The 144179-nt window shown below is 31.9% G+C and overlaps 1 protein-coding gene and 1 pseudogene across 1 annotated transcript; one reads left to right on the forward strand and one right to left on the reverse strand.

The window, feature by feature from the left end:
* Nucleotides 1–16619: 16619 nt before the first annotated feature.
* Nucleotides 16620–118913, forward strand: LOC127724119 (epithelial cell-transforming sequence 2 oncogene-like). Its single transcript, XM_052230976.1, has 25 exons — nucleotides 16620–16695; nucleotides 23678–23910; nucleotides 24499–24534; nucleotides 25175–25414; nucleotides 26297–26434; nucleotides 28400–28505; nucleotides 29814–30061; nucleotides 30384–30523; nucleotides 31382–31538; nucleotides 32339–32454; nucleotides 33299–33483; nucleotides 34196–34285; nucleotides 35206–35388; nucleotides 36280–36383; nucleotides 36897–36980; nucleotides 37269–37500; nucleotides 38686–38846; nucleotides 40262–40407; nucleotides 40989–41057; nucleotides 42455–42679; nucleotides 44057–44213; nucleotides 46769–46834; nucleotides 48916–49004; nucleotides 99384–99556; nucleotides 113784–118913. Exons 2-25 carry the CDS (start codon nucleotides 23695–23697, stop codon nucleotides 113903–113905), a joined length of 3483 nt encoding a protein of 1160 aa, XP_052086936.1. The 5' UTR covers nucleotides 16620–16695; nucleotides 23678–23694; the 3' UTR covers nucleotides 113906–118913.
* Nucleotides 118914–123345: 4432 nt separating this feature from the next.
* On the reverse strand, nucleotides 123346–133986 carry LOC127724122 (complement C1q-like protein 3; annotated as a pseudogene).
* Between the last annotated feature and the right edge of the window lie 10193 nt (nucleotides 133987–144179).

Consider the following 144179-nt stretch of genomic DNA (forward strand, 5'->3'; position numbering starts at 1 on the left):
TTTAACGTGGCTCGGTACTTATACATCCCGTCATTGTGTTATTGTGCTATGGTAAATTTTTGTATTTTTGTCTATCGTTTTTACTAATGTGCTTTGTCTATATAGATATAAGAAGATGTGGATGAGTGCCAATGAAACAACTCTCCATCCAAGTCAAAATTTATAAAGGTAAACCATTATAGGTCACAGTACGGTCTTCAACACGGAGCCTTGGCTCACGCCGAACAGTAAGCTATAAAGGCTTTTTGTTTTTCTTTGTTGATATATTTGTTTGTTTTCATAGTGATTAAGATTATAACACAATGTTGACTGCTGTACCCCTATTTTTGACATTTTTACCTATTATGTCTGTTTGTTTTGTTCAAACATCGTTGTCAATATAATGGAATTTTATGCGACTGTCATACAAGTGAGAGGTTTAGCTAGCTATAAAACCAGGTTCAACCCACCATTTTCTACATAAGAAAATGCCTGTACCAAGTAAGGAATATGACAGTTGTTTTCCATTCGTTTGATGTGTTTGAGCTTTTGATTTTGCCATTTGATCAGGGACTTTCCGTTTTGAATTTCCTCGGAGTTCGGTATTTTTGTTATTTTACTTTTTAGAACGAAAATAATCGTGTATTCATATTGATTCATACTGATTAATTCGTCGATTTTTTTCCCCCTTACTATGACGATATGATACATTAAGTATTAAAACAGTTTATATAGAGAAGATTATATGTCAATATAAGTATATAATTAAATGCATATGATATGGCTTTTTTTTAAATACCACACCCGTACCAACACGAGACACCTGCTCGGGGGATTAAGTTGGTTGAGGGTTGATTCGGGGCAAGACATCGAAAAAGCAATATCATATACACTTTATAGTTATCTACAACAGACGGACGTTCTTCCTGTTAAGGCCAGTGTGATAAAACGCGTGAAAACCATGTCAGATATAGATATCATCACGGATGCTGGAATACAGAACCATGATTTAATTCTTGATTATATTACCCATATATTTCAAGTGACTACTTAATCTCAGAAGTCCATTACTTCAGTTAGTACATAATAATTATCATTACTAACATTCAACCAAATGAGCCTCTAGTAAGAACAGTTACATTTATGAGTTTTATCGATTTTCATATCTCGTTAATACATATGCGTAACGATAATAGTTAATCAAAGTACTGAAATACTGAACATCGGATGACCGCAGGTTCTTGTGTATGGTCAAAAGCACATGTCACAGAAACAGATCACATCTCTATACCTGAAACTGAGGTTAATTTACAGAGATTTTTTTTTTCTGATACAAGTTCCTGCTTGGATGATGAATAAATGACAGGAAATTCAACCTCACCGTAATAACTATTATATTGTAGTGATACAAATCAGTATACCTTAGACTATTATACTAATATAATAATAGTTCCAGAGAATACACTGGTTTGTTGTTATATATTATATTAATATTACGGTTGCATGTATATATAATTTTCATCTATTTGTATATCATTCTATTCTACTATTATTATAGTGCAGTGCAAGTGCATGGTGGACACTCTTCTGTAAAAAAAAATCAAAGCCTTAAAGGCTGTAAAAGCAATTGCTGCCATGTTAATGCTTTGTGGACTATTATTTTTCATCCATATATATAAGAATTAAACCTGACAGGACAGGAGTGTTGACTAGTGAGAAGCAAGACGGTTTTAACTTTATATCAATAAAAGACTTTAGCAGGGAATCATTTTAAATATGTTTTATATTTCACAAGGAGACAACAAGTTTACCAGGCTAAAGTTGGGGTTAATTATACATGTGCTGAAACATATAACTAAAAAAAAATTCAATATGGATTGTCCCCTGGTAGTGTTTGTAACTGGGCAATACTTTCCTTTATTGATTTAATTTTAACAATTTTCATAATTAATTTAAATTAACCATTCAGTTAAAACATTTCAACTTTCCAGACGCAAATGTTGAAAAACGGGCAAGAAATAAAATATCTTACAAGACATAAACATGTAAAAAATAAATATATATTTCAGCTTACTAAAAATATTTTCATAATGTTACTTTGACATCATTTCTTAAAACTAAGTCCCAAACATAATTGCTCAGTTGATATGTGTCATCCTCATGCGATACGAGATAACTATAATTCTGATGCAATCCCTAAAAGGGGGGTCATCACAAACAAACATGACATTTAATTGTCATTATACGAACTAGAACAAACAGCTCTATGTTGCTTTGATATTTATCAATTTTCAGGAAACATGTGAAATAAATTTCAGGTCCATTTCATTATAGTGCCTAACAAGATTGTGTGAGGTAGACGAAATTGACCTTAAAACGATCGTATTGTCTTTTGATGTCCAAAAATAGGCAGATCGGACATATAAGGACTTTATCTAATGACTACATAAATTTGGGATTTATTATTATTATAATATTCTAATGAAACTGAAAATTGTATTTTTTTGTTAGGATAAACAACAATTTTACCTGGCGTAGCCGTGCATAAAATGTTTTTCTGCGAAAAATGGCGTATTTAATGGAATAGAACGTTAATACAGTAAACTTTCTCTTTTTTCTCCGCAATAGGCTATCAAAAATAATTTATCTAATGTGTATGTGGAAAATTATGTGAAAAGATAAAAAGTGGCAATTGTTACCTTTCATACCTTAAGTTTCATTCATATGCCGCTATTATTGTTGTTGTTACCAATTATGTAAATCAATTGTATCTGATTTTATGCCCTTTATGGGCCCTGTAATTTGGAAAATACAAAAAAAAAATCTATTCATTGATAAAACGTAATATGGACTGGTCCAGTGTCCAGTTTGCAGGTCATTTAATTTACTGTACACATTCATGCACGCTCTGATTTAATCGATATACTCGTACGAAAAAGCATGAACAGTTTGAAGGTAATCTAATAATAACTTAATCCAATCAAATTGCATAAGATTCAATAACAATGTCCAGTCCACATCATAATGAGTAATAGGGGTAAACTTGGTAGGGAGAAAATGACAGATATTTCAAGTTAATATTTATGCAATAACGAATTAGAATTTGTCAACCAAAAGTTTTGCTACAATTTCAAAAACATGTCGTTCTGTATGGGTATAGTTTTCGGATCTTTCATTAGCGTATTTAAGGCTATAAAAAGTTTGGGCTTCAAAAGTTCACACAATTATTGACTTTATACAGAAAATTCGTCCTTGTAAAACATTTAATAGTTCACAAATGATACGCGATTTTAAAGTAAAATTATTTCTTAAAACACTGCAAAAAATTTCATTCATATTGATAAAGTGGTATCGTCATAAAGTGCGTTGAAATGAACAGTGGTATAGCAAACATCGAATTTCCTCACAAAATGTTATCACACACTATAGTAAGGGGAGTCAGTTAAGTTTGTTTATTTTTAGATTACAGGTAATCATTTGACATTACGTATACAACCTGTGTGACCTGTGTAGTGATTTTGATTTTACGATAAATTCATGAATGAATGAACGATAATTTTATGAATGAACATGAGCACCTGACCTCTTTCTTAAACACCAATTAAACATATAAAACCGTATTTAAAAGGAGATAATTCAGTCAAATTTTCAGTACTAAATCAACAACTGAAATGATTCCATTTATTGATGAAACATCGTACGAACGGAAAACGGAATCGCAGGTATAAAAATGCACTTTTTTCCCTTGTAATGACCGCGGATCTATAATTTTTATAGATCGGTTGAAATCCCAAAACTAATTTGCATAATGGAAATTTAGGCGATAGCAATACATCGGAATGACCTGAAGGTCATCCTCTGTAAAAATCATAAGTTAAATTTTGCATGGCATGACATCCAATTTCCTTCAAAGTTTAGTTAATCGCTTTTCTTGTTGAAGTATTCATTGATATCTTATTAGCTGTGAATAATAAGAAATGTAAGGAATAAGTCAATAAAGCAGTAACCAACGACATAAAGTATTTAAAAAACAAACACTTAGTGAACAACAAATAGTCATTACTAATAGAAAGTTGTGTCTATACAACGTATAAATCGTCCCAAGTCTATAGAAAAGAGACGGAAGATCAAAAGTGAGCATTCAAAACTCATAAGTATAAGATAAACACTATGCTAAAAATTCCAGTTAAGGCAAATGTCTTTCCAAAAGCTATTAAATTTTGTAGAAATCTTTTGAAAACCCTCAGGGGTCATCTGCTCCAAATTTGTTGTGCTGGTCTTTTAACAGTGTTTTCCACGGGAATATATTTAAGGGGTTTAAAAGTCATCTTCAATGAAAAACAAAAAAGACTCTTTATCTGGCATTTTAACTCCCTCTTTTATACAGCCCTAACATAACTTTTCGTTTAACCTTATCTGGTTACCCTAACCACAGAAAACTAAAGAAACTATTGTGAATTTGTTATATATAGTCAACAGGTGAATCCGCCAGAACTGTCAATGACTGAGTTAGAATATGTAGATCAAGTGATTTTATAACAGTGCAATAGATAAAATATATAAAACAGAACAAATTCAAATCGAAACGAACTAATTGAATATTGTTTTTATTGATTATAACATTGTATTTTTTTTTAAATAAATCAAAACATAACTACGTCTATATTGATATACAATTATGGAAACGCATGGTTCTACATCCCGTCGGTACAATGTACTTACATTTTGGCATTGCACAGGGCATGCATTTCTCAGACTGGTTAAGACTTTTTACACTAAATCAGATGGATGTTTACCGATTGATATTTTCGTCTGAGAGAACATGATTTATTTATTTTCATTTGCCGCTTTTGAGCTAGCTTTCCGTAACTGAGTATACTTTAGATCAGATTGTTGTGTCTTTTGTCTTTTTAGTTGTGTTCTATTCAAAAGTTAGACAAGTCGTTGGTTACTGTCATTCATATTTTATTTTTCGTCTATTGTATTGTCATAAATCATGTCATTTGTTTTCTCGTTTTAATTGGTTCACATTTGTCATAGCAGGGCCTTTTATAGCTGACTACACGGTATGATTTTGCTCGTTGTTGAAGGTCGTAGGGTGACATAAAATTGATTACATCTTAGAGAATTCCCGTTACCTAATTAATATACTAATAACCTACTTATTTTCGCGAAGGATTTATTGTCGTGACTTTTGCGAATAGAACGATATCACGAATATCAACTGTAGCAATTTTTTCAAACTTCTTTTATCTTATCTTACTCCATGAAAGTTTGAAATTCGCGAAATTAATCGCAAGGAAATTTATAAGGAAGGGTTTAACGCGAAAAAAAGTTTCGCAAAGTTGATTTAAAGTATTGTGTTATCATTGTACATGTATCAAATGGGCAGTTAAACAATAATGTCCAGTGGAGTATTTGTGTGTCTTTATATGCAAGTGCAATGCTCTGATTTCTTTTTCTTTTTACAATCTTTTCAAAGACGATATTTTAAAAATTACATATCTTAATACTATCTTGGCCAATGAAGATTTTTTGACCTTCACGGTGTTAATTATTTGCGTTGGTATCAATTAAAAAACTTCCTACAGTATACCAGAAATGTGAAGGACCTTATGTGATTTGGTAGAGATGTAATATGGTTCGCAATTCCGAAATCCATAATAACTTTGTTGATAACAGCAATGGATAATGTCTTTAAAAACAGTCAAATCTCTATCAGTAAAAAAAGTCGCTGTAGGTTTGAACAAAATAGAGAACGTTACAAAATACCACAGCGTTCGAAATCCAAATTAAATTTCCTTTAATACGTTTATAATAAAACGAAAGGAAGTATAAACATAAAAAGATGTGGTATGTTTGCCAATGAGACAACTATCCACCAGAGGCCAAAGGACGTAGAAGTAAGCAACAATAGGTCACCGAATGGCCTTCAACAATGAGCAAAACCAATACCGAAGCTCCGAAAAGACAAATGTGAAACAATTGAAATGAGAAAACTAACGGCATGATTTATGTACAAAGCACTAAACGAAAAGCAAATATGATATACAACAACAAACGACAACCACTGAAATACAGGATTCCTGACACATACAGAATGTGGAAGGGTTAAGCATGTTAGCGGGCACCCAACACTCCCCAAACTTTGGACAATGGTACAACAGCAAAACACTACAACACAATTAATGAAAAACAAATATGACCAACAGCGTTATGTTTGGTCAAAACTTCAGTATATGTAATTTATGGTGTTATCCCTACAATAGTTTCTTCGTCCTTTTCTACAGGCAAAAACATCTGCAAGGCATTTCATATTCATACCACAATACATCAGTTACTGTGTTGCAACCATTGACAAAGCCGGTGAGAAAATGAATAAACTCAACTACTAGATTTTGTCGTTTGATAGCTGTCTTATTGACGTATAACACACATCTTCTACAGTTTTAGTTCCGTTTGATGTACTTTTAAATCGGTAAATGCCCAGAGGAAGATTAACCGAAAATAGATGTACATAAATTTATTTTGCAAAGTAAACAAAACAAAAAACGTTTAACTTTTCAATCTTTAACTTCCCCCTCCCCCATATTGTTCATCTTTATTCATTCTAAAGACATGTCCCATCTAAACGAAGTCTGATTGATTTCCAACTTACTAGTAAATTTCTTTTCTATTTTGGGACATACTTGAATATAAAGCTCATTATGTTAGATCCCAAAATAGTCACTTAAAAGGAATTAATATTTAGAAAGTCGTAATAAATTCCATTGAGAATAAAACTAATCCAAATCAGGTTTCAGCTATTTGGATATTTAGAAAAAAATACAATTTTGTTTTATCTTGTTTGACTTTGAAACACTGATTTAAGATTTAAATTGTACACATAATATCATAAAGTGTTCTAAAGAATGAGAAGCACTATCTATTTCATAATTTGAAAGGACAAAGTGTATATAAAGATGTTAATTGATCAACTATGCCAGATCAGTGGCGGATTCAAAAGGGGACGAGGAACTTCCAGGCGTACACCTCCCTTTGATTTGAAAATATATAATGTTTAATCCTAAAATCGTCATACTTTTTTATGGAATTAAACCCATATGCCTTTGAAAATCCTGGATCCGTCCCTTAAGACATTAGAGTACATCTGAACTGTGTAGTGTATCTGAGGTAGTTAATCATGCAAACCTTAGCTGTGCATTATCCAGATTATAGCACAGTAAGAACAAAAAGATTTTGCCTATGTCATGTGTTTAATATGAAAAAGAAGATTTTGGTATGATGACTTATTAGATAACTTACCACCAGAGATCAAAGGACATTGATATTAATAACTATGGTGTTTTGCCCATCAAAATCCAAAAAATATTTTAGCTTTCTAAAACAATCAATGAATTTAGGTTTTATATATCTAGAGGATGCCAGACCTTAAATTTACCAGGTAAGTATGTGCTCAGAGTATGATATTTAGTTTTTGGTGGGGTTCGTGTTGCTCAGTCTTTAGTTTTCTATGTTGTGTTTTGTGTACTATTAATTGTCTGTTTGCCTTTTTCTTTTTTAGTCATGGCGTTGTCAGTTTATTTTCGACTTATGAGTTTGAATGTCCCTTTGGTATCTTTCGCCCCTCTTTTATAAGAGCCGTCTTCTAATATTTTATTTTTTAAATTATTTGTTCTTTTCAAACAAATTTAAAGTTTTTTCACGTGTATCATCTTTACAACATTTGACTATTTTGCACAGCCTCTTTCTTGAGAAAAATGCTCCATAACCAATATCTTTCATGATGATATAAACAATGTTGAGGCAATGTAAAACAAAATGTATAGTTTTAATTATGACTCTTTTGATTGTAAAGTTGGGTGAATTGTAAATGTATTTCTCGCTCGCAGCTAGTCTTAACAGAAAATAGAAAAATTCAACAGAGCAATTTAAGGATTGTTAATGTTAATATCCATATAACTTATTGTTTTGTGTCGTAAAGTGCAATCGTAATTGTATTCCAAAATGTGTTAATATATTAAATTAAAGAACAAATAAACTGAAGGTCGCCAATGCACCTTTGACCACTGTATATTCACTGTGGAACATGTAGGATGTGTTAATTGGAAGTCATTACTACTGTGTATAATAACTAAGACTCTAGATTATTTTATTTAAAAAAAGCTACTGACAAAATGCCTTTCCTGAAATATTTTCGCAACAAAATGAGAGCTTCAAAACAGAATAATGCATCTAGGAATCGGGCAGAAAGTTTGCAGCATCAAGACATATTCAATGCTGTTGCGGAGGGATGTTTCATGCTGGCAAAAATATTGATAAATCATGGATTTGATATCAACTCGATAAGTTGTTACGGAGAATCTTTACTTACTACATTGTGTCGAACATCATCTTGCGAAAATGAAGGAAACCTGTGTTTTGTGCGTTTTTTGTTGAATGAAGGAGCGTGTGTTCTTTATAAAGACAAATTTGGAAGAACTGCATTATATTATGTTGAACGAAATGGATTACAGAAGATAGCAAAAGAAATAAAGCATGCTTTACAAAGCAGTGGTATAATAAACAATAGCACACTTAATATTGGAACAAAGGAGCGTCCGTTTTCCACAAAGATTGATTCGAAAGAACTGTCTTAAATTAAGATGTACAAAAAAAATAAAACACTTGGATTAGAAACCAGTGATGTTGAACATAAATGTACTTAATGGTTGCACAATGTAGTAAAAATAATAATAACATATTAAAATTCAAAACTTTAGATGTCTTCTTACAACAATAAGGTAAATTTGAAATGTAAGCTACGGACTTCAATTTATCTCAAATGTTTTGCCTCTGACCAAACTTTTTCAAAAGGCATCACTCATAGCAATGATAGTTTTTGTAATATAAAAATAAAGATATGTGGTGTGATTGCCAATGAGACAACTATCCACGTGTAAGCATGCTCTAGTATAACAATAAACAACAATCAGAAGCTAACCTTTTAAGTATCTTTAGATTAAATAGCTCCTTTTTTTGCTACGTATTTATACATCAAATATATCAGGAAATCAGCAGTAGTCAATTCTAGTCGTTTTTTGTAGCTGTATTTGAATCCATGCTTCTATGAGATGCTTTTATTTTGACCAACAAGGCTATTTTTAAAGAAGGCTGTTAAATCTAGTAGTTGAGTTTATTCATTTTCTCACCGGCTTTGTCGATGGCTGCAACACAGTAACTGATGTATTGTGGTATGAATATGAAATGCCTTGCAGATGTTTTTGCCTGTAGAAAAGGACGAAGAAACTATTGTAGGGATAACACCATAAATTACATATACTGAAGTTTTGACCAAACATAACGCTGTTGGTCAAATTTGTTTTTCATTAATTGTGTTGTAGTGTTTTGCTGTTGTACCATTGTCCAAGGTTTGGGGAGTGTTGGGTGCCCGCTAACATGCTTAACCCTTCCACATTCTGTATGTGTCAGGAATCCTGTATTTCAGTGGTTGTCGTTTGTTGTTGTATATCATATTTGCTTTTCGTTTAGTGCTTTGTACATAAATCATGCCGTTAGTTTTCTCATTTCAATTGTTTCACATTTGTCTTTTCGGAGCTTCGGTATTGGTTTTGCTCATTGTTGAAGGCCGTTCGGTGACCTATTGTTGCTTACTTCTACGTCCTTTGGCCTCTGGTGGATAGTTGTCTCATTGGCAAACATACCACATCTTTTTATGTTTATACTTCCTTTCGTTTTATTATAAACGTATTAAAGGAAATTTAATTTGGATTTCGAACGCTGTGGTATTTTGTAACGTTCTCTATTTTGTTCAAACCTACAGCGACTTTTTTTACTGATAGAGATTTGGCTGTTTTTTAAAGACATTATCCATTGCTGTTATCAACAAAGTTATTATGGATTTCGGAATTGCGAACCATATTACATCTCTACCAAATCACATAAGGTCCTTCACATTTCTGGTATACTGTAGGAAGTTTTTTAATTGATACCAACGCAAATAATTAACACCGTGAAGGTCAAAAAATCTTCATTGGCCAAGATAGTATTAAGATATGTAATTTTTAAAATATCGTCTTTGAAAAGATTGTAAAAAGAAAAAGAAATCAGAGCATTGCACTTGCATATAAAGACACACAAATACTCCACTGGACATTATTGTTTAACTGCCTATTTGATACATGTACAATGATAACACAATACTTTAAATCAACTTTGCGAAACTTTTTTTCGCGTTAAACCCTTCCTTTTAAATTTCCCTGCGATTAATTTCGCGAATTTCAAACTTTCATGGAGTAAGATAAGATAAAAGAAGTTTGAAAAAATTGCTACAGTTGATATTCGTGATATCGTTCTATTCGCAAAAGTCACGACAATAAATCCTTCGCGACAATAAGTAGGTTATTAGTATATTAATTAGGTAACAGGAATTCTCTAAGATGTAATCAATTTTATGTCACCCTACGACCTTCAACAACGAGCAAAATCATACCGTGTAGTCAGCTATAAAAGGCCCTGCTATGACAAATGTGAACCAATTAAAACGAGAAAACAAATGACATGATTTATGACAATACAATAGACGAAAAATAAAATATGAATGACAGTAACCAACGACTTGTCTAACTTTTGAACAGAACACAACTAAAAAGACAAAAGACACAACAATCTGATCTAAAGTATACTCAGTTACGGAAAGCTAGCTCAAAGCAAATGAAAATAAATAAATCATGTTCTCTCAGACGAAAATATCAATCGGTAAACATCCATCTGATTTAGTGTAAAAAGTCTTAACCAGTCTGAGAAATGCATGCCCTGTGCAATGCCAAAATGTAAGTACATTGTACCGACGGGATGTAGAACCATGCGTTTCCATAATTGTATATCAATATAGACGTAGTTATGTTTTGATTTATTTAAAAAAAATACAATGTTATAATCAATAAAAACAATATTCAATTAGTTCGTTTCGATTTGAATTTGTTCTGTTTTATATATTTTATCTATTGCACTGTTATAAAATCACTTGATCTACATATTCTAACTCAGTCGTTGACAGTTCTGGCAGACTCACCTGTTGACTATATATAACAAATTCACAATAGTTTCTTTAGTTTTCTGTGGTTAGGGTAACCAGATAAGGTTAAACGAAAAGTTATGATAGGGTTGTATAAAAGAGGGAGTTAAAATGCCAGATAAAGAGTCTTTTTTGTTTTACATTGAAGATGACTTTTAAAGCCCTTAAATATATTCCCGTGGAAAACACTGCTAAAAGACCAGCACAACAAATTTGGAGCAGATGACCCCTGAGGGTTTTCAAAAGATTTCTACAAAATTTAATAACTTTTGGAAAGACATTTGCCTTAACTGGAATTTTTAGCATAGTGTTTATCTTATACTTATGAGTTTTGAATGCTCACTTTTGATCTTCCGTCTCTTTTCTATAGACTTGGGACGATTTATACGTTGTATAGACACAACTTTCTATTAGAAATGACTATTTGTTGATCACTAAGTGTTTGTTTTTTAAATACTTTATGTCGTTGGTTACTGCTTTATTGACTTATTCCTTACATTTCTTATTATTCACAGCTAATAAGATATCAATGAATACTTCAACAAGAAAAGCGATTAACTAAACTTTGAAGGAAATTGGATGTCATGCCATGCAAAATTTAACTTATGATTTTTAACTATTATCGTTACGCATATGTATTAACGAGATATGAAAATCGATAAAACTCATAAATGTAACTGTTCTTACTAGAGGCTCATTTGGTTGAATGTTAGTAATGATAATTATTATGTACTAACTGAAGTAATGGACTTCTGAGATTAAGTAGTCACTTGAAATATATGGGTAATATAATCAAGAATTAAATCATGATTCTGTATTCCAGCATCCGTGATGATATCTATATCTGACATGGTTTTCACGCGTTTTATCACACTGGCCTTAACATGAAGAACGTCCGTCTGTTGTAGATAACTATAAAGTGTATATGATATTGCTTTTTCGATGTCTTGCCCCGAATCAACCCTCAACCAACTTAATCCCCCGAGCAGGTGTCTCGTGTTGGTACGGGTGTGGTATTTAAAAAAAAGCCATATCATATGCATTTAATTATATACTTATATTGACATATAATCTTCTCTATATAAACTGTTTTAATACTTAATGTATCATATCGTCATAGTAAGGGGGAAAAAAATCGACGAATTAATCAGTATGAATCAATATGAATGCACGATTATTTTCGTTCTAAAAAGTAAAATAACAAAAATACCGAACTCCGAGGAAATTCAAAACGGAAAGTCCCTGATCAAATGGCAAAATCAAAAGCTCAAACACATCAAACGAATGGAAAACAACTGTCATATTCCTTACTTGGTACAGGCATTTTCTTATGTAGAAAATGGTGGGTTGAACCTGGTTTTATAGCTAGCTAAACCTCTCACTTGTATGACAGTCGCATAAAATTCCATTATATTGACAACGATGTTTGAACAAAACAAACAGACATAATAGGTAAAAATGTCAAAAATAGGGGTACAGCAGTCAACATTGTGTTATAATCTTAATCACTATGAAAACAAACAAATATATCAACAAAGAAAAACAAAAAGCCTTTATAGCTTACTGTTCGGTGTGAGCCAAGGCTCCGTGTTGAAGACCGTACTGTGACCTATAATGGTTTACTTTTATAAATTTTGACTTGGATGGAGAGTTGTTTCATTGGCACTCATACCACATCTTCTTATATCTATATAGACAAAGCACATTAGTAAAAACGATAGACAAAAATACAAAAATTTACCATAGCACAATAACACAATGACGGGATGTATAAATACCGAGCCACGTTAAATGGATATTACCAAAAATATACTAAACAGTAAAAGTAATAATTTACAAAGACAAATAAAAGAATACTATAACACGTTATTAAGATGATAAATAAATTCAGTACCAGAATCTATACTTCAAGACCATCGTGTATTATTTGTGAAGTTGATACTGAATATTTATCAACAAGGTCTTGGTATCTTCCGATGATTTTTTTTTAGAAAAAGGACGAGACGTTCTTTGACATACCCTTGGTTCATCAACTTTCTGCTCAGACACTGGTGACGTTTTACAAAGTCTGAGTAGCAGGTGCAAGCTCTTGAATACCGAATGAGTTCGGGAAATGTATATCCCATATGCAGGTGAAGTTGGTATATTGCTACTAAGGTGGGGAAAATTGATAATTTTACAATTAAAATCATCTCGTTTGTCATAGATTCTGGTACTGAGATGACCGCTTATGTCAAATTCGAGGTATAAGTCTAAAAATGAGGCAGAGGATCTCAGGTGCTCCGGAAGGGTAAGCAGATCCTGCTCCACATGTGGCACCCGTCGTGTTGCTCATGTTAGTTACAACCCGATAATAAGTCTAATTTGGTAGGTCACATTCGGAAAAAGGGGGCTGGATTGTAGTTACGATATTAGGAACATCATCATCCACACCTCTAGAGTTACAACAATTAAGTTCAATCAATAAGGAGAATATCCTCATACATTTATGGCTCATTTCTTGTGCGATGAAATTCTGTGCTTTGTTAAGCTCCTCTAAAATGTGATTTAAGTTCTTAGTTTAACCCCTGAATATTTTACCAGTTCAGTGTGACATATATCTAGAAAAAATCTTTTCATATTAGTTTTAAAGCTTTTGATTTCGTCAATGGTAAAGCTGCATGTTTGGTGACTGAGATTATTTAAGAACTCAATAAAGTCTACCGATTTTAATTTTTTTAAGAAAAAATATTTTTTTGATGCAACAAATGAATGTTTTAAAAGAGAAAATTTTCAACCATCTACCAACGACATCTTCATTTAGACTTGATAAATCATAAAATCTTGAAAATATTAGGTCAAGAACATGACTTACATATTGATAATTTGTTTGAAGGCGTCCGTAAAAAATCACAATGACACAAAAGTAGTATTTTTTGTGTTTGTTTTCATCTCGGAGACAATCAAAATCTACCAGCAAGTTGACACAAAACAAAGAAAAACGCATATTTGGCCTCGTGGTAGTGATCTCGCGTCGAGTGCAGGAGGTCGTGGGTTCGAACCCTGGTCTGGTCAAATCCAAAGAAAGTTGGCATTGAAAGGAAGCCGTGTCTGTTGTTTCTTTAATTTCTAGTTCTGGGGGATATATTAATGGAACCCAATCAGAAAAGTTTGGATAGTTAATGGAAAGAACATCATCAATATATCTGAAGGTGAAATTAAATGATCTGGCTTCTTTGATCTTGTTTTTGACAAGTGTCTGAAGGAACTCCAACTCATATGAAAAGAAGAGGAGGTCGGCTAGGAGATGCACACAGTTCGTTCCGATAGGAATGCCGACAATTTGTTGAAAAATTCTACCATCAAATTCAACAAATATGTTGTCAATAAGAAAATCCAGCATACTGATCACTTGTTCCTCTGTGTATAGATATAGGAAGATGTGGTATGAGTGCCACTGAGACAACTCTCCATCCAAGTAACAGTTTATAAAAGTAAACCATTATAGGTCAAGGTACGGCCTTCAACACGGAGCCTTGGCTCACACCGAACAACAAGCTATAAAGGGCCCCAAAAATTACTAGTGTAAAACCATTCAAACGGGAAAACCAGCGGTCTAATCTATATAAAAGCATGTTTTACTTTTTTGTTCACTATTAACAAAATATGCCGTATGGTATCCCAAAGTAATAAATTTATAGCGCATGCTACCATTTTTATGTTGAAAAGCATTGTGGATTATTTTTTTTAGACGATTTTTCAATTTGACATGGGGAATGGTGGTATACAGGGTTGAAAATCAAAAGTTTTGATAGAAATTATTTCAGAAAAAGATCGAAATTTAAAATTATCCAGAAGTTCTTTAGAGTTTTTTAGAATTCACATATGGTTAATACCACTACGCGAGTAAACAGTTTCACAGTATTTCTGAAGACCCTCTTTCACTGCGGACAGAATTTTTGTCAATCTAATGGACAATTATTTCGTCGAACATGCAGATGAGCCGGCAATGTACCTTTGTACATCTAAATCTAAATGAAAGTTAATGCGACGTCGTAATTTTATCAAAGTGACAGATCACGTAGCAAAAAAAACCAAACCATTACCGTTTTAAAAAAAATTGAATCACAATAAAAAAAAAAAGAAATAACCTGTTTACACTCAAATTTAGAATCTACCAAAAAAAAAGACATTCAATCAACATTGACAATAAACAATATATTTTTGTTTTGCTTCTTTTAAAAGGAAACGTTAACGTATAATAGTTATAGTTACTTTAAAAACAGCATAAAATAAACAAAAAGATATAAAGTTCGCGAACATACATTTTTAAAATTATTTTAATAATAAGTGCCGCACTGAATGTTGTCAGCATTTTCATTCATGTAACGACAACTCTCATTGGCTAAGCTGAAGACCCTTAATTGGATATAGGATACACTAAAATCATTTTAGTATATACTAAAATCAATATTTATGACCTTGATTCCGCGCCAATATTTCTGTATAAGCTGAATATTTCAGTATATGCTAAATTGATTTTAGGGTATCCTAAAATGATTTTAGTATATACTGAATTGACTTTAGGATACCCAAAAATGATTTTAGTATATACTAAAATCATTTAAGTATATGCTAAAATCAATTTAGGGTATGCTAAAATGTAATTTAGTATATACTATAATCATTTTAGGATATACTAAAATCATTTTAGGATATACTAAAATCATTTTAGGATGTACTAAAATCGATATTTATGACCCTGATTCCGCGCCATACGTACATGGCCTTATTGAAACCTCCATTGAGTCGCTAAACTTTTATATTTCAGTTACTCATTTATTGTCACTTTTCATTCATAAATGTGTGATAGTAACCTCAAATTTTTGATTTATTAGCCTAAAAAGTACAAATTTTGAGGGAGTGAGAGGTACAAATGGACCCAAAGGGCTCTTGTAATAAAAAAAAAAAGGATACATTGGCAATAATGCTGGTTAATTTAGTGATCGACGTGAGTGAAATATAACAACTGAATTATTCAGGTTATGAAGCACTTATGCATTTTATATAGGACAAAATGACACAAAATGGCAGCTTCGTACATCACCAAAGTCTTGTGATGTCTTACTTTTAAATTGTACCGGTATATGAATGGTGTTAAAAATATATTTCGATTTGACTCTTGTAATGTTCTTCTTGACATTTTGTCTCTTGAAATATGTGAACTACTTATTTCCAAGTGCAAAAAATATTGATCCCCCCACTTTGAATTTATAAAAAAATTTGAACCCCCCTTGTCCACATACAGAAAAAAACTTGATCCCCCCTGCATTTTGACCAGCCCCCCTCGCAGATAAAAAATGATAAGTCCCTTAGATACCCTAAGAACATTCAGGTAAACTAAAATTGATAAGCTAAGACGACAGACGGACGGGCGCGAAGTGATGAAAAAAAAAGCTCACATTTTGGAAGGTGAGCTTAAAATGTTAAATATGCATGATCATGATCGATCATCATTTCAACGAGGAAAATGACATCAAATTCTTTTATAAACTTACTGCTCCCTTCTTTCATTAGCAACACCAAGCCACGCATGCGTATGATCAATGGCGGGGTGGCAGGAACTTGTCAGATGAATTTGTAAACACAACAAAAAACCAGTAAAGTTTACATTTTAGATTTATGCAATACACTTTTGCACATGGAAAATGATCTCTGTTTAAATTAATGAAGTAAAATCTTGTTATCCTGCACTCCTCAGTTTTGACAGCACCCGAATTTCACCCATCTCACCAAGCAAGGGCGAAAATTATCCTAGTGGTATCTTTAGTGAGGCGGAATGGGTTGTCACGTCTAATTTATAACAGTTATTGATAAGATATGAGCTGCGTCGGGTAGAAATCGACCTTATGCAAGTTCACATATACATGTACTTGTGTTAGACTTTGATCGATTTTGGAACATTCAAATACGAAATGAAAGATGAATATTTGTCTGTTTTGTAGGGTTATTATAAGAACTCAATTTTCAAACAGTTACAGACTTTGCATAGAGAAATTTTCAACTCGAAATAGGGTAACAGATGTATTGATATTCATTTGCATAAGGTCGATTTCTATCCGACGCAGCACATATATTGCGGGTTAACAATTAATCCATGATCCCTCAGATTCCCTTTAATGGTCATAACTCTAGTTCGTACATCATTTTTTTGTGAAGCATCAGAGTCATCTCTTGATTTTTAAAATTGCCAAATTTAGGCATGTTAGGTATCGTATTTGCTCTATAGCATACACCATGTACACTCATTTGTTCAAAAGGTTTGGACATTCACCTTTTCATTTGCTACATGTATAAATATATATATAGAAATGAGGAGATGTTGTGTTGTCCATGTGACAACTAGATATCCACTCTAGTTCAAATGACGAAAGATAAAAGCAATTACAGGTCACTGAACGGCCATTAAGTTATTTATAGTTATAAATGTATGTACATAAACAGTAAGAGCCCAGACATAAACAAGTCTTTTTTTTTTGTTTCTGATTTATAGAAGTCATATTATGTATGAAGATATAAATATTTTTACACATACCAGCTGTCCATCCATGCCTCTGTCTGTCTGGTCTTGTAAGCACTATCTCATGTACAATTCTTGGGTGATTTTTAGGAAATTTATATCAAAGGTTTATATCAGCAATATCTGAGATGAGTTTGAAAATCAATGCAGATCAACTATCAACTATCAACATCTCAATTTGAATGATGCCAATACTATATGAATTTGAAATTTTGACCTGTTCTGAAAATTGTATATTTCATAACAATTTTTTATTTCATTTTTTCATATATGTATGTTTGTTTCATATTTTGTAATTGTTTGTTATATTTCTTTGTATTTCATGAGGGCCTCAGGGAAGATTAGTTTTATAGCTAACTGTGTAACCCTCTTTAAACAAAGAATTATTATTATTATCATATTATTATTATTACTATTCCAAAAAGAGAGATGCCCTTTGCAAATATTAATTATATAGAAAATTGCATTTTTAGCACAGTGATCAGGAAGGTTGTGCGCCATGCGCGAATTGCGCCATGGGTAAATTGCGCAATTTCACCAGAAATGGCGCATAGAGTGGCAAATGTCAGCGCCAGTGTGGCGCACGATATTTTTCGGTTTGTATCTAAAGGTTTAGATATATAGTAAAATGAATTTCCAATCGTGTTTCGTGTCGCCATATTTGTGTACAAAACTGTGTTGTGTTCCCTCAAATGACAGGAGCACCACCTTTTTATTTTTGGGCCGTCTCGGGCATTATTCTTTGTGTTAAGGATAGAAATGAGTGGTATATCTGATTACTGCAAAAACGTAATTTACCATCATCCATGATCTAAATTTTCAAAGTAAACAACTTAAATTTTGTGAAAGTTGGCTAGTACAGGCGAGAAATTTTTTAAAATTATAATCTTTAAAGTAAACTTGCTATAATTTATGATTGAAAAACCCAAAGGTTTTTTTTAATATAAAAGGCCATAAAAGGCTCTTAACTGTCCTTGTCAATTTTTTGGTCTTTGGTTCGTTTGTAAATATTGTAAATTTTGTAAACATGCCTTCAGCGAATTGTTGTTATGTCTTATCAAAAAACGTTACTCTCTTTTGTTAGTCTTGTCTTGATAAGATAAAAATGATACAAGAAATGCAAAGGAAATGTAATGTCGTCTAATACGGAACGTCAGGAATAAAGTATGGCAATTGACGAAGACCAAAATTTAATGTCAAAGGAACATGAACAAGGCGACGGTACCACTGTACCAGTATTAACATTGTAAATAAAGGTTCTTTTAAGTAAAGCCTGGTTTGGGAGAAGTTATGGCCCTGGTTTCAATATGATGGCAGCAAAATTTACTGCAAATCTTGCCAAAAATCATTTCAACTATCTTGGAATTTAATTGTTCTAGTTTTCTTCTTAGGATTCATTTCTTCTTTCTTCAATTTTGTGCCACAAAATCTAGATCAGCTACTTTTAGTCTGCCATTGTCATAGTTCTAGTAACTCAGTTTATTGTTTTTCCCAATAATGGCAATATTAATACAGAGTTAAATTTATTATTTTTATCTTTTATTATGTCAATTCTATGATTGTGCTGTATGGTTTGATAATTATTAATATACATGTATGTTCAAGTTTCATGTTTTCTCAAAAGATTGAAATTTAATCAAATATCATAGATTTTTCAATAATTAATACTAGTACAGATTTTAAAAATCAGTCCAGATCAGATGTCTATTCTTGATTGCAGCATTTCCTTATTAATGATTCTGTTCATTGAAGTGGTGTTTGTCTAGTCATATGTTGCTCAGTTTTATAGTTTTTTATTATAAGTTATAAAAAGTTTAATTTCTAAGTGATGTTACATTTCATGAACTCATACGATGTCATTCTTAGTCACATCAGAGACATATATTCTTTTGTATGTCTTTGGTAACATAAATCACCATGAACTAAATTAACTTTACAAAAGCACAGGAACAATATCCATGATGTCAATTAAAATCATACAGATTAGTACTTCTTTGCTGAAACATACACTTTTTAGCTCACCGAGGCCTGAAGGGCCCCATGTGAGCTTATGCCATCACTTGGCGTCTTTGGTCGTAAACTATTTCAAAAATCATCTACTCTGAAACTACTGGGCCAAATACCTTCAAACTTTAATTAAATGTTCCTTAGGGTATCTAGTTTATAAATTGTATCCGAAGTTTTGATCCATCGACAAACATGGCAGCCATGGCTAAAAATAGAACATAGGGGTCAAATGCAGTTTTTGGCTTATATCTCAAAAACTAAAGCTTTTAGAGCAAATCTGACATGGGGTAAAATTGTTCAATTGGTCAAGATCTATCAGCTCTGAAATTTTCAGTCGAATCGAACACTCCATTGTTGGGTTGCTGCCACGGAATTGGTAGTTTTAACAAAATTTTGCAGTTTTTTGTTATTATTTTGAATATTATTATAGATATATATAAACTGTAAGCAGCAATAATATTCATCAAAGTAAGATCTACAAAAAAGTTAATATGACCATAATTGTTAATTGACCCCTTAAGGAGTTATTGCCCTTTAAAGACAATTTTACACAATTTGTTCAAGTTTGCTAACATTTAAAAATCTATGAAACTACTGGGCCAATTACCTTCAAACTTTAACTAAATGTTCCTTAGGGTATCTTGTTTATAAATTTTATCCAAAATTTGTATCCATCGACAAACATTGGCGCCATGGCTAAAAATAGAACATAAGGGTCAAATGCAGTTTTTGGCTTATATCTCAAAAACTAAATCTTTTAGAGCAAATGTGACATGGGGTAAAACTGTTTAATTGGTCAAGATAAATCGGCCCTGAAATTATCAGACCAATCGAACAACCCATTGTTCGGTTGCTGCCACCAAATTGGTAGTTTAACAAAATTTTGCAGTTTTTTGTTATCATTTTGAATATTATTATAGATATATATATATAAACTGTAAGCAGCAATAATGTTCAGCAAAGTAAGATCTACAAAAAAGTTAATATGACCAAAATTGTCAATTGACCCCTTAAGGAGTTATTGCTCTTTAAAGCAGGGCTTCCAAAATTATTTTTAGCCAGCCGGACATTTTATATATTATCCCGATTTTAATCCCTTAAGACAAAATAAACAAAAGGCAATTATGGTAATCAGTTGCCGAGTTGGCCATCCGAATGATTGACATTAAAAAAAACGATATTAAACTTTCTTTGATTCAAATTCGAAGTTCTGACGTAAACTGTTAAATTGGCAGTGCATCATTCGAAGTGTGCAACATCAGCATACTTATATCTGCCTTAGACTCTTTATTTGTGCAAAATAACGTTGTCAAAAACTTTACTTTCGTTTTTTGAAGTAATACCGGATGTTATCTTGACAATGGACCAGAGACGGATACTTAAATTCTGTATACATTTGCAAAGTATGAAATCTTTCTACGTTATTTCTTCAAGAATATATCCGAAATAAACGTGAGATAAAGGTATCAATGACAATTTAAGCATTTTTTGAAGAAATTAGGATGCATAATTAAATGTCACATCTGCGCACATGCGCACACGTGTACTAGTTCAAACAGAGACATGTCTCTGGTTCAAACAACGTGGTTATGACGATTTTTCATTTTCACCTTTTTAATTTTTTCATCAAATCATATTTGTAAACGTATTTCTGATAATTTAAATCTTTTTGACTAAATTAATTAGATGCAAACCGCTGAAATGTAAGAAAATAACTTTGAATAGACCGATCAATGTCTGGTTCAAAATAGTTTACCTGTCACCTGAACAGGTAAATTTCAGCTGTTCGACAACTAATTAGCCTTGATTAAAATGAGAAGGTATTAAAGTAGGGGTTGTTTTGATAGTACTAAATGATCATGTCACTTTTATGACCGGAAATGTGTGGCTGTTAAAGGCAAAATGTTGTTTTCAAAAGATCGCGAATTATGTTAAAATGACCGTCTCTTAAGAAAGCCTTGAAAACTAAAAAGTAGATGACCGTTTCATGCTTTTCCCAGCCGGACTTTTACCGGACATTATACAAATGTCCGGCATATATGACCGTTTAAGAAGCCTTGCTTTAAAGACAATTTTACACAATTTGTTAATCGTTTGCTAACATTTAAAAATCTTCTCCTCTGAAATACAGGTGAGTGATTCAGGCTCTTGAGAGCCTCTTGTTTATTTTTTGTTATAAATTAATGGTCCACTCATTTGACAACATGGCCCATTAATTCTAAAAATGGCCCATTGATTTTATTTTTGGGGGCCCTGGGCCCATAGAGAAAAAATCTTTCTAGATCACTGTTAGCACTCTCACACCTACTCTCAGATCTACAGGTATCTCCAAGTAATGATCTGATGGAAGATTTTTTTCCTTGCATACAAGTTATTTTCAGTTTTAATGGGTTTAAATTATATGTTTAAGGTAGTAAACCATGAAATTGGGGTCACAAACTCACATGAACAGGAAATTAGTTATTGTCAAGCCTCCGACTTCTGTCGCAGAAAGCTTGACATAGGGATAGTGATCCCGAGGCGGCATTAACTAACTACTTAAAAGCTTTATATTTTAGAAGGTAGAAGACCTGGATGCCTCATACTTGGTATATAGATGCCTTATGTCATGAAGTTTTCGTCTGTCATATGAGCATTGTCCTTGACCTCATTTTCATGGTTCAGTGACTAGTTAAGATTTTTTGTAGTGTTAATTTCTCTCTTATTATGAGTAATAGGATAACTATATAGTATGTGCGTACCTTGCACCTGTCAGACAGTTTTCATCTGACCTCGACCTCATTTCACGGATCAGTGAACAAGGTTAAGTTTTTTCGTGGTCAAGTCCATATATCAGATACTAAAAGCAATAGGTCTACTATATTTGGTGTATGGAATGAATCCCGAATGATTGTAAGGTGTACATGTCCAACTGGCAGGTGTCCACATGGATAAAACTAGAGGATTATATCTAACAAAAAGTCAAAAACAATAGTTGTAAACTTCCTTAATTTGCCTGTATTTGTATATTTTACTTTTAGTTATCAGCAACCTTAAATTTACCATTAAATTGATCCACATAATTATCAATATATACATTTAATGGTAATAAAATAGAAAGGTGATACTCAAGGCCATATGGTTTTGAATTACTTAGATGAACAGTTCTGTCCACAATAGGTTAATTCATTATGATGTAAATAATTGATAATACACCATAATTATCTCTAGCCATTGTATAACAGTAAATGAACTTTGTTGAGGGGAACGAAAACAAAACACTGCTCATCAATATGAGAGGGAAGATAACAGTTTCAAGCACACAACCATGAAACCATATTTTAATTGAAATTGAAAAAAATAACATTTCATCACAGAATTATAAAAATTGTTAATAATTATGTTAATTAACATTATCATCATGATCATTGGTATGGCATGTGGTACTGTCCAAAATTTTGGGTAATTTTTAGTGTCCCCTTTATGTATTATCAAATTAAATTTTCAGGTACAGCACTAAATATCCAAATGCAGCATCCATTAGTATAGTCATCTGAAAAAAATGTTGACCAGTGCCAATCAAAATAAACAGAAAACAAATTTTCCATTTTCTGATGCCTTATCATTTCTCTAACTTGGCTATTATGTTTTTCACCTTTTTGTATACATTTGTAGGCAAACTGACAACTATTTACATGACCTAAACATGCACATTTCTGTATTAATATGCAACATCTGATTTGGCCTGAATAATTCAGACTCTCCTCCTGATGAACTTTTCCACTGAAGTGGACCTAAACTCTGTACAATTTAAATGTCACAAATTCAGAATTTTGATTAGCTGGTAGCTTAATGCTATGGAGATAGGTATATCCTGGGCTGATTATGAATGATTGATTAAAGATTTTCATTGACTAGGCATTCAGGCGTTAATGTTGCCATTGTAGAGCAGCAGAATATAAAGAATGAATAATTCCAGTTTCATAAAATAGGTCAATCACATTTTTATTTATAAGTAGATTCTTGCCTTTTATTTATTTACTTATTTTTGGTAAATCATCTTTTTTTATTTTTAGGGACAGCACAGATCAAAATGGATGAACTAGACAGACAACAAGATGAAGAAAGAAGAACATCGAAAATGAAAACTTCTACCAGAGCCCTAACACAGAATGATAATAAAGTGATAGGTCTAAATACCAACAGGAAAAGAGAGCTGGTGAAGGAAAATGAGAAATATGATACATTAAAAATGAGAACATACAATAGTACATGGACTCCTGTAGTTCACAAACCATCAAATCAACAGGTAAAATTACAAAATAACATTGTATGTGTTTATTGATAAAGTGTGTAGGGCTATACATTTATTGGGTCACCTTGCCCTACATTTTACACATAACTGATGCCGGCGCTGGATAAGTACATATTTATGCATCTACATGTGATTATCAAGCTATAAAAAATGCTATGGCGTAATGAACTTGGAGCATTAGAAGTATTACAAGAGGTACATGAATGAATTTATCAATTGTCACTCGAGACTGCTGTATAAATGTTGCCTTAAGTTATCAGTTCAAAACTGGCAAGAGCTGTTAATCATATATCTGTTTTTTTTTGTTAAATTAGAATATGATTGATATGGAACTTACATTGATGTCACTTAGCAGTAAAAATTCAAATACTGTAAATTCAGAAATTTTTGCAATTTTTATCATTGCGAAAAATTGTGTCTGGATAGGTTTCACAAAAATAGAAGCTCACATTTTTAATTTTCTGTAATCGCAATAATCATGATAATCAATTTGACATTGTTGTCCATTGTTCAACAGTTGCTATAAAAAATGCAGGCAAACATTTTTGAATCGCAGTATTCAAAATCTCAATTTAATTTCAGATATTCAATGAAAGGAGAGATCTTGTTTCTCATTGGGTAAGTACAACAAAATAACTATTTAAAATTGAGAATGGAAACCGGGAATGCGTCAAAGAGACAACAATCCGACCAAAGAGCAGAAAACAGCTCTAGGAGATATATTTAAATAGAAAATATTTAATTTTATGTATAATCAGTCAATGAATGCTTACAAAAAAATGTAATTAACATCAAATATTCTATTTATAGAATAATTGAAAGGTGTACATGTCTGTCTGGTTGCATCTTATCAGTTACCTTACGCTGATGGTTTATCGATCAACATTAAGTTTTCTTAGTAATAACAGTAGAAATTTTGTAGTATGTCATAAGACAAGATTCACCTGAACTTCTTTCTTTTCAGGATAAAATGTTAAAAATAAAGTTATTGTGTGTTTAGACAGTTTCTCACTTAATGTGTGTAACTACCTTGGTTATTTTGAATCATTTATCTTTCATATGTATGAAATAATTGCCACTGGACATTAAGCAAACAACAGCCAGCAAATCTATTTTCAGATTATGATTATGAAAAAAAAAAAAAACTTTATTTACACAGCAACAAAATAAGAGTTTTTGCAAATGGAGTACTCTCTTGACTTGAATTATGTTATTTGTTTTCATTTTTACATTCATGTTATATTTATTTCTTTTTCAGTTTGACCTGTGGACAGACACCCAGAGAAAAAGATTTTTTGACATGGTGTTTCAGCAATGTAGAAGGTCACAGTACAGGTTTATTCAAGACTGGTTCCAAGAGAAAGTCCCCCTACAACATCTAGACTTCACTACCGTACTTCCAGCATTCCTGTCTTTGTATATATTTTCTTACCTAGAGCCTAAGAGTTTGTGTAGAGCAGCACAGGCTTGTTGGCATTGGAAATTCCTTACTGAACAGGTACAGAAAATGGATATACAAACAGTAGACATAACTTGGTTATAGCTCTAAGTCTTTTCTTTTTAGCTAAATAGTTGATCATGTATTTTTACAGCTTTGGTTTAACAAACTTATTACTCAATGCATTCCTAGCCCTGCAGACATAAAAAATTTGAGTAAGATTATAGTACTTAGAAATAAATCAATCAAAATACCGGTACTGAAATTGATGTTTGGAGCACAAATTTTGTACTCTTGAGTGCTGAGTAAAGTTTTATAGCCGAAAGGCCTGGTGTTGGCAGTTTCAGAAATGCTCACTTAACAGATAAAATTTGAATTTAAAGTAAAAAGTTAGTTCTCATCCCTGCATGCTCATGAGATATTAGTTTTCAAAATTTAATTATCATGTAAAATTTTCTTTAGGATGTCACCGAATTGATTAGTTTGATAAAAAATTTCAAGAAACACTACACTGATGAATACTCTTATTTTCATTTTACTTTTTTTATTTTTTGGGAAGTACACAAATGTAAGAAAAAAATAATTTAGTTGCCTCAATCACAGGCAATATGACTAAGTCGCACACTTTTCAAATGTATAAATAAATGAAAGTAAAAAGTTTTTGTCAACTCTCACAAGCCAAACTTGAAATTTAAAATTTCTCATGTCAATTTAATTCTGCATCATATTTCACATAACTGTCCTTTAATAAAGAATCATATTAAGGGAAATACAAGTTGCATAATTTTGAAGGATCCATACAATTTACATGTTAATGTTTGAAAATTTAACTATTTCTAGTGGAAAAATATCACAATTAATAGGTTGGGTGGGTGAAGAGTCCATATTTATTGTTTAAAATGAAGACTCTCCTGGCTTCAATTTATTATTTATATTCAACAGGATGTGATATGGCAGCCAAAATGTATGAAGCTTGGTTGGTTTCTCAGGTATAAGCCACCAGATTGGGAATTTGGGGCATGGAAAAGACATTTTGGTGGATGTGTAAAGACATTTGATTATTCTACAGGCTCTGACAAGGTAAACTATTGATTTTTTGTTGTTGTAAAATTGACTCTGATTTTTGTTGAGCCTTCGACTTTTGTCGAAAAAGCGAGACATAGCGATCCTACATTCCGTCGGCGTCGTCGGCGGCGTCCACAAATATTCACTCTGTGGTTAAAGTTTTTGAAATTTTAATAACTTTCTTAAACTATCCTGGATTTCTACCAAACTTGGACAGAAGCTTGTTTATGATCATAAGATAGTATCCAGAATTAAATTTTGTAAAAAAAAAAATCCTGTTTTTCCGTATTTTACTTATAAATGGACTTAGTTTTTCTGCCAGTTAACATTACATTCACTCTGTGGTTAAAGTTTTTAAAATTTTAATAACTTTCTTAAACTATCCTGGATTTCTACCAAACTTGGACAGAAGCTTGTTTATGATCATAAGATAGTATCCAGAATTAAATTTTGTAAAAAAAAAAATCCTGTTTTTCTGTATTTTCTAAATGGACTTAGTTTTTCTGCCAGTTAACATGACATTCACTCTGTGGTTAAAGTTTTTAAAATTTTAATAACTTTCTTAAACTATCCTGGATTTCTACCAAACTTGGACAGAAGCTTGTTTATGATCATAAGATAGTATCCAGAAGTAAATATGTAAAAAACAAAATTCCATTTTTTTTGTATTTAACTTATAAATGGACTTAGTTTTTCTGCCAGTTAACATTACATTCACTCTGTGGTTAAAGTTTTTAAAATTTTAATAACTTTCATAAACTATCCTGGATTTGTACCAAACTTGGTTAGAAGCTTGTTTATGATCAAAAGCTAGTATCTTGAAGGAAATTTTTAAAAATTTTGTACCTGTTTATCAGTATTTTACTTATAAATGGACTTAGTTTTTCTTCCAGTTAACATTACATACAGTCTGCAGTTAAAGATTTAAAACATTTATTAGATTCATAAACTATCCTGGATTTTTACCAAATTGGGACAGAAGCTTCTTACAATCAAAAGATTGTATCGAAAGTAATATTGTTATTATTTTTTTCCTCATTTTTGTTGAGCCTGTGATTAACAGCAAAAGTAGGCGAGACACTGGGTTCCGCGGAACCCTTACAAATTTTATATAAATATATTGCAACTTATTAACACTAATTTTGATTGGCAATTTTGTTACTTTAATTTTATTGAGGACATTGAAAATCTTGTGCCATAAGTAAGGTCTATTAGGTCAATAGATCTTCCTGTGGTCCTCCTAACCTATATTTGTTTTGTTTTTTTATAAATATGAATATGAGGATTAGGTTATCAAAACAATATTCTCCTGCATGTAAATATAAGTAGATATGGGGTATATTCAATGAGACAGCAACCCTACAACAAAAATAAACGAGACATCTGGAGGGTTACATGCAATCTTCAACAATAGGATGTCTGTCTCTTAACTGTCCCCAGTCTATAAAATTTATGTATAAATTTAACAGAAACAATTGAAGAAATGCCATTTACCTTTTATTCTCCAATATCCAAATGCATCACCTGATTTCTATGCAATATCTCAGATTTTGTGGAATTTGCGAACCATTTCAAACCACCATAATGAAAGGGAGGGATACGTGATATAAATGATAAAAATTCATTCAATGCTGTAGTGATATTTTTTAACATCAATTGAGTGGAGAAGAAAAAATTAGCTCAACATTATGCTATTACTGTATTAACTTGAAATGCATTTTTGGGGAAAACAATTTTAAGTGCTATTGATATTTATTTTGGCATGTTTGAAAAAAAACAAATTATCACTCATTTGGAAAAATTATTCAAGTCAGACTGCTGTTAAATTTTTGTTTGTTTGTTTGCAAGCATGAACAGAAATTTTCACTCATCTTAAAATTAAAAGTTTCTCTCATAGAAGATAATGGTTGGTCCTGAAGGTTTAATGTTTAGTGCTTTTGCATTTTAATAAAATGTATACATATTAATTTTGATTAAAAGGACATTGATGCAAGATATGGATTAAGAACTGTAGAGATGAACTTTGACAAACAGTTCACAAAGGTCAAAAGAAGCAAATCAGGAAGGCTATCTCCAAACTCTAGTCGTATGTATTATTTAAAGTCAAAGACAAATTTTCCTTGTCTATTTATTTCTGTAACTAATTAAGGCTGTTTCAAAATAACATGCAACACACTTTTTTAAACCTTAACCATCCAAAAAATTCTAAGAAATATGCAACACCCATATACAATTGATTGTATTCCTAGTTTAAGAGTTTTCACAGGTTTCTGCTTTATGCATGGTTTGGTTTTTGTGGGTTTCACTGTAATAAAGAAAAAAATCCATTTATAATGGAACAAGAGTAAAAGTAATCTTTCATTGTGGAGATAATTGAATTTAATTGAAATTAAGATTTTATTTAAGTCTCATCTCCCAATAATATATAATACAACATTACATTTAGTTTAAAATTATACAGATATAAAAAAGAGAGCCATTCTGTACAGAATTTTAAGAGATTATAACATTAAAACATTATAGAAAATTTGTCTATTATGTAACATACTTATAAGTACATTATTTACAGTAAAAAACATGTCTACATCTATTTGAAATAAGATAACAGGTTTTGGCACAGCTACCAACCATATTTTAAAATATCTGTGAATAAAAACACTATTTCTGTTTATCACCAAAAGACATAAAATCACTATTAAACTTGAACTTGAGCCTTATTTCATAATTTGAAGTAAAATAATTGAATTTGGAACTCTTTTAAAATTCCTGTTATGATTTGTCCTTATGAAAGTGCAATATAAATTTCTTTAGATAGTAATTTACAATTAAAATTCATTTGCTTTTATTTCAACTCACAATTACAATTGTATATTTTTAGAAACAATATCTAGGTCACTTGAACTAATTGTGATACAATAAGCACATGAAAATCATGCAGGAAATGTACATTTCATTTGCACTTTTATCAAGTCAGATGTACTTTTATTTTGTTGAAAGTCCATGAAAAGCATGCATGACCAGACAACTGCAGGAATTTGTTGCTATAAATAAAATGATTGGCAGTTGTCACTTGCAAGTTGTATAAAAGTACATGCGATTTTATGAAAGGTCAGAATGAAATTAGCATTTCTTTGCAGCAGAAAATAAAATGGTAAATGTGGTTTCATAGTTGCATGATTTTACTTTTTCTGTTGTTTTGAGGTTATTTTGTTTTATAATTGAAAATTTAACTACATTAAGGCTTTTTAGGTGTTACTTGTATTGCTTGTAATTTTTTTGTGCATGTTTTCCGGATGTTTTTTTTATTTTGTTTTTATGTATATGCAATAACATTTTAGAACTTTAATAAGTAAAATATAAATAGGATATTTTTAATGTTGGAAATATATTTCAGGACGAAACATGGATGTAAGACCTCCATGGCAAGGAACTTCAATGAAACCACATGACCTTGAAAAGTCATTCTATGCTTTTCTTAATGGAGTAAATGCAAATGATCCAAAACTGCCTAAATCTGCATTGGTGCTACACAACAAATGGGGGATCCCAAGGAAACGACATGAAGATGCTGTGACTCAGTCTCTAAATTTTGAACCAGGCCTGCAGTCAGTGACCAGAAGAGATGGACACAGGGCTTTGACAGTAAGTTTACTATTTTTCAATGCAAATAAATACAAATGTGTCCTATTAAGGAAGCTGATTTTACTGTAAACAAACAAATTGTGATTTAGATTTTTATGTCCTTAAAGGATGGATCTAAAAAAAAGTTAATAAACTCAATGTTTGATCATATTTTTTTGGTTCTTTCACAATATTTTTTTTTGTAAACTACAATAAACTTTATCAATGAATGTTGTAAAAATCTTTTTGATGTCAAAATGAGCTATAATTAGTTTATTTTGAAATCATGATTTTATATTATTTTTATTTATTATTGTGATTTTCATGATAATTGTGATTACAGGCTGGTGATGAACTTGATCTAAAACATACATCACAGAGACGAGGATTATCTGAAGTTATGGACTTGGAAAATATGCAAGAGAAACGAAAGAAAGAACTAGTTTTTACAGGCTGGAAACCTCCAGAGAAAGTTTATACCAAGTAAGTACCATTTAAATATACCTGCACAAAATTTAACAATACTTGGCAAGTTGGACCCATTTAATTTTCCTTGAAACAATGTGATAATGATGATATACTTTATATCTTAATTGAAAAGGATTACCAGTTTTCCTGCTGAAGGTTCATGGCTCTTTCAGGGTATTTCCTTTTCCTCCAACAATAAAAACTGGCTGTCATGATATCGCCAATGACTCTGAACAAACAAACAAACAATTTGTATCTACAACACAAATATTTCAGTTTATTAGACAGTAAACATTCATCAGGGAGGGTGCAAAAAACCAAATAATACCAGAACTGACTATCACTGAACAAACAACCTTTTCTGCAAATCAATTTTGAAAAGTTTTCTCTTACAAAACCAAGTTTAATAGTTAACATGAAGTATTGCAACTTAAAATCTTTGAATCTGGTTTCATAAATTTTAGTTCACTTTAAAAAAAAAAAAGGGCTGGACTCTTTTCTACAAATCGATTTTGAAAATATCCTTTTCCAAACAAAATTAGTTACCATATATATTAAATTTGAATTAAAAGCAAAGCAACTTAAAGCCTGTAGATCAGGTTTCATATATAATTTAGTTGACCGAAAATAGGGCTGGACTCTTTTTTATCCATTATTTGGTAAATCATAAAAGAAAAGTTCTGAACTTGGACCTGGTAAGAAATGTTAAAACCCTCGACAGTATGCTCTATTTCAGAGGAGAAAGAACAGTGGAGTGTACAAATATAAAGGATGTTAAAACATTATCAAAATTGTACAAAAGTCTAATGAACACGGCATACTGTAGATGTTGCAAAAAATATTTCCATCACTAATAATGTGTAATTTTTTTAGACAAGACAGGACAGGTGGAGTCTTGGATACAATGAATGCCATGACATTATACAAAGGACTTATGGTCACACAACATACAATGGGTGTGGCTGGGGATTTAGCAGTAACTGATGCCCCTAGAGTGGTTTTTATATCATCCAGAGTTCCTGCTGCCGATGTAAGTGTACTCTCATCATCTGTTGAAATATTAATTGAACATTAATTAAAGCATGCTTATTGTCAAAATGCTTTCAGGTTTTTTGTAGAACCATCTCAAAAAACCATTTGCTTGTTTGTTTAAATTAAACACCATTTTCACTTGCTAATAGTATGGTGAATATCACAGTTACCAATTTTATTGTTGGTAGTAGGAGTACTCAAGAAAAAATCTTAGCTCTTTATGCAAGCCCCTGATTTGAGATATTTAGTCATTCGCTGAAAGTACAAAAATAAGCTATAAATTTACTATTATAGATTTCATTCATTCTTATTACTGTAATTTGAATATACTTTTGTTGTTTATTAATCCCTATATATTTCACAAAAATAATCTGGAAATTTACTATTTATAAGATATTACCGCTAAATTGACAGCAATCTTTATTTAAGATATTTTATGATATTTATTCTGATTTCTGTAATTTTGACGTTTATTATTTTATTTTCTTTAATTTCATAGAATACATTTTTAATGAACATAGGTAGAGGTAAATGCAGATGATATCATAATGTCTAATGATATAGATTTGTTTAAATACCACCAATTTAAGTACATTCTTAGTTGATTAAAATCAATGAGAAATAGGTCCACAAAAATTTCTCAACTGTTCAAATGAATATTTATAAAAACAATCTATATAAAAAAAAACCAAACAATATAATTGATTAAAATCATTATTATGAAATGTGCATTTCAACAATATATTTCTGTTGCTGTGAAGCAAAATTTAAAAAAGATTTATCAATAATTGTTTACAGTTAATAGTGGATGCTGTCCTGTTTGGAGTGATACCTATAGTATATGAGTATGAGGGAACTACAGCACAGACTTTGATGTTCAAACTACAGAAAGAATTAGATGGAAGAAGAGCAAAGTAGGTTTCGTAAAATACTTGAATGCTTTTTGGTAAAGCATTAACAAGCTCTTTACATTATTACAATTCATGGTTTAATGATTTGTATCACTTTGTTAAATAATTTTGAAAATGAGTTTTTTTTTCATTGCAGTTTTATGATGTTCATGATAACTTTAGTATGAAATAAGGAGATATGGTAACTATGATTGCAAATGAGACAACTATCCAATAGAGTGAAAATGAAGCAGATTTAGGAACTGTTTCAGATGTTTTGTTTTTTCAGCAGTTTAAAGATGTTGCCAATATTTTTTTACACATTTGTTCATAAAAACGTACAAATATCCTTTAAGGAAAAAACAATGGAAAGTATATATTTCAAGGTATTTCTATTAGTTTTCGAAACTGGAGCTTCATGTTTAACAATTATTAAATTCATGATTGTTTTAGATATGGAAACCCTATGTTTAACAGTTGAAAGATGTTTTGACAAAGCCACAATAATTATAAAACAACACAAAATACTGCTGTGTACTGAAATAGGTGTCATACTTATTTTGATGCCCTAACTATAAGGGCATTATGTTTTCTGGTCTGTGCGTCTGTCCGCCTCATTTCAGATTAAAGTTTTGGTTAACGATCAGATTAAGGGTAGCTTGTGGGCACATCAACTTTTAACTTTGTAGACATCTTCATTATGAAGTTAACTGTTAAATGTAAATATAGGATTTTGACTAAGATTGCATGCTTCACTGAACATATAGATATAGTGTGAACAAAGTGTGGTGTCCCATGGACACAGAATCTTGTTTAATCTGTTTATGCTTTGGATATTTATAATTGTATCAAATACTTTTCATTGTAGGAGTATAGGAATATTTACTCATTATGAACAACCAGGAGATATAAGATTAGTGGAGAATTGTACTGTCAGTGCTGAGACCTTTGACCTTGCCATTGTAAGAGAGTTCTTTGAAGATGTTGCCAGTCACATTGTTGATGAAAGTGATGGAGGACAGTTCCATATATTCAGTCCAATGGCTGCTTCTGGTAAGAAAAAAAATCATCAGAAATGGTTTATAATATGAGATGATTGTAATTTATACGGAGTAAAAAAATTATATATGCTGTGGACTCAATATTATTTGTGAGATTCAAATTTTTGTGTATTTCGTGGTTAAAGGTAAACCATGAATTCAAATGTTGAACCAAGTACAAATTTTCTATGGGCTTATTCTGCAGATTTTGATATAACCACAAAACTGAATATCCATGAAAATACAAATGTTCCTCAATCTGTGAAATAGGTTTCCACAAAAATAAATGATTCCACAGTAGAACGAAAAAGAGATTATAATCTTATATGAATATTTATGTTGTGTGTTGAACAGTCAACTAAAAACACCAGTGTACACCCAAGAATGCCATTTAATTTGCTTTTGAATGAATGAATTTAATAACAAAACGGTAATTCTTTCATTTAGAATTGAGTCAAACAACTAAGTTAGTTACTAGTTTTGGTACCTGCCAATAGTGTTTTCCTGTCCTTTGAATGTGTAAATGGTTATGTAATGGAAATGATAATTATAAGGGCAAAAATGCTGAAAATTTGTTTTGTTTTTAGCAATTTTTTTGAATAAATGTTGAGAGTTGTATGGGCCGAAAATTATGAAAGCTAAAGATGGGTAATGCTGAATTAGAACAGAATGTTACTAAAAGAATAGACAATCCTGTATGATACTGTATCTTTTCTATTTTCTAGAACCAGGTTTAGATCTGCTGATTCAGCTGACGAGATTGACTGGTGTATTTTTCTCCAGTCCTACTGGTATAATTGGACAGTATAATCATAGTAAGTACATAATAAAGTAGTATAAAGGAATCCAGATTCAATATAGTTTTTAGTTGCCACCATAATTTTGATTTAAAAACCTTGAATATTGTATACGCTTGCATTTTCTGTTAAAATTCACAATTTATACTACATAAAATTTAGATTTTGATTCCAACATATAGGTTAATGTTATTTCTACCAATCGTTCCCTAATTACTGGATACACAATGTAATTTGGATCCATGTCATAGTAATATATAATAAGAAGGTGTGGTATGATTACCAATGAGACAGTTACCCAACAGAGTCCAAATGGTTAGGGTTTAGGCAACTACAGGACTTTGTATGTCTTTCAACAATAAGCAAATCAAACTATAAAATATAAAAGGCTCTGACATGATAAAATATGAAACAATTCAAACTAAAAATACCATCGTCTTGATTTACGAAGAAACAATAAACTAAAACAAATATGACACAGCAACCAATTACAACCACTGAACTACAGGATCCTGACTTGGGACAGGCATAAAAGAATGTGGCAGGTTAAACATGTTTGTGAGCACCTAACCCTCCCCTAACCTTAGACAGAGTTGAAATAGCACAACCTGAAAACAAACAGTAAAAATCAGTTGGATATGACTGAACAGATTGACACAAAGCACAAAAAAAAACTAATATAAAGTTCAAAGACACAAAGTACTGATCTAAGAGTACTCAGATTTACTGAAAGCTAGTGAAATGCTTTTAACAACTTACAAATTTAATAAAAAGGTTATTTTCCAAATTTTACCAATTTCTAAAAAAAAAATCAGTAATTTTTTTCGTCAGATGATTAATTGCAGTTTGTTTGACTTAATGATCAACATTGCTTGGACAAAAAGATAACATTTTAACTTTTATACTTAAACTTATCCATCTATTTCTGTTTCTTATAGTTGACACAGAGTGGCTTTTGCCATATGCAGATGGTTCTCCAACAACAGCATATTTCTGTCAAAGTAAACTTGACGTGTGGGCGAACACTGCTGGACAAGCCAAGGAAGCTCTGAGGACCTGTAAAGAACTACTGACACCATTCTTTGATAGGACACACAAGGACATAGTGTCACAGCTTACTGGTAAGTGTAGATTTTTGTTTTAATGAGAAAAAAAAGCAAAAAAGCAACAAAAAGATGATTATCTAGGATAGTGTTCCACAAAGTTGTGATAATATTGATGCCACCTTCATAGGCAATGGTGGCATTAAGTATTACCCTTCACTATCTGACCGTCTTTCAGTCAGTCCATCCCATTTTCATTTCCACACTCTAATTTAGTTTGCCTCATGCAAATTTTATGAAATTCATACACGATGCTAAGAACCAAAACTTGCAGAGATCGAATTTGGGCAGTGAATCACTTTATAACTTGGAAAATTGTAATTTTTTCATTTCTGCAATCCAGCTTAAGTTTTCCTCATCCAAATTTTAAGAAACTCATTCATAATGGTAAGAACCAAAACTTACTGACAGAGTTCGAATTTGGGCAGCAAGTCACTTACTGTTCTAGAGTTGTATCCCTTTATAACGTGAAAAATTGCAAACTTTTTCATTTCCGCACTCTAACTTAAGTTTGCCTACCCCAAATTTTATGAAACTCATATAAAATGCTTAAAACCACAAAATGCAGACATAGTTCGAATTTTGGCAGTGAGTAATATACCATTCTAGAGTTATGCCCCTTTTTAACTTGGAAAATTGCAAAGTTTGAGCAGGGGCATTTGTGACCTCTATTAAACACATTCTTCTTTTATTTTGAAAATAAGTGCAAAGATGGGTTTGTCAACAATGGTCAACAAAATGCATCTACTTATCCAAAAAAGGAAATGGAACCTGACTATAAAAATCTCTTGAAATTTACTAATCGTATGCTTTTTTGATTTTTTAAAAGTCTTCCAAGTAAATTCAAAGTTTACTGATGCTGTACCTTCAGTATATTTAAATATACATATAAAAATGTTTGTTTTCCAGGTCAGATAGTATTTGATGTAATGGGGCAGACCAGAATCCATGGTAACAAAGAGATTACCAAGACATTATCAGAAGGTCTTCTAGAGTTAGGAGAAAATGATTCTGTAAGCTTTACAGGTTATTGTATTAGTTTCTCTGTGTTAAAATAGATGTAAATACTGGCAACCTCTAAATGTATATTGCAATATGTAATTTATATTGTATACCATCTTTCATCTTTCTACTTTCACTTTTATTTTCTTTGCATTGTCACCTCAGCATCAACATCAACTCTAAATTTGTGTTCTTGTATTTAACTTTTGTTACGTCTGTTTACCATTGTTTCAATAACCCTTAGACTAGAATAAAGCATATGATAAATGCTGTGTTTATTTTTATTGATTAATGCTATGAATTCAAGAATTTGTGTGTCTATTTGTTATTGCGATTGATAGTTAACAGACAACCATGCAATATAAATTAATGAATCCCTGAATTGTAAGAAATGCTGCATACATTAACTCAATCATGATCTACATAAAAAAAAAAAATTATTGCAATACTAGTCCTGTAACACTTTTCACAGCAATGAAAACATTGCAAAAATTTCTGAATTAACATTCAGTTTTTATTTGTAGGTGAACCCATTAGAATTTTTAGGAAAGTTTCTGCTAAATAAAGCTGGAGTGGAAGACTTGACATTCACTTCAACACAACAAAGGGTAAGTTATTCTGCTTGAATATTAAAGAAAGCACTTCATAATATGGGTCACCTGACCGTGACCATATTTTCATGGTTCAATGAACAGTGTTAAGTTTTTGTGCTTAGATCAGTTTCTCAGTCACTAAAAGTAAAAGTTGAACAATATTTGGTCCATTGATTTGTATTAAAGGTATACATGTTCATCTCATGAACATTTACCCAATAGCAGTTTTTCCTAATTCAAGCTGCACATTATTTTAATTGGTAGTTAGAAGCAAATATTTGAATGTTGAACTTTGATCAACAGGTGTCACATGATGATTATGATGAATCAGAAGAGGAGGATGAAGAAGATAGAGGCCCCACCCCTGATGAGGAGGTGGAGAAAATTAATGGTCATGCTGAGAAGGAACACAAAGATGATGAAGATTACAGAGATACTGTTGAGGAAGGGGAGACCATGAAACCACGTAGGAATGAATACAAAGATGACAAGGATTTCAGAGATTCTATTGTGGAGGGAGAGACCATGAGACCACGTAAGGCAGAAGGAAATTTATTATAAATTCCTTTTTTTACACAATCATAGGGCGGGAGGATTTAATATTTGATTTTTAAGAATATCTTCAATAAAGCTATATAAATAAGGAAATACGGTATGATTGCCTCTGTTATAATTATCCACCAGAGACCAAAGGAAGAGGATACACTTGTATGGCATACAACAATAAGGAAAACACATACAGAATACATTTTATTTCTAAATACATAAATATAAATGTAAAAGAGAATAAGAAATTGAAGAAAGGACAGTAATGAGGTGAGAATCAGAATCTAAAAAAGATATTTGATTTAGCCTAAGTATGAATGGTTTTTCAGGAGGACCAGATGAAAGAATCATAAAAATTTAGGACATATTGAATAATAAAGCATGAATGAAAACTGACAGATCATTGCAAAGCCTGATAACATCCTAATTGGATTTAATGTCTTGTCAAGGAAAAGTCTTTCTCTACACCCCTGTTCCTCACACAAATACATTTTGTACCTCACCAGTATGAATACTACACCTGTCCTTGTGCATTCTGAGTCCGCATACATACAAAGGAGATTGGTCATGAAAAGACATAAGTAATATGTGGTTTTTGTAAGGAAAGTGTAAAATGAAGCTTCTAAGTTTGTGTGTTGGTTATAAATGTCACTTCCAACTTCTCCAATATGAATACTCATATAGTTGAAACCTCCCTAGAAGTCTCCTACTTGGATTAGGTATTGGTTTTAAATGCCACTTTAAATTTCATTATTTCAAATACTAATACAGTTATAGCCTGTTAAAAGTACATGTAATTGGTGAATCTAAGATAGAAAGTAGTTATGTTGAAATAAAACTTCTTTCATTATACCAACTCCACAAACATGGAAGGAAGAAATTGAACTTCAAACAGATCTTTCATGGTAGTCCACTATTAAGGGAATTAGAACACAAACTGGTTAATGGGAATAGCATGACATTGGATGAACTGAACTTGATATGTCTTATAATATTTTATTTTCATTTTATTTCTGTAAGATAAATTACCAGACTTGTAGGTAAGATCTTGTAATATATTTGTTATGATATGACAATTTTGTTTAAGTCTGCAAATTGCATACTTATTGTCAAGTAGGTTACTTCATATGTATTCTTGAAATAGTGATAAAGAAATATTTGTTTTAATGTTCAGCCGATTCTCCAGTATCTGAAAAGGCACAAACAGAAAGAAGTGAGAAAGATGTTCAAAGAAGACAGAGGAGAGAAAAGAAAAAGAAGATGATAAGACAAACAGAAAATCTGAGAGTTACATTTGGTAGCATGACAATTGCACCTGGCAGATATCAACGACTGGTAAGAGTCTTTGTATGCCCCACCTTTAATAAATTATTATAGAGGGGATTTGTTTTCTGGTCTGTAAGTCTGTTAGCCTGTCTGTTGAATTTTGGGTTTAAGACAGATTAAAGTTTTTGTTTATGGTCATTTGTGGTCACATCAACATGAAATGTAGCACATGTTTATTATGAAGTGATCTGTTTAATATATATATATGCCAAATTGGGGATTTGACCCATATTTCATGGTTGGCTAAACATGGCAATGTGATAGTGGGAGTGGGGCATGGTGTCATATAGAAACATAGTCTTGCTTACTATCATGTTGTTAAACATTTAAAATAATTGGAAATGTTAAAATCTACTTGATAATGTTATTTATAGATGGTGAAGAGCCTATACTACACCAGGAAATTTATTCAGTTTTAGAAATAAGTATCTGAATAACTATTTGAACTATGAAATGACATTTTCTGCACCAATGTTCTACCCTAGCAACAAAAGTTTTTGCTTCTTCTTTGTGGCAATAAGACATGTTGAGGAGGTATGTTTTTGGCTGTTTGATATATGCAACTTCTACTCAGGGATTGAAGTTAAAATTTTGGCATAGTAGCCCACATCTTAAATTTTGTACCCAATACATACAGTTCTATACAAGAAAAGCAAACATTTTATTAGCTGACACCAAATTTTAGGGGCCATTGGTGAGTGGGCCCCTGCTAATTTCAAACCCTGCTACTACTGTAGCTTTTAGACTCTGGACAATTGAGAGATTGACCAATTATTGTATAGACAGTAGTTATTCAATTAGGATCTTGGATAGACAGTTGTATAGTGTGGAAGATCATGTATTGATCTGTATAATGGCTTCTTGTTATTTGATTGATTGGGTTGCTGTCTCAATTGCTTATACCCCCATCTTTTATTCAGGGCGTTTTAAGTTGGGACATAAAACCTAAGGCGAGTGTTTGGAAAACCTTTTGTATATTAAAAGAAACTGAACCAGAATTATCAGATGAGTTCTCTTAGGTGACCTGTTGTATGGCAAAATCTTTCCCTTTAAACTGCTGATCTTTGTTTTTCTGTTGCTGTTATATCTCTTGATCCACACGCATAAACCCAAATGATTATGGATGAGGTATGGTGTAAATGTAGTTTTAAAAGACATCAATTTGAACCCATCATCAAGCATTAAAAAAATGAACATCAAGAAGTCACATATATAGTTTTCAATGATGGACTAGTCGTACACTGTTAAGCTTTGAATCACCCAAAGTCTAGACAAGATATTGATAAATTCAACAAGAAAGGTGGAAAACATCATGTTTGCCTATATTTGAGTAAAAGATGCTAAAGTCTTTTTAAACTGTACAGAAGTTTATTTCTTTTAAAGTGATAAATGCATTTTTAATAGTGTGATTTTGATTATTTCAGACATCAGAGAAGTACAGTGAACAACCAGAAAAGAGAACACCTATAGCTTTGGAGATAACCTCCAGTGAAGTAGAGTACTACAGAATATTGAAGGGTATTAAACATATCTATGTCAGACCTCTCAAAACTTCACTCAACTCTAACAGGTTGGTTTTTACTATTGTATGTTTCCTTGGATATCTGAAAAGCTGCTTTTTTCACTTTTCCAGCTCACTTCCCTAAAAAAAAAAACAATGACAAAAACAACCGCTGGGCTTGTAAGGACCAGACCACCTGATACATTATAACTTTAAAATTTGAATTTTGTCAAGCAATCATCATGGCTTTTGTAGCAATAAATAGACATAGGGCTGAAACTTATATTATGGTATGTTTTTATGTCTATCCTTCTGTAGATTTTGCTGCTTTTAATACATTTTTGTACACAAAGTAGTTCCAGGTTGTATACTTTTTCCAATTACAGTCATTTCTCTTTAATTCGGTGAGCTAAAAGTTTGCTTCAGAAATGTAACATATTAATATGAAATTTATGCTGCTATTAAAAAAAAAATTGTATTTCATTCATATTTCAAGAAAAACCAATCTGTAAACACACTGTGTTGTATTTTGCTGTCTATCTTATTCAGACTAAGATATTTTAATAGATCCAAGCTTATGATTCATTTTTTTTTTAGTAAAGGACAGGTTATGATATTTTCCTCATTCTCTTTTTTTTTTTTATTTACAGAGCTATTGCCAGTTACCAGAATGTACAGATAATTTTCACAGACTTAATGATGATTTGTGATATTAGCAAGTAAGTCAGTATATGATGCCCACTCTAGGAGTTGGGGCTAGATTGCATTCATCTTGTCTCTCAATCAGTTCTTCCAACACATATTTGCATCATATTTTTCTCAGCAACTAATATTGAAAATTGCCATCATATTTAGTCAACAGTTTGGCAGTAATGAGTTGTAATGTGTGAGCACTTTTTGGATCTGCCTGACACCTTCTTCCTGTCTACAAATACTTTGAAGTTTTCAATATGTTGAACTACAGATACTTAGAACTTTTCAATATGTTGAATGAACTTAAAAAAAATTTCGTCATAAATTTCTCCAATACTACTGTCAGAACAGAATTACTTAATATTTAGTTAACAGCTAAACAGTGATGAGTGGTAACAATTGAGCACTTTTGAAAATATCAGACACCTACCATCTGATTAAGATACCTTGAAATAAAAGTGGGTATGCTTAGCACGACCAAGTGTGCATTAAGTTTGACATAATTTAAAAGTTAGTATGTGTCCACAATTGCTGAAAAGACCAGGATTTAACTTCAAAATTAATAACATGCCTAGGTAAATGTCAGCTGTATTCTTCAAACCACTGAAACATTATTGAATCAGTTGATTAAACTAAAATGTCAATATGTATACAAAGGAGTTGGTGTGGTAAGGGCTGTATTTGGCCTCAAATATTAAATCCTTTATTCCAAGATTAGAAATGATTACAGTCGATGCATAAAAAAACTAGAAAGTTTAATAAAAGTCAAGAACATAAATATGTTGACATTTTCACTTGAAATAGGCCAAAAATAAAGATTTTGGTGAAAATTGACAAAATCTTCAGTAGTAGAACCACATGTAAACATGTACTTATCTGGTTTTGGACCTGTGCATGATTCCAAATGGATAGAGCAAACATGCATTGTAGCATAATGTTGCTATCAAGTGTTACAGAACTATTTGTAATGCTGTGCCAACAGTAAAGATCCAAATATTGAGGTTCACAGCTTAGGCTTAAGTGCCTTCTATTTTAGCAACACACTATCCCATGAAGTGGAAAAAATATTTATAGACAATAGATTAACTTCGTATATCAGGACATATAGTATCTTTGATACTTTAACCTTTGTAAAACAAAAAAAAGTCTAAATAGAACAAATCCTGTCCTGAGAAAGTGGCAGAAAAAAATATAAATTCACATTTAAAATTTTGATAGCATTATTTGTTTGCAACATTTCCTAAAATCACAATAATTCAAGTCACATTTGTGTTGATTGTCCAACAATAGTAATAATAAATGCACACGATAATAACTGAATTTACAGTAATAGAAATCTTCAAGCAATTATAAGTCCTAAAATTCTAAACATTCATGTTTTAGACATTCGTTTCATTATTAATAAAAACGTTTTGTTTTGTAGAGAACTAGTGGAAAATTTGAAGAACCGTACAGGTGATTGGGATCCAATGAATTCCTGTCTAGGAGACATCTTTGTCAAATTTTGTACTCATTTAAAACTATATACAAACTTTGTCAACAACTACGATGTGATTTTACAGTGCATAGAGAGAACCAAAGAAACCATGCCATCATTTAGAGCTTTCCTTAAACATAATGAACGTATCCCTGAACTCAAAATGATGACGTAAGTAGAGTATGTACATAAGTAGAGTATGTACAGCCTGATATGTATCAAAACGTTGTTAAAAACAGTTGGAGTGTATAGCCACCTCCAGATGTTATGTTTTGGTGAAGTTATTTTTTTTGGTTGCTGCCTTGTTTTTGTTTAATCCACATTTCCATTTGTTCTTAATTCCAGAGTAAAATGCATGCAGTTAGAAGGTACTTCTTTTTAAATTTGATGGGTGGTTGTAAGTTAAGAAAGATAGCCTGAAGAATTCATCACTTGAAATTTTATGCATAAAAAAGTTGTTTTCTACACCCACTCTTTAAAGCTGAAAATAGTGCTTTAAAAGATTTTAAACTTCAAATCTTAGAAATCTCATTATGTGACTCACATTTTCTTGCTTTGATGATAACTATAAAGATCTAAAGAATTTATTGTTCACTTCTCCAAGATGAAGTATAAAAATGTAAAAAACACCTGTTGAAAGATGCCTGCATGTGTTAAAATAAAATTCATATATATTCTGCCAAATCTGATGTATTTCAGAAACGCTTTTATATACAAACATTCAACCCCAAATTAAAACATATCTCAGACTCTGGTATAGACTGCATACAGCACTTGATAATGAGATACTGTATGTTGTGAAATTTTTGAATTTGTCTAATTTTTGCTATGTTTGTGGTAGGAATATTGCTGCTAAATTCAACATATGCAGACTTTAAATGCATTGTACAAGGTTGAGAATGAATGTGATGAAGGTTGAGCTTTCCCTTCTACACCCACAACTGACTAGATAATTATGACACCCTCAACAGAGTTGGGGTGACATATTGTTATTTTAATTTCTTTTTCGTCTTCTTATTATTTTTCTGCCACTTTTTTTGTCCAGCTAATATCTCTGAATTGTATGAACCAATGTTCATGGAACTATACAATAATGTTAACCAGCATGTGTAGATTTGCAATCGGGGTATGGCATTTCTAAGATGGCTACTGTTGCTATGGAAATAGCAAGATTGTTCCAAAGTAAACAAAATTTCACACAAATATTAATTGGCATATGCAGATGTTCAATTTGACTTTGGAATTTCCAAAATAGCCACCGTTACCATGGAAACAGCAAAAATGTCCAAAATTATGAGATGCTTCAAACTTTATGAAACTTTACAACAATGCTAATTGGCAAGTGTAGATGCTCTGTTTGACTTTGGAATTTTCAAAATGGCTGCCATTACCCTGGCAATTGGGGGACGAGGGTGCCATTCATTATTGCTAGCAATTACAAATCTAGTTATATGTATTATTGTATTCCAGCAGTAGTCCAAAATATCCTTGTTTGATATGCTAAAAGAATTGTTGAGTCTTTATGTCTAATTCTGATATTTATTGTAGACTTCAAGAATTGCTGCTGTTACCAGGGAGACGTATACAGGAGTATGTGACTTTGTTAAGCTGGTTTGAATGTCATACACCTAAGGGTCACCAGGATAGGGCTGATCTTGCCAATTCTATACAGTATCTCAAAACTCTCAACAAACATATACAAGAGGTAATTTTGATATTATTATTAATGTAAATTGCATTTTTTTTTTTTTTGCATACAAACTATTATGAAGGAAACTGATAATGAGAATAACAAAATAGAAACTATCTGATTACACTAACCATTAAGAACCAATGTGTCAATCAAAGAAATACTATTATTTGTAGGATATCATACTTATTTTCTTGGATTTCGTGGGTATAGATGAACCATGAATTTAAATGTTCAAGGAAGTGCTTACTTCTCTAGGCTTGTATACAGACTTTGGTAAAACCTTGAAAATAGGATGTTTCCTCAATCCACGAAAATTCAATTTCGATTTTCATGATTTTAGCTTTTATCAGTGTTGAATTGTAGACCATTATTAAAGTATTGAAAAGTGATACTTAGAGTGTTGTCCGTGCAATTACTTGAAAACGCTTTGACAAAATCTTTTAAAATTTAGACATGTTGTTTCCTGTGACTAATAGAAGGTCGAGTTCGAATTTCACAACTTTTGCTTATATTGTTTATGAGTTATAGACATTTACGTAGGGAAAAGGTGATACTTAGGGCGTTGTCCATGCTATAACTTGAAAAGGCTTAGTTGAAAATCTTGTGATACTTTGAAGAAACAAGACAACAACCGTTTGAAAATAGGTTTCTGGAAAGTTATTGGAGTGAGCACAAGATTCTTTGGTTTCATATTAAATAAGATTGTAATCTCATAAACATATTTCTTTCATTATTGACTTCATGATTTCTGCTTACCCACCCCTGGTGAACAAATGTGTGTGTACTTTGTACTCTCTTAAATTCCAATATTATGTCACTAATGATAAATTGGAGGTCAAGATTGATTTTGGCCTTTCCATTTCTGAACCCTACAAAAATTATTATTTTTTTTTTAACTTGATCCTGTTTGTTAGATCTAGATTTGCAAATATTATTTTCATGCAAGAAGATATGGTTTGCTGTCAATCTTACAGCCTCTTGTTTTAGATTTTGTAGTTAAAATCTTAAAAACCTAATAACACACATCTTTCACAAATTAATGCATGGTATATTTTAAAAAGGTATTCATAAGCTACTATTATTTTATTATGACAATACTTGTTGCCAAAGGCAGTAAAGCCCTAAGCAACATAGTGTGTGTGTAAATCAAATTATATAAAGTACATGTTAAGAGAATAAGGTATTGACAATTAATTCACCCGGAAACTTACTAAAGAAGAAATACTGAACAATCATGATTTTTTGTCGAGCCTTCGACTTTTGTCGAAAAAGCGAGACATAGCGATCCTACATTCCGTCGGCGTCGTCGTCGGCGGCGTCCACAAATATTCACTCTGTGGTTAAAGTTTTTGAAATTTTAATAACTTTCTTAAACTATCCTGGATTTCTACCAAACTTGGACAGAAGCTTGTTTATGATCATAAGATTATATTCAAAAGTAAATTTTGTAAAAAAAAAATTCCATTTTTTCCGTATTTTACTTATAAGTGGACTTAGTTTTTCTGCCAGTTAACATTACATTCACTCTGTGATTAAAGTTTTTAAAATTTTAATAACTTTCTTAAACTATCCTGGATTTCTACCAAACTTGGAAAGAAGCTTGTTTATGATCGTAAGATAGTATCCAGATGTAAATTTTGTATAAAAAAAAATTCCATTTTTCCGTATTTTACTTATAAATGGACTTAGTTTTTCTGCCAGGAAACATTACATTCACTCTGTGGTTAAAGTTTTTGAAATTTTAATAACTTTCTTAAACTATCCTGGATTTATACCAAACTTGGAAAGAAGCTTGTTTATGATCATAAGATAGTATCCAGAAGTAAATTTTGTTAAAAAAAAATTCCATTTTTCCGTATTTTACTTATAAATGGACTTAGTTTTTCTGCCAGGAAACATTACATTCACTCTGTGGTTAAAGTTTTTGAAATTTTAATAACTTTCTTAAACTATCCTGGATTTCTACCAAACTTGGAAAGAAGCTTGTTTATGATCAAAAACTAGTATCTAGAAGGAAATTTTGATAAAATTTTGTTCCATTTTTTCCGTATTTTACTTATAAATGGACTTAGTTTTTCTTCCAGTCAACATTACATACATTCTGCAGTTTAAGTTTTTAAAACATTTATTAGATTCATAAATTATCCTGGATTTTTACCAAACTTGGACAGAAGCTACTTACAATCAAAACATAGTATAGAGGGGAATATTTTTATTAATTTTTTTCCTCATTTTTGTTGAGCCTGCGATTAACACCAAAAGTAGGCGAGACACTGGGTTCCGCGGAACCCTTACAAATTTTTTCAATTGAATAAACACGAAAAAAATCCAATGCATACTATTAAAGTGCATAAAGTATTCAAATAGGAATAAAAGGGGATGTGAGGTATACAACATACAGACAGCAACCCATTAACACACACAAAAAAGGACACCCAGAGGATTATTTATATGGGTTTACAATTTCAAGCTAATCTCTCGCCTTACTTCAATGAATTAAGTTGAAAACCTTTTAGAAAATTAATATTATATAATTTTGTGTTTATTTTGTATTTATTTGATTTCAGAGTAAAACTAGATTAGAAAGAGATAGGAGAATGATACAGTTACAGAGATCTATACTCAATACACCAGTGAGTTTTACAGTTCCTTACACAAATTATTTATACCATCCAATCATTTTCATTTTCTACACTTTGAATTTGCTGTTTTAGAATCTAAAGCATATTTGGTAATATTTTTAAAAGTAACAAACAAAACGATGTGATTGGCTAAAAACATCCCAACAATGTAAATTCAACTAATGAGGTCACGTTACTTATACTTTGGGAGTACAAACAATTAAATTACCCATAGTCCTTTTGATTCTGAAACGGCTAATTAACTGTAATGATAGGAGTTATTTGATTCAGTTTTTACTGTGATTGTTAATCAATATACTAAAATGTGAGATTTATTAATGCAATTAAAAAATGCTGAATACAAGTTTCCAAGATTAAGAGTTCTACTTAATGCAATGCCGTTTGTCCTATTTTTCGCAATGATAAAAACATTTCAAAGTTTCTGAATTTTCCATATAGAATATAATGCGTAAAGATGAAGTTATACTGCACTTTTATTGTCACTGGCTTGACAACTGTATTTAGCTATATCCCAGGCATCATATTTACCTTTCCTTACAGTGCAGTGAGGGGAACATTCTTTAGATCCTATCCATGCCTGTATCAATCTATTAACTTATAATAAATACTCAGATATTCAAGCAGCAAAATGTGGTGTTATCATAAATTACTTATTCAGGGCTGGTGTTCATCATTTTCACATTTTGCAAAAAAAATAAAATTGTGGGGATTAAAAATCTTTACTGGCAAAAAAAATATAACGGTTCGACGTCGTCCATCTTGTTTATTTTTTCAGTTTCTCAGACTTTTTCCCTGGTCAGACAATACTCTGATTTGACCTTGAACTAATCAAGCATTAAGATTTTGACAGAAAATCAATAATTAGATGATTGCATAAGCTAGCTATCGAAAAAAATGAATTAAATCATAAATGTGTTAATTGTATTATTTAAAATGAAATTGTGTGGTAAAATGGCGTCACATGTCATCTAAAGGATTGTTTTAACAACTTTGATAAAAAATAATTGTTTTGAAGTGGGTACTCAATATTCGTAAAAGCAGAGCACCTGTTTTAAGCATAGTTTTACTTTTTACAATGGTCCATAAAATAAAACTCTTATTTTGGAGAACAAAACATTCAAAATTAAGAAAAAACTTTGATTTTTTTCTTTGTTTTTTAACTAGCCAGGAGGTATCTGATAAACTGATTGAATATGAGTCCTATGCTCCCACAAGTCAAATATGATGATTTCATGATTTGTAATGCAATTTTACAGTATCTTTAAAAAAGTAAACAAGAAATTTTTCTAATTGAGTGTAAGTAGATATGTAGAATTATATTAAAAAAATCCCCCCTAAATCTGACTGAGATGTAAGATTCTAAATAAAAATATATTTGTTGGCAAAAAAAAAAATGAAACTTGCAAAAAAAATATTGTTTTTGCAAAAGAGGTGGAGAAAATGAAAATTGATCCTGAGGAAACCCTGCTTATTAAAGCAACATCTGTTCTAACATCAATTATAGATAAAGGTAGATAACACCAATTAAAAAAATTGCCAATTTTTTTGTTTACTCACTCAGTGCTCATAAGCACTTTGATTCATTGGAGTAATTGAGCAGGTTGGGATATTGTGATGAAACAGTCTTTGTCCTCTAACATAAATGTATTTTAATAACCACTTTCCACCAGCTCTTATCACAAACTGACAACAAAATAAGTTGTTTAAAAACTGTTGTTGATCCTACTGATTTCAAAAAATATTTATAGAGAAAGTTATATTACATTGATTGATTGGTGTTTAACACCACTTTCAGTACTATTGGCTATTTCATGGAGGTCAGTTTTTATTGATGGAAGAAACTGGAGAGAACCATGTTGTAGTAGAGATAGCCTCTTTTCAAAATTTGATTCAATGACTCTTTCCTTCTTGCAATACATATTAATAAATGAGATGTTAGCATAAAGCCTATGCTATCTTCAAGTTGAGCAATATAACCTGTTGGAAGCCATTGAATTTCTTTAATTTGAAATTATTCAATAATTTACTGGGTTAATTTTTGATCTAATGAAGAAAACATTGCACTTTTTCAGAGTTTACTGGAGTCAAATCGTTATTTGTTGAAACAGTTAGATGCAGCACACTATAAGCCTCCTGTTAAGTCGCCAGTTCCAGAACTTAAGTAAGTATTTTAGTATAGTTACATCAGAGAACTTTTAAAAAACAAAATAGTCTGGTCATATGGTCAGAAGGTTTCTATGTGAATGAAATGGCAGTCATGCTAGTAAGAGTTCATGCTGGTGGACTAAAATATGTCTTATAATTGGATCTGAGAATACCAAAGTTTACAGTTCCTTTACTGTCAAGTGTGGTCCAATTTTATAGTCATACTATATCAAACATTGATAACTTATCACCAGTTTCAGTGTGCAGAATTCATATTTTTCATCCTTTTCTACAAAAAAATTTGATTATGTTTTGTTGTCAGAATTGATACAAAACATTGCATTACATAGTTAATATTTATTAGTCCCCTACATGGCCAAACCGAAGGGGACTTTAGGTTTGTAATCTGTCTCTGTCTGACCTTTTGTCAGTCTTGCAAATCAGGTTTCCACACTTTTTTTCTTCGTGCTTGAAGATATTGATTTGATATTTGATTTATAGTTTCATCATGACCAGTTACAGATCAAGTTTGAATTTTATTTGGTTCCAATGATTTTGTACAGAGTTATGGTCCTTGGACTTATCAAATTCATTCAAGTGATAAGTTTTCTGCACTATTTTATTTGTCATGCTTGAAGATATTGATTTGATATTTGATTTATAGTTTTATCATGACAAGTTACAGATCAAGTTTGAATTTTGTTTGGTTCTGATGATTTTTTTGCAGAGTTATGGTCCTTGGACTTAAAAAAATCACACAAATAATCAGTTTTACCAGACATTTTTTGTCATGCTTGAAGATATTGGTTTGATAATTGTTATATAGTTTAACCATGACAAGATACAGATCAAGTTTGAATTTTGTATGGTTCAGATGATTTTTTTTGCAAAGTTAGGGTCCTCTGACTTAGAAAATTCATGCAAATAATCAGTTTTCAACACTTTTTTTTAAGTCATGCTTGGAAGATATTGATTTGATATTTGTTATATAGTTTAACCAAGAATCATTAATACAATGAATTTTTAACCGGTACGGAACTATGTATTGCCATGCAATACCATCTAAAATTTGTTTTACTAAGGATATGCCTTGTATTTAAGTACTGTATAGATTTATCTTCAAGCTCAGCTCGGTAAAGTTTTCACAAAAAATTATAATCTCATGGTTAATTGTCATTAACTGTTGTCTTCAATAAACATTTTAATGCCCCCGCTGTTGTGGAGGGGGCATTTAGTTTTACCCTTGTTCATCCCAAAATTAATTTCCATTCTCCAACTTAAGTTTACCGCAACCAAATGTTATAAAACTTATACACAATGCTTATTACCACCTTAACACCAAACACAGAACAAGTTTGAATTTGGGTGGCTTTACTTTCACCGTGGTTCTCGAGTTATGGCCCTTTATAAATGGAAAAATTGCTAAATTTGCTGTTTCCGCATTCTAACTTTAATTTGCCTCAACCAAATGTTATCAAACATATACACAATGCTTATTACCACCAAACACAGATCAAGTTAAAATTTGGGTGGCGTCACTTTTACTGTTCTTGAATTATGTCCCTTTGTTGAAAAATTGCAGAATTTGCCGTATATTTTTAAGCAGGGGCATCTGTGCCCCATGGACACATTCTTCATTCATTTCTCATGAATTGAAACACTATATCCCTTCTTTTCCAATATGTAAATAACTTTTAACATATCAGAACCTAAAAGCTGAACATTGGTACAAAAATGTATTTTTATTTAGAAACAGATTTGATCGTTTTATTTCATTAAATACAAACAAATTATTCCAGAATACTTCTTTTTGTTTTGGAATGAATTTTCTTTGTCATTACAAAAAAACTCTTGAGTTAAAAAAATCCACAATGATTGAAAAATATAATCTATACGTATGTAAATAAATAAAGAATTAAAATTATGTATGTACAGTATTTTCTGACATAAACAATTACAGTTGTTATACTTCAATGGCATTTATCAACAGGGGTCTTACCATGGAGTGGTTACTGGTAATATAAAAAAGAAATTATGATTACGACAAAATCAACTTTATTAATTTACAAAAAGTTTCCATAACATTCAAACATGATGATTTTCAGACAATATTTTGATTACAATTATAATATACAAAAACAAGAATGTGTCTAACGTCACAGTACCCAAATTGCACCTATTCAACAAAAATAGCTGCAAAAATCTTACAAGTTTTCTTTGAGACTAAATAATTTGTATGTTTATGATTTGACGTTTACAAAAAGTCATCTTTTAAAAATGAGCAAATAAAATATGTTACATGCAAGCATTTCTTAAGAAATGAATAGTAAGCATGGACTAATGTCAAATTGTTCTAAATACTTGAAGAAATAAATCAAAACATCTGTTATTCGATTTTTAGTGATGTGAATTTAAGCATGGATGCAATTTGGGTACTCCTCATTACAGAATCATGGATCGTTTGGAGGTCGGTTCAAACACATTTTTCTATGATTCAATCTGGATTCAAAATTAAATTTGTGTAACAACATAGTGAAAAAGGATACATCTACAAAATAATCACAGAATGGTAACTTTTGTCTGGATCATGAAAAAATGTACGCTAAAAAACTGTCAAAATAGGTGCAATTTGGGTACCCTCACGTTATAGAACACGGATGCCCCACTCACACTATCATTTTCTATGTTCAGTGGACCGTGAAATTGGGGTCAAAACTCTTAATTTGGCATCAAAATTAGAAAGATCATATCATAGGGAACATGTGTACTAAGTTTCAAGTTGAATGGACTTCAACTTCATCAAAAACTTCCTTGACCAAAAACTTTAACTTAAAGCGGGACAGATGGACTGAGGGATGAACCGACAGACGAACGGACGCACAGACCGAAAAAACATAATGCCACTAGGTGGGGCTTAAAATTATTAAATACATATTCAGTTATGAAGGAACTAAAGTTAAGCAGCCAACAGTTAAAACAATGCAGATACTTATAGGAATAAATCAGACACCGATTAGACACTGTAGATATATTATTGGAATACTTTAAACACAATATCAACAATGTAGATACCTATTGCTATTCAACAAATACCAAATCAACAATACTGATACCTATTGGAATACAACAATCACCAGTTAAACAATATAAATACCTATTGGAATACAGCAAACACCAACAATGTAGATACATATTGGAATGGAACAAACACCAAATCAACAATGTAGATACCTATAGGAATACAACAAACACCCATTCAACAATGCAGATACCTATTGGAATACAACAAACAACAAATTGACAATGCAGATACCTATTGGAATACAACAAACACCAAATCAACAATGCAGATACCTATTGGAATGGAACAAACACCAAATCAACAATGTAGATACCTATTGGAATACAGCAAACACCATATCAACAATGCAAAAACTTATTGGAATACAGCAAACACCAATTCAACAATGCAGACACCTATAGGAATACAGCAAACACCAAATCAACAATGCAGATACTTATTGGAATACAGCAAACACCATATGAACAATGGAGACACCTATAGGAATACAGCAAACACCAAATCAACAATGTAGATACCTATAGGAATACAGCAATCACCAAATCAACAATGCAGATACTTATTGGAATACAGCAAACACCAATTCAACAATGCAGACACCTATAGGAATACAGCAAACACCAAATCAACAATGCAGACACCTATAGGAATACAGCAAACACCAAATCAACAATGCAGACACCTACTGGAATACAGCAAACACCAAATCAACAATGCAGACACCTACTGGAATACAGCAAACACCAAATCAACAATGCAGCCACCTACTGGAATACAGCAAACACCATATCAACAATGCAGACACCTACTGGAATACAGCAAACACCATATCAACAATGCAGACACCTATAGGAATACAGCACACACCAAATCAACAATGCAGATACCTACTGGAATACAGCATACAGCATATCAACAATGCAAATACCTATTTGGAATGAAGTAAACACCTATTCAACATTACAAATACCTTTGGGATAAAACCAACACCATTTTTTGTGAACAATGCTGATACCTAATGAAATAAAGTAAACACCTATTCAACAATGGAGATATTTATTGAAATCATGCAGACCCCAAATCAATTTAGATACCTATTTGGATAATGACTTATCAATAAAAGGTATCCAAGTCTTGATGACACAATTAGAATGTCGTCATAAGGGATATTTTTCAGATTTTGCAAAAAAATCACTAATTTTAAGAACATTTTGGCTTACATTTTGTGTAATTAATTAGGAGCTCAAGTGTGGCCCAAAATTTTTAACTTGCCAGTGAATAGATACACACAAAATACACTTATTGGTGAAATCTCGTATTGGTTGAGCTCTACATTATTTCTAAGCATGTACATTGTACAAGTCAGGTACAAATGTTCAAAAACACTCTTATGAATAGTAAAGTATATTGAATTTAATCATTCATTTATGAATTATTTACCAGTAAATAAATGTATGGAATGGACACTAATTATTTTAGAAGAAAACGAATTAGGTTACAGAGGTTGCATTAGTACTGAAAGATTTTTTGCTGAATTTGCCTTTTACATTACCATACATATGTCTTGTTGTCATGTTAGCAACACAAACAAACAAACCTTGTAGACCACAAAGTAATATGAATATGTATTCTAGCCATTCTGATTGCAAAATACCAGATAAAAAACCTGTAACCCAAAAGATACCAGATAAAAGGAGAAGGCGAAAAAATAGTTTTGCATCTTGGAATGATGAAGATTTGATAATATGTCTCATTTCCACACGAAGCAGGCAAATTTGTACTACAACTCTTAACAGAACAACAAAATTGATCACCGTAGAAAAGACAACTGGTCCACTAAAGAAAATAAGATTTGCTGGATACCTGTTTGGAAAGCAGACAGAATTTCCATATCCGGCAGATAAATAAGCAATGCCAAATTGATCTAGGATGACAGCTGGACCAACAAATAAAACTGGAATCAACAAGCCAGTTATGGTAAAAACATGCTTAGTGAAGATTCCTGTCCTTTTCATTGTTTTGTTACCAGACTTCATTGAAGTAAGATTCTTAGCTATATAAAAAACTGATATCAACATGAATGAAAACACAGTCAGCCATAAATAATGAAGAAAGACTCCAATTGTGTAACATAGGAATGCTATTTTTGAGGCATAACTACCAATCATGAACAAAATGTTTGAAGCAATCAGTGAAATGGATATGTTTTCCATGTTAGAACCTGCAATACTTGAAGATAGGTTAAACTTTCTATTCATTATAATGGAGAAAACCAAAGCCACAACAGAAACTGAAAAACATACATATGTCAAGATAGCTTTGATAGAGTAGGACACGTCTTGGCTATCCATGAAATTTTGTTTTATATGATATTCTTGGCAGACTGTATCTGTTACTTGTATCTTGAACAACCCATTTTGATCAGCAAACACTGTCATCTTCTTACAGCCAAGGTGTTCAGATCTAGAAATATTTGCACCATTTCTGATAAGATCCTTAGTTATATCTCTGGTTAAAGTATTTTTAATCTCATGAAAAGATTCATTTTGCAGTGTAAGGGGCAAATTTTGCTCTTTGCTAATTTTAATAGTGTTGTTTTCATCTGACCAAAACATATTCCACATTAAGTTGTTTAGATCATGCTCATTTTGTTTTAGTTCATGCAAGAAAGATGGTTTGGTGATAATAACATTCAAGTTTATTTTTGCAGCTTCACTTTTTTCTCCATTTGGGAGAAGAATTTTCCTAATGGATACTTTTTCTGTGTCAATGATCTTGGTCAAAGTCCAGCAATAGGTAGAAGCAACTGCTAAAATCTGTTGTCTTGTCAGAGAAACACTGCATACAAGACGGAAAGTTTCTAGATGGATAACATAATTTGTGTAAATTTCTAAATCACATTGGTTACTCCCATTCATCTGAAAGTAAAATATTGAGTACCTTTAAAGGGAAAATTCGCAAAAAATTAAAAATTTGATATTATGTTCATCCTAAATTAATAAGCATATTTCCAAAATATTAAAGGTTTATTCGTCTAGATAAGTGAGTTAATCGATTTTTAAAACAGACTATCAATTCTCGACAAGTCGCCATTTTGACAGCATTTCGAAACTAATAATCATGTGATATCTAATTACCACAAAGTCCTAGTACCTAGCATGACATGTCATAATCGTTAATCAGTGTTAAAATGACTTGTCATGCTTATGGATGTTCTACCCGACTAAGTAATGGAAAAAGTCTACATAGTTTCCCAGATCCAGTAAAAAAGAAAGAATTGGATCCGGAACTTAAACTTACAAGAAGCAAACTTTACTAGTACCAAGAACAAGGTCATTTTGAAACATCTTGTTTCGAAGGAATTTTGATGGTAGTTGTAACTTTTTTTTCTTGGCAATTATATTATGAGATAGTTATTGCTTTTCTGTTGTTCTCCTGTTCCAAAGACATGGTTGTGCAAAATAATATGAACTCGACGACCAGGTGCTTTAAATCTATTAAAATTAATTGTAACCTACAGTAATGTAATTTGGTCTCTGGTGGAGAAATAAAACTACACTTTTATTTTATTTTTATAGCTTTTTTTTGTTAACATGTTCAAGTGCATTAGTATAGAATAATTCCGAATACGATTATTAAAATCAGAAGTATGAAAAACAGACAAAATCATAAAATCAAGTATTTTATTAAAAAATACTTAACAAGACATCTTGTTTCAGTGGGTTTATATATGAGAAATAATCAGCGTACAATCCCTAAGTCAGGTTTAAGAGGTATAAATGACAGAAGATAGTACATCGGTTTTGGCTAGTCGTTAAATTTACATTTTTGCTCTGAGATATTGTATCAAGTATTATATAGAGCTTAGGCTATTATAATGTTATAGTAGTCTCAATAAAGGGGAAAAAGTCCGTAGATACTTATTCTGGAGTAATTATAAACTGAGATTTATCGTTATGCTCTCATTTAGATTTAAACAATGGTGTTGATTTGAGATCCATTTGAAAATATTTTTCTTAAAATGCTTTTTTATAAACTTATATTTTTAGTTTATTTTGGGTTTTCCCCCTAACTTGACCAAAGTTCAAAAATTTGTCTAAGGTAATGAACATGGCTTAATTATTGCCAAGATAGTGTCAAAGTGATACACTCAGGTATTATAACGCTCTACTTCCTGGCAGGTTTGTTAATTTAATACACAATGAACAAGGTACATGAATCGCGTGATCGCAAGTGAACCAGGTATGCACAGGTAAAATTTATGAAATATGCCATACCAATAAACTGTCCGTGATATACATCCTGTGTACAACTGTGTGTCACGAATCTAATAGTAGTATATAACAAATTTGTATAAATGGATAAAATGTTATTCCAAGTTGTTTCCCGCGGTGCCAAATTTGCAGTGCAGACTTAACTTTTAGCTTATTTTTTTTTCAAAATGTAAATAAAAATATCCGCCCGTCTCAATTACAGAATGACTTCCAGATTATTGTTCAGATTGTACAAAATAGAAGCTAGGACAATTCGGTAATAGAAATACATATGAAGTTCAGGGTCGGACCCGAAATCTGCATGACTTGTAACACTTGGGGGAAAAAAATTAAGAGTTGTTTAGAATATGTACAGAATAGGCCTAATCCCCCTGTTATCTATTTTTAATTTTACAATTATTTATATTTCAGCACCTATTTATTATTTCGTTTTCTATAATTTTTTGGTCCTGTTTTTTCTAACCAGTACATCCCGTTTATACCCTCACATATGGCAACGGAAACAATTTTCATTTATCAAGGCCTTTGACTTTTTGTCTTGTGATTTTCTGTAAAACATTCGGAATGCATTTGTGTTCTTCAAAATATATGAAAAAGTTCAATATCACATCTGCTCTCCCTTCCACAAAAATGTTGAATTGCCCCCCTCCCCCCTTTTCTCGATTTTCTGAAACAAATTAAGCTGTGACTTCATTTTCACTCTAGATAAACATGTAAACTGTAGCAAAACAATTATGTTAGAAATGTTTTGGGTGACCTCGACTGGGTCGGGAACAGTGCCCCCGGTAAATCCGCCACTAAAGTTCTTTCTTTTATTTCAGAGCAGGTTGTTAGGCTTCACATCTAAAGTCAGAATGTCGTATTTTCATATTTGTTCATTCATTTAACATGTAAAATATGAATATCAATTAGTAAACTTTGGACTATTCAAATGCAGAATATACCGTGCAGGTTTGCTTTAGTTGAAAGAGATAGGAGACCTGAAAAAAAATTATCACATCAATATTGCAAGACACCCATTAATAAGTTTGTACTTAAGAATACCAAACTTCCGCTGAATAAAATAAGTCATTTGATTCATATAAGGATTGTGGTAGGTTGGCCAATGAGACAACTACCTAAATGAAGAGGATTTAAGCAGCTTTATAAGTCACGGTATGGGCTTCAACAGTGAGCAAAAGCAAAAGTATAATGTATAATTCAACTAAATATGAACATGAATGGATTGAAGGAGACATATTTATAAATATACAACAGAAAATATTTAGCATAAAACAGTTTGATAAAAATTCGGAAATCAAATCAAATCTAATATATGTCCATTTTTTTTCAACTATTCAGAGTCTGACGTGTCACTTTCTTTGAAGCCTTCGTAAACTAAAACACCATCTTGTGACGGAAATTCTTTCCTAGTGATGTTTACAACCCAAGCTGGTATAGTTACTCTGTTTCTCTTGCCAAGAGGTTGACCTTTCCTGACCCAACAAACAAAGTGACGATAAGCCATTAGTCTGCTTTGCCTGTGAGTTAGTTCGCCTCGAGCTCTCCCTCTATGGCGCTTGTACCTCAAAAAACTTATGTATCTTGTTTCTAGAACAAACGGGTTCAGACAAACTGTTCTTAAATCGTTATTGTCACTGACACATTCACCAAATTCAATCTTACCATCGAAGAGAGTAAATTCGTGGCAACAGGGACATTCCGACAATAATGGCATAACTATACATTTAGTACATGAAAACCAATCAGTGTTAAACTGGCGAGGGTTGCAAATGATATCGTGATGTCGGGAACGTTCTGCAGCTTCCATTTCCTGGAGCTCCTTTTCAGTATACTCTGTTTCTAGTGTGTACCAAAATTGACTATACTCGTACCCAAATTGACCATACTCGTCAAAATCTGTCTCTCTTGTGGGACTGGACACACTATTAGTACTATCACTCTCCGAACTAGACATTTTTAGTTATGATTTTATAATTCATTTGTAAATCATATAAAAACAAGCACGCTCAAATCAAAAGAGAAAAATATGTGAGTAAAAGTTAATTGAATCAGCAAAATTAACGAATGTAGGACAGAAAGTCACAGGACAAAAAGTCACGGACAAAAAGTCACAATTCAGTTTTGAGATTATTTTTCTTTGAACAAGAAAACACTAATTTAAAAAAAAATATTTTTGTTTTTTTCTTAAACTATTATATGAAAAGCAACTTTGTAAATAAAATTTATGCAATAAATATCAATAATGATCAAGTAATTGTTATGAAAACAAAATGTCAAAGAGGCTTGATCCTTAAATGGTTTCATGGTGCCAAGAAATATATCCTTTGCACGATAAAAATTTAATAAATTTTCATTTATCAAGGCGGTGTCTTCCTCCTATTCCCACTTTTTAAAAATACTATTCCTTCTATTCCCACATGCAAATAACAATAGATGTTTTGATAAATAATTTGTTTTTATAACAATCAAGGTTAATTAGAATTAACAATTATCTAAACTTAAAAATGAATATATGTTATAAAAAGAAAATATTTCAAGATCTCTCTCTTATATATTCAAACAATTGTCAACAAACTATTTGTGACTTTTTGTCCTGTGACTTTTTGTCCTGTGACTTTCTGTCCGTTTACCAAATTAGCAACCTTTGGTCTCGAATGTATTGGTAACTAATTAATGTGTTTTTATAGTATAGCTCCTTCCATTATCCAAATATAACAGATAATCTATATTATTTTATAAAATAATCCCTCCCGACCTCACCGAAATTTAATGCCAAACGGTAGAAGTTTTACAGGTATTAAGTCGTTAAATGAATTATAAATTACAGTAATCAATCATAAATGCTAAAGATTAAAAAAAAAATCTCTTTATTGGTACATACTCTAGGTTCTATTCCGCTAAGGTAAAGTTGACTTTAGATGGTTTCTGATAATGATTTACACCTTTTGGTCTCGGCTTTCAAATGTCTAAATTAAAGTGTCCCCGTACATATTTTGCCTAGTAAGGACAATCAAAATGCTTTGGTAAAACTAGTTCTATTTTCCCTTTTTTTATGAGACATAAATAAATGATGAGTGTATATCATTTCATATCATTTTGACACCTGAATTTTGTTTCCTGACTTCCACCAAAAATTGTCCATTTCTTAGTTTATTAACTAATTAAATTCAAATAAATGATAGCAATCAATATAATTAAATCATTCCACAGCGATCTTTTTGTATTTGTCACCACCTTGAATATGTATTTTAACTTTGTGTATTAAATGCGACCTCCTGTCTTATAATCCACTGATTGGAATTGACAGTCATACCTGGCAAGGGGTGCCCTAGAGGCCCGGCCAATTGCCGAACTGCAAATAACATTTTACCTTTTTTTACAAACCTTCCATGAGTATTGCCAGAGAATAATAATACAAGCATCGTATAAACCTAGTCATAGCGTAGATATTAAAAGGTCCATAAGCGTACACCTATATTTGGTCTTATAATACGGTTTGAAATTATATACTTTAATTTGTTCACCTTATCAGTCAGAAAAAGCAAATATTAAAGAAAAATATATCATTTTTTTGTGCTGTCAACAAAATTAATAGAAATATATACAGGAAATATAGAAAATCTTATCTCATGAATGTAAAATATTGCATGTCTGTTCGTTTTATTTTCTTATTATCGGGTGGTAATTAGATATCAAAATTGTTCATCAGCGCGCTTATGATAACGTTAAAATATGATTACAGACTAAGACTTTAAATGATTGTATTTTAAATCCCGGCATGCAATACCAGGAGAAAACGTCACGTACTACAGGAAGTAGTCAATAATTTTTTTATTAATTATTGATTTTCTTCTTAATTACTGCACATATAGCTATAAAACTTTGTGAATGTGTATTTTATGTATTAATGAACATATTTAAACTATAAGTAAAAAATCGTGAATTTTCCCTTTAACTAATATATTTACAAACAAATCTCATTTAATCACTAATTTTCTTGCTCTTGTTCAGTTTAAATGGGATTTTACTTGAACTGTCCAAACATTTGATAGGTATACAGTTGAACCTGTATTAAGCAGGCACTCTTGGGAAGTATCAAACGTAACCGCTCAAGAGATGTTACCTTTTAAACGAGGTTCCAACATGCCTGGAATTGGGGCAAATTGTTTTTGTGTTTTGAATCAGTAGAGTTATTGAACTTGCGAGCATTAAAATGAAAAATGGCGGATTCAAGTGCTGTAAATTTGAAGTAAAATTTAAAATATGCTAATATTCGTGGAGAAAAACTTTGTTGATATGGTTTTCAATTAAAACTGAAAGGAGTGGAACATGGGGTATTTATGTCTTCACCATCTTTTGCTCGATCTCGTTTTCAAGTGGGTTTCGACTTTGATTTTGGCATAATTATTTTTGTAGTTACAACATTAAAATGACTGTTATTAAATGATGAAATGTCTATTTGGTGTGGACATCTTGTGACTGCTGACTGCGTTAGACAGGTGACCACTGAAACGAGTTAAATTATATAGAGAAAACATTTGGGAGGATCTGAAAGTGACCATTAGAGGCAGGTGACTGTTAAGGCAAGTTTGACTGTATATTAACAGCAACATTGCTCAGGTAAAAGTGCTTGTTTATAATTTGACGACTTTATTTGAGATACAGCACCAAGGTAATTTCACTGAAAAGTTCTGCACACGTCTCAAAGCAGTGATTAGAGAATTACCTAGTGACTGAGCCGGGCCGGGTGATATAGGTAAAGGGAAGGATGATAAACATATGTACAATATTTATCCCTAAATTTGGTTTCAGCACCAACAAAAAAAACCTTAGTGGTTTGGTCTCAGATACTGTAATCAAAAGGTCAACTATAACTATTGTATGGAATGAGTGTAAGGTATACATGTCCATCTAAAAGGGTTCATCTGACTTTCACCTCATTTTCATGGTTCATTGGTGAACATTAATTTTCTGTGGTAAGGTCTTTTTCTCAGATATGATAAGCAATAGATCACCTATATTTTGTGCATGGAATAATTTTAATTGTTCATATCTGTTTTGGAGAGTTTAATTCATCTTGTCCATGTTGTCTCTGTTACCATGAGTTACAGATAATGTGAAGATTAAGTGATACTAGTAGTAATACCTTTATCTTAAAGACTTTCAGTGTAAATTCAGTCATGATCGGTAGAGCAGGGGAGACATAAATTCACTCTTGTTAGAAGGTATTAAGAAAAATGAACGTTGTCCTCTGAATTGTTATATATTAGCATCAGGGTGCACCAACAAATTTTTTTTCAAGGGTTTAGAGCTAGCTAGACACTAAAGGGGTAGCTGTAAGCAACTATAGGTCACAGTATGACCTACCACAATGAGCAAAACCCATACTGTATCGTCAGGTATAAAAGGCCCTGACATATATTGTTTTTAAGGCAATACTACCAGAATATAGATTCTTATTCATAGGATACCAATTTTCTCAGATTTTGAATGTGAAGGTGAAACATGAACTTAAATATTCAACAAAGTACAACTTTGCTTCTGGCATGTATGCAGACTTGGGTGGCAAACAACCAAAAATCAAATATCATTGAAATGACAATTTTTCCACAATCCACAAAAATAAACAAATCCACAATAGATTAATTTTTTACCTGGTAAGTCAACTTGGTGCAATCTTCTGTCTTTGTGTCCTGTTCTGTGAAAGAAAATAGGATAGTCATTGGGTGAATATTATCTCGAGCAAAGCTATGATATAGTCGACCGGTGCATTTAAATAAATGTCGATTAGAGACAGGAGCACAGAAACGGTTTCTGTATAAATACACTCTCTTCACGTATAAATATACTGGATTGATGAACATTTGGCATAGTGTGTCATTATTACTAGCTAGTTGTAGCATACATGGACGAACAACTGTACCTTCTGGAGGTATAAGTTGATAATCACGGCTCATTTTGAAAATATGATTCATTCTGTCTGAGCTAGACATGTTTTCATGGATATTTGATGTGTCTACTCCATTAAGTTGTAACATCAGATTGAATGTTTTATACAAAGTAATATTATGACAATATGCACAGTACTTATTTTTGAATATAATGCCATCATTAACAACACACGGTCCCACACTCAAAAAATCATCACTTTGACAAAGACGTAGGACAGTTGTATTGTCTTCCATGGGTGGACATTCAGCCACTGCAAACAGCCCTCTGTATTGGTTATTGGATGTTTTGTAGCATTGGTAATATGGCGTGTATACTGAGTTGAAGTCTTCATTGTATTTGACGTTGTGGCAGCAGTCTCTAAATTGAAGACATTGTTTATCACAATTACAATACCGTTCCGTCATCTTTGTCTGTGTAAACTCACAAGTCCCATACTGATAGCATGGATCAGATAAGACTGAAGGTTCGTATGGTGAAACATTTGTCGAGTAGATAAACTGCTGATTGTCCGAAATCCTTGTTTGGTTTGTTGCAAAACTTTTTTCCACATGTGCAAGTTCAGTACTATTGTAAATTTCACTTGCATTATTTCCACAACCCATGTTACTTGGTTCCTTAGATCTTAATCTAAAGTCCACTGCGAGCACAAAAGTGTGTTGGAAAAAATTATATAGTAAAAAAATTACAGTATAATAAGTCATGATTGACAAGCTTTGGTGAGTTTAAGTTGGAGGATTTATTTTGTATTTTTTATCAGTCATTATATATACATAGGTATGTAATCGATAATTTTTAAGGAGGTAAAAAAAGCAGTAAAACTTGCTACATAACCACGATAACTGGATGATATATAAATTATATACTGGTGCAATTTGATAGGTTGAAATAAACATTAATTAATTTCTTGTCTTGTTCTTTTTTAATGGCTCTATTTCTGATGGTGATTAAAATGAATTCAAAAGAATGAATGTCATAATCTGTTGAAAACTTTTTGATTGTTGTAAATTTGCAATCATCGTTTAGCTCTCTAAGGCATGTTAGAGCATAAACAGAAAGAATTTCATTAATTTATTTTTTTAAAACAGTATACAATTATTGCCTTCATAAAAAGTTAATATCCAAAATTATTTAATCGAGGAAAGGTTATTTTGCTCGAGGTCCAAAAGACCTAGGGAAAATAACCTTTATTGAGATTTATTAATTTTGAACGTTTCATGATGGCCATTATTGTATACTGTTTTTGGTTTTTTTTTAAAAAGAGATTTTCAAATTTTTTTTGATATGTTTGTTTGTCTAAGATGGTGTTTTGTAATACAATGTACCTATAATTCCTCCAAATTATCAAAATTCTCTTTGTTTAATTGGGGTTTCACTTTATCTGTACATTTTCTTTTTCTTTTTCCCTGTTCATGTGCAGTTCCTCCTGTGTAAATATGACCACAGAGTTCTAGGAATGTTTCTTTCTTCATAAACGACTCAAATTTTTAATACTTTTAAGTTAATAAAAAACATCATGTTATAATGATAGAAGAACAGTTTTAAAACACTTACAGTCTAGAACCTGAAATCAAGAACAAATTGTGTTCTAGAACCTGAAATCAAGAACAAATTGTGTTCTAGAACCTGAAATCAAGAACAAATTGTGTTTTAGAACCTGAAATCAAGAACAAATTGTGTTCTAGAACCTGAAATCAAGAACAAATTGTATTCTAGAACCTGAAATTACGAACAAGTATTGTTCTAGAACTAATGTTCAAGAACTTTCTAGAACGTTCAAGAAAAGTTCTACAAAGTTCAAGAAATAAAATCCTGTCCAAAACATCTTTCGCAGGGGAATGGAACATGGACAAATTGTCAATTGACCCCTTATAGGAGTTATTGCCTTTTAAAGACTAATTTTACTCTTATTTTGTCCTTTTTTGCAGAAACTATAATTGATAGAGATCAACTGTAAAAGTAAAAGTGTTCAGCAAAATAAGATGTACCAATAAGTCAACTTGCCCAAAATTGTCAATGGTGATCTCTGATAGCAGTTATTGGTTTTATAAGATGGTTTTTATCAAATTTTTGCTGAGCCTGCAACATCTATGTGGTGGAAGCAAGACTGCAATTTGGGGTTAAAGTTTGTTACACACTGATTAATTGGTCAATCAGAGAATTTATGAAACTTTGGCAGAAGCTTTTTTTACCCCACCTAGGGGCATTATGTTTTTTGGTCTGTGTGTCTGTTCGTATGTCCATTCTTCCGTTCCTTCGTCCATCTGTCCCACTTCAGGTTTAAGTTTTTGGTCAAGGTAGTTTTTGATGAAGTTGAAGTCCAATCAACTTGAAACTTAGTACACATGTTCCCTATGATATGATCTTTCTAATTTTAATGCCAAATTAGAGTTTTGACCCCAATTTCATGGTCCACTAAACATAGAAAATAATAGTGCGAGTGGGGCATTCGTGTACTATGGAGACATTCTTGTTATGATTAAGAGATAAAGTCTGAAACAAAACTTAAAAAATATATTTCTTTCATTTTTCAGTATTTTACTCATAGATGGACTTTGTTTTTTGCACTTAAATTTACAGTCAGTCTGAAATGGCCGCAATCATCATTGAGGTATCTAGTTAAAAAATATGTCCGACAACCTGGCCTGCCAACCAAGATGGCCGCCATGGCTAAAAATAGAACATAGGGGTAAAATGTAGATTTTGGCTTATATCTCTGAAACCAAAGCATTTAGAGCAAATCTGACAAATGTTCATCAGGTCAAGATCTATCTGCCCTGAAATTTTCAGACAAATCAGACAACCCATTGTTGGGTTGCTGCCAATGAATTGGTAATTTTAAGAAAATTTTGCAGTTTTGGGTTATTATCTTCAATATTATTATAGATAGAGATAAACTGTAAACAGCAATAATATACAGCAAAGTAAGATCTACAAATAAGTCAACATGACCAAAATGGTCAATTGACCCCTTAAGGAGTTTTTGCCTTTTATAGTAATTTTTTAACAATTTTTTATAAATTTTTGTAATCTTTTACAAAAATCTTCTCATCTGAAACTACTGAGACAAATTTAACCACACTTGGCCACATTCATCATTAGGGTATCTTGTTTAAAAAATATGTCCGATGACCCAGCCTGCCAACCAACATGGCCACCATGGCTAAAAATAGAACATAGGAGTAAAATGCAGATTTTGGCTTATATCTCATAAACTAAAGCATTTAGAGCAAATCTGATCAGAGGTAAAAATGTGCATCAGGTTAAGATCTTTCTGCCTGAAAATTTTCAGACAAATCAGACAACCTGTAGTTGGGTTGCTGCTCCTGATTTTGTAATTTTAAGGAAATTTTGCAGTTTTTGGTTATTATCTTGAATATTATTATACCCCACACAACAAGTTGCGGAGGGTATAATGTTTTTTGACGCGTCCATCGGTCTGTCCGTCCGTCCGTCCGTCCATCAGTCCGTCAGTCCTGTTTCTTGTCATCGCAACTCCTCTCAAACCACACAACAGAATTTCACGAAACCTTTTTAGATAATTAGGAAATACAATTTAGTTGTGCATATCAACAGGAAATTACGATTCAATTTTTTTTCTAGGAGTTACGCCCCTTTGAACTTATTTACTTTAATGTACTACTGCAACAGTTTGTCATCTCAACTCCTCTGAAACCACACGACAAAATTTCATGAAACTTTGTAGATAATAAGGACATACTACGTAGATGTGCATATCGACAGGAAATTATGATTCAATTTTTTTTCCAGGAGTTACGCCCCTTTGAACTTATTTGCCCAATATACTACTGAAACCTTTTGTCATCTCAACTCCTCTCAAACCACACAATAGAATTTCATGAAACCTTTTCAGATAATAAGGACATACTACGTAGATGTGCATATTGACAGGAAATTATGATTCAATTTTTTTTCTAGGAGTTACGCCCCTTTGAACTTATTTGCCCAATATACTACTGCAACCTTTTGTCATCGCAACTCCTCTCAAACCACACAATAGAATTTCATGAAACCTTTTCAGATAATAAGGACATACTATGTAGATGTGCATATCGACAGGAAATTACGATTTAATTTTTTTTCTAGGAGTTACGCCCCTTTGAACTTACTTGCTTCAATATACCTCTGCAACAGTTTGTCATCACAACTCCTCTGAAACCACACAACAGAATTTCATGAAACTTTGTAGATAATAAGGACATACTATGTAGCTGTGCATATCGACAGGAAATTATGATTCAATTTTTTTTTTTTATACAATTTTTTTTTCTTACAGTTATTTTATTTCTCCAGTGACAATGTGGGGACGTGGGGTATGTGAGCGCGCTCACTAAGGTTCTTTAATTATAGATAGAGATAAACTGTAAACAGCAATGATGTTCAGCAAAGTAAGATTAAATAAATCTGCATGACTTAAATGGTCAATTGACCCCATGAGGAGTTATTGCCCTTTATAGTCAATTTTTAACAATTTTTTGTAAATTTTTGTAATCTTTTAAAATTAGACAACCTGTAGTTGGGTTGCTACTCCTGAATTTGTAATTTTAAGGAAATTTTGCAGTTTTTGGTTATTATCTTGAATATTATTATAGATAGAGATAAACTGTAAACAGCAATAATGTTCAGCAAAGTAAGATTAAATAAGTCAACATGACCAAAATGGTCAATTGACCCCATGAGGAGTTATTGCCCTTTATAGTCATTTTTTAACAATTTTTTGTAAATTTTTGTAATCCTTTACAAAATCTTCTCCTCTGAAACTACTGAGACAAATTTAACCAAACTTGGTCACAATCATCATTAGGGTATCTTGTTTGTAAAATGTGTGTCTGATAACCCCGCCTACCAACCAAGATGGTCGACATGGCTAAAAATAGAACATAGTGGTAAAATGCAAGTTTTGTCTATTATTTTTTGAATCCTTATAAATAGAGAAAATCTGAAAGGAGCAAAAATGTTCAGAATAATGAGCTCTACCAATTGTCCATATATGTCAAAACTGTTAGACAAATTCTTATAGGAGTTATTGCCCATAAATGACAAATTTTACCATATTTTCATTTTTGCCTATTATCATGAAAACTATGATATTTAGAGGGAAACATTTTTTTCCGTTATGCCTTATATGATTTAAATTGTAATAGATAAATAAACACTTTAAATCACAAAAATGATCAGCAAGGCAAGATCTTTTAAAAAGTCAAGTTTTGCCGATATAGTTAGTAGATTGTCACTCTTCATAGGAGTGATTGACCTTAAACGAGGATTTTTTTAACCCTCTTTTGTGTTTTTAACCCTCTTTTGTATTAGCAAAAACTAAAAAAGATAGAGAGAGACTAAACAGACTAAAAGATCAGTAATACAAGATCAACAAAATAGAGATTTTTGTCATGAAGTCTATTCTCGTCTACAATGTTGGAGAGTGTCCTTTGTTTAATATGCACATAGACCAAGGTGAGCAACACAGGCTCTTTAGAGCCTCTAGTTTTTGTTATTAAAATTCTGTATTTAAATGATAGATGGACTCACTTTTCACAGTCAACATTACTTGTTTACATTGACAGCAGCAATCAAAGGCGATACACTAGGTTCTTCAGAACCCTTTATAGATTTTTTCATTTTTGAAGAAACTAAGAGAAATTGTAAAATTATGCTAAAAAAATGAATATTGAAAATATGGGGAGGGGGGGGGGGGGGGGGGGGGGGGGGGGGGAATACCAGTCTAGAGAAGATAAATTTCCTGAGCTGCTAGGCAAAAGAAATTTCTTCTTCAATAACTTAGTATGACTTGTACTTTTCACAAATATCCAACCTGAAAATGATCTGTTGAATGACATCAAATATCAATTGAGATGGAAGTTTTTAAAAGGACGAATGATGCTTGTTATAAAAATCAATTCAAATACAAGCTAAACATCACCATATCTAGCATATTCAGAGTAACAAAAAAGTGACATTTTAGTGGAAATTTTGGGAAATTAAGCCTTTTTCCAGTAGAAGGCGCTTTGAAATTTAGAAATAGCCTAAAATCAAATTTTAAAGTTTAAATTTTTTTCATCTCTTGACTATCATAACATATGTGCTAAATTTCATTACTTTCGATTGACATGTCATGTGGACCCACTAATATAAGCCTTTTGCATGGTTTTATCAAAAACTGGGTATAAAGATTAGAAAATTAAATTCCATTATTATCAGCAGGTCCTTATCAAGACATGATTTCTATGTTGTAATGTTACACTACTATTTCAGGTTAGGGTGAAGGTTGGCGCCTGTTTAAACGTTTAAACCCGCTGCATTTGTTTGCACATGTCCTAAGTCAGGAACCTGTTTCAGTGGTTGTCGTTTGTTGATGTGGTTCTTAAGTGTTTCTCATATTTGTTTTTTATATAGATTAGAATGTTGGTTTTCCTGTTTGAATTTTTTTTACACTAGTCATTTTGGGGCCCTTTATAGCTTTTTGTTCGGTGTGAGCCAAGGCTCCGTGTTAAAGGCCATACTTTGACCTATAATTGTTTACATTTTACATATTGTGACTTGGATGGAGAATTGTCTCATTGGCACTCATACCACATCTTCTTATTTCTATTAGAAACAGATGCAATATGATAAAGTGAACAAATGCTCAAGCTTTTCTGTGGATGGTTAAGAAGGTATATACATTTTTGCAAGCCCCAATTGTAAAGTGGGTAAATAAAAGATACATCCTTGTGCATATACCCCAGCGGGTGGTGCTGGTAAATGAGACTGTATCACATAATTTACTGTAAACTCAAAATAGAATCTGCAATCTGCAATCAGAAATGGAACGATGCAAAATCTTTTAAATTGTGAAAAAAGATGTCTGCTACTTTGGCAGCAGGAGAAGTGTTAACAAGCTGTACATAGTTTTTACTTCTGAAGATAGAGGAGTTAGACATTCCTTAATTTCAATTTTTAGTGATAGATACCTTATGTTCAGAAGTTTCATTATAGACATTTTTTTTCTTTGTACTTAATTTCATGGTTCAGAAACAATAAAAAATCTGTCAGTTATTTATGATTAAATGATGCTCTTGGATATTTGTTGACCTAGTCCAACAGTATTTGTTCTGTAGACGATAAACTACAAGCACTGCTTAATCTGGTACAAGACAGTTTACCGTATATATGAATTTCATTTTCAGTTAGGTCAGTTTTTTAACTACCAAAACTTAACATTTATTGACAGTTATACATGTTCAATTCTTTTTATAATGATGAAAGAAATACAATTACATGTTTGCTCTATAAGGTTGCAGTAAGATTTTTCCCATTCGCTCACTGCCAACATGTAACCATAGACAGGTAGACCATCTATAAATTTTGCCAACTTTTTTAGAATATGTGAATTAGTCAGTTTCTTAGTAGATTATGTGAATCAGTCAGTTTCTTAGTAGATAATGTGAATCAGTCAGTTTCTCAGTAGAATATGTGAATTAGTCAGTTTCTTAGTAGATTATGTGAATTAGTCAGTTTCTTAATTATGTGAATCAGTCAGTTTCTTAGTAGATTATGTGAATCAGTCAGTGTCTTAGTAGATTATGTGAATTGGTCAGTTTTTTAGTAGATCATGTGAATTGGTCAGTTTCTCAGTAGACTATGTCAATCAGTCAGTTTCTCAGTAGATATGTCAATCAATCAGTTTCTCAGAAGATCATGTCAATCAGTCAGTTTCTTAGTAGATTATGTCAATCAGTCAGTTTCTCAGTAGAATATGTCAATCAGTCAGTTTTTCAGTAGATCATGTCAATCAGTTACTCGATAGATTATGTCATTTAGTCAGTTTCTCAGAAGATTATGTCAATCAGTCAGTTTCTCAGTAGATTATGTCATTTAGTCAATTTCTCAGTAGATTATGTCAATCAGTTTCTCAGTAGATCATGTCAATCAGTCAGTTTCTCAGTAGATTATGTCAATCAGTTTCTCAGTAGAATATGTCAATCAGTCTGAGTTTCTCAATAGATTATGTCATTTAGTCAGTTTCTCAGTAGATTATGTCAGTCAGTCAGTTTCTCAGTAGAATATGTCAATCAGTCAGTTATTCAGTAGATTATGTCATTAAGTCAGTTTCTCAGAAGATTATGTCAATCAGTCAGTCTAAGTGTTCTCCAAGAGGCTGTTACCTTCCAGGAGAACCCGTTTAACCTTAAACTGACTTATACCCTAGTTCTGCTATAATCGTATTGCACATTGTGTTTTTTAAATGTTAAAGAGGAAAACAGTCATCAGGTTTAGTTTGTTAATTTAAATTGTTTGGACTGTCTTTCCAGTTTAATCCATAATTTGCTTACCCTTTACATTTTTACTGCACAAAAATGAAGCTAAAATGGTGGAGAATTTATTTTTAAAAAGGAGAAGGTATAATAAATCTACCTACCATCCTTCAGAAGTTCACACGACATTAGTCTGTCTGACATCAGCGTTTATATATTTTTTTTCTCTCACAGATTACCATTAGGGCTTGTAAACTTCTTACATTTAGTAAAAAAAAAAAACCAGCATAAACCGCCAAAATAGACTCATTTTAAAATCTTGTCATTTACATTTAGATATGAGCAACAGCTTAACCCAAAATGATATGGTGCTACAAAATGGATTTTATGTTGATGAGTGTAAAATATCTTTAAGGGTAAAGTTGTTGCTCGTGGAATGCCCAGTTTAGGTCAAATATTCAAATTTCAACATGTTTATGACGTCAATCACAAGTGACCTCTGCACTAAAATGTCCAGATTATATGAACATTTTCATTTATCAATAAAATTAGCATAGTTTTGAAAGGCTTGAATATTTAAACTATTGATACAATTTCAGGGACCAAATAATGGCTCTTTACATACCATACCTGCTCCTTAATTACAAATATTTGAAGAGTAAATTGTCTGCACCATTGTTATTGTTACTGGTTCCACATGTAAATTTGTTATCAAAACCAGTTCACTGGTATATCAATAGTACCAGTTGAAATTTTAGAACTTCAGATTATCTGCCTTGCCTACGATAGGGGTGGGGCATCATGTTTTCTAATCTGTATGTCTACCTGATATTCCAGTAGCAGGGCATCATGTTTTCTAATCTGTAGGTCCACCTGATATTCCAGTAGCAGGGTATCATGTTTTCTAATCTGTAGGTCTACCTGATATTCCAGTAGTGGGGCATCATGTTTTCTAATCTGTAGGTCCACCTGATATTCCAGTAGCAGGGCATCATGTTTTCTAATCTGTAGGTCAACCTGATATTCCAGTAGTGGGGTATAATGTTTTCTAATCTGTATGTCTACCTGATATTCCAGTTGTGGGGCATCATGTTTTCTAATCTGTAGGTCCATCTGATATTCCAGTAGTGGGGTATCTTGTTTTCTAATCTGTAGGTCCACCTGATATTCCAGTAGTGGGGCATCATGTTTTCTAATCTGTAGGTCCACCTGATATTCCAATTGTGGGGTATAATGTTTTATAATCTGTATGTCTACCTGATATTCCAGTAGTGGGGTATCTTGTTTTCTAATCTGTAGGCCACAGACCACAATTAAATTCCTCTATTAGTTCTTTATAACGTTTTGTCTCATTAAAAAAATTGCACCATGCCTTTTTGTCAAATCTTTTGTGTGTGTAATGTATAGTACTAGTCCAAAAATATATCCAAAATTCTGAAAGATTGAACCAATCACTCTTACAAATTTAGCCAATACACATCCATACCCCTATGGACAAGTCAAGAGATGTTCCGAAAACTGTAAATATGACCTTTTTGCACTTGGCCTAATCACTCTTTCCATATCAAAATCAGTTAAAATACAACAATCAAAAGTTTATTTCGCCTCTCATCTTTCATTTCCAACCAAAAAAACTATGAAATGAATGAGGAAGGGAAAGAAAAAAAAATAAGAAAAAATACACTCTAATTAAAAGGAACTATATTCGTGGACAACGAAAAGCGGAAAAGGTCATTAATTGTGGTCTTGAGCCTGTATGTCCACCTGATATTCCCTCTGTCCATTCATCCATAAGGTATCCAGGTACAATTTTTGATCAAGATAGTTTACCATGAAGTTGTAGTCACTTCATCTTGAAACTTAGTACACGTGTTCATTATGATGTGAACCTTTTAAATTCAATGCCAAATTACAGTTTTTACCCTGATTTCATGGTTCACAGAACGTAGAAATGTGATATAGTGAATCAGATAAATTCTTCGGTTAAAGTTTTTGGTCAATGTAATTTCGGTTGAAGTTGTGGTCATATCAACTTAAAACTTATAGTACACATGTTCATTATCATGTGACCTGTTCAAATTTAATGCCATATTATAGTTTTGACCCAGATTTCAAGGTTCATTGAACATGACAATGGGATAGTGTGGTGCATGGTGTCCTACGGACTTATTTTCTTATTGTCAGAGAAAGACATCAGTTTTCAGTATTCTTGAGACTTTTGGAGGGGTAATTAAAATCTGTAAAGGGCAAGTTGATTTCAAATCTACCTTGACTATTTGACAAATTTGAAATGAGGTTTGATAATTACTACTGCCTTTGTTAGTTAAAAATGTCTTTCAAAAATTAAAATCCTCATTTTTGATTTCTTTCTCCTTAAATTGATCAGTTTCTGCAAGTCTGTTTTCCATTTATAAATAATTCCAAGCTTGCACTTCAGAAATCATGCTTGACAGTTACTTTTAGAACACCTTTGCCAGTGGCAATGTTCCAGTTTGCTAGAATAGTTTCACCTTGTGAGGTACTAGTTTATTTCATACAAAGTTGAAAACCTTCCAACTGATAGCAGTAATTGCTGACTAAAAGTAAAAATAAATTAGCTTCCAAGATTTATCTGTATTTGTTGTTTTACATTTGAAAGCTTTTATTGATTTCGACATTATCTTTTAGGCTTTCAAATGAATTTGTTTTAACTACTGTTTTTATCTTCTTATTATGTAAGAGTTACATAATTAATCATTCCTTACTGTGATACCAGACGACATTAAGTACATAAAATATACAATGTGTCTTCTCTAGAATTGAGAGATGGTCACAGTATGTGCAGTAAATTTTAATATATTTGCACTTAAACTTTGAATAGTTTCTCATATCAACATGCTTAAGCACAAACTACTGAGATGGATTTAAGATTTGGCATGCAATTAAAATAATTCATTGTTAGCTTTACAAGTGCAAACAATTTAGCAAAAGGTATTTTGTGAAGATTAACTAAGGGGAGGCTATCCATGATAGCTGTCATGATTTGTCCTTATGAATTACCTCCCTTGCACCATATTTATATTGATAACAAAGTTAGTGTTTGTTGTACTTTCATTGAAATTTGCCAGAGCAGATATTTATAGATTTTAACATTCTGACATCCAATATTGAAATTGGAGTCCCAAGCTGTTACATAATTTGATGAATCAGCTATATTGATTTTTGTCTTGAGGGTTTGAGTCAGAATTTGTATTCATCGTGGAAGAATTTCCTAATTTTTTGTAGATTAGTTTGTTTTCCTAATCTGTTGAAAGATGTTGCAGAGTATTAAATTTGAAATATTTGCATTAAAAAACCAGGATTTTGGAAACTTTTCAAGGATGTTTATCCAATAGGTTATCTTTGTAATGTCTCAATCTGTGATTTGGAAACTTTACAAACTTTTATCAAAGTGGGACTTAGTAGTACTCCATAAACTGAAAAATGTTTGCCAAATGGGATAAATTATGTTCAACATAACATTGGGTTTTTACTGGTTTTGGTTAATGATGACCTCCTTATTACTGAATCTTATCACAGGATTCAAATCTGAAATTTTATAATGATGCAGAATTACGCTTTGAATGATTGTCATTTGCTTAATGTCCAGTGGCAATTATTTCATGCATGTTCAGGATGGAATTACCCATTGAATCAGATACAAAAGTATAAAGGGATAGTAGCTACGATTTTGACAAAATTATGACCAAGTTTTAAAGCTGCTAAAATCAAAGATATGTATTAAAGATTCACAATAAGATGGCTGGAATGTTTACATAAACTACAGAAGTGTTAATAATTCATAATTAATATCTTGTTGCATGCTTATTCGTCTCATTAATTATGCATCAGGTTTACTTCCCGAACTTTGCTGACACAGCGAGTGAAATGACCCAAATATAAATAGATTATAATGAACATGTGTTTTTTGTTTTCTTACATATTTGATAATTTCTTTAAATTCAGCGTACATATTTGACACCATTTATCAAATTATGCAAACAACAAAATATAACAAAAGCCTGCATATTATTCGAACCCAAGGTTCTCAAACAATGGCGATATCATACACTTGTTTTACATTTGTATGACAAAACAATGCCGATAATATATACACTTGTTTGTGAAGTGAATTGGGGCCATCATGAAGGATACACCGGAAGAATAATATTAAATTGTAAGAAGTTGATTTTTAATTTCTGCTTAGTTGGGAGATCACTGTCCGTAAATTTATAAACATATTTTGGACAATAACGATTTGAACACGTCGCGATTTGTTTTCATGTGATCTGGAATAGTTTAGAAGTGTAAACATTTCGCAAAACGTCGTATTGTCGGCTACTTCTGTGTGACTTTGCCTGTGTGACAGGTTTTTGAAGTGATTCTAATGACTGATCTCATCGACGTTTTTTATTTTCAATTTACAATAACTTGTCTGCACCTCTTTTCTGCACCTCTTTTCTGTTCCTTTTTCTCGCAGAAACTGTAAATACATGTTCCATTCCCGCGATAACATTTTTCTGCTCGACATTTTCCCTTCTAGGGACAACGTGCGATTGTGCATTGAGGACTGCCTAGTTAAGGTCAGCATAGGTCATATGAATAAGGGTTGGCTTAACATCGAATTTTTGTCTACCAAACAAAAATTAAATTCAGGTGTAAAACGTTAAAAAGCTTCTAAATGCTAAATGGAAAGTAAACAGTGATGGTTTTATTCATACTTAATTAACTTTTTGTACAAAATCCGGCATATACATAAAAAAAATAATTTTAATGAAAATCCGTTTAAAAAAAAACAAAAAAAACGGAAGAATTATTTTTTCAAGAATTTTTAGTAGTTCTGCTCTGCCTTTAGAATTAAGCAGGAACGTCATAAACATGTTTTTCATGTTAGAAAGTGATTTTCCTGCAAAATTTGAGGTTAAGATTTGTGATTAACATTTCTATGATAAGTTTTTAAGGTTTTCTCTGAAATAAACAGGGTAAACACTATGTATTTTTTACAAAATTAACAATGAAAACTGTCTCATATGAAAATATTAGAAAAACATCACAAAAACTAATAAAACTGCTGAATAAAGGTTGGCAAATTTAACCCATTTTGGCATGTAATATGAACATTCACTCAAGTTTTGAAAGGAAACATCTCTGCTGACATGTAATTTAATTTTTCGCTAATGCACATTTATCATAATTTTTGCTAATTCACATTTATCATAGTTTTGAATAAAACCAATTTTCCTAATTTATAACTGAAAATACATGTTTTATGAAATCTCAAATGGTGAAGGAAAATTTCATCAAATTAAAAATTGTGAATTTTTTTTTTAAACTTAAGCATTGTAACTTTTGTTTTATTTTATTTATTTTTTCCAAAGAACTCATCTCCAACTACAACATGTTTCAATATCACAAAAATGACAATACAATGTTAAACTGTGTTGTCTCCCCTTAAAAAGGGCTTATAATTTTTAAGTGAAATCAAAATTTTTTTTTTTACTTACTTTGTCACAGTCTTGTATAAATTTGTTTGATGTGCTAATTAAGTGTAATTAAAGATCTATCAGTCATGAAAAGTAAACTTAAAGTAGGACTTGCAGGGGATAAAAATTCATAAAATGGGATATTTAATCTAAAAGTTCAGTTTGTCATAATCTCTGAAATGAAACTTAAAAATAACAAAAAAATGATGAAATCAATTAATTTAAGATGGACATACTGAATTCAAGTTCTGTCTGTATTCTTTAAAAGATCAGATCACATTTAATTAGAAATGACCAGAATTAATATTAACCTGATGACAACAACTTTGATTATTTAAAAAAAAAAACAAAGAGGCTTTGGGTTTCTTATTTTGTGAATACAATTTTGTTTGCTCCAATTATGGCCCCTTGATCATGATGTTTGGGAAATGACATTAATATTTACAGACATATATGATTTAATATCAAACTTACTCAATGAACCTATAAATGGTTCATGTATACCTTTATATATATATGTGTATTTTACAATACATCTTATATAAATCCCATAAGATGCATGCTAGACTTAACATTTTGTCTAACATCTAGACATATTTATTTATTGAAGAAATGCACATGTATGCCCTGAAAGGCATATGAACAATACAAATATATACACAATGCAAAATATTATGAATTATTAAAACATTATCATATACCAGTAGTAAAGAAAAGCATTAATACTTATGCAGGTGTGGTGTCCACCCTCCTCAGTGCAAATTACCTTTTAATGAATGGATATAATTACTTTAAATTTCAGTACAGACAGATTTTCATGAGTGATTAACCATACAAACTTTTCATCATTAATATGAGAACATGGAGAAGCCATTTTATCATTGTACTTTTGAAAAAGGAAACAAAAAGTTGACATCATATTCAATGTCTTTTTCCTATTTTTTTCTAAATTCAAATGAAAATGTACACCTTAGCACTTTTCTAAAAGTCTGATAATAAAGTAACAACTGCATAGTTAAAGACCAAAGTATTGTGAGGGTCTCCTAATTGAAGAATAAGAAGTATTGAATTTACAATAAAACTGCTTACATCTACATTTTAAAAATAAATTGTCAAACAGCTGATTCAATATAAATCTTTTCCTTGTGAGTCACAGGATCAGCTGATCCTATTCTGTGTATGGCAACTAGGTATAATTTGTGTCAAAAATACACCTGTCATAAATATATTTATAAGTAAAACACTTCAGGAAAAATCTTTTTTTAACAACTGATGCAATTTCCTTCGAGACTTCCCCAAGGCTAGACATCTGGTTATCGGTTATCCATAAAATATGCAGATTTAAGTGCACTTCGCGTTTGTCTTTGATAATTTATTTATAGTTTTCATGCAACAGTTGTCATAACTTATCTGTACATGCACTTTAGTGTGCATAATATGCATCCGGTGTCCTTGATGTATGTTTAGTGTATTTTTTATATCGGTGTCGGCCTTGAAAATGATTGTATTAAATGTATGTTCACAAGTCAATTATAAATGATGAATCGTGTTATTATTTTAAAAGTTTGATTGTAAACTTATGATTTGGAATAAGAATATTGAAGGATTTTTTAACTTAACATAATAGAATGCAACACCAGCTGACACACACACACACATATACAGAGTCAATTCAATTTTTTTTTTATTTACAGTTAGAACAAGGGGCTCTCACAATTGGGTAGACATGTTTTTCCTTTTCTTAAAAAACATAACAATAGCTGATGAGATTGTATAAGTTTAAAAAAAAAATACCATGCCAAATGTAGCCTATGACCAGATGAACCATTTTAAATCTATCATATTAAATGAAAAGTTGACTTTACAGATATGCTCTGTGTAAATCCTTATAAGTGCTCATATTTTATTTTAATCAAAACTATGCAATAACCACTTATCAAAGAAAAAAACAAAAATACTAAAAGGCCCCTCATTGCATTTTCGTGACTATTTGATGTTCAATTTATTCCAAAAATGCCACTGAATCTTTATATATGTTTTCCAAACTACGGGTTTATTGTTTCCCTTGAAAATACTGCTACATGTGTTTTTATTTTCTGAAAAAGGTTGTAACAAAGTGACATCAGAAATCTTATATTTCCCTAGTGTTCAATAATACTTTGACCTGATAAGGCTTATGTAGGCCACAACATGTAAGGACAAAATTGAAAGCCTAAGTCACTTTAAATCATCACTGTACAGTAGTTGAATTTGTAAAGTTATTTGATTTAAGAAGATGTTTTAAATAGCATACAGGTCATTAAGGAATTAGCAACACAAGAAGTGCCTAGACTTAAAATACCTTTTTTGTAGAGAACAATATAAGGTAGTAATAATAATAATAATGATTCTAACTTATATCCACTTATTTTAACTCTGGTGGATAGTTGTCGCATTGGCAATCATACCACATCTCCTTATTTTTAATTTAATGAAAGTAACTTAAATTTAACAAATCAAAGTTTCCCTGAGGCCTTTAAAGTTAAAATAAACAAACAAAATACAAAACTCAGTAAAGTTGTGATGTATTCAAAATATATGTATGTAGAATAAACATTTGAATAAACATTTGATAGGGAAAATATAATGAAAAAAATAGAAATAACTAACAAAAAATACAAGTGATTCAGGCATTCAAATATTTGGCATCATCTGGTATTATTATTGATGGTATAGAATAAAACAAGCAGTTGTTATGTTTACAAACAACCAAAAAATGTCTTCCCATACAAACAATAACAATTATCTACAAAGTAGTATACTGACGTCAGGAACATCTTCCTTTATCTTGGGTTCAATAATATTTTGACATGACAAGACTTAATTAAGACATGAACTGTAAGAAAATAGGTAGATAAACCAAAAGTTTCAAGTGTTTTTTAGCATGCTTAAGGTCATTATAATTTGAAATTAGTCTACTTGAGTGTCTGGTCAATGTAATCTTGACAGATAGGTATAGTAAAGAAATATGTCTTATTCTGAAGATGAATAGGTAATGGTAAAGGAAACATGAACTTTAACCAGATTTCTGTCTCTGCAGGGTGTAATGAATACTTTGTGTCTTTCCTGTCTGTATTAAATCATTGCTGTGATTCTATATAAATGCAGATTTTTAACATGGTTTTATTAATGTTTTGTGGTTGTATGTCAACTGGGAGGACAGGAGGCTAAGCCATTTCCATGCAATAACTTATGAACTGTTCAACCAATGCTTTTTGTATTTTAATATGTTGTCACTGATGACAAAATGGCGGTGACGTTTTGTTTTTGAGGATTTTTAGTTCTGCCGTTCAGGATTTATGATCCTTGATTGATTCGAAAATGGCACTTTCTGTTGTTTTTATGCAATTAGTTGAGAAGCTTTCAACGAATGCTTTTCTAATTATAATATGTTGTTGCTGATAACAAAATGGAGGTCAAGCTTGATGTTGACAAATTACACTTTTACCCTTAAGGAGTTATGGCTCTTGATAATTTTGCTTTAACATTGACATTGATAGATACATCAAAAACCTTGTTTGCTGTCATTTTGACAGCCTCTTGTTACTTTTTGATTTTCAGAAGTTGACTGATTATTTAATGTTATTTGTATATAAATTATAAGTATTAATATAAATATCTTCATGTTAATTTTGATTGCATGTCATCAAAGGATTTTTAAGCAGAGATGAAAAAATATTAATGAAGATACATACTACAAATACAAAAACCCAGGGTGGCCAATAGAGCTGTGGTTTTGGAAATATTTTAAAAGATATATTGATATAAATGAAATGTCTGGCAATGTTTTAAAAAAGGGAAATAACTCGTATTTAACTTGAAATATAAAAAAATAGGGAACCAGCCTTTCTGCAATAGTTTGTCAGTACCTTCAATGGTAGCATAAAAATAAATTGTACCGGTATATGCATTATGAATTTTCCTCTGTTTTTTATTCGCCAGAAAAATGTTGAATGACGTGATTTTTGTGTGTTACCCTGGTGTCATTAACACTAAATGGACGCCAAGAAAAACATGTTTTTGTTCAGAATAGACAGATTTCACACGACCCTTGATTAATAAGCTTGATCTTACTGGAGATGCTCCTATAATTACATCGTTAACTTATATACAGTGACATCAACTGCAGTCTTGCATATGCATTATGCAATACAAAAATAAAAGTGCAAAGAAGTAAATGTTTTATATAAGAATAAGAAGATGTGGTATAATTGCCCATGAGACAACTCTCCAACAGAGACCAAATGACATAAAGATGTATTTTATTGAGGTGACAATAATTCCAAGAATTGAGATAGTTATTTGTATAAACATGAAATAGTACAAGTCAATGCAATTTCATAATTGGTTTTGTCTAAAAATCTGTCTAAGCCTGTCTAGCTTTGCCTTAAGGAGTTGCAACCTTTTTTCATGAAAATGAAATGTACAGTGAATGTGTTTCAATAAACTTGTACAGAATCACTGGTTACTGGGAAGATGGTACCCTTGGGGACAGGTAATCAGAAGACATCTCTCCCTCTGGTCTAGGAAAAAGTACAGGAAAAATTATTAGGCACTTTGTAGATTTGCCATAAACACTACATTCCCTGAAGGACAAAAAACAGTAAGATATCAATATAAACAATCAATAGGCAAGGTTTCTCACTTGGGACTACAGTTAAACTATTCTTCCAGCACACAACACTACTGCTTTCTTTTTAACTTCAAACCTGCTCAACAAAGTATACATTGAAGAAAACAATGTCACAATTTTTTGACAGATACATTTTTTGTTTACATCAGCATCAGTCATAACAAGTGTTGGCATTGTTGTTTGGAAACATGACTGCTCTATGTTTTGTATAATTCTTATTAGGTTAGAGTTGTCAGGAAGCTTTCTGTAAATGATTACAGGATTGTGTTAACACATATTTCCCGCTATAAATATAAACCATACCGACAACAAGGAATTGGAATTGACTTCTTAATGGATCTGAGAGTTTTTCATTGATTACTGACCTCTGAGGATGGGCAGTTCTGTTTACAATTGAGCTTTACTTATAGAGTTGTCAGACAGAAAACAAATCTATGTGTTGGGATATTCCAATGGAACTATAAAACAGACTTGTAAAGAGGTTTTGTCACGTTTTTTTTTTTTTTTTATTGTTTCATGTATATGATGTTAGGGAAAATTTTATTTTCACAAGTTTGGTCCATTTTACTTAGAAATTAATTTGGATATTAATGTTTATGTGTCTATTGAAGCTATTCACGTAGTTATTATGTCTTGGAGAATTCAATTTACCGAGTAAAACGTATAGCTGGTAAAATTTCAGTTATTTCTAAGCAGTTATGTAATTTAATTCCAATTTTGGAAACATTTCTAAAACCAGATTGTGTAGGTTTTTTCTTGTTTTGTTGTAATGATGGCAAAAGATATATCGGGCTTTGTTAAAAAAAAAAAAAAATCAAAGTAGAAAACATTAATCTTCCAAACAGTTTTCTTGAAATTTGTGTTTTTTAAGAATTATTGTTACAATGGATATTATAATAGACTGATACATGCTGAAATCAAATTTACACAAGGAAAGTTAGCTAACTCAATCAAGCTGTTTCATTTGATCTTGACTTGAAATTTAGAGCCTGAGTCACATTATCCATCAGAGATCGATCTGATTGATGGCTCAAAAGATAATGCAAAAAAAACCCCACCCCAACCAAAAATAATGTAAATTGATTGATTGTTTGGTGTTAAATGCCACTTTCAGCACAATAGCTCTATTTCGTTGCAGTCAGTTTTTATTGGTGGAAGAAGCTGAAGAGAACCACTGACCTATAGTAGGAAAACTGACAATCCTAGTCAATTAAGATTGGAGTAGAACACACCTACCCCGGTACTAAGTGCAGGATTCCAACTTGCAACCTCTGTGTTGACAGACTAATGATACAGCAGTTGGACTCCTTAAACCACTGGGCCACTAAACCCTATTGTAAATTGAGATCAAACTGCAATTTTAAAGTAATTTGTTGATATGAAATGAATTCTTACTTATTGGTCTGCACAACTACAGGTGCTGATTCATAGGGAAATACCTTACCATAGCTGAGAAAGAAAAATTGTTTCTAAGCTTAATAGTACAGTTTGACTGATCCCACTTTTACAATATAAGACTTTTCTTTTGTCATTTGAAAAGGAAAAGTATAAAGTCGGATATAATCATGATAAAAGAGAGTAGAGGGATACCAAAGGGACTTTCAAACTCATAAGTCGAAAAATAAACTGACAACACCATGGCTAAAAAAGAAAAAGATAAACAGACAAACAACAGTAAATGTCAATTCATTAAACTTTTTGAAAGATGCTGACTAAGATTATTTTACTTGAAATAGACATCTCATTGAACTTGTTACCATTTACATGTCATTTTACCTATACATGTATAGCTGTCATTTTTCATCTTGACATTCACAGTAGGTTATTTGGAGTTAACCATTACATTTAATCTATTGAACCAAAGAAGAGAAAAACTTACAAAGAGCTTTTTTTTTTCATTTGTAAATTGATGATCTTTCATTTTCTGTACATTTGTAGTGACTTTTATGAGATAAGAATTGAAATTTTATAGATCTAATTTGAAAGCGAAATAACAAAACTTATGTCAAGTACCTATTTTCTTTTTTAAGGTGAACTTTTTTGAAAACAAACTTAAGTGAAGGACAGGCCTTAAAATCATTTCAAAATAAAAAGAATTGATGATAAAAGTTAATTTTTGACAGATTTAAAGGTGATTGTTTACCTGCAGGGCATTGTTATTTATTGAACTAAGAAATTGATTTCAATATTTTTCTCTCTGAAAACAATTACGTCCACTGAACCATATGAAAGATACCCCTATGAAAGATACAGGTTAGATAATAAATCTTTTATCTCTGTATGTATATACCTAATGAACGAAACCCAGAGGTATACCAAAAAATTCATTTTCTTATGAATAACAGTTTTATGTCCCCCCTTGGGATGTATACTGTACAAAGATCAATTGACCTTGAATATCTTCAATTGATCTTTGATCATCTTTTAAGTCCAGAATCTGTTAATCAGCTGTAAAGGTTATAGACCATTAGGTGTTGTGAAGGTTGTAAACAGAACCCTGCAGGGAACCAGCACAAACACATTCATAAGGAGAGTTATGTAACTTTAATTAAGAATCCTGTTATTTCTACCAGAGGGTGTGATTGACACTTTAGTAATATGATATTAGATATGTAATAACATTTCTGTAATGGTTTAGAACTAATGTGTTATTAGCCAGTCTTTCTGCAAGGCCATTTAAAAAAAGTCTTCCAGGGCTGGGTGGAAATGGTGTCAAAAGTTATGTAAATTTACCTTTCAAGCACAATTATGATACTTTTCTTATATTATAAAACAACTTTAATTGTTGTGTGAATTATATGTGGTCAGTTGTCACAAGTTTCTGGATTCACACCAAATCAGTGCAAATAAAAGAACATGAAATCTATTGTTTATTTTTTTACAGTAAATTCTGACAATTCATTTCCATCAAACTTTAAGTGTTTTTACAGTTTTAATTTGGATAACTTATGCAGAAAATTATCTCTTTTTTTTGTTAAAATCATGTTAACATAAAATACAAAGGAAAATTATGTTATTTTTAATTAATAAAAAGCTTCGAAAGAAAATAAATTTTTTGGCACTTATATTTTGCAGAAAATCCTACCAGAATGATGTAAAATTACTTTTTGAAAAAAAATTGGTATTACATAAATCTGATTATAATGTAAAAATGTATGTAATTGACCAGTAATTTTTATGTTTTGTTCTTATGTTGTGCTATAACATCAATGTCCCAGGTTAGCAGAGGATTGAATGCTCACAGGCATGTTTAACCCCATATCATTCTCTATGTGCCTGTCCCAAGTCAACACCAGTATTCAGTGGTTGTCTTTGGTTGCTTTCTGTCATATTTGTTTTTTGTTTATTGTTTTGCTGTAATTTGGTTTTCTTGTTTGAATATTTTCACATTTTGTCATGTTGTGGCCTTTTGTAGCTTACATACTGTATGGGTTTTGCTAATAGACCTTATCGCTATTTGGAAATCTGCGCCGTTTGACCCGAGAATCTGCTCCTCTTGAACTATTGACGTCATACAACAATCACTTTTAAATTGTGGCGTCAGACGTTTTCTTTTATGACGTCAAAATTTTACGGGAACCTTTGTGATGTCCAGTAATGGCGGACAAATAGCAATAAGGTGTATTGTTTAAGGTTCTATGTTGACCAATAGTTGCTTATTCGGACTCCAGTGGATAGTTGTCTCTTTGGCAATCAAACCACATCTCCTAATTATACGACCGCAAAAAAAATTTTGTGGTCGTATATTGGTATGACGTTGGCGTCGTCCGAAGACACATTAGTTTTCGCACTCTAACTTTAGTTTAAGTGAATGGATCTCAATGAAATTTTACCATAAGGTTCAATACCACAGAAGGAAGGTGGGGATTGATTTTGGGGGTTATGGTACCCACAGTTAAGGAATTAGGGGCCAAAAAGGGTCCAAAAATAAGCATTTTTGTAACTTCCAGACATAACTTGTGTGTAAGTGTATGGATCTCTCTGACATTGTGCCACAAGGTTCCATATCACAAAGGAAATGCTGGGATTGATTTTGGGGGTAATTGCCTCCAAATTTTAGGAATTAGGGGCCAAAAAGGGGCAAAAAACAAGCATTTTTCTAGTTTCATGACAATAACTTGTGTGTAAGTGTATGGATCTTTATGAAATTGTACTACAAGGTTCCATATTACAAAGGGAAAGTTGGAATTGAGTTTGGGGGTAATTGCCCAGAAAGTTTAGGAATAAGGGGCCAAAAATGGGCCAAAAATAAGCATTTTTCTAGTTTCCAGACAATAACTTGTGTTCAAATGTATGGATCTCTCTGAAATTGTACTGCAAGGTACCATACCACAAAGGGAAGGCTGGGATTGATTTTGGGGGTAATTCCCTCAAAATTTTAGTAATAAGGGGCCATAAAAGGGCAAAAAACAAGCATTTTTCTAGTTTCAGGACAATAACTTGTGTGTAAGTGTATGGATCTTTATGAAATAGTACTGCAAGGTTCCATATCACAAAGGGAAAGCTGGGTTTGAGTTTGGGGGTAATTGCCCTAAACGTTAAGGAATTTGGGGCCAAAAAACAAGCATTTTTCTAGTTTCCAGACAATAACTTGTGTTCAAGTGTATAGATCTCTCTGAAATTATACTGCAAGGTACCATACCACAAAGGGAAAGCTGGGATTGAGTTTGGGGGTGATGAGTCATAAGGGGGTTCAAAAAATTGGGGGGGATTTTTTTTTCCTTTTTTTTTCTTTAAAATGTTCCATTTTAAATTGGTTATTTCTGATTTATATATAAAAGCAAATAATAATGATATGGTTTGAATAGGTAAATTAAAATTTTTTAAGTTCTTAGACCACTTTCATTCTGTGTGAGAAACCTATGCTGTGTCAAATATTTAATTAAAATCCAAATTCAGTGCTGTATCATGCTTGAATGTTGTGTCCATACTTGCCCAAACTGTTCAGGGTTCGACCTCTGCGGTCGTATCAAGCAGCGCCCCAGCGGAGCATTTTATTTTTATATTATACCACTCTCTGCGGTAAAAAAAATTCACACAAAAAGGAACAAACACTGTTGTATCATTCAATAAAATGTTTGCTCTGCTACATTCCAGGTTGAAAAAGTTAGGGTTTAGTAGAACCTGCTTTTTTGTATCATAAAAAAATACAAAAGACAAGCCACTTCATTTTTGTATTCAAACAAAAGTTGAATGAAATCAGTGTAAAGTCCTCTTGACCTTGTCCCAGACCTTGTGTTAAAGATATGCTCAATCATTGATAATGTACAAATAATTTTGATTTCACTCTAGAGATATGGCATAACTGGACATTCCATTATTGTCCTTTTTATCTTTCTCTTATGTAATAAGAAATTCCAGAAATTTAGGTCAAAGTTATGGCCATCTCATTAAGAAGAAATTGGACCCTGTTATTTTAAAGACACTTCAGTACATGATAATTGTATAGTGGTAACATTTAACTAATTCAAATCAAATTATAATGAATGTGTGATGTAAGAAAAGTAATTATGGTCAAACATAATAAGTAGATGTCAGCTGGTTAAAGCATAAAGGTTTTACCCCTAAGTTATCTAGAACTAGGACACTCTTATTTTGCAGAAATAATTGTTCCGGAATACAATTTTGATACTTATTCACATTTTAAACTTTACTCAATAGTATCTGGCTTTTTCCTTGGAAAAGGATAAACATATTATAAAATTGTCCAGTGACCTCTTTATTACTCAACATTTTTATTAAGAAATTCATCTGGAAGAAACCTTTCAGACACATTTCCTTGAAGTTCTTGTTTTTTCTGCTTCAGATTTCATACAGTGTAGCATCTAGATATTTGAAACATTTTTGACTGCTTTATAATTTTTAAACATTTTTCTATTTGGAATTATGCAAAGTCATGCCTCACTGTACTCATAATATTATCCTATATCCTTCCTTATAATTTAGAACATCAATTTTGTGGCTAAATACTGCATTTAAATTTAAAATTCCAAAGTTCTTGTTGAAGTGCTTTGATCTAATTTAAGTTTTGATAAGTTGGCAAATTGAAGAACTGGATCAAAAGTTTGAGATTTTATATTATGTGATCAATTTACAGTCCATACAATAAATGTGAAATTTAATGGCCTTTTGACAGGACGTTGGACATTTAAATCTTTTAAATTAAACTTGTTTTAAAAGTTACTATTACATGACCGGTTGTTAAACTTAAATCTATAAGTTTCATGACATTGATAAATTGGTATAGTAGCTGAAGGCCAGCTTTCCCTTGAAACCCATCTAAAGGTACACTGGATAACCTTCACAACCATTTTTCCAAATTTTTAAAAGAAAAAATCAAGCTGTTTACTGAAAAGTAGAATAAATATAATTTAGGGTCCAGCTGGTGGCTTTAGGCTGTTTTCTGCTCTTTGGTGGGGTTGTTGTCTCTTTGACACACTCCCTGTTTCCATTCTCAATTTTATAAGAATAAAGAGATGTGATATAATTTCCAATAAGATATTTGTTACTATCCACCAAAGATCAAATGACCTGGATGTAAGCAACTATAGATGACTGCAGACATATGCAAATGTCTTCAACAATGAGCAAAACATATACGACATAATATTAAAACTATAAAGGGCTGTAAAATTAAAATGAAACTTAGACATACATAGACATGTACAAAAAAAACTTTGAAAAAAAAGAAAATATCTTAATGTCCTTAAAAATTCAAGGTCTTTTAATGGGAGTTTTCAATGTTTAATGAAGTATAATATATAACAATATTTCTTTGAAAACTGGCAACATAGTATCAGTTGATTTGAAGTTTATGTATTTTTGATCAAGAACCAGCTTTAATTTTAGGATAATTCAATTATGATATTAGCTGAAAGTCTTTGAAGAATTTTACCAGTCAGAATAAATGTCTTATTTAGGTTTATTTTCTCAAGTAGAGAATGATGTAATATTAAGTCACAGCTTGTCAGTGATGAGTTGTAAAGTGTGTGAGCACTATTGAGATCTGCTAGACACCTACATTTGTGCTTTCTTTTTTCTTATACTTTGAAATACCTATCAGTGAGGTTATGCTTAGCAGGCAAGCCATGATTTCTTGTTGCTACTGGATTGGGTGCCAGTTAACAGCATTTATTATTGTAAGAGAAATGAATACACAGTGGATATTTTTACTAGTAGGTTCTCTCCAGGCTTTATTTTTATGCACCTGTCCTAAGTCAGGAGCCTGTAGTTCAGTGGTTGTCGTTTGTTGGTGTGGTTCATAAGTATTTCTCGTTTCTCGTTTTTTATATAGATAGACCTTTGGTTTTCCTGTTTGAATTGTTTTACACTTGTCTTTTTTTATAGCTTGCTGTTCGGTGTGAGCCAGGGCTCCGTGTTGAAGGCTGTACTTTGACCTATAATGGTTTACTTTTTACACATTGTGACTGGATAGATAGTTGTCTCATTGGCACTCATACCAAATCTTCTTATTTATTTTTGTCAGAAAGCTGATTGGTTAAAATTACACAATAGTTGACAAAATTATATGCATATAAGTGGCCTGATGTCCTCACCAACAGCTGATTCAAAGAGATGATCTTTATTTTTTACACCTACTATATATATTATGTGTTTCCTGATTGTGAATGTTTTGGCAAAATTCATGTACTTCCTCAAAAAGTACTAATATAGAAATATGTTCTAAAAATACTAACTTCAGTATCCTACAAAAAAATCATTATTATGTCATCTCATTTAAACATTATATAATAATTTTAAGACGAAATAAAAAAAAGTAATTTATCGCTAACATCAAATTAGAGTAATGCAGCTAGAAATGATTTAATCAAATCTGTTTTATAATCTGAAAGTATTTTTGATTATAAATTATACATGAATTTGAAAGGCTTTGGATGCTTAAAGAATTCTTTGGATCCCAGATTTGGATTCATCATAGAGCTGACCTTGCCAGTAATCATTTTCACAAAATTCTAGATTTTTCTCTTGTTAATTGAGAGCTGAACATTGAACTCACATTTTAGAGTTGCTGATGGCTATTTAATTGTACTTTCATTCCTATTATCTATTCATATTCAACACAGACATTAATTCCATAAGATAACCAAGTATATTTTCTTTAAACTATTTTTAGAGGAATATTATTTCACGTCATGGTCTATTTTGAGTTATTGCCCTTGCCTGTACTGTAGGGATGAGGCAAGCATGGTTAAGAACCTTAGTTGACCCAAAAATTGAACTAATAGTTCCATTTAATTGGTTGAGAGGTATATGCAATGTTTTTACTGAAGGGTTTTCAAATATTTTTAATGTTAACATAAGATGTCTTGTGTAATTAGGTTACTGTCTTATTAATGTATATACCCTACATCTCTTTATTCACCAAAATTAAAAAGTTTAAAGATACATAAATTTACTTGATTTTTTTCAAAATTGTAAAAAAATTGCTCAGTAGGTATGTATTTGGCATGAAAAAACTTTCCACCAGAGGCCATATGACGTAACTATAGGTTACTGAACAGCCCTCTCCATACTACATAGCAAGCTATAAAAGTCCTTAACTTGACAAATATAAAACAATTCAAATAAGAAAATTAATGGCCTCAGTTTATGTACGAAACATTTAAACGAAAAACAAATATGATATACAGCAGCAAGCAACAAACACTGAATTTCAGGCCCCTAACTTGGGACAGGCACAAACAGAATTCTGCAGGGTTAAACATATTTGTGGCAGCCAAACCCCCCTAACTTCGGATACATGGTTTTACAGCACGAACATAAGGTATAAAACCACTAATTTATCGCCCCATTGCTTTCTATGTTAAATTCTGCAATTTCAAGCACAAATGGCTACTTTATCTTAAGTTCAAATAAAGTGGCAGTTATTTCAAGTCAAAACTGTACCTTATGCTGACTTGTGCTGAAAAAATCAACATACCTTTAATTGCATATTAGAGCGTACTGGTTCCCCGAAGTTTGATAGTACAAAAACAGGAACTTCTGATCTGAACAACAGGCCAAATGAGCCCTCCTATTAAAATTTCCTATACTTCATTATTATTCAAATAAAACTTTCAACAAGGGTTCTACAGTGACCCCAAGTCCCCAAGCTTTCATTTGATACTAATAATACCCAAATATTCCCACTACTGACAAAGATACAGCTATGCGTAGGAAGTATTTTGTTTAAATATGTTCTACTTTCTTGTATGTTCTTTCCGACCGGGCCTGAATTAGTGGTTCTATACCTATAACAGCACCAAACTTGTTATATTGACTTCTGCTTGACTTAATTTCCTTCTATGATCTATTTCTAGCATAGAAAAACACATAAAGCTTTTGTCAAAACACTATACCACTGAATTCAAGCTCAAATTGGACTGGTAGTAACATATGCGTTAAACAAAGAAAACTACATATGGATACTAATAGTGACAGATATGACACTTTTTCAATTTTTACCAGTTCTGATTTGTTAATATCTACTCAAATAACAGTGTTCTTACCTATATGTCTTATTTTTATCAGAGATTCTTCCTTGAATATAAATACAGTGGTCCAAACATAAAATATAATTGATAATTTTGTCCCCCCTTTTTTCTACATGTTGGAAAAGGAGAGTGATTAGGTAAAAGAACCATACTTTTATGTATAAACATGGATCAACAAAGCAATTTATGTATCTCAAAGCTAGACAACTTGCTAAAATGGTTATAAAATGCATTTCAAGTGAGATTTTGGAATTCCTATATAAGTATACAACAATTTTCCTGGAAATAAATAATTCACCAAGAAACACAATAAAACATGAACACTCACTAGATAATTTGACCAAAAACAATATTTATACTATAAACTAGTCATAATATACAAGTTTCATTGGTTTCAGTGTTAGATAATCCAAAAATTTATTTAAATTTCAGGTAAAATCTTAACTGTGTGCATGCTAAATGACCAAAAAAGGCTAAAATACCTTATTGTAGCAAATTGAGGGCTGTAATTTGACACTAACATAATTGTTACATAAAAAAAATAATGTAACATGATTTCTGACAACAAATGTGACCAATTTTCACTATAAAGGGTATGATTTCTAAAAATAGAATTTCACATGCCTGTCAGTAATAGGTATAAAACCACTAATTTATCGCCCCATTGCTTTCTATGTTAAATTCTGCAATTTCAAGCACAAATGGCTACTTTATCTTAAGTTCAAATAAAGTGGCAGTTATTTCAAGTCAAAACTGTACCTTATGCTGACTTGTGCTGAAAAAAACAACATACCTTTGATTGCATATTAGAGCGTACTGGTTCCCGGAAGTTTGATAGTACAAAAACAGGAACTTCTGATCTGAACAACAGGCCACTATAAATGAGCCCTCCTATTAAAATTTCCTATACTTCATTATTATTCAAATAAAACTTTCAACAAGGGTTCTACAGTGACCCCAAGTCCCCAAGCTTTCATTTGATACTAATAATACCCAAATATTCCCACTACTGACAAAGATACAGCTATGCGTAGGAACTATTTTGTTTAAAATATGTACTACTTTCTTGTATGTTCTTTCCGACCGGGCCTGAATTAGTGGTTCTATACCATAAGAAAAAACTATAAAAATCAAAGACTTGAAGGTTTCAGAGTAACACACTTTAAATACATATTGGTGATAGGTATCTTAGTGATCAATGACCTTACATTTGTTGAGAGTAATGAATAGCTATCAAACGTTTTTGCTGATGGCTAAAGTTTTACATTGTATCACGAACTCTGTCATTTTCGTAAACTATAATTATTCAAAGTGTTTTCTTTAAATTAGTAGGTAGTATTGTAACCTTTGGTGCTTTGTTTAAAAGGTTGTTGTACTGTTTGTCCCTGAAATAAATGATGCTGAATCATGAACTTTTCTTTAAATACCTATATAAAAGGTGATTGCCTTATCTATTTGTACCTTTCATGTATCTGAGTGTGTATGTCTGTCTTAAATTTTTTGCTGTTTGTTGGTTAGTTTTGGCTACAATTACATTTAAATATACCACATTAAAAAAGAATGAATGAGCTGATGCCATTCAAATATATTTGTGAATTATTTTAGGTTATAATGCTCAGAGAAGAATTGGCTGCTCTACAAAAAAAGAAAAAACTCACCTTTACTACTACTCATAATTTGTTCTGACTTTCTCTGAACTTTTGCACATAGAGCTTTTTAATAAGGCCAGAACTAATTGTTTGTTATCTCTTTTCTTGCTTAAAGAAAACAGTCTTCAGTAACGGATGTGGTGGTGGGGAAATAAATTTGCAATATTCAAATATTTAGAACAACAAGGGCCTAAGGTTGGTTACACATGTTTACTTTTTATAAGCAACACAATGTGAAATATATGTTGTCATTTATATTTCTAATGAATATTGTGCATGATGACAGTTCTGCAGCAACTCAATTTGAATGTAAAATTAAATTCTACCAAAGTTTGTAGTATTGTATGTTCATGAATATCTATTTAAAATGTCCTTAATAAAAACAACCTTGCTCAAATAGTAAATATCCAATTGACCCATTAATTAATTTGAAATTAGAGCTTTGGTAACAATGGTGAAGACGAGAGGATTATTTTGCACTGATATTTGCCTGTACATATAACAGTTCTAATGATGAAATACCCTTTCTCCCCTTCATCCCCACCTGCCATCTTGAAATTTTGCCAGTGAATATTAGTGGTACAACTAGTATAACATCAAACAAAATCATACTAGCATGCTAGTCTGGCTTTCAAAATTTGACAAACCTGTGCTGTGAGTATTTTAAACATTTGCAGACATTAAAACAGACTTCACTTAGAACAATGTACGAGAGAGAATTATTTCAGTGTAAAGTAAAAATATAAAATGGCACAGTGATCACACCTGAATCACTCAAGGGCATTCAGTGTCAAGGTCAGAAGTTTAGCCTATAGTCACAGAATATATGCTTTTAAACTTTATCAAATGAAATTTGATGATGTGAATCCCATTAATGACCAAGAAACATGACTTGGTTTACTTTCTGTCCAGGAGGTCATAGTTAATTAATTTTCAAGAGGGGCTCAATTTGACAATGAAAGTTATGTATTTATCTTTATATCACTTTAGTATTAGTTGGAGGCATCATTTTTCAAGACTGTTTACTGATTTGAATAAAACAATGAATATTTTTTCATTTCTCATTACAGATGTCATACTTTAATGAATAATTAATAGGAAAATTATCATTTTAGACTTTGTTTTTACTTTGAAGTACTAGAAGGTCATATAAATGAGTACTATAAAATCAAACATCTTGATTTATACCTTTGTTGCTTTTACACATCATATAGAAAAAAGGTTAGAAACACTTTTAGTGATTTTTAGGCTTTTCCAATTAGAATCTGATCTTTCAATTATTTATAATGTTGCTTAAATCAGTTTCTTTGATTGCTTTCAATGCAATTTTCTAAGAATTTGCACAATTTCATGGCAGTTGGATTTATTACTGGAGAGTATTGACTTATTTATGCAAAATTATCTGTATGAAATACCAGTAGATGTACCAGTGCAGCTTGCCATTTTTTTTCTGCTGCCAGCTTTTTTTTTAAATAATTGCCTTAGATGATCTATACTTAGATGTTGCATCCTTTTGAAATTGCAGATACTATGAGTCTTTTAACATGGTAAAAAGTGTACAGTTGTGGATCCAGGACTAAGAGTCATTTAAAGGAGGGGGACATGCAATATTGAAATTGAATCCACCCATGCTATAAATATACAAAATTGCTCCTACTGCAACTACTTGTACAGGTGGCATACTTTTACTTGGCAGGTTATAAACCCTGCTGGTACCATCTTAAAATCTCATCAAAAATGAAAGACAAAAAAAACATTCCTCTTCTGTTTTACTGTAGACAGTTATCAATTATGATTAATTTTATATCAATTTAAGTAGTTGTTTATTATTTTTCCAATACTTTTTATCATCAAAACGTAAGATAAGATCCACAGAAATGGGATGATGGAATTCTAAAGTCATCTCTTTCTGAAATTGTAATGAAAATTATTGATAATATATCAGTTGATTATCATTCTAATGTTTTTAAAAAGATGCAGCTGATCTCTAATTCTTGGTAAAGTTCCGACATTGAAAATGAGGATATATAAGGTTGGAACTATAAAACTAGAGAAAATTGACACACGTTTGATTTTCAAAAAAAAATTTTTTTAGGGCTATTAATCCTTCACTAATTAAATGCTCCATTGACACATGGTTTTAAAACAAAATGTACAAAAATGAGATCATTAAGCAACTGTTGTGAAAAAATTATGGAAATATTTCTATATAAGTGTAAAATCACACAGAACTTCAGATCATTTTCAGTCGGGTCAAAATCTGTTGGATTGTTTTGAATAACTTAAAAATGTTTTTCTTCATTTACAGTTTTTTTAAACAATACAATTTTAGTAACCAATGAATTATACACTTGTCCATATGCTACTGAGGTCTCATTGGCGAAGTGGTCTGGGCAACTGGAAATTTGTTCTTTACCTCAAGCACTCTTGTTTTTTTTTCAATCCATAAAAATTATGCTGTGCAATCATACAGAAAAATGATAACAAACTCCATCAAACAAATAGATTAAAGTCCAGTCCAAGGCCTGCCTGCAAATCAGTCTTCATGATTACACACAAGTAAATGTTATCAGCCCAGTAAAATCTTTCGATGGCAAAAATTAATTTAGACTCAGATAAATTACTGTGGAACAAGTGAGTGCTTTCCTTGATGCACTTATTACTGCTTTGAATGAATTTACAGATAGTTAACATTATATGAGGTGTAATTTACTACTAAAATCTTGGCAAAAAGTATGAACATAAGTGAATAGTGAGCTCGACAGACAAATGGTTATTGCTTTTAAAAATCATCCTGTGGTGTACCTGTAGTGTATGACAGACAAATAATACAACTTCATCATCCCCTTACAGATCTTTGAGCTCATTGCATTAGCTCAAATTAACCAGAAGAACATCTTAATTCACTCAAGAAGGGAAATCTTGGGAAGCAATTATAAACAATTTGATATGTTGTCTGTTATAAGGAGATATATTATATAATCTGTAGGTTGATACTAAAACCCTGAACAGAGAGTGGAATGGATAGCACAGCAATGATAAGATAATAGAATGGAAAACAACCAAAATAGTCCACGAAGAAAGACAAAAAAATTATGTAGCTTAATTTACTGATGTTTTTTTTATGCAGAAATTGATAATGCTTTTAGACTATATAATAACATAAGAAATAAGGAGATGTGGTAAGATACCACTGAAAATAAAAATCCATCAAAGACCAAAACACAACGATGTGAACAATTATAGGCCCCTCTATGCCCTGCAGCAATAAGTAAAAACTCGTACCATTTAGTAAGCTTTAAGTAAAAGGAACTTAGGTGACTAAATTTGAAACAATTCAATAAAGACATGAAGAACAAAAGGCTGGATTTATTCTTAAACAAAATGGCAGACAGCAATCGACAACTCGATTTTAGGCTCCTGGCACATTAAAAAATGGCCTATGTTTTTCTATCATGATATTTCTTATACTCCATTCCAGTTTTTAGAAACGCCCAGAAAATGGAAATTTACAAAATTTTCCCATCATTGTGATGATGTGCTCTCATAGATATGGCTTAGCTCCAAGCTATGCGAAATATTGTTTTTAAAGATCTATTTGAATGATAGAAACATGTGTAAGTAGGTATTTTATTGCTTTGATGCCTCGGAAAAGCTGACTATGATTTATCTTGATCAATTTTTTTGAATTTTAACAGATGTAAATTATTCTTTCAGACTTACTTTCTATAAAACATTTGGCAGTGTGTTATTAGATGTGTAATAAGATGTATTGCATAATTTTAATATGGGAAGTACATATTACCTACTTAAGTTTGCCCTAATGTGCTGAATTTACATAAATTAACAGCATACTGGCATATATATATAGTTCAAATAGTTGGGGGGAAAAATGATGATTTGGTCTAACAAAAATTGGTAACTGATAGTGACCTTAGCTGTTGACTGATTCACCTGCTGCTCAAATTTCCATAGAAACACTTACTCCAAAGAAATACAACTTTTGTACAACTATGTCAAGTGAAGTTACTCTTTTAGGATGAATCAAAGACAACTGATGTTTTGACAATTACCCATGATGGCTGTTTATTGTAAAGGAGAATGAAGAATAAGGCCACTTTTTAAATTATAAAATCTAAAAGTATAAACCCTTTAGTATGATATCCATCTGATATCAAATATCAGTTTTCCTATTAGAGTTTTATTAGATTTTGTCCAACCTTATTGCTCTTTAGACGTTCACACTTCTTTCCTGAAATGAAAAACTGCAAAAATTAGCTTGTGTATTGAATGCATATATTGATATAAATAATTAGAATTTAGCAACAGCTAATGCCCTAAAAAAGATATGTTCTATGAGATGATACATGTAAAATGTTTTTTAAATCTCATATTTTATTTCATTAAAATCTATTCATAAAATGGCAATTTAAAGTTTTTAATTGTCACTAAGACATCACAAATGTTTCTGCACTTAGATGACCAGACTATATGTTCAATTAATTAATAAGAATAGCATAATTTTGAAATGAATGATGTCTTTTGTTGTCTTGTTTTTTCAAAGTATAGGGGCTAGGTAATTGCTCTGGTCATACTTCTTTCTAACTTGTTAATTGAATCACATATGGTCAACAAATCCCTTTGATACTGAAGGCAAGTCTAGCTTTATAAATCAAAGTTCTACTTGTTGTCCATTCCATAATTTACTGGAAACATTCTGTGTTGTATAATTAGAAAAAGGAAGAGATTGAATTTATTATTAATTTTCAATTTAAGAAGTGCACACAGGTTGGCCATACTTAGAATAGAGTGGTAATATTACCAATTATAACAGAAATATTACATCCTTGCTTAGAACCAGTGTTGGATTTAAAAGTACAATTAGCCACAGTTCATCATCAATCTAAGGTATAATTGTATATATAGATGAGATGATGTACTGATACCAGGGGCAAATGATCAGCTAATTAGAAATAAGTGGAATAGATGGAGGAATTATGTATGCTTGGTTTATCTGTAGAAAGTTGTCATTATTGACATTAGTAAAATTGGGGTAAAGTGTTTACTGACTGAAACATTCATTTAAGAAATAGCAACTAAATATATATATAGATTCTACCACTGCATCCACTATTTCTCCACTTAAAACAGTCGAATTTTCAAATTTATAACCAAGGCTAGGTCAATGAATTCATTCAAGCTTTTATTTGAATATAACATTAACTGAAAAAAGGCTTATGTTTGGTCTATTGTAATTAAGAAAATTTGCTTTATCACAGTCAGTATATTGTCAGAAAATGTTAAAAAATTCTAAAATTGGATGCCAATAAGTTGTCTGTTTTTGCAATAGGTGAATACTTCACAACTTTTACTTCTAGAAATAACTACCATAGATTGTCACCAGTGGGGATAACACCCAAACTCATACAGATTGGTCACCAGTGGTGATAACACCAAACTCATACAGATTGGTCACCAGTGGTGATAACACCAAACTCATACAGATTGGTCACCAGTGGTGATAAAACCCAAACTCATACAGATTGGTCACCAGTGGGGATAAAACCCAAACTCATACAGATTGGTCACCAGTGGTGATAACACCCAAACTCATACAGATTGTCACCAGTGGTGATAACACCCAAACTCATACAGATTGGTCACATGTGGTGATAACACCCAAACTCATACAGATTGGTCACCAGTGGGGATAAAACCCAAACTCATACAGATTGGTCACCAGTGGGGATAACACCCAAACTCATACAGATTGGTCACCAGTGGTGATAACACCCAAACTCATACAGATTGGTCACCAGTGGTGATAACACCCAAACTCATACAGATTGGTCACCAGTGGTGATAACACCCAAACTCATACAGATTGGTCACCAGTGGTTATAAAACCCAAACTCATCCAGCTTGGTCACCAGTGGTGATAAAACCCAAACTCATACAAATTGGTCACCAGTGGTGATAAAACCAAAACTTATACAGATTGGTAACCAGTGGTGATAAAACCCAAACTCATACAGATTGGTCACCAGTGGGAATAACACCCAAACTCATACAGATTGGTCACCAGTGGTGATAACACCCAAACTCATACAGATTGGTCACCAGTGGTGATAACACCCAAACTCATACAGATTGGTCACCAGTGGTTATAAAACCCAAACTCATCCAGCTTGGTCACCAGTGGTGATAAAACCCAAACTCATACAAATTGGTCACCAGTGGTGATAAAACCAAAACTTATACAGATTGGTAACCAGTGGTGATAAAACCCAAACTCATACAGATTGGTCACCAGTGGGAATAAAACCCAAACTCATACAGATTGGTCACCAGTGGTGATAACACCCAAACTCATACAGATTGTCACCAGTGGTGATAACACCCAAACTCATACAGATTGGTCACCAGTGGTGATAACACCCAAACTCATACAGATTGGTCACCAGTGGGGATAAAACCCAAACTCATACAGATTGGTCACCAGTGGGGATAACACCCAAACTCATACAGATTGGTCACCAGTGGTGATAACACCCAAACTCATACAGATTGGTCACCAGTGGTGATAAAACCCAAACTCATACAGATTGGTCACTAGTGGTTGTAAAACCCAAACTCATCCAGCTTGGTCACCAGTGGTGATAAAACCCAAACTCATACAAATTGGTCACCAGTGGTGATAAAACCAAAACTTATACAAATTGGTAACCAGTGGTGATAAAACCCAAACTCATACAGATTGATCCCTAGTGGAGATAAAACCCAAACTCATACCGATTAGTCACCAGTGGTTATAAAACCAAACTCATACAGATTGGTCACCAGTGGTGATAAACCCAAACTCATACAGATTGGTCACCAGTGGTTATAATTCTCAAACTCATACAGATTGGTCACCAGTGGTAATAATTTTCAAACTCATACAAATTGGTCACCAGTGGTTATAATTCTGTAACTCATACAGGTTGGTCACCAGTGGTATAATAATTCTCAAGCTCATACAGATTGGTCACCAGTGGTTATAATTCTCAAACTCATACAGATTGGTCACCAGTGGTTATTAAACCCAAGCTCATACCCATTTGTTGTCAGTAGTTATAATTCTCAAACTCGTGGATGGCAACTAATCTTCTTACAGCTGGTTGGTTCAATGTGAATTGTAACCACAAAATTTGAAAACAATATTTAAGGTTTTGAAGTCAATAAAACAAATTCTACCCTCAGGTAACCTTACCAAAGATATACTCATGTTTACCAGAGCATTTTTTTTTTTATTTCAAACACCTAATATGTCTTGTTTATATGTATATAGTTAAAAAAGAAAATGACTAGTTGCAAATAAAGAAGAAAATGACCAGTTGCAAATAAATATAGTAAACACCTCTAACTGTTTGTGAGTGAAATCCAAACATTTTCTGTTTTTTAACTGAAGAATTTTCAGAGCCCAAAGTTCTTTAAGTCATCTATCAATTAAAACAATGTTTAATTATTTTTTCAGAGCCTTCCAACACCAGGAGATGTTGGGTCTGTTCCTGTTCAATGATGCCTTGGTCATCACACGAAGAACCGATCGCCATTACCCATTCAGCCGAGCAATTGAACATACATACAGATTTGAAGTCAGTCTGTCCCTCAATAGGATAAAAATATCTGAGATACCAGACAGTAAATGTAAGTGTTGTAAGATTCTGTGGATTTATTATTATTTGTGGAATACCAATTGACATGGGTATTGGTAAACCACAAATTTAAATGTTAACCAAATACAAATTATCAATATGCTTGTAAGCAGACTTTGGCAAAACCATGAACTCAAAATATCTAGGAAATTGCAAAATATCATCAATCCACGAAAATTGATATCCATGAAAATAGATAAATTAACAGTAATACGTCATTCTTGTCAAACGATTAAGTAGGAAGGGGGTTTGTGGTTTGCTAACTTGTGTTGATTTAAGATCTTAGGAACATTTTGTCACTGATAAATTTGATGACTTCATGCCTAAACTCAGGTGGTTTTGAGCTTAGCATATTGTATAGAAAGTTTTCTATTGTTGAAGATCATATATTGACCTGTAAATTTCTGTGTAGGTGGCATGACCAAGGCTATCTTGTTTGTTTTTTTTATAGCTCACATCTTCCTTTATTCATACAAAATGCACTTGAGTTACCTTGAACGTTTATTTCATAATAACTTTATCATATTTGGACATGTATGTAAACAAAGAAGTGTGAGGGTTAAGCTATCTCTATATGTGGGTTATCATTTTGAAAGTTGGTATAAAATAATTTACTCGTTGACTGATTAGAGTGTCATTTTGTTTAATCTAGGATGGGTAGAGATTTATTTAGCTATTTTTTTTTCTGATCAATCTTTAGTTATGATAATGCAATTTTGTTTGTGTCATTTATCACTGTTGCCTATTTTTATGCATGGATGACCTCAATGATCGAAAATTTCATACTCATGCTGACCAGATATTTGCTGGATGGTCAATTAGATTGTGATTTTCTTCAAAATAAGGTTAAGTTACCTAAACATCCTTGTTTATGTGACCTTGATCTACTTTATATGCTCTAATGGTCAAGTTAAGTTTGGGATAGGTCTTTTTCTCAGGTTATACCTTATTTTCGCACTCCAGTTGTCTGGATAATTTTTTTTTAAAGTAAACAAACAAATAATGTGTTTATGGTTTCTTGCATTACCTTAAATTGAGCAGTGACCCTAACATTTTTATGGGATTTCTTTCAAAAACTTTTAGGAACTTTTCAGTTGTTGATACCAATAATATATTGCATCAAAATATGACAGAATTGATCTTAAACTGTTATTATAAATGTTGTCACTTTGTTCTAGGACAAATTGAGAATGGCGGAAATTCCAGTAAAGCCATATCATATAATACTGAAGCCAAAGTCCATAAAAAACATGATTAATTTTTAGGAAGAAACCCTGAACACACACTTTTATTATTTTTTATGACCCCCCGTCACAGGAGGGGGCATTAAGTGTTACCATTGTCCGTCCGTCCATTCGTACATACGTCCCAAAAGTGGTTTGCGTTCTCTTACTTTAGTTTGCCTCCACCAACTGTTATGAAATGTATACACAATGATTATTACCATGAAAAACAGATCAAGTTTGAAATAAGGTGAGATTACTTTTACCTTTCTAGAGTTATGCCCCTTTATAACGTTATATGCAAGTGGGGTCATCACCTGTGTCCAATGGACAAATTCTCTATTTTTTTTTTTTTTTTTTATGAGGAATGGGTATTTGGGAGGTCTCAGTTTGTTCCTCAGTAAACTTTATATGCTAGATCAATAATGTGTGGTCTGTTAATTTTTGTTTTGGAATATATGGATCAAGATCTGGCCTAATACGTTTCTGCAAAAAATAGTTCATTACTGTAATTGGTCATGGAACTTTATGGTAAACTTCATTTGGCAAGTTTAAACTGAACCTGGCAGGAATAATGTACCATGGAGGGGAGGGTCTTTTGTAAAATATCCTCTTTAATTTGAATCAGTGGAAAAATATGCCACTCCTGAGGTTGTTCTAATGAACTTTTAAATTTTAGTAAAATATTCTGAAAATCCTTCCTAATTTATATAATAGCACAAAAAATTTGAACTTTTAACAGACAAAATTACAAAAGTACCTAACAAATATAATTTTTGATTGTATAGAAATATGGATTAGAATTGTAAAAAATCTGAAACAAAGACAAATAATATCCTGGCTTCATAATTACAGATGGTGTTTTCTTTAAATATGCTGGTATGACTTCACCTGTAAATAAAGGAAATGGTTGTTAAAAGCAGGAAATCATACCTAAACAGAAATAGTATTTCCTTTAAAGTCAAGGTTAATTGATCACAAATTCTTTCACTGAACTTGTGAACTTACTTAAGATGTACATGTAACATCTGCAGGAAATGAAGGAGAAAATTAAAAACTATTTCAATACAAATAATTCTGTTTTGTGATCAAGGTCATGTACAGTTTTATTCATACACTTTTGAAGAAATGTATTTTTTATATGGACATTTTAAATCAAAGCTAAAAATTTAATTTTGATGGTTAGATTTTAGTGTAATAATAAGGTGAATTCAATGTGACTTGGATGGAGAGTTGTCTCATTGGCACTCATACCACATCTTATTTATATCAAGTATCACTTGCATTTATTTATGTCCAAAGTGTCAGTTCTTTTCTTATTGTCAGTATCTCGCTTTCAACAGGTTCCTTTTAGCTTATTTCGCAAAACATTAAATTGCAAAAATATTCAACAGGTTTGGTAGGGAGGGCTATGCTGATCATCTTGTTTTATTTTTAAGTTTGATTAGTTCAGATTATGAAGGCCTTTCATAGAATCAAAAACTGTCTTGCTATACTAACAGTAAAAACAACTATTATATTTTACTTCAAATATATTGTGTGAAGGATAAATCAATATTTTGTCCATTAGTAATAAATCTGTACAGATTATTGAGATCACAATGTCCTGGTTCATGTTCTATTATAGAAAAGGTATTGAAGGGAAAAATTAAAGTCATTAAATTTACTTTATGAAGTGTGTCGTCAATAATATAGAACTAAATATAGCAGTGTTAGATGTACTGTTGTTTATTGTTCCTGATATAAATAGCTACTCAAGTTCTATTCACCGATTTCATTAATAAAAATTTTCTCATTGTTGATTCATTCTTGCATATATCAGAAGCTGAATTTTTAGATGCACAAGTTTCATTCACTGATTTCAAATGTAAAAATTTCCTCATTTTTATTGTTCATTCTTGCACGTCAGTAGCCAAATTTTTATAGAATTCGGTCAAGTCCTATGATATTAAAACAGGCGTAATTTGTTTTTGTTATTGAACAGTCCACTATCAAAGTACTGGTTAAACCTGCCCTAAGGTTAAAAGTTTGAATATTAGTAAACAAATTAGTACAAGTTGATATAGGACTTCCCGTTACCTGATGGGAGGTATAAGGATGTTCCTTTTGAAACATGTCACTTCGAAAGAGTTCATCATACTTGACAGTATTAAGTTAATATATTTTGAACAGATTTTTTTGCGCTAGCAGATATGGTAATTGCTCTGGTATACGATAGCAGACATTTATCTGACCCTCCGACCATTTTTAGAATTCTGACCATTTCTAGTGTCACTCTTTCCAAGTTATAGACTTTCCTGATCTTTTACATATTGATATAAGATGAAGAGAAGGGGGGGGGAGGGGTGGTGATGTTAATGAGACTGCAATCCAATTAAAAAACAAGAGACATGTTTCTTTTCAGCTAACAGAAATAATGATCTTAAGATGTGAATCTTTTTCTCGAAATAGATTTCATTGTAAGTGATCCAGTTTAAATATATTGAAAGCTTATTTATGTTAAACATTTTAAAAATATTCGGTGACATTTAAATAATTTAATTTTAAGAGTACTTTTTGTCAAAAGTACTTGATGTAAGATTAAGTATCGTGGACACTTTATCAAACCTGTCACATAAATTTCAAATGGACTTCTTTGTAGCTAAATAAGGACTCATTATTTTCTGGACATGGCTTTTGTCCAGTACTCAAGTTACTTTTAGGAACTTCTGACCAGTGACTTAGCACAATTGGTTCTTATCAAATATCGGATTAGAGATCTAAACATGGTCTGGACAATTTATAAAAGTCGAACATTTTAGAAATACTTTAAACCATTTGTATTGTTCAAAGTTCTTGGTGAAACTATATCTTTGACGTCATTCTCAAGCCTTTTTGGTCCAAACTTTTCTTTATATCCAAATATTGTATTTATCCATATCATTTCCATGAAGATTATGTTATCTGAAGAATTTTTGCTTGATAAAAGTTAGACAAATTTATTTTTAATATTTAGAACCCATGCAGATATTTTAACACAAGGTAACTGATATTAATAAGTACCATGTAAATGTGTTTTGGATATTGATGTATAGCTATACCTATTGGCCTTGACCTTTTTGTTAATTCGTTTACTAAGTTCATTGGGGTTACCAGTATTTCTGAATTAATGTAAAGTCATAGTTAAGTGCAGTTGTGAATATTAATATTTGGATGTGTGATTTTTTTTTTATGCTTTTATCTTGAAATATGTGAATACAGTGCAAAGAAATATTTATATAAATAAGAAATTTTGTTTAATGATCCCTTGCAAGGGTCCCTTAATATTAAGTTTTATCTGAATACTAAAATAACAGTAATAAATCATACTGATAGACGTGCAGTGTTCCTGACAAAAATTGGTTAAGTTAACCTTTTGGCTATATTAGTCCAGCTGACAGAAATACATTTGCATATATGGAAAAGTTAACAAGTCATCCTTGCTTCGCATTGAAAGGTAGCATATTATAAACTAAAATTATAGTTACCTTTGTCTTGTATCCATGCAAATTGTTGCACATATTGAATTACAAGATAAAAACTTTTAAATCTCTTTGCTGGAGTTAGATCTCCTGTACTTCCCAGTAAAAGGAAATTTAAAATAACCTGTTATTAGACAAATTCCTAACCCCTCACATGCAGTAGGTATTAAGTATGAATAAATGAAGATATATGGTAATGTCCATAAGACAACAACCCAACAAATTTCAACCACCAAAAATGATTCTTCACAAAGTCACAAAAGATTATTATATTTCTTTATGGAGATGAATAAAGCTTTCCACCTTTTCATGATTATAGTTGAAAAGCATGCACAACAGATTTCTTTGAGGCAATGCCAAATTTTTATGAAAATTGACGTAAGCTTTTATTATTCAAAAAGCATTATGGAATTCATCACAAAAGTCATTAAAAAATCTAATATGAGGTTCGTTCTCCTAAATTTAACCCTCCTGTATATAAATTATTCCATCACATATTTACTGACACCATTTTCATCAGTGCCAGCAATTTTTCTTGTTTGCCAATATTCATGTCAATTCTTCCATCAAATGTGAAATTCTTCACTGATCAAAGAAATTGCTAATTAGTGTAATCTATTTCCAGCTTTCAGAAGAAACTTTCATTAAATAGATTGCATGATATTTTAGATGGCTAGGGATTTCCAGAAATAACAGCAGTTGTTAGGTTGATTGTTGTATTTAACAAATGATTTATCTCCAATTGTTTATGGAACCGATGGAGATTAGAAATTGAAGTTTGATAGTACAAGTTTCCAATTATTTTACACGGAACTGGCCTTTATATTTAGACTTTGTCTTTGTTTCATCAGGAAACAATATTGGAAAGTGCTGAAGTCAATGTTTGAAATTTAGGTTAGACTGTAGGACTTTTAAGACCTGCAGTAACAAGTTATCCCAAAGTCTTGTTAATAAATTGGAGAAAATAATTATGAAAAAAACACAAATTTCCAATAAGTTATTCTTGAGACTTAATGTTGGATTTTAGTTAAACATGACCAAAATAATTTCAAACTTTAAATGATCTCTGACATGGGCATAGTTTCACCTCCTTTTGGGAAAGGGGGAAAATTTTTGATTACCTCCTTTTGGGATTAGGAGGAGAGGTTTATAGGAATCACATATTGTCCATGCAAGTCGTGTCAGGCTCAAGACTTCTGAATGCCTTAAAAGATATTAAAGATACTTGATTCATTGTTGCCCACCACCAGAGTAGGGTCTGTCACAAATACATATGATGTCAAGATTCAGTTTACCCCCAAAATCGCCCACCCCCTCCCCTATGGATGTTTGATGAGAGTCATCTACTGATTTGAATATAAAATTAATGATTGATTGATCTGACAATAGGATGTGTATCATCACATCAATGAATAATATCTAATATGTCACCAAACTAATCATTAACCACCTTAAGGACACCACAAGAATTGAGGTTGGACATCTATGTACTTATAACATATTGACAGGTGTTACCTGAGTAAAGAAATCCATGTTTTGGATAGTAGAAAATTAGGCTTTTAGGGCATGTAACATTTTGTCAAGATTTAGTATTTTAGATAATTGTGAATTTTCAAACTTCATCATACATACATAATGCATAGAGACTCTTATGTTTTGCCCAAATTTCTCCTAAAATAGTATATACTAACCAGTTTTGTGATTCATATGAATCTTCTTGAAAACAATAGAAAGACGACATAACAGAAAGACAACATTTCAATTATAGGAAAGTGTTTAAAATTCAGATAAATACTGTTGAGAACAAAATGGGGTCTTGTCTTTAATATGGTTTCATGGTTAGTTTGCAAAAGTTTTTTTTCTTCAAAACTTTCTGCTTTATATTATACAGACAGAACATTGTGATTTCATTAATGTAGAAATGAAACTGAAAACATATTTTTTTAACAATCAGCCAATTTTGTAATCAATTTAATTTTAGATATATCATAGAAATAACACTATAAATTTGATGCATCTGAAGTGCTTTTCTGGATATTATTTCATCACCAAACCAGCCTGAAAAATGTATCTTATAACAAAAAAGAAGCAAGTCATTCAATTAAGCAGAAGACCTCATTACTTAATCACCTAGTTGTTACATATCATAATATTATATTTTGAAATTTACAAATGAGAAAGTGACATTAATATAAACCACATGACCATTTCTAGGTGATGTACAGTAAATAGGACATTATATTCGGTAACAGGGCCTGCAGCTTTTGATGGTTATAGTTTGTCATCTATGTCCCTAGAGATTGCTGCGTCTAAATTATGCCTAAAATAACCATATTATTCATGTTTAACACATTTGCAATTTATTTAAAAGAAAAAAATATATAGCATGTTAATTTTTTTGAAAGGGACAGTTTATCATACAAAAATAGCTTTGTAATAAACTGTGGGAGTTGAGTTGGGAAATGATACTATCTGCAGATAGTATTTCCATATTAGAACAAATTCTAAAAATAAGTAAACAGTAAAAAGAGAGTAAAAGAACTATGATAAATAAGTCATCACCAGCAAACTCAATTTACATTCATCAAATTGCTAATTTGGATTTGCAAATCCTCCATCAAATACACAACTTATGGGATTTGCTCATTGTTGAAGGACGTACGGTGACCTATAGTTGTTAATTTCTGTGTCATTTGGACTCTTGTGGAGAGTTGTCTCATTGTCAATCATACCACATCTTCTTATTCTTATACAACTGTTATTTCTTAATTTTGACATCAACACAAACTTCTCAATAAACTGGAAAAAAAACCGCCAAAACAAAAAGGAAAAACTAGGAGCATGCAGTCATGTTAACATGAAGTAGATTTAAGCTAGTATTATGAATACTCAGACCATTGTTTTGATTGGTTAATTCAACAACAGAAAAACACAAACTAACAAACAAAATGGAATTTAAAACTAGGAACATGCAATCATATTAACATGTAGAAGGATTCAGCAAGTTTTAGAAATTCTAAGTCATCCCTCCTGTTATTTCAGTTGGTCAATCCAACAACAATAAAATATCATATATATATTACCAGATCTAATAATGTGGAATAGTTTTTGCAGAGAATTCAGGTCAATAGATTATGACTTGTAAAACATCATTCATTAACAGGGTTGACCGTAAAACATCATTCATTAAACAGGGTTGACCAAACAATTTAGTCTTGGAAAAAAAAACTCAGCTGGTTTCTTTGTTTAACTGGAACTTAACATCTTTACTGGTTGTCAAAGTAATGTGACACTTGACATAGAAATGTTGTTATAGTTTATATTAACTTAGTTTTGGAGACAAAGAGAGAGAAAACACCCATCACTGACTGTTCATTTTATTTATAAATTGGAGACAAGATAGAAGAACTGAATTTATTCTAATATTTTATGATAATGATATGTTATATTTATAATAAAATGTCACACCTAGTGTTGAATCATTTTGACGCCAATTTTGTATTTTTTAACATTAATTCATGTATTGTTCATAAAAAGAGTCATAAGTTATATTTAGTTGTATCTAATTTTATTAACCAGGTCCCCCCACCCACCAACAGAAATCTGATAATCGATTTGGGATTGGTAAGTGGGCAGCTCTACTGGTTTCTGTGCAATAACTTATGAACCATTCAACCAATGCTTTTCAAATATTGATATGTTGTTACTAATGACAAAATAGAGGTCAAGTATTATATTGATGATTTTCACGTCTGTTGTTCAGGAGTTATTGTTCTTGATTGATTGGAATAAGGCATTTTAAGTAGTTTCCATGCAATAAGTTGAGAACTGTCCTACCAATGCTTTTCAAACTTTTAATATTGTGTAATAAATGAGGTCAATACATGTATTCAATATTGAGGATTTTCACTTTTGTTGTTCAGGAGTTATGGCCCTTGATTGCTTTTAAAATGACAGGCCCTTGATTGCTTTTAAAATGACAGTAACAAGTGTAGTAAAAACCATTTTTTGCTTTCATATTGACAGCCTCTTGATTTTAAACTGAAGACAGCAATCATTTGTCTCTTAAAAAAGAAAAGAAAGAACAAAAATACCTAGTTCTGATGCTCAAAATTAGTTATTGTACCATTCAACAATTAAAATAAGTTAAATATCTACAAGATTATTTTTCTTTTACCCAAATAGTTGAGTCATAATGTAATTTTTTCTGTTGAATTGCTGTCTTATTGATGCATACCTCACATCTCATTAGTCCCAAATGTCAGATGTTGTTCACATCAAAGAGAAGGTCAACCCAATTTGAATTGATTGTCCTCTAGTTGTTCTAAGTTTCTATCCCATCTATAATAAAAAAATAAAGTTTTCCAATATTAGATATTAAAGAGTGCATATTAACACATTATTAATAATTATAATATTTTTATTATTGTTGACATTTTACAAGTAGAGTTGTAAGTACCTATCATATTTGTCCCAGTGACCCATAGTCTTATGAAACTGACATGTACTGTTTGCATGGTATTTGCATGAGAAATTAGAGAGGTCACCATGACAGATGAAACATATGTCCTGATAATAGATATTTTTTTTGTTATTTATTGCTTGGATGAAGGTGAATATCCTTTTTATTGAAAGTATTGGTTATGATGATATACTGGAGGGTGGCAAAGAGGTTATAATGATATAATGGAGGGTGGCAAAGAGAAAGTTGTTAGTTTGAATGTATTGGCTAATGATATAATTGAGGGTAGCAAAGAGGAATGTAAATACAAGTTTGGTGATCCACAGTGACAAAAAATTATTGACATTGTGTTCAGAAGTGCCAATTTTGAAAACCTTTTCTTATTCCCCAAACATATTTTGTACTGATTTTCATCTTCCTGAACATTTTGTTTCTATAGAATCTGGTTAATGGGAAATGGCTAACAGTGCATGTTGTGAGCATGTTTAGTGCATGCATGTTGCATCTCTATCAGTTTCATAAACATGCTTTATATAAAGGTTTGCAAGAATGCAAACATTGGAAAACAGGTTGCATATGTAAATAACCAATAATTTTCTGTAATGAGAATACATTGTACTGGGGTTATCATAAGTGTACCCTCATGAAGAACTATGGCGATACAGAAAGTCAACTGACATAAATGATATATTTTGTTAATAATTGGTAGACTTTCAAAGAATCTCATCCATAAAATTGAGTTATAGCTTGCTCATAGGGAGAAGAATTAATAAAAAATAGCTGTTAGTTTAAACATCATCTTTACTTTTTTGTTCACTCTAGTCATGTTTCAGTCATTAAGCTATAGCCAATAAAAGGCTATCAACTGTATGTGTCTCAATGACATGTACCTTAAAACAGTGAAGGGCTTAAGCAGCCTTAGAATGGTCAGTTGTAAAACAGAATCAGATCTGTTAAATTAAGTACCACATCTTTCTTTGTTTATTTTGAATTGTAACTTGCTAATGGCTTTTTTTATTTTTCATAAGCCAGAAATGAAAAGTGTTCCTGAATGCTTTTGAAATGCCTGACTTTTCAGGATTTCTGTTAAAAATGAAAATTTTTCCTTTGTAATAAGTTTATCTTAATTCATAGAGTTTATCTCAACCCCTCTTTCCCCATATGAGTTACTCTTTAAAGGTAGATTGACACAAAATATCAAAGCTGCAGGTATAAAAAAATTCTCATTTTTACACTAACATCAAGTCCTTTGATCTTTAAAACCTATTTGTGTGGTCATCACAGAGTGTATAGATTTTCCTAGAGATCCTCATGTTTAATGCTGGCAGTATTACAGATTCCCTATATATACAACTTATTGATTTGTCCTGGAAATTGCCTGTATATTTAGGTCATAAGTAATGAATTTTTAGATCAAAGTAGATATTTTCCAGCTGATCATTTCTAGTTTAGGAAAAATTATTTCCAACATGAATAAGTTATAAGCCTTCTAGGCAATTATTGGATTTAAACTTATTGCACTTGTAGAAATGGTGTGATCTGTACTAATATTTAAAAATCTTTTTATATAACAAAGATCTGATGATCAATGGAGAATTATTTGTTATATAAATGACATTTATTATTCATTCATGATTGAATAGTGAATACAAATTCACGGTTGATTAGACGAATTATTTTTTAATCTGTTTGAATCAAATAAGCAAAGAAAATTGCAAATCATCTTAAAAATATTCTTTATAAGATATCAGGAATACCAGTATTTAAAATAGATATTAAAAACAGTACATATAAGTCATTTTTCAAGTGTATATATCACTTTAAATTTTAATGGTTAATACTGAAAATGACAAAGCAAAGGAACTAAAAGAGGACTTAATGTTCATCAAACAGATGTAGGTGATGGTTTAACTCTTGGTTTCTGGTTGCCATGATTGTTTTTTCGTTTATTATGTTAGTATAAATGCTACAAGAGGTAGTTTGTTTCTTTTGAATTGTTTCATATTATGTAATCCTTTAGCCTTTTTATAACCAGTGTTCCTCATTGTTGAAGTACTGTGACCTGTTGTTGATCACATTCCTTTTCTTTGCTCTCTGGTAGATAGTTTCTCATTGGAAATCATACCAGATCTCTTAATTTTTATATTTGAAATTATATTTAAGTATTTTTATGTGGTAAACACTTTGAAATCTAACTTAGCTTCTTAATACATATACTGTGACAGGTGGCACCACCATCTGTTGACAAACAAACATCTTCAAAATGTTTAATGCAATGTGTCGTATCATAGTAAGATAGTCCATATGGTGCTATACAGATGTGTCTTGGTATGTGGATAATGTCTCAAATAGTTTATAAATTCTTTATTCAAATTAAGTTATACCCCAATAGGATTGATGGTATATATGAAGTTAACAAAATAACACAGTACAATATTACATTACAAGAATATTAAAAGTACAAGACATAATAAACATACAATGTATGTACATATCATGCAGTTGTTGAGTCCACTCTCCTCTGTGACCATGACTTTTTATACAGTATATACTTGTTCAAAAGACTGAGTATCAAATTTTAGATTCAGTACCAAATAGTTGGTAACCTTGGAATTTAGAGACGGACAGATGATTTTTGATACATGATACACTTTAGAATGTATGAATAGGTGGTATATAAATAATTGCTGCTGAAATACTGTTGTACATACTTTACAAAATGTCTTATACTTGGGTGTACATGATAACAGCAGCCCAACAACATAAAAATAGCAAGAACACATTAAATATTTATAAAGGTCAACATCGCGTACAGTATCTATTTGAAGCTTGGAAAGAACTCAAAAGTTCCATGAGACTGTTTCTAGGTGGACCTCAGTTGTTGTTCCACACACAACTGACCCTCCTGAAATTATATAGCTGAAATTTAGCAAATTCTTGTATAGAAACCGTTTACTTGCAATTTGGACCCAAATTCTTCATTGCTATAATTTTCCCAGACACTCAGAAAATATTTGAGGTCATTTTGTTGAAATTCCTTGTTTATCATACATTTAGTTGCAATCAGGACCTCATATTCTTCCGGAGCTTATTGTACGATTTTTTAAAGTGAGTTCTCATTTCAAGCCATATTTTCACTACTTTGAGAAGGCCCATTTAGACGAATTAAAAATGTCCTTGACCAAATGGACAAGATAATGTTGGTTATCATCTGGCCAGTGGTCAGTATTGGCTGTGTCAATAGATAGGTGTGATAAGTAGACTAATTCAGATTGGAAGATCTGTTTATATGTATGTTTACTTACAAATAAACCAAATCTGTTTGATACACAAGACATGACATTTAATATCTGCAAGTATGGCACAGGGTATCTAATATATACAGGTGGTTCCACATACATAACCAGACAAAGGATTGAGTTAGCTTTGTCCAAATAAAGGATTAAATTGCATTTTAAACACTGTCAAATGTATGCTTCTCTGTTTAAAAATAACAAGCTTTTTAAAAGGCCTTATATATTGATTCAAAATTTGGCGGGAAATGATTCTTTCTAGATACATGCCTAAAAATGTTATCTGTGTTGTTTATTTAGAGTAGCAAAAACATGTTTCCAATAGAATTTAAGCTGTACCAATTTAAATATGTGTATTTAAAAGGCAGGAAAATATTGTAATATTAAGAAAAAAAGTAAGTTTCAAGTATCAATGAATTAATGGAAATCTAAATTAATAAGACATTCACATTGATTGTTTAATTTGTTTTCCAAGTAAATTTTTAGCTAGATTTTCTAAATTGGAGAGACTACTCCAAACTAATTGGACAGAAATTATTGACATTCTGTCAGATAAGTTAGTTTCTATCTTCAGTGATTAGGAGCATGGACTTGTACACTTTAATATAAGTGATCTACATTTAATATAAGTGCTTATATATTAACACTGCTATATTTTTAACAAAATTCTCTTTCTCTTACTGTCCCTAACTTGATGAGGTGAATATGTTATAAAACTAGAGTAGTTTATGTTATTCAAATCTTAAGAGCCCTGTTACAGTCACATAAAGCACACAGTCCCCCTAATTCCCAAAATCAATAAGTGAAAGACTTCAGTTCTCTAAACAAGTACAGATGACACTTCCCAGGTACAATTCCCCTTTAGATATACAAACATACATTGTTATGCTCTGCAAATATACTTCAGATATGTACTTGGGGGAAAATTATGACAGTTTGACGATGTTTGTTACAACTCTGTGTACTAGATATTCACTGGTCAGCTTGACCGATGTTTTTTGAATGAATTAGTTTTCTAGGTCAGTTTGACCTGTACTTTTTCTTTTGGTGTGAGCTTATCCATGTTATCTGAGAGAAGTTGAATGAAAATGAATGTTTATTGAAGTCTACCCTGTGACAAACAACAGATTGTGAAAGAGTGAAGTGTACTCTTAATGAATTCTTAATTTCTTGTTGTAAATAAATGATACTCAATTTCTGGTTGTAAATAAAATTGTTCGTCTTGATTTAATGTACCTTCATGCATATATAGCAAATTGCATAGTTCTTTATATCAATGGTAAAACCAATTCTTTAAGCAGTCTTATATTGGATCTTTGGACTAAAATAATTCTCTAATTTTTTTTGGTGGTTCCTTGATATTAGCTTTTCTGTTCTTGAGTTGTAATCAGTGATCATTTAAAAGGAGAGGAAAACAACATATATTAATTGCAAACATTTTAACTCAAAATTTTAAGAAGAGCTGGGATAAAGAATTTTTTAAATGAGATTTTATTTCTCAACTCTTGAGATAATTCAAGTGTGGTCTTGTTTCTCATACTCATAAGCTTGTGGCATCAGGGTATTTTTGCGTTCAGATAGGATCAATCATCAGAGCATTCCGTTGATGAGGTCTTTTGTGAAAACACTCAGTGTAAAAATTGACTCTCATCAAGACTCCGTCATGCTGAAATGACATGTGAATTTGAAATGCTGTTCAGATTCTTCATTAATTCCATCAACCATTTTGTTACATTTTCAGACATACAGAATGGTTTTCTATTGGAAACTGCCAAGAGAGAATGGTACTGTTCAGCAGAAACAGATGAGGAGAGATACAATTGGATACAGTTGGTACAGCAAACAATCCGAACAGCTATTTAATAGGATCGCAGTAACTAAGCACAGAATATATCAATAGGAGAAAATCATTTAGATAGGTTGTGTATTGGAACTTGATTAAATTTGAATTTGTTAATTAATAATGGCATTGTTAGTATATGATATAGTAATTGATTTTATCTAATGGTTAATTGGATGGTGTAATTTTGAATCTAAAGAGTTGGATGAGCACACTGCCAGAAATTCTGAATGGCGATTTTAAGTAGAATATGAGAAAAACAATGTGACATATCTATATTAAACTGTAAATGTATCTCCAACCACATATGAAAATGTTATTACATGTTAGGGGAATTTTAAGTTACCAAAACTTCCAAGAAATAATGTAGATAGAAATTTTAAAAGACTTTCAAGAGTTAAAATCAATTAGTTAATTAAATTCATACATAAAACAAACTAATGAATTATGAGGTTATGTAAATTACAATTTATTTTTGGTGATAGTTAAATTGTTTTGTGCTAAAATTGCCATAAAGCTTGTTATTAGCTCCTAAGTCAATTTCAGCATTTGATAGAGAACTTCCAATAAAAATAGATGAATTGTCCACCAACGCATGGTTTCTTAAGAAACTGTTATTGAATAATGGAAGGGAATTGTTTTGATAGAAAGGCATATAGATTTTATAATCAAATTTTTAGCATACAGTAGATATATAGCTTGTATTAATTGATAAATAGTAAGCAAGAGTTTGACTATATTTCTATACAATTTTTAGATAATTAGATTTTGATATGATATTTATCAAAGCTTTTTGTGATAAATAAATGCGGAAAATTATTTGTTACGTCAATAGGGGTCAAGGTTGTGATTGTATTTGAGGCCTCTGTTTAATTTTGTAGATAAGCTGTTGAAGTAGAAACTAGATATACTACCCAGTTTTTATTATTCCATTTTAATTATTCAGAGGGTATGAATAAAAGGAGATATATATGATATGTCAAACATTGGAACACAATTAAAATTTTAAAGTTTTAATGGTACCACTAGTACATATTATTGTAATTGGTTTTTAAATGATTAATTGAAAGATGAAATTTGATTTTAAAGGACTCATATAACTTGGTGTTATAACAACCTCATTATTTAAACATTCTCTTCAATTTTTTTCGGAAAGGGCTTTAAGAGAAGAACCAAAGAGATTGACGTCATTAATTGAATTAATTGCGTAGCAAGGTTTTGAATTTAACTCCCCTTGAATTTAATGTGTTTGAATTGCATTGAATATGTTTTTGAACCTCCTTTTTCCTCATACAAGTCTCTTCAATACAATATGCTTTATTTGAATGCCCGGCTGCGAATTTGAATGATGTAAAAATTAAGTGGTACATGTATTGTTGATTTGTGTCATGTCATTTCATAAGATATGGCGGCAAATTAAAAAAGAAAAGAAGAAAAGACCTTATCTTGATTTCATTAAAAACCTTTTAGTTTGAAATGTAAATTATGAAATCATAGATTCTAGTGATATACTTTTAAAAGACATTTTTGTAAGTGATGAGTATATGTAACCTTCTAAGCTATGAGTCTAAGAATGCTTATCAGGTTTTAAAAATTAATTGAACAAAGACTCTTGTGATAGGTTAAAGAGCTTAAAGCATAATGAAAATATGTTGTGTAAGTATTTAATGATTCTATTTTTTTTTTGTTAAGAGTTATTTGTTGGTACATATATATACAGTAATTTCTGTGATAATCATATAAGAAAATCATGTTTTGGGTATTTTATTCAATTTTGTAGTTTAAATCAGTAATTTATTTGTTAAGTTTTACTTTTTCTCTTCTGAGTGCTTTCATCCTGTTTTCTGTCATAATATGATTGTTTCTTAATGAAAATGCTAGCATAATCATTTTGTAATGTTCTGTTTACATGCTAGCATAATTTGGATGTGCTTGAATGATCCATGCAATCATTGTGTATTGTATCATATTTTGTTGGATATATTTTTTCTTTGTTTATTTTGTATCTTTTATCTTTGTTAAACTAAACTTTATTTTTTGGTCAAATTATCATACGCATTTTTAGATAACAGAATGAATCATTTTTAACTTCAAAACTGATATTCACAGTACTTAGGCCCTGTAACAAAACAAATTGTGTTGAGGGTTTTGTTAATTTTGATAAATAGAGCAGGTATGTAGAATATTTTTGTTATTTTTAAGGTACATGCAATGGTGCTTCCAGTTTAAAAATAGAAGTATCAAATTTGTTTCAGAATGTACATTTTTTACAAGTTTTTTTCCATTAAATCACAATTTCACATTACCACATACATGATATGTACATGGAAAAAATGTCTGTGTAGCATTTTATTTTTAATTCTGTTTTAAAGATCAACTGTTTTGCATGTAAGCCCGTGGAGCTGTCAATTACAAGACTGCAACCTTTAGTAATTGTTCTGAATATGAAGAAACATTTGCCACTTGACATTGAGCAACAAATAATCAATCAATCTAATCATATCAATATTTTTCTCTGTGACATTCTTTGATTCATTTTTTTTTGTGTGTTTTGGCAGGTAAAATAGAACGTCAATTTTATAGGGAAAAAAGCAAGGTTTTTCTATTAAGATGTGTTTCTACAAAAACTGCTTCTTTTTACTTTTATGTGAAATTGTGCCATAAAAAAAGAAGACTGATTAAATTTTATCCCCTTATCAATTAAGGAAAAGACATTACCAGAAAAATAATGTCCACAATTTCTACAAAATCTAGATGTTAATAGATTGATTCCTGATTTGCTTTTAATCATAAAATGTTTCAGCTCTCATTACAATCGGCCATGGATAATCAATGCTCTTATTGTTTATTTACTGTATTTGGAAGTAAATGTTACATTAATTAAATTGTACTTGGCAATCAGTGGCTAAAGATTCTGGCCTACATGGGCTTTATTTGGTACTATATGGTTTATTGATTTGCTAGTTTCTGATCCCTTGTCAAATCTGATTAAGCTAGATCTTGCATGTAATTGAAAATTCAGAATTTTATATGAAAACATTGGAAGGCAGACATTTTTATTTGGCAGGAGTGAATTAGAGTGACTTTGTTATGTTGGTGTTTAGTATCTAGTTAGATTAGCCTGTATAACTGTATAATGTTAGTCATACACATTATTATTTATTTTTAGTTTGTTTCAATATTTGTTTTATATTTTTTATTAGGCTTCATGAATGTTTAATTATGGTCTTAGATTACATTTCATTCTGTTCTGTTACTCTGTTGATATTTTGAGCTAAAAGCATAAGTTTCATCCATAGGCACTTGTTTCATACAATGGTATAGCCCTCCTTCTTTCCGTTAATGGGGGTCCCCATTTTAGAGGCTTGAAAATTGACTTCTTTGAGCCAAGGATGGTGTTTTAGGCTATTACGGTTTTTCTTCTACAAGTCAGCTCATGTGATTTTTTTGTAATACATGTAGTAAAATGAAAATAGTTAAATTGTAATAAAATTAACTTGCACCTCTATCCCTGAAATGTTGTTAACCCAGTTATTGTTATTTTGTATAATGTTATTTTTCAATACTGGACAATTTAGTGTTAAAAGTTTTTAGGAAGAGGTCTGCTGAGTCTTTGCCTTAGGTTTAGTTTTCGTAAATTCACAGGTTGGATTCAGTCTGTCCTTTATCTATTTATCTGCTTGTTGTTTGTTTGTGCCATCAAGTCGTACACATTGATTCCGGTGTTATAAATCATTACTTGTTAAATTATTTATCTGAATGTTATTTTGGTACTGGTTTGTTAGATCCTATCTGTTAAATTAGTTTGAATAATAAGAAAAGTTTGGATACATTTCTTTGCGCTATCTTGTGTAATTTAATTTCTTTCTCACTCTGAATCGATATTTCTGTCAGAAACGGAATGTCAAAACAGTGCTGCAAGTAATAAATTATACAAGTGCATTTTGCTTTATATTTAATTTTCTTATATAGGATCTCTTTTATCCTCATCAAATTCCATTTTTTAATGGCTTGTAAAAAAGTTGTTTTATTGTGCTACTCAAGACTGCCTTATGATTTCAACCAGGGATTTTTTTTTTTAAGTTTGAACATATTTTTTCAAAACTATAAGAACCATTAGATTTTCTTTTAAAAAAAAACAGAATTTATCTTTGTTACTTTATGGATGAATTTTCATGCAGACACCTTTACCGGTCAGTGGAGTATCTTTAGTGTATCTGTCCATGGTAGGATATTGAAGGTATTTCAACTATTTTTTTTATCTATGTATTTTGGAGTTTTTTAGTATTTAAAATTGGATTAATGTCTGTATAATGATGTAAAAGCTTCATATGCAAGTGGTCTTAATGAATAGGTATTACTATTGTGCCTTTTTTTGTGGCTGTAAACTTGCAAATTCCTATTGTCTAAATCTGTATTCAGTGGACACTTTAAAGTAGATTTGAATGTTTTACCAGATAATGTAAATCTCTCTCCTGTCCTTGATATGTCAAATAGAAGGTTCAAATCAGTACTTATAGATTTTCTCTCCACTTAGAATTTGGCTACTGTGTTATATTTTTGGAAACATATACTTAACAATTTAAACAGTGCAAATACATTTATTTATTTAACTGGATTAAATGAATATATTTTGACAAAGGCATTTGAAAAAATGAAAGATTTGGATGCCCCCAGCAGGTTAAACTTGATAAATGAATCCAATTTACTATTCAGCTTTCTGAAGTTTAAGTATTTTTTTCATAAATTTTTATTTATTCCTTTGTCTGCATTTTCAGATTTAGTTTAGATTATTTATATTTAGGTAGATCTGCACAAAACAATTTTATTTTATTTTTTTTCCTGATATTTACTAAAGCAGTAGTTTTTAATAAGAATTTTTATATTGTGCACTAAAAACTGTGATAATTTTAACAATTTTATTTTATTGTGGAGAATTTTTTTATTATTTTGTTTAGAATCAGTATTTTATACACCATATATATTGTTAGTGAATAAAAATGTGCTATCACCCATTCGTACTTGTTCTTTTGTCAGTTTCAAATGTTTTATGAAATGTGTTGCCTACCTGTAAGTAGTTTGTAAATGTATTGTGTTTTCTATTTGATATTTTCTGTCTTACGGAGTTTGTGGAGGCAACACTTAGGCATGCTGTTTCTAGCAGCATCAACAACTTGTCAAAGTTTGTAATAATTAAGGTAAGTTAGAGGGGTACTAATGATGGCAAGTTTTAAATGATTTTTGGTATGCAGTTGTATAAGCATTAGCACTACCATTTCAGCAGAAATTATATGGCTCCATCATGGTTCATTGACTTTGAAACTTTGCATAGTTTACATGTTACAGTGTTGCCATTTTAATTTCATTTGCATTTTACTAACAAAATTACAAACAGGCGAGACATTTTCTATGTCAACAGTTAAGGCAAAATTCAGCGGCTTTCCCTTGATACAGTGTATTCGTCTTACCCTATTACATAATGCTACACAGCTACTTTAGTACAAGTAATCTTGATGTACAGTTCTAAAGATGCATATCAAATGTACATCTGTAAAGCTGTATATAAACTGTACATCTGTAAAGCTGTATATAAAAACTACATCTGTAAAGCTGTATATAAACTGTATATCTGTAAAGCTGTATATAAACTGTACATCTGTAAAGCTGTATATAAACTGTACATCTGTAAAGCTGTATATAAACTGTATGTCTGTAAAGCTGTATATAAACTGTACATCTGTAAAGCTGTAATTAAACTGTACATCTGTTAAACTGTATATAAACTGTGGATAGATATCGTATCACACAAGATGCAGGGGTAGAATCTATATGTTTAGCTTATACACATATTTAAAAATGTGCAGTTAATGTACATTTTTACAGAGTTGCAGTTTATATACAGCTTTAAAAATGTACAGTTTATATACAGTTTTACAGCTGTACAGTTTATATACAGCTTAACAGATGTACAGTTTATATACAGCTTAACAGATGTACAGTTTATATATGTTACAGGCATTTTCTAAATTTAGGCATTTTGTAAAATGACTGAATTTTCAGGCAATTTATAAAATGCCTAACCTTGACAGGCATTATATAAAAAGACTAAAAATACTTAGTCATTTTGTAAAATGACTGAAATTTTGAAACAAAATTCAACAAATTGCCTGTTCAGTTTCAGGCAATTTGTAGAAAAAGGATATCATTGAGATGCATATGACAAAAAATGGACAAAAGCACAACATCTTGCAAAGAAATAACTAATGGTTTCGGTAGAATTAATTTATTCTTCAAAAACCAGCTGGGAAAGTCTGTATCTCATATGATATGTTCTTTTTAATGAAACTACGTTAAGTATGTACGCACTCTGTATTTCAGATAGTAAATTTATGATTATTTTGTCAAATTGGCAGGACACTTTGTTCTTTCAATAGAACAAAATTTACAAACAAATTTTTAGAAAATCCAGATTCAAAACAGTGAAGTGAAACATATAAAGCAGAGAAAAAGAAGTTTGTTTTTATTTGACTGATTGCTGTTAGTTTGCTATTAGTGCAAATATTTCATGCATTTTTAAGACGAGAACATTTCGGTTATAATTCATTATGGGGTATTTCTGCAGTGGATTAACCTGGATAAAGGACAGGAATTTCGACTGACGTTTGAAATGAAGGTATTTTGGATAGGGACAGAAAAATCCTTCTGCAGAACGGTCCAAAGAGTTCTTAAAGTGCAGAGAGTGTTGCACTTTACTAACATGCTGCAATATATTTAATGTCCCCATTCAGATAGAATGAGAATTTATACATCCACATCCAAACAAATTCCCCTCTATAGCATGGGTTCACATTACAATCCTGAAGGCCGTGTTTGGTTGTGATGCAAAGATATGAGTATCTTCATCTTCACTGACTCAAGGAAATGCCTATGACTTTGCGATGAATTAATAAGACAGTAGTTAACTGTGGTTAAAATCTCGAAAATCGACAAAGAAGAGACAAATAATGGTGCATTGACAGGGTGAGCGTCTCCTGCTAAAGGTGCATCACCCGTCATGGGCAGATCTGCTTCAGTCCGTTAAAAGCTATAAGCCAAAAGATACAAGTCAAACAAATCATGATGAATCTTTTGGGAACATCTGAAAAAAAAGATATTCATGTGTGACATGTGTGCTTATTGCGAAATGCAACGTTGTCGAAACCTTAAGTGTTTTATCAGAAAAGGTAATGAAAGAGCTAAATATGTCATGATCCAGGTTTCTCCAAATGTGGTAGAAGTGCTAAAACCAGATTTTACGCCAAACAATGTATTTGCAAACAAACAGGACAAATATTGTGTAACAGTTCTGTCATCCAAACATTTTAAGAAATAACAAATAATTGTAGAGTTCTGTGCTTGTGTGAATTTGGAATAATTCAGTAAAACTTATTTTTGATTATTAAAACTCTTAAATTTCAAGCTTTAACATTCAGTTATTATCATTAATAAAGCAGCTCTGTTGTTCAAAGCTTTCAGTTGTTTTTTTAACATTTCATTCTATAAAATAATTTCAGGCATTTTGTAAAATGCCTTTCAATTTTTCCAGTCATTTTGTAAAATGCCTAGAAAAATTAGTCATTATGTGAAATGCCTGAATCTTGTAGGCATTTTCTAAAATGCCTAAAGTTTTAAGGCATTTTACAAAATGCCTAAATTTAGAAAATGCCTGTAACATATACAGCTTTACAGATGTACATTTGATATGCATCTTTAGAACTGTACATCAAGATAACTTGTACCAAAGTAGCTGTGTACACATATGAATAAAAGGACATGTACAGATATTGTTTTCAGTAATAGACAAAAGTTTATTAAATATTTAAGTCAATAAAGAATAAATTTAACACAGGCTATCATCGATGATCTGCAATCAATATCAAATAATCTAATGTTAAAAAAACATAAAGATGCTAACTAATACATACATTTACAAAGTTTCTGAATTTTGGCAAGCAAATGAATATGTAGCAGGGCTAAATCATATCCTTTAGCACTCAAACCATCTATTCCCAATTTGGATAGTGGGAAAAACCAAAGACTTAAATAAGAAGGTACAATAGATATCAACCTATAAAAAGCAAGATACATGACATCCACTATAGACAAGAAAGCACTGGTACTGGTAAAACAATACTGCAGCAAAGAGTTCTTGCTTTGTCTGAACAGCTGCTTGCAGCATGCTCAAAATGCTTACCCTGCAGATACAAAAATGTGCCTCCCTTCCCTGTTGTACCTACAGCTGTACTTCTATATAGATTGATGTGCTGGAATGACAGAATGTTGTGCAATGTCCAATGTTAACAGAATTGCAAAACAGAATTATATAAAAGAAACACTTACAAGTCTTGATTCAAACCACAGTGCATTAATATTTTTCTCTAAACATGAAGATACCGATTTAGTAATTGAACTATAATCATTATTAATAATTAGTTTAGCTTAAATAAATGATTTGAAGGACAATTTCTAAAGTTATTTTCTTTATAGATAATATAACTCATCAGTTGAAAAGGGCCAGGATAGGCCATATTTTTTTTAAAACATTTTTTTTTAAATCAAAGAAAATTAAAAATCAAATCCGATAACAAAATCCTCAGTGTATCTAATGTCAACTATATTTTTACATTATTGCCAATGGCCTCTCTTAGCTGTCTTTACTTAAAATAGCAAATATTTGTCAATGAGACTGCAACCCAACGAGAAAAAATTAAAGCTGCCAAGGTCAACATACTCTTTAATAACAAAGTAGTATTTGATACAAATATGTTAACTTAAGGTCCTACTGTGTTGTCCATATACGTATACAAAAACGATGTGAATCATTAAATTTAAAAGAACTAATTCGCCTCGGTTGACAATGTTTTCTTGTGGTTACAATCTGCTATATCACCCTCTCATCTATGTGTTATTTATATAATACTGGACAGTTATAGTAATCATTCCAAATATCTTTATTTTGATAAAAGGAAAAAACAAAGTAATTGGAACGTAAATGAGTTGGGAAAAGACACTGAACTCCATTATTCTTCACTGTCCTATCTTTCGGATTTTATTGGATAGTTATTATACAAAGTAATCATACTAAATCTGTTTATTTTGTACAAAATTAAAATGAGAATCTACATTCAAGTGCTCTCCTTCATAGCTCAGCACTCCATCAAAATACTGATGATAACGTGAAGGACACTAATGTCACTAAGTCGCATTGTGATTTATCATTCGATAGTTTGGATATTATCCTGGCATTTCCAGTTTCAACATAATGATAATATAAAAAATTGTTGGAAACCAGAGACATACATATTTTAGTGTATGTATATGTCTCTGGGGAAACTGAGTTACAATTTTAAATTGAAAAACATTAGCTATTCAAAAGGTCCATGACATAAACATAAGCTGATGTTCACTGGAAAAATAATGCAACTAAGATTCTACAATATTTTATTTTGATTGACTCAATCTTGCAAAAAATAGCCGGCAAATGATGAATGGTCATTTCCAATAACTCTCTCTGTTTGGCCGCTGTGTCTATGTTTGATGTAAACACGATCTCCTTTCTTTAACTCAACCAATACACTAATACTACTTGCTTCGTATGTTCCGTTATTTGAATACCCTCTTACGTACAATAAGTCGTTCTTGTTGAGTTGATAGCCAACGTCATGTCCACTGTCACCATAAATCAAACAACTAAAATGATACAATCCATCTCTTTTAGTAGTGAAGATCCCGGTTGTTGGATCGTAGCCTCCACCTCTATTGACCTTTACTCCGTCAAATATCACCACTTTGTTAGAGTTGGATAAAACTACACTGCGAAGAATGCAGGTTTAGTCTCTTTGTCTGCAATGAATTTTTTTAATTGTTAGTTGATAGCCCTTAAAGTCATAAGAAATGAGTTTCTGGTGATTATAATGTTAAAGATATTATTGAACCAGTGCAAGTATATTTACTCACCTAAGTTTTTTATAGACGTATTTTTTTAAACTTTCATGACGTATAATCGACAACTTTGATTGATCGAATACTTTGGCTGCTAATTAATTTTCGGGTTTTGGTGACGATCATGAACTTGATGAATGATCAACACAAAATCATCAAGCACATGTATAATAAATGAGATAATAGAACAATGTTTATTATTTTGTTAACATATTCACATGTATATATTTTTCATGCGTTCCCATTTGTTCATTAAACTTTGTCAAAATAGAGAGGCGAAAGATACCAATTAAAGGCAGTTCAAACACATCAGTCAATGAAAACTGATAACCCTGTCAAAAACAAAAATCGACCAAAAGACAAACAGTACAGACAAAATAGAAAACTAAAGACCGAGCAACAACAACCCCACCAAAAACGGGGGTGATCTCAGGTACTTCCGACGGATTAACAAATCCTGCTCCACATGTGTCACCCGTCATGTTCCTCATATATGAGTACAAAATCGGTGTTTAGTCTTAATTCGGTGATGTTATATTTGTAACAGATGTTAAATGATTTTGAGAGGTATGTTTTCCTTTCAGAATAGGTTTATACATTTCACTCCTAACAAAAACCATAATAGCCCTATTTCTCGTATCAAACATAAGCTCAAAGAACTCGCCAAGGAATTTGTTTTTGTCCCGGCTGATAAGGCTGATAATAATATCATTATTGTTAGACGTAAATTTTACATTGAGGTTCTGCAAAAGGAAATCACGAATTCACCAACATTCAAACTGACTTCATTTTCGGAAAATGACATCTGTAACAAACATAAACTTTTAGCTACCTCTTTACAAGCAGAACCAAATACAATGAAAGTTCCAACTATGTACTGGCTTCCGAAGCTGCACAAAACACATTTCAAATATAGATTTATTTCGTCTTCAAGCCATTGTTCCACTACTAAACTGTCTATTCTACTTACTAGTACACTTGTTACAATCAAAATCCTGGTAATAAATTGTTCAAATAAGGCCTTTGAAAATAGTGGAATTAATTACTTTTGGAGTGTTAAAAATTCGTTGGAAGTACTTGATAAATTGCATGCTTAAATTGAAGATTTCGAATCTGTTCAAAGTTTTGATTTTTCTACCCTATATACCACTTTGCCTCATAATCTTATTAAGAAAAAATTCACACACCAAATTAAATGGGCATTTAAAAAGTCAGAATGCGAATATATATGTTCTAACTCTTTTAGGTCATTTTTTAGTAACAACAGACAAAAGAACTATGTCAACTGGACCTGCTTTGATACGATAACTGCCCTTGAAGTTTTACTAGATAACATTTTTGTTCGCTATGGAGATTCCGTATATCGTCAAGTTATAGGAATTTCAATGGGGACTTAGTGTGCACCACTTATTGCGGACCTGTTTCTGTATTGTTATGGGTTACAATTTATGACTAAAATCAGCAAAGACCCATCGAAACAACATCTGATACAAAAATTTAATAACACTTTTAGATATTTGGATGATATATTGGCTCTCAATAATGACGACTTTAGTATGTACACCAAAGAGATTTATCCTGCTGAACTAAAGCTAATACCGGTACTAAAAATGAACACTGCCCTTTCCTGGATCTTGATATATATATCTTTAACCGGAAGCTTAATACCAAAATTTATGATAAAAAAGCCCGGTGATTTTTCATTTCCTATTGTTAATTATCCATTTTTTTATGGTGACGTTCCCTTCTCACCATCTTATGGTGTTTATGTATCTCAAATTGTTCGATTCGCTCGTGTATGTAACAACGTATTTGATTTTAACGAAAGAAACCTCTTTTTTACTGAAAAATTATTACACCAGGGTTTTCAATATCACAAACTAGTCAAAACATTTACTAAATTTTATCATCGGTACAAGGACATCATTCGTAAATATAAATCAACATGCAGACATCTTATACGTTCAGGTATTTCACATCCAATCTTTTATGGTAATATTCCATACAAAGCACAAAAATGTCGACATTCACCTCAAAAACTAACCAAACCTTTAAACAGACTTATTCAGAAGGGATATAGTTACGATACTGTTGTCAGGTCATTAAAGATGGCATATTTTGGTATTAATATTGAATCATTCATAGGGTCTTTGCATCGGAAATAAACACATTTATTCTAAAACCATTTGTTGGCATGATACGGGTTATGTTCTTCTCATATTTTATGATGGTATGTATATGATACTAAACCCCTAATGGGAGGGATTGTGCTTGATTTTCATATAATGAAGACATAATCTTTCAATCAGTTTAATTGAGGCCTGAAGCTGGCATGTCAGTAACTGCTGGTAGTCCTTTGTTAATCTAAGTATCATTGTCATTTTGCTTAGTTTCTCTTGTTGCCTATTCTAACATCGGACTCGGATTTCTTTTAAACTGAGTTTTACTGTGCGTATTGCTGTGTGTTTGTTTATTCTACATTGGCTAGAGGTCTGGAGGGGGGGTTGAGATCTCACAAAACATGTTTAACCCCGCCGCATTTTTGCGTCTGTCCCAAGTCAGGAGCCTCTGGCCTTTGTTAGTCTTGTATGCTTTTTAATTTTAGTTCATTTATATGTTTTGGAGTTTAGTGTGACGTCCATTTTCATTGAACTAGTACACATTTTTGTTTAGGGACCAGCTGAAGCCCGCCTCCGGGTGTGGGATTTTCTCGCTGTGTTGACGACCCATTGTTGGCCTTCGGCTGTTTTCTGCCCGTGGTGTGCTTGGGTTAAAGGTGTGAACCAAAGATTTATTAAAAATGCCTGGTCCTTTGTGTAGGCTTTTTGTTGAATACTATCTGGTGCCCTCTAAGATATCTTTTGGTAACAGTACATACATTTTCATTACTGGCTCATTTCTGTATAACAATACACATTTATTTTTTTTTCTTAATTTATGAATAACAAATTTAGTGTGAGTACCGATAAAAAATATTCAAATTACAAAGGATCTATAAGTTTACATGGATCGTATCTGGGTATTTTAAACCCAAAAATATCATGAAGGTAACGGTATGTCAAATAAATGGAGTTTAGACGCATCTTTACTGTGTTTCGCCATAAACTGTGATTCATAACAATACAGGGACACGTCTGCTATTAAAGAAGCACAATTGATCCCCGCTTGAATACCTACAATTATGACCGAAACCTACATAGATTTCCAACTTAGGAAACAAATTGTTTTAATCATATCATATCACTTCCAGGAAGTTACTTTGTATAGGAACAGGGAATTCAAAGATATATAATAGGTAGCTTAGCATTTAGTACAGTTGCATCTTTGTTTATTATTTTTATTATAGAGTTAGGTGAAAAACAATATGCTAACTAGGTGGATGGTTATTCAATTAGTCAGAAATTAACATAGTTATGCAGTCAATCAGTTGGTGAATGGTTTAGGAAGTCGGCTGAAGCACCATATATTTCACGTTAGCCATTAGGTTGGGTTAAGTTAAATTATTTCGTATTTTTTCACAATGCGATTTATTGTCAAAATGAGATAGATCAGGAGCATACAGCCAGTGTTAATATCACTAAATATAGTATGTTATTGTCTAGTAGTTTTATATTCAGTCCCAAATGTTTTGTCGTAGAAGAATAGTCACCGACAACATCGCGTGATTGTAAATAAGTTTAACTTACCTCCTCCACCTTTATTGCTATTAATTCTCATTAGCATTTCGAGAAGCTCCTCCGTAACGCATGTTGTTTTTCCTACAATATAAACACAAATGATAGATTAAGGCACCATGAATTTGTCTCTACATGATGGTGTAGTTTGTTTTTAATTTGTTATTTTCAGAAAAATATTCACGAATGACGATTCCTAGGAACTAGAAACGTAGTCTCAAAAGTGGTTTAGAAGTGATATGCGGTTTAATATGGCATATTTTAAATCTTTTAAGGGTTCCAATCATTGCATTTCAAGTAAAATCTCAAATTAATATTTTAAACGACACTCAAAGTAATAATTTTGTCACCTCTTCGTGCATCACTAGTAGCTCTAACTCTCACGGAAACACCAATAAGAGCAAACAAAACAAAGATGAAGCATGATCATGCCATTCCAGTAAAACGTTTTCGATTGGCGTGATATTTTGTTTTGGGCAGTTGTTTATACATTGCAATAAAAAGGCACTGGCTACGGTTACATGGAAATGTAACAATAATAAAAATATTATGGTTACAGTGGAGACTAATTGCTGGAATGCATGCAAGGTTGGGTAAGGAACCGATTTATTACGAATGTAACAATAGTTATTGAGTCTACGGTTACACTGCGTTATTTTTACATTAATTCACTTCAATGTACGCTGGTTGACTAGTTATATGTAATAAAATAAAACTTGAAAAGTTTTATTTGAAATTTACAAAATTGCATACAATTTTTAAAATTTCATTTGCAATTTTTCAGTTTCTACAAATCCAATATGTTGTTTTTGGGAGCATGTTTTAGTCCGACGAATCCTGGTGAAACCAAGCAACCATCCATGACAAACGAGTGATGCAGCAATTTGCTCGTCTGTATTTCATACTGTACAATTCCATTCTGTATTATACTTTTTTGAAGTTAAAGAAACTTTCAATATTTTTTTACTCTTGCGATCAAGGATTTGTATATATAAATCCTTGTTGCGATGTTTATGTTTTCGTCCAATTTTTTTGTTGGAAGCATATATAATGTGAGGTTGTAATATGATTTCATTACCGTCCATTACTGATTTTATGTTCACCTCCGATTTCTATATCCAACTTAGCAAAGCTGAAAAACCCAATAGAATATAAAAATACAAGTAAATTGTGAAGGCAATTTGCCGACATGTTGAAACTGGTGGAATCGGTGTTTTCATTTTCAGAGTCCAGATATTTTGTGATAGTAATTTCATTCTAATTGGCGAAAAAAAAATAAGCAACACAACTATAGAAGATTTATGTTAAATTAATCTAGCGTACATTAAAGTGCATTAATGTAACAATAACACAGTGTAACCGTAGACTCAATAATTATTGTTACATTCGTAATTAATCGGATCCTTACCAATCCTGTATTCCGGCAATTAGTCTCCAATGTAACAATAATATTTTTATTATTGTTACATTTCCATGTAACCGTAGCCAGTGCCTAAAAAAAATCATTATCATGAGGACATGATACTTTAATTACGCCTTTGCATGTCTACTTTTATAAGATTTTTGCCTCAATCGCAGGCATGGTGTGGTTCCTGATACCAAACCTATGTGCAGAAGACTGTTAAAAGCTTATTTTATTTAATGATTACTAGTATATATATAATGATTATTTTGATTTGACGTGACTTTATTTTCAAACGTGTTGAAAACCGAAATATGATAACAAAGATAATTCTGGCGACGGCAAATATCATGTCCCTAACAGGAAAGAGTTTTTACTTAACGAGATATCGTGTTATTTCTGTTCTCTAAAGTAATATTGGGGAGAAGTAGGATCATTTTACCTGTCCACCTTGTCAATTACTTCCCAATTGTTGTTGTTGTTTTTTTGTTTGTTTTTTTTTGGGGGGGGGGGGGGGGTCGGGAAGAGGGTCTTTCTAATTTTAAAAAGGTCTCAGCTTCAGTCTTCTCATTTAGGGAAACACAGTTCGTCAATAATTGTATTACGCTGACTTATATATTACGCATGTTTGTTAAGTTCATTTCCACTGTTTTTCGTGTCATAAATGTCATCTATACATGAATTATTTTTGTATTTGATTATATTAAAGTAATGCATCTTAAGATGACCATCCCAAGCTTTAATTGCTGAAACACTATAATAGTGTCGGGTCCTATCAGGCATTATTGGGTGCGTGGTTGCATGGGTGTTTTACTATAACAACATGTTGTTAATGATTAATATTGAAAGAGACAACACTCCAAAGACACTCAAATAAACAAAGACTTATATAGGGATCAACATAGTTTTCAGTAAAATACAACTGTATATATATATATATTGATGAAAAAGTGGCACATAGAGGTAACAGACTATATCAATGATCAGCATTCTAAGTTCAGAAACAAATCCGCCAAACAACAAAAATCATTAAGGTATAACAAAAGACCATTACCGACGACGCTTCTGGCATGGGGTAGACACAAGTTGCTCAAAAGAAAATTGTTTGATTCTTTTCCCGAAAACTCAGGTGTATAAGCAATATAACAATCATCTTTACAAAGACAAATTATGAATTAACATCACCGTTTAACAACAACTGTTAACAGTTAACGGTTATTAAGGTATAGTGATGTCATAACCGCTCTCTTCAGTGTGTGGTAATGTCGTGTAAAAAATAACAACAGTCAATGGGTACAAACTTATCTTCAAAGGAACACCGCTAATCTACGACTTCCAAAAGAATGTTATTGTTTACAAGTGATGGACTCCTTAATGGTTTATAAGTGCACTTGTCTTTCAAAGAAGAAAAAAATATATCTAGTTGAAGTCTACTTTATATTGATAAAAATCAACAAAACTTGTTAGTTGTAGGATTTACTGTATCAGAAGTCATGCAATAAATATTGGGAATTTTGCGCTATATGCAGTAGCAGTTTTAGTTTGTGTCGTTGGGGAGGTTTGCTAATTTTTTGATGTACTAGAGGAACTATTTTTTTTTAAACGTATACAGTATATTTATGTAAAACACCGTCAACATTGTTGTTTGCTATGTTAGCTGGTATAAGAACAACACGCTATCCATGATTTTTTTTCAGTTTGAAGTCTAGATATCGTTATTGTAGAACGATTTTGCTTAAAACTGCTCTCGAATAAAAGAAGAATTGAGTTTTTGAAGGACAAAAGAGACAAAGAAATAAAACTAAAGACAACACTGACAATGAATGCGGCAGTGTAAAATGAGATTTAATTGTTCAACCCAAATGCCATCCTTTTTATCTCGATAAAAAACATAACACCGGGTAAATGGATGAAAGGAGCAGGCCCATTAAGACCCCTTTTTGGCCCCAAAATATAGCAGATTTACAAAATTGTTAAAATGTAAATTTTTAGCTATTTATTGGAAAGAAGAATACTTCTGTTACATAAATATGGGCTGTTTTTGACAATACAATGCATATTTATCGGGTACTACCATCATTTAGTCATGCTAGATTACTGAAATCTTCGAAATTTTAGCATTTTTGTTAATTTTTAGACGGTTTCCGTCTGAAATGGAAGTGGCCGCATTTGTGTTCATTCTTAATATTTAAATGTAAGTTGTATTTGATGATAATACATAACATATATAAAGGGTGAGAATGAACACGGATGCGGCCACTTTCATTTTTGACAAAAACCATCTGAAAAGTGACATATTATGGCATATTTGATAGATTTTTCATATTTAAGCTTGAATTTGAGCGTCTTTAATGACTAAATCAGTTCAAATCTTTCACATAAACTAATTGAATCGACTGAAGTAGACACTTAAGAGTTTAAAAAGTGTCCAAAATCTTTCATTAGATGAACCTGAATTTTGAGGCCAAAATCGGCCCTTACCGGACCTACTCCTTTATAAAAATCAGTCGACCCCTACAATACCCACACTTTCTCTTCCTTTTAGTTTTTATACAAGGATATTTTGTTCTATGGCGGTATAAAGTAAACATTAATCAAACAATCTTTATTGGGTAGTTATAGTTGTCATACAAGATTTCCTTATCTGAAACAAAATGATAGAAGTGAAATTTTACTAGAGTATCATAGAACATTATATTTGGATATCCTGAAATTTTCATTTTTTCACAATGACAAATAATGGGCTACAAAAATACGTGAAACTGAATTATGACTGGAATGGAAAATATTTAGAATCCAAAGCAATTAAAAAACAGATAAGGAGTTGGCGTCCGAAACAAAATACTTCTGACTATTTTAATACTTTATTTTGAGGACATCATTCTTGCAAAAAATAGCCGCCAAATGATGAATGGTCACTACCAAGTACTTTCTCTGTTTGGCCGCTGTGTCTATGCTTGATATAAACACGATCTCCTTTCTTTAATTCCATCAATACACTCAGAGTACTGGCTTCGTGAGGTCCAGTGTTTGTATACCCTCTCATATACAAAGATTCGTTCTTGGTGAGTTGATAGCCGACATCATATCCATTGGCCCCCAAAATCAAACAACTGAAATGATACAATCCGTCTCTCATAGCTGTGAAGATACCTGTTGAAGGGTCGTATCCACCACCTCTATTCACCCTTACTCCTTCAAATTTTAGCACCTTGTTTGAATCGGACAACGAGACAGGGCTTTTTAATGAGGCGAAGAAAGCAGGTTTTATCTTATTATCTGCAATGAAATAAATTATTGTTTTCGTAAGTTTGTAGGTCAATATATGATGGAAACTCTCAGACAAAGACTATTCCCCGACCTTCTTAATACCTATCTGTGGCTTCGAGTCAACAGTAGTTTACAGATTTAAAAAGTTATTAAGTAAACGCATGTACATGTAAAATAAATTAAAACATTGGTTAGTGAGTTAACTGAAGCTTTTCTAAAATAAATATTTCTAATTTTACTCCGCTGATCAATGCTATACAGTATGATCAATGTATCTGTCCTTTCAAAGCAAGAATGAAAACCTTATCAGAACAATCGACAGTCAGACGTTTTGCTTCACATTTCACAATTTCTTTTTCGTCAACGGGGAAAACTGGTTAGTCAAGAACATTTTATATCGAAAACCAAATTGATTAAGGTTATTTTGAAACTCCAATGGTATAATATTTTTTAGCAGTGTCAGAGTAACCTTTAGGATACCTGAAACTTTAGCAATAACGAGTTAATAATATATGGTGGTCAGATGCGGTCATTTTGCCTTTTTGCAAATTCCTCTTTTGCAATTTCATACTGTGAAAACGCGAAATGTTTTTGGTTTTGTATTTTCGCCTTCGCAATCTCCGCACAAACACTAAAATGGACGCAATTGACTGCAACACAATATCCGGCATGCTTAAGTATTGTAAGTTATAAGCTTACATGGGTTTTTAATTGATCTGATCTTCACGAAATTCATTTATGTCTAAATTTCAGTATATGATCATCAACCTATCCAAAATATTAGTTTATATGATGATCCTTAAATGTATCAGTACCTTAAAGATGTGTGTTTATATGTGTCAAACGTGTTAATAGAGATGAATCGTCACTGACGATATCATACGATTGTTAATAATTAACTCACCACTTCCACCTCTCCGACTATTAATTCTAATTAGCATTTCCAGAAGATCTTCCGTAACGCATGTTGTTTTTCCTGAAATAAAAGACCAAATGAGTTCTTTGCATGATATATTTATGATTTTCTTGATATATATATAGAGGGTTTACTTTTATACCAGGATGCTATTGAACCTAAAAGTTCCAAGTGGTCAAGTTGAAGTCATCCTTTCGAAAGTTTTACGGACGCCATCACGAGTTGATTAACCGTTATGGAAAATCTAGACGTCCAAGGATAAGGATTGTGACATCACCGAATTTGTACTTACCATGATTAACATAACGGGTACCATTAGTGGAACAGCATCTACTTACCCTTCCGGAGCTCCTGAGATTAACCCCAGATTTTGTGGGGTTGGTGTTCCTCTCATGCAGTCTTTAGTTTTCTATGGCGCGTTTTGTCGTCTTGTTTGTCTTTAATTCGTCCTTTTTTTTTTGCCATGGCGTTGTTAGTCTCTTTTCAAATTATGAGGTTTGATCGTCCCCTTGATATCTTTCGTCTCTTTTTGTAGATACATTTTAGAAAAAAAAAAATTCTCTAATATATTGCATATAATTCCCTAAGTCTCTTATTTCCACTAAAAATAATTAAGAAACGAATGGTGCCAGTAAACTAGTAACATGTAACAATGGATGTAAACATGACCTGTTTTAAAACTTATGATAAGGGCACAATAACGTAATTTAAACGTATATCTGAAGGTACTATATTAAATGGTATCTAAAGTAGTATTTACGTGACCTCTTCGTGCATCACAAGTAGCCTTTACTCCCACAGAAACACCAATGAGAGCAAGCAAAACACAGACGAAGTGTGAACATGCCATTCTAAGTGAAGGAGGTTTCGAATGCCTTTCCTGAACTTTACAGTTGTTTATATATTTGTATCAAAAATATTGATCATCGTAACATGATACTATAATGACACCTTTACGTGCTAACTTTGGCAGATTTTCACTCAAACGTAGCTTTGGTGTGCTTCCCGATGCCAAACTGCGTTTACAAGACTGTTTAACCTTTGATTAGTTGCATTTCTAATTGTTTGGGCTCTGCTTTAAATACTGATATTCACACATACACTTTCAAAGCGGCAGGAGAGGGAAACAGATTCCGAAATACGGAGGCTAAGATGGACGTAATTTTGACGGCAATGACGAATCAAATCAACAACAGTAAAGAGATTTTACTTAACCTATTCTTTGTTTGTTTGTTCCACAAATATATGAAGAAGATATCTTATATTTCCGTGTCCACCCCTTCAGTTGTGTATGTTATTTTAATATTTCACAGCTATATACAGCTTTCTCGTACAACAAAACACGGTTCGTCAATAATTAAACTAATAAATGACCTACATTTTACGCGTACTTAGGTCAGTGGGGTAGCTTGGCCCCGATTTCTAGTGAGACAAACGATTTGACGTTTTGGAATCAAGTATTGCAATGCGGCTTGGGCCTATAGGCCACTGTTAAATTTAGTTCATTTCTCGCGTTCGATTTTTTGTCATAAAAGATGTTGTCATGTCAGTCATTGTGAATCGTGACAGGTGATTTGCGGTATACGTCAAAATTAGACAGCAATCTACGACACAAATAACATGCAAACACACCAAGATCGAGGTCTATCAACAGTCTGCAGCAATAGATATAGGTGTCTATATATAAACAATAATGTTTTTTTAATAATCAGTTTTTCATCAGGACAATGATTCTCCACTAAAAACGATAGCCATGTATATGATTGTACATCATTATTGGCAGTTTGTATTAGAGCTTCCATTTAAAAAAATAAAATTCATGCATACTTTTGACTTGAAATGAACAACACGGAAGGATCACTAGTAGATCAGGAACTGTTGACCATGCCATAATTGGCCAGAGATCGCCCTTTGATTTAAGCGGGATTCGTCTTGCTCAATCTTTTGTTTCAGTGCCGTGTTGTGAGGGTTGATCGATTTGTCTTCTTGTCATCTTATTTTGCCGTTACTACTTTTTTTTTTGGCAAATTCCACATTCAAAATTTTTTTTGTAAGGATTTTCGAGTAAACAGCATAGCTATGAAAATATGAAGATACGGCATGATTGTCAAATGAGACAACTACCCACCAGACCAAACAACGAGGATGTAAACAAAGAGAGGCGGAAGATACCAAAGGGTATCTAAACTCTTAAGTGGAAGACAAACTGTCAATGCATGGCAAAAAAGAAAACGACAAACGACAAAAAGACAAACAATAGTCTAAAAAATATTATATAAGCGAAAACTGCAAAAATGTTAAGTTACTTTGCTTTTCATTTCCTGAAAGTCACCCTTCCCCTTTTTATACACCACTCCTACGCCACTGTTTGTCTGTTTTATCATTAAGTAGGGCCATTGAAATCTAAAACACGGATATATTGTTAACTTAGGCTATGACTACTATTACTGTGTATAATAGTAGTGTCCAGTGACGGATCCAGAATTTCCAAACAGACAGGCCAGACATTAAAAATCAGAAAAATGAATTGAAAAAATGTCCGGTGCATTAAAGAGGACTGGGTTGGACACACTATTAATTCCCATTAAATCCGCCCCTGGGCTCAGACCTAGGTGGATTATTCATACCAACTGTTTCCGTCAGTTGTGATAACTTTGTCCAGTGCACGGACATAATATAACTGAAGATCCCAACTTTGACTTCACACAACCATCTCACATAAACTTGGTATTCATTGCGTTAAACGCTAAATGCATTTTCTAGTTTTTGTCTTATTAGTCGAATTATTACACATAGTATTTAATAAAAGTATTAATAATATACCTGAGGATATACCGACCGTGATGTATTCTTGTATATAAATGATAATAACTGTTACCTTCTAAAATAAGAATTTATCAATATTTATCTATTAAAGTTATGTAAACATTACCACTTTATAATAAATACACTTGTTATAGGTATCTGGGACTATTATAATATATAGTCCCAGAATGTACATAAACGTTTTTTTGTTATTTTATGAGTAAGAACTGACCATGATATTTTAATAACATGACTGCCAATTTAAATTTTTCGTGCTATGGTTTTAGCGGTTGCATGTGTGATTTTAAGATATTGTCATTTGGTGCAGCAAAGTGTTCCCATCCTCCATCCCGACAAATGTATTTTCTTATGTTAATTGACTCGTTATATGATTTGAAATGTGTGTTTAAACTGATTCTTAATTTTGACTCATAATTTGAAGTTACGTGCATAATGAAAATTGTGTTTTTTTTTTATTCTGGTAGACGGCTGATTCTATGGTTTGTTACCTGCAGCGACCTAGGCAGACAGTAACTGTTGAACGGACTATTTTATTAACAGTATAACAGCCCAAGCCTACTCAACTTTGCATTTGTCTATGATAAAAGTAAAGCTTAGCTGCATAATGCCAGGTGTGCTGATCCCATATAAAGGTGTTGAGTTTATTCTTTTAAATAATTTATGTTCGTTTGAACAGAGACAGTGTATATATATGTATCTGGTTTGAATTATGAATTTGAACATAATTTTAAAAATTATTATCTATGCTGATGCATGTGAAAATATAACGAACGCTTGGTCCTCAAAATAGTTAGTTAAATCGTCTGCTGGTGTGTTTGTATTTTTCAACTCTCTCCCCCGCCCCCCCCCCCCCCTTTACTTCACCACTTTTATTTTGCCAATAGCAATATTTCGTCTTGCTGAATAAGCATATCAATTTCATTGGTTGCTTTATAGGTGAACCACGCCTTCTTTAAAGTCAAGGACGTAGATCTCGGATTCTTTCTAGATTTTTCCGTCGTAGCGTAATGAATTTCGGGTGCGACTTTTTACCCCAATATACCCCAACATACCCCAATATACCCCAATATACATCACAAAACAGTTTCAACAAAATATTATTGAATAATAATAGCATTTTAGGCATTTCCATGTTATTTTAACACCAACAATACTTTATTTTATAAATATATTTAATTTTAAATCACTTTTTTCATTGAAACTTGTTCCGTTCTTGTCAGCCGCTTACGATCACAAAATGACTTTTTACCCCAATATACCCAAATATACTCCAATAAAACGTTTCAGTGCAACATTCATGTTCTGGAATGATATTTTAACCGTATTTATTTCAAAAAAAAATCCTATGCACATTTGTGTGCATTTAGAAGCTTTTTAAACTATAGTTAACTCGAATACTGATAATGGTAGCACGAAAGACCAGAATGGACCTGAAAATATACAGGGCAATTTTTAAATTGCAATTTCTTTTTCACTCCTTCAAATTTAAGTTTTATTCAATAACATTTGTGTTTTCTGAATTAAATTTGAAATGTTTTTTTCATACATGTAGATAAAATTAGAAATATTTTACTCATGTTTTGAAATATTTTTTTCAATTTTGATTTTTTTTTCTCATATTTTTGAAAAATTTTCTCCTACATGAAATAAGATTTTCGAATTTTCATTGAACAAATTATGTTTAATCATCACATGCTTAAAATTTACGTAAACTTGGACGGACCAGAAACTACAAAGATGGTAGTTTTATTTATATTTTTCACTTTTCAATAGATAAATTTCAAATTAAAAAGTTATAAATTCCATTCATCTAGACGGGAAAAGAATTTTTCTGATGCCACAACTCAGGACTGAATGGGGAGATTTAAAGACTTAAACGGACATCTATCTTACGGTTGGATTCATTTAAACTTAAGAATTATTTATTCATTGGATTTCCTTCTTATTTTAAAGTCGAGGCTAGTCATTCAATTAAAATCAACCAAGTTTTAAAGAATTATATGTTTGTAATAAATAAAAAAAACTTGGACCTAAACGTTAACATTGAAAGACATCAAGACAAGAAATTCTGTATATTTTTTTTTATTTATTTATTTTCATAAGTAATCACTAATTCCAACCTTTATAGTTAGGACTGAAAACGAGAAAAAAATATTTTTAGATGATAGAAGGAGGTATATCTAAAAAAGTCTGAATGTTCCCGAATTGTATCAACCATTCTGCAGATAGCATATTTAATATTTATTCGAAGTAAAAAGTCTTTTAAGCCAACACTCTTCTTCTTCTTCTTTGATATAGTAGTTAAAAAAACTCAGTAATGAGTACTCAATACTTGTGCGTTACGTAGGTGCTGGTAATGTCTATTTACAATAAAAGACCAAAGATAAAAAAAAAAATATGGTGTATGCTGTACAGTTGGAGCAGATTAAAAACATTCCTTCGTCTATGTAATCAGTCTTGAAAGCTTCCATATAGCTGGAGCTTTCACTGTCGATTTCGGTAATGTATTCCAGGCTATTACTGTTCTCGGAAGTGAACTGGGAAAAGGAAAAGGCCTAACTGTTTCTAAAAATATACAGGTAGATTTATAGAAACTTGTAAAACTCATATATTTTCAATGGATCTTCTGCAAGATTGGATTATATTAATGAAAGAGACTGTCGTTTTATAAAATGAAAAGATCTGAATGGCTCAGAAAATTGAAAAATATATACATACAAATAAGAAGATGTGGTATGATTGTCAATGAGAAACTTTTCACCAGAATAGAAGCTGGGACTATTACAATAATGTAAGTGTAATAGTTCCAGGTAGAAGTTTGCAATTATAATGGTCACCGTACAGCAAGCAAAAATCATTCCGTATGTAGCAAGCTATAAAAGGCCCTGGCATGTAGCTGGGAAGTCATTTCCTTTTTTTTTAAATCGTATATACTTTTTCTTTGGCGCCAATGATACTATGTATTCTGAAATATAATGACGCCAATGAGTTGGTGCACAAAAGGATGCATTTTTGACGGTCAGGTGCTGGCATTTTGTTTTCTTTTAAAATCTCAGTAGAAACACCTACAAAGAAAGTATTTTTCTCTTTATTGTATTAAAATTTTGTACAAGACCAGTTTTATATATGTGTTCTAAAATAAGAAAACTAGAAATACAGCAAATGAAAAGGTTCCTGTACGAAATGTGACGCCTGTAAATGACACGGAAACCAGGCGTAGAAATCGTACTTTATCCTGGCGTCATTGCAGTGTTTGAGGAATGCATGTCCAGGTGTCAACCAGGCGTAAAATTAGGCGTAATATTTAAATGAGTACGCCTGGTTGCCAGAAAATCAGGCGTAATATGCAAATGAGTACGCCTGGTCAATAAATAAACCAGGCGTTATGTCCTTACATAATACTACACTTAATTTAAATCAGTGTATTACCCTAGCTGTGTACTTTGTGTATTTGATACAAACTTGTATTGTTGCTTAAAGTTCTCACTGTTTGACATAAAACTTGAAATATTAACCATTGAAGAAGCTATATAAATAAATACATATTAGAGGGACACTGGCTCAAATAAGTTTAAGGTTAATTAAGAATTATGACAATTAGTTTTTCTTGAAATAAAACTAGCAATTTGACTAAGTTGTTTTGAAAATTATTGTCATTTAAACTAAAAAAATCAATGATAATACTGTAATTTAACTTGTGAAAGATTTATAAATGTTATTATCCAAGGATGAGGGTTTCCAGAATTTGAAATTAATGGTAAAAAAATAAAAAATAATAACTTAGTTCATCACATAATTATTATTTACCATGGCCATGTATACTACTTTCCTTTCATTTCACAATTTTCATTCATCAATTTGATTCCATAATTACAATTTCAAGTTCTTTCAAAAAGCACAAAAAAGCTAATTTCCCCTGAATATATGAAGCTGCCATATGTCCAACTCTTGCAAGCTAATACCAGAGAGCCAAATCTTGAAAAAATTTCCCACGATCCTTTAAACAAAGCATTATGGGTATTATGATTTAGCGGTCCTTCCAACAGTTTTACGCCCGTAGGAAAATTTACGCCTGGCTTATTTCAATTTACGCCAGGTTTATCACTTTTTTCTACGCCTGTAAATGCTACAAATTTACGTTTCCTGCTCCATTACGCCTAGATCTAGACACGTAACTATCACTTACGCCTGGTTTACGCCAGATTTCCAGGCGTAATACTATGGAAAGCCTCAGCTGTCACATATTAGAGATTTACAATACATTATGCTGCAGCTTAAAATGTAAACTTAAGACCGCGTGATGTTGAATTGAGTCATCAAAATGCTAACTCTAAATTACAATATGCTAAGTTGAATCTGCGCAATGTTGACTTTCAATGACAAGTGCTTTAGTTGTGATAATATAATGATAAGTCACAATGTTGTGATGATATGCCAAACACACGTTACGTTGAGTTCAAAGTACATGGTGTGAAGTTGACGTTGCATGTTATTATACCTTACATATATTTCAAACAATTCTATTGGGTAAAACGTTATCACGTGACATGGAATAATTCAGTTAATTTTCATTCAATTGCAAGGAAAAACGAATAACCCTAAACATTTACACAAGCGTTGAATAACCCTATTATTCACCGGCGAATAACCTTATTAGTTTGTTGATTTGTACTCATGAAAATGACGTCACAGACGTAAATAAACAAAATGACAACGTTCAAGTTTCAGGAAGCCCATTGACCGAGAGAAGAGGAAATAAGGCTTTTGACGTGCATCTTGTGCCGATGATAACGGTCCTTTTCAGGGCCATCAATATTTTACAAAAAGAATCTACCTTTGTTGTACATACGAGAATTCTAAGACACAAATTACATGTATTTTTGAACGTCAACTTGTGTTTGTTACTGACTCAAGTAAGGGTAAGTGCTTTTACAATGATTCAAAACGCCCTTCCACTGTTAGTTCGGTATAATAAAACAATTGTGGCCCCTTAGAAGCGATGAATATCCAAAATTGTCAACCCTTAAAAGTTATTTCACTTCGGGCTGCGCCCTCAGTGAAATAACTTTCTCGTGTTGACAATTTTGGATATTCACCTTTTCAACGGGCCATAATTGTATAATGTTAGCTTGCAGATGGATAATGCTCAGTCATCCACTTCGATTGCTATGATAACAAATAAAATGAATAGCTAAAATGTATGGTGCTGACTTGTTATTAATAAATGTTGAGCTGAGATAGTACGATGTTATATCATTGTGATATTGCGATAGGTCTATCATGCAATCTGTTGATTAAAACACCATGATGTACAGTTGAAAGTACATTATGTTAAGTTAAGATAACACGATGCTACACCACTATATTGAAACGTAAGGCCTACCATACAATTTGTTGCCTTAAAACAACACGATGCCACTTTGAAAGTACATGATGTTAAGCTAAGATATCACGATGGTTTTTCAGTATAATGTCACATTGGGCTTACCATACAATATGCTCACTTAAATTTACACGACGTACCTAGTGTCAAGCTATCCAGCAATTCTCATCCTGCAATTCTCTTTATAAAAAGCTATCCTGCAATTCGTTATCCTGCAATTGCGTTTGGAAAACTACTTGAGCGACAATTTTATTTTTCTTTAAAATCATAGTTTTTGACTTTTTTGTTCGAAAACAAGATTTATATAGAAAATCAAAGATTTTTATATCCCATTAATAAAATGCTAAATTTACTTTGCAGATTTCTAACTCATATTTACGGTTTTGTAATGAGAATTTACAATAAAAAAATAAAAAAAACAAAGTATTATTTGTTAAGTCCAGGATGTGATTCGTATTAACGCATGTTTAACCCACATTTGCGATTTTCGAAACTCATATTAACGACTAAAAATATAGAATTTAAATTTTGCTGTAAAATAAATTTTTTCATGGTATACCCAACAATAGAACTTCTATTTGAAACTGGGTCAACCATTTTCAAACCAATTGCCTCGGCAGTTTTGTATGGCTAGGGATTATAGACGCTGCCCTAATGAATAGCTATTGGATAGTACTACAACGTGAGGGTAAAGAATTTCTAGGGTAAGCATTCTTAAAGGCCGGAAATTTCGTCCGTAACACGGAAAAAAAATCAAATTTGATAAAATACGCATTGGGGTCACCAACTTTCCAACCCATTGCCTCGGCAGTTTTGTATGGCTAGGGATTATAGACCCTGTCCTAATGAATAGCTATTGGATAGTACTACAACGTGAGGGTAAAGAATTTCTGGGGTAAGTATTCTTAAAGGCCGGAAATTTCGTCCGTAACACGGAAAAAAAGTCAAAATTGATAAAATACGCATTGGGGTCACCAACTTTCCAACCCATTGCCCTGGCAGTCCTTGGCAGTTCTGTATGGCTAGGGATTATAGACTCTACTTTAATAAATAGCTATTGGATAGTACTATAACGGGAGGGTAAAGAATTTCTGGGGTAAGTATTCTTAAAGGCCGGAAATTTCGTCCGTAACACGGAAAAAAAGTCAAAATTGATAAAATACGCATTGGTGTCACCATCTTTCCAACCCATTGCCCTGGCAGCTTTGGCTGTTCTGTATGGCTAAGGATTATAGACTCTACTTTTATAAATAGCTATTCGATAGTACTACAACGGGAGGGTAAAGAATTTCTGGGGTAAGCATTCTTAAAGGCCGGAAATTTCGTCCGTAACACGGAAAAAAAGTCAAATTTGATAAGATACGCATTGGGGTCACCAACTTTCCAACCCATTGCCTCGGCAGTTTTGTATGGCTAGGGATTATAGACCCTGCCCTAATGAATAGCTATTGGATAGTACTACAACGTGAGGGTAAAGAATTTCTGGGGTAAGTATTCTTAAAGGCCGGAAATTTCGTCCGTAACACGGAAAAAAAGTCAAATTGGATAAGATACGCATTGGGGTCACCAACTTTCCAACCCATTGCCCTGGCAGTCCTTGGCAGTTCTGTATGGCAAGGGATTATAGACTCTACTTTAATAAATAGCTATTGGATAGTACTACAACGGGAGGGTAAAGAATTTCTGGGGTAAGCATTCCAAAAGGCCGAAAATGTCGTCCGAAACATGGAAATAAAGCCAAATTCGATCAAATACGCATTGGGGACACCCATTTTTACGACCCATTGTCTCGGTAGTTCTTTATGGCTAGGGATTATAAACGGAACCCTAACGTATAGCTATTGGATAGTACTACGACGTGAGGGTGAAGAATTTCTGGGGTAAGCATTCTTAAAGGCCAGAAATTTCGTCCGTAACACGGAAAAAAAGTCAAATTTGATAAAATACGCATTGGGGTCACCAACTTTCCAACTCATTGCCCTGGCAGTCCTTGGCAGTTCTGTATGGCTAGGGATTATAGACTCTACTTTAATAAATAGCTATTGGATAGTACTACAACGGGAGTGTAAAGAATTTCTGGGGTAAGCATTCTTAAAGGCCGGAAATTTCGTCCGTAACACGGAAAAAAAGTCAAAATTGATAAAATACGCATTGGGGTCACCAACTTTCCAACCCATTGCCCTAGCAGTCCTTGGCAGTTCCGTATGGCTAGGGATTATAGACTCTACTTTAATAAATAGCTATTGGATAGTACTACAACGGAAGGGTAAAGAATTTCTGGGGTAAGCATTCTTAAAGGCCGGAAATTTCGTCCGTAACACGGAAAAAAAGTCAAATTTGATAAGATACGCATTGGGGTCACCAACTTTCCAACCCATTGCCCTGGCAGTCCTTGGCAGTTCTGTATGGCTAGGGATTATAGACTCTACTTTAATAAATAGCTATTGGATAGTACTACAACGGGAGGGTAAAGAATTTCTGGGGTAAGCATTCCAAAATGCCGAAAATGTCGTCCGAAACATGGAAATAAAGCCAAATTCGATCAAATACGCATTGGGGACACCCATTTTTACGACCCATTGTCTCGGTAGTTCTTTATGGCTAGGGATTATAAACGGAACCCTAACGTATAGCTATTGGATAGTACTACGACGTGAGGGTAAAGAATTTCTGGGGTAAGCATTCTTAAAGGCCGGAAATTTCGTCCGTAACACGGAAAAAAAGTCAAATTTGATAAAATACGCATTGGGGTCACCAACTTTCCAACCCATTGCCTTGGCAGTCCTTGGCAGTTCTGTATGGCTAAGGATTATAGACTCTACTTTAATAAAAAGCTATTGGATAG

The sequence above is a fragment of the Mytilus californianus genome, unplaced genomic scaffold (genome assembly GCF_021869535.1).
Source record: "Mytilus californianus isolate M0D057914Y unplaced genomic scaffold, xbMytCali1.0.p SCAF_14, whole genome shotgun sequence".
NCBI classification, from domain to species: Eukaryota; Metazoa; Mollusca; class Bivalvia; order Mytilida; family Mytilidae; genus Mytilus; species Mytilus californianus.

Excerpts from the sequence above, each read along its gene's own strand:
- LOC127724119 (XM_052230976.1), top strand. The coding sequence starts at position 23,695 with ATGGATGAACTAGACAGACAACAAGATGAAGAAAGAAGAACATCGAAA. Across the intron at positions 37,501-38,685 it reads GGGAGAGACCATGAGACCAC|CCGATTCTCCAGTATCTGAA; the intron begins GTAAGGCAGAAG and ends TTTAATGTTCAG. Across the intron at positions 42,680-44,056 it reads CCTGAACTCAAAATGATGAC|ACTTCAAGAATTGCTGCTGT; the intron begins GTAAGTAGAGTA and ends TATTTATTGTAG.